This window comes from Diadema antillarum, unplaced genomic scaffold, assembly GCF_040938485.1.
Source record: "Diadema antillarum isolate AM-2024a unplaced genomic scaffold, OU_Dant_1.0 seq00000676_RagTag, whole genome shotgun sequence".
Lineage (NCBI taxonomy): Eukaryota > Metazoa > Echinodermata > Echinoidea > Diadematoida > Diadematidae > Diadema > Diadema antillarum.
In genome coordinates this window covers 786,031-930,209 of record NW_027271582.1, presented here as the reverse complement: position 1 = coordinate 930,209, position 144,179 = coordinate 786,031, and the positions used below count along the sequence as shown (strand labels likewise).

Below are 144,179 nucleotides of genomic sequence, written 5' to 3'. Positions count from 1 at the left end.
AAGCACATTCAGTTTTAAGTTATTACATGAAAGTAATGACATATTACATACAATACAATCGTGAAGGTTTGGGGTATTTCGACCTTTTTTGTTGAGGGGATGGCGTTAGAAAGTAACAGTATCATTCGAGGAAAAAATGATGAAAGTAGCAGATAAGTAGAGGAAGAGGACCGAAGTTCATTGTCAAACGTTAAAAAGAAATCAAATGGGGCAAATGATATATTGATCCTTGACCGCATGGGATATGACATTTAGATCACTATATATACGGATTCAAATAATTGTACCACGTGAACAAACAAACAAACAGACAAACAAACAATGTACAATCCACGGCTGACTGTCAATAAGAAGTTGATTCATTAAACCTTGTTGCTCCAAACAGAAATAATGCGAACGCCAGAAGTCTGCTGAGAAGAGCTGTCTTGCTGATTGGGCTTTTAGCGGGAATAACCTTGGGTTTATTTATGCTGGTCGGAAAGGAAAGATCGGATACGTTACGTACCAAAGTAGCAGTGACGTTCTGTACTTCAGTCATAGCGTGTAGTTGCGATCTTTCTGCAGTGTGTAGGCCTATAATAGTACAAAGTCTTTCATGGGCTCCCATTTTGCGAAGTTCAAATTATTTGGTATTTGTGAATCTCAAGGGAAGGAAGGACTGGTGTAGTATAGAGGAGGGATGCAATTTGAATTACAACTATCAAAGGCATTAATTACCATTTGCAGATGAAACAAAAACCCAGTTTAGTGCTTCAAAATAATTCTGAAATGTAATGTAGGGAGAGAAGCAACCAAGAATGTTTTAAGTATGGTAAGATACATAGAAATGTGAACTATAGTTGTAACAAAGTCGTTTCTAGAATAAACCGTCGAAAGTTGTGGCTTATTGAGAAAAATAGTGATATCTCCTTATGTTTCAGGCTTTATTGCAAAATTTGCATGTGGCATGACGTTTTGTGATACAACTGACCTATATGCATTAGATGTGATAGCTCGAACATTTTCAAACCACTGCTCCCAACGGTAAACAATACCTTTAATTTGATATCTTTGAAGTGTGTGCCGTTCAGAACTGACGCTGAAAAGAGTGTGCGACAAACGCAATTGTCTTGTTGAATTTTCAATGATGTGTCCTATTGATATTAATAGAACACATTGCTGCATTCTCTCAATCTACATGTGTATGAAGGTGAACTTGTCATTCAAAGCAAACCATTCCATGTGACCAGGGCGCCGAACACACCCTTTTGAGAGGAATTAGAGGAAGACGGAAGTTTATGTCCCCGGCGAATGAAACCGCAGTATGCGAGTGTGTACATACTAACCGTTAAGTGTTGCAGTTAACAAACGGTTACTGTAAGTCACTGTCACACACAAAACCATTAACAAAAACAACAAAAAGAGATAAGGGACCCTGTTGGAAAAAAAGTACAATCAAAGTAACGTAAGTCAGAAAATCAATCTTTATGTCAGATGTCAGCCTCTACGAATTAAATACTTACGTCTAATTTTCTGACCTTTGATTGATCACGACATTTATCAGTAGGACCATGAGGCTACAAAAGTAATGGTGTTCACATTATTAACATGCTGCATATTTTCATTTCTCGCCTGTTTCACACATTGCCTCACAGTGGTATTAGCCTATTTGAATGAAATAAAAAAATGCACCCGACTCCAGAAGCGGTAGGAACGTCTGTCAAGTCCTTAATCTGCTCATGGAGCCGTCTATTGCCCCATGATCAGCCTGACGTTGTAATCATTAAAAAAAAATGATCTAATAAAACGTGACACGGAGGCCTATCTACAGATAACGACTTGTGCTTGGCATTTGCACACATTTATATTGACATATGGCTTTGATGCTATTAACAGCCTATAAATGGAATTGTTGGAAGTGAAATAAATCAACTTGAACAACTTGAATACGTCCAAGTTGTACGCATCTACGCGAATGCGTGTTTGTTCTACAATGTATACCTGTATATCTGCCATGCTTCATGTTTTATCCGAACGGGAAAGTTTTACATCTCGTAGGAGATTACTGATATTTGTGGTTCTCCACAATGACTCAAAATGACCACGATAGCTACAGATTATAATACCCGTCACCGAGTAATCAGACCATTCTGACATCGTAATAAGAAACCACCAAAGTGTATTATAAGCTCCTTCTCCCAGGATGTATTGTAGGCATGATGTACCAGGCAACATCACAATACATGACGTATACAGTGGTATAACAAAATGTTCGACTACCACTCTGATACCGATAGCATGGTGCCAAGCCCGACACAATTTCGCCATCTTAGGTACTACTGTATACTGAATTGATTGCTATGGCAACAACCCAATTTCACCATTAATCAATAGAATGGACGGCGGTTGCTGTTTATTGGGGGGGGGGGGGGGGGGAACTTAATATTGACAGTGATCTATTTATGGCGTACAAGACTAGAGCAGCATATACACCGGTATAAATACGTGTAATGCACAGCAAGGCAATTACGCCTGTGGTATTTGGATAAAGGTAGATACTCTCTTGTTGCATGTAAACTGGGGGACAAAGAAACAATCAATCATTCTCTTTAAAAGGGATGTTATGATATTGGTGGAGACGAGGATTGGGCTTTTAACTTTGTGCAAGACATCAAAAAACCACTTATAAAATAGAAGAGAGCATACCATTCTAGGGGGAATTCAAAGTTTATTTGATGAAAATCGGTCATGGGGTGGCTGAGACATCAAAAAGCACAGTAAAACAAAGCAATAAAAGTTGGGTCCCACCTTTTATTACGATAGCTCTGTTTTGGATATCTCAGCCATTTCAAAACCAATTTTCGTCAAATAAACGTCGAATTCCTCTTGGAATTACATGCTCTTTAACATTTCTAAAGAGGCTTCTCATAATCTCACCAAGAAATGTGTTTTCTCTCCAAATTTGCATATTCTACGAATTCTTGCAAATTCTTGCAAATTTCAGGAAGTCCTAGTCGCTGGAAAGAAATAATCACAAGATCCTCCCAACGTGTCACAAACACAAACACGTACAGCGCACACGCACACCCACACACACATGAACATATCAAATGAACATGTATTAAATTGCACTGAATTGAATTGAATAATGGGTTTATATACCATAGATACAATTTGCGTGTATATTTATGACAATATGATACATGAGTAACATGTGTTATACAATACATATACATATAAAACATTTATACACTACACATATTTATATACATATATATATATATATGTACAGTATATATATATATATATATATATATATATATATATAACAAGGGCTCGCTTCCAAAATGCGTTAAATCCATTGAAAAATGACGGAATTAGCGCCTTTTGAAAGCAAGCTCATTATATAGATACATATATCATATATTCATATAGATTTATGGATATAAAACATGCGTGTGCGCTGTGTGTGTTGTACATATTGTACACCGTACTGTGCATTTAATAATATCATTCCTATTACCAAAACGTAATTGCGGGCCTGTTGCTTTAAGCGGTCCGTGATGGCTGCTGCCAATGAAAAGAGACATGCTCGTTGGTGAATCGGGCTAAACCATAAAGCTTACTACTTTTTTCTTCATTCTTTAGCATCCTGAGACAAGATTTACACATCTATCACAGAGACACGCTGATCTCCCTGCGAACAATTCCATTTTCCACTCCCCCCTCCCGCCGCTTAATAAAAAAAAAAAAATCACCATCGGTACACAACAGTACTGTAATAGGGTTGCTATAGCAACGGACAATTGGACCGTATATATGACAATGATGACGATGCATTGTAACAATTGCGGTATCGATGAAATAGAGTCCGTCCAATGATATTTGCATTCAACAGTGCCTGAAGACGTCTAACGAAAAAAAAAAAAGAAAAAAAGAAGAAGACAGGTTTGAAATGAATAGGCTTACTATACCCGTCCTTCACACCGGAGAACCGGCTTGGCTGGTACTGTTATATGATGTCTAGCCAAGCTCGTGCAGCGTGTAAGAATAGTTATTGAGGTCAGTTCGTGGGATATTTGGGTTGTTCTCTCTAAATTGTATTCAGTCATAAAGACGAGATCGCTCAATTAACATATACAGAAGACCATCGCATGAGAAATGAGGTCGTCTAGAACAAACATACGTAGATTTCAAGAATGTCACTCCAAGTGATGGAGGATCTGTAGAAAAGTAAAACAAAACTTCCACGACCAACTATAGGTGCTCCCTACGTATAAACGGATGACCAATCTTGGCGTTCGAAATGGATCGCACAACAGACAGTGGGAACCTATAGGGCTCACACCTGTAAATAAAATGGAATGTCCCTGACCGCTTCACAATATCGTACCAAAGATACTGAAATAAATGAAGAAAAGAATTAATCAAAATCAGAAACGCAAAAACTGAATAATTGCAGATATTGAATATGAATTCCTCTACAAACTGAATTTTGGTTTGAAGATAAAAGCCTTTCTCATGGACTTTGAAGGGACTATACTTGATTGGGTGCATGTACAGAAAATAGGTGATTTTTTTAGAGGAACGAACCTGTAGTCTGGCTTCGTGAACCCCTTGACAGAGTTTGAGCTGAAGAACCCTCCTTAGAAATTTGATGGATAAAAGGATATATCTCACTTATCCAGGTTGAATAGTGAAGATGAAACACCTCATTTCTCCCAGCTATTTTACAGATTTTTTTTTTTGAATTTTGAATTTTAACACACGTCTCTATTATGGGGAATTATTTACCCGTGTGAGCCCTATAAGCATTCGAATATCTGCCTAATCCAGCGTTCGTTGTCCTGTAACCCACCAAGAATCCACCGAGTCCTGCATGTTTTTCTTCTGCCCAGAAATCAGCGCATTGTCCCCATTGTAGTGGCAAGTTGGAATGGCAGATCTTTACTATACATTATCCTACATCTGAGAAACCCTCCCAAGGTGTGTCTTCAACGTACACAACATGGCTGACTACTCGTCCATAGTCTAAGGACATCAGACACATATAGTTACATTGCTTGATAACTTTTTTTCAGTAAATTCTCCCGGAGTGAATACTTTGAAAGGACCCATGATACAAGATAAGCCTTATTTGGGGATTTTGAAAAACGCCTCTTGAAAATACAATACAAGTATCTGAAAAATCACGATGTTACTAGCATGTTGAGTAAACGTGTAGATCAAAGAGCTTTATATTTTGAATAATAATGTGGATTAAATGAATGTAGAAAATGTATATTCAAATGTTTATTTCAAATTGATTTTTTCTTGGGGGGATCTGAAATAAAATAAAAATTTGATAAAATGAAATGAAAGGATATTTGAAAACAACGGTGAAGTTTGAACAAACACTAACTTCACGTTCAAAATGTTATGAATTCTAGATATTTTACTTCATAACGTAATAGTAATAATAATACATAATGTGCCGTCATTCCTGTCTGGTCAAAGAAGGCTACGTCATACGTGATGTCATAGTAATGGAATAAAAACTGAAAAAAAAGATATGAAGAGAACTCCGAACATTTCCATTTTCTAGCATAATGGAAGAGCGCTTTACACAGTCTTTTAGAAAGCAGGAGGAATGACATCATTCTTAATATAATGTTATGTCAGATACTAGTTTGGCGAATATGTGGTGGTTTTTTTTTTCGGTCTCTACAAACAAGTCTCGATTTGTGAGTGGGTCTTTTTTTACTGTTTCGTTCCAGTATTGTATACTGCGCCGTCAGAAGTTGCTGTAAACTTCTTATCCGACAATACATGAATTTAGCCAGCACTTAAAAATCTTTATATTCATACGAATCATCTGATACCAATAATGATAATGGAGTGAAATGTTTTGACAAAAGAAAAATCCACTGGAGCTTAGTAACTGAAACAGAACTATTTAAGTTTCACTATCTCTTCTGGAAAGAACACAGCGTCCCACAGTGTGTTCAAAATGTTTTCACATAGTCGCCTATGAGAAGATGATTACACACTGTGATGGGGTTTTCCACACTGTGTTCGCTGGTAATGTTAAGTTTGATTGACACTGCAAATTGACGATTCACAATATGTTCACAATGTTAAAACGCTCGAATTTAATAGTGTGAAGAGATTTCACAATGTGCTCCACACTGTGGAACAATGTGCTCTTTGCAGCGGGGAAATCGTGGGCTGGAGGCGGGGGTAGAGAGATATGAATATTCAAAGGAAACCCAAGTCCAAAGAGCAATGTGAATTGAGTGAAAGCAGTAACATTAATAGAACACATCAGTGAACGTTTGAGGGAAAATGGACAATCGATGCAAAAGTTATATATATATTTTTTTCGCTGGATGAGGAGACTACTAGAGGTTACGGCGTCATACCGATGTGGACAACAATATAAAAATATAAAGAAAATGCCACAAAAAATCATTTTTCTAGCGTATTGAAAGAACACTTGAGTAACCGCTTTCAGAAAGCAGGGGGAATAATCGCTACCCTTAACATATGTCAGTACCAAGTTGATGGAATGTGTAATTTTCATGAAGAATGAATTTTTAGGGAATTTCCTTTATATTTTCTTTATGTTGTTGTCCACACATGACGCCATAACCTCCAGTAGTCTCCTCATCCAGCGGCTCCAACACCAAAACTTGAAAGATGCATAACTGTTGCATCGATTGTCCGATTTTCCTCAAACTTTCACCGATAGGTTCTACTAATGTTGCTGCTTTCACTCAATCCACATTATCATTATTATCATTATTATTATTATTATTATTTTTTTTTTTTTTGGGGGGGGGGAGTGGTTCCTTTAAAGTTTCGCAAGTTTGTCATGAAGAGTGATATCAGTGAGAGTCACTTGTTAACGTGATACTGCCAGAGCATAGCTATTCATTTTGCTCCCTCACAAACCTTCGCCAAATTTCTTTTGTGTTCTGTATTCATATGAGAGTTCCGATACCCTCTCATTTCTATCTTAGTCGAATGCTTTCTTTTTAATTGTTTTCCATTGACAAAATATTCATGCATGTTGATAGAAACTTGTACGTAGCGCAACATAATGAGATTTTTTTTCTTCTAATTTTTCCTCAGCTCACTGGCCTCAGTGGTACTGTCATCCATACACGCCACTCACGCTGTAATAACAAACATAAATACAGCGTGCTCAATAACTTCATGTGTTACCCATAAGTGATTCAGTATCATATGATTCTTCGGTTTCCATTTACAAACTTTCAAACTGGATAATTGCCAAGTGTGTCTAATGTCATATCGAGCAGGTAACAGTTCTCTTCAGTCGTATGATATCCGTTGGAGTAAAATCAAGTGATCCATTAAAGTCAAGTAAAGTAAAAATTCCCCAACCTTCGGAATAATCTTTCGAGAGAACAGGAAAAAAAAAAGACTTCCGTAGATTTATCATCATTGCTACACACTAAGAAAAAAAGGTTCAATAAGGGAGCTAGAATGGTTCGAAGTCGCGAAAATGGGTGCAAACTACACAATTTGAGAAAATGGTGGAACTTTGCTTCTTGTATGGTTCATTTTGGGTTCGATCTTGCCACGGTCACTGACGGTGCAATGATACGCCCCAAACTAGTCTCAAAACAAAGGCCATCCTATGGTGTTGCTCGGCACTAAAATGCAATAATACATATCCTTGTGCTGATATTATGAACATATATTTTTTGATATCAGGAAACTTAAGTTTCTTTCATATTCTATAATCATTCATCGAGAGCATATTTTCAAATTAAGTTGAGTCCATGATGAAAGGGGTCTACTTAAAAAACAAACGTAGAATACCTGATTGCTTGTCTGGTATTGACCAATCACATTGTACACATAACCTAGGAGATTTAACAGATGAAGTTCCAACTGGATGTAATTATTCAAATAGTCGTCAGATTTCTATTGCTGTACAAAACAATTCCACAGGTGCATTTGTGCCTTCGCTGATCGGGATTCGATGCCGCCGTCTCGCTGAGCAATCTGAAGATTCATTTTGGACGTTTACATAATTTTGGCTATATTTTGCTTCAAATGAAATCCTATACTTTAAGATAAAAACATATAAAACAAAAGTCAATTCTGAACATAAATATTATTGTGCAAAAGTGTTAATCAGAGCTGTTTCATGTGAAAGTATTTAAACTGTACCCTGGATAGCCGGTTTATTTTATCACTTTTCCTCATGATTCTGACAAAGCAAACTGATATGAATCTTCAAATAGAATTCTTTATCAATAGAAACATCAGATTACTGCCCAGGCATGCCTATTAGAATAATGTTCGTTTTATTTCATTTTTTTTTTGAGCAATTTCTGTTCGTGTATCCCCGTGTCTTTAACATTCACCTAACCTATCTCTTATTGGTTGGGATGTCGAAACGTAATTACCATTACAAAGACATATCTTCCTGTTTGTGGTTCATTCTTGCTAAGGTGCAATATTGAGCCCATAACAAGTCTCAAAGAAAGACCCATATGGTGTTGATCGACACTTGAATACAATATCGCATACCGTCGTGGTGCTACTATGTACATGTTTTTTTTTAAAGACATCATAAAACTTGATGTTCTCTCATAATTTCATAATCATTCATCGGAGCATTTTTAAATGAAGTTGAGTCTTTGATGAAAGGGTCTGCGAACAAGCTAACGAAGAATACTTGACTGCTCGTCTGGTATTGACCAATCGAAATGGAATATGTCACAGCATTCCCTGCATGCTTACTGTGCGATGATGGAGTCAAACCCTACTACACGCTAAAGATTTTCGTTGCGACTCGATCTCGGGACAGAAAAAAAAAGTCAATATTTTTTCAAGGCCCTCAAATCTGGAATTCCATCCACTCTGATGTGAAATGTAAGAAAACGGTACAAAGTTTTAAGAAAGCTTTCAAACGTATTTTACTTGAAAGGTTTTCTGGAAGTTACCAATATCATTTTACGAATTTATAAGAGACTAGCAAGATAGGGTGTGTTTGTGAAAATGACATCTTGTGTATTGCTAATATGCGCTGGTCCATGTTTTTGTCTGTGTATGCATGTGTGTGTATGTGTGAGTGTGTGTGTGTGTGTGCCAATGTTTTTCTCTGTATATACAATGTATTTACTTTTCCGGGATTAGTTTTAAATAAGGCCAATTGCCTTCTCGCTCACCCCTTCACTTGATATCTTTTGCTGTTTGTTTGCTTTGTTTGTTTGTTTGTCACATTGTCATTTTATTCATACCATTGTCACATTTTATGTATGCATATTTTATTAAGTGAAAGTAAAGGAAATGATAAACTAAAGTCATTTAGAGAGCAAACTCGCGGATATATAAGGGTGCAAATTACACGATTTATTTGTAAGGGTTGATTTTCCCCCTTTTTTTCATGGATTCATGCACGGTGAAGCCTAAGGGTAAAATGCATGCACATGAAAAATGTAAGCACATGTTTCCGTGTGCTTGCAAACACCACATTTTAGAATGAATAAAGACTAGCTGTGATAGTGGAATTTCTCATGAATAAATAATAAAGCATTCAAACCCTGGCCATTGTTCAACACCATTGTCAGGGTGTTAACCACATACTCCCATACACACCCATTGACCCCTGTGCAAAGTGAAAATTTTGTACAGAGGGTTGGAAATAGAGCAAAATCTGTAACCTAACTGTGAAATTGATCATGGATTTCATGAAACTGATTTGTGTTTTAAACCACCTCCAACGAAATTGTACACTATACAACTATCTCCCATATCAATGATAGTGTTATCTGATATATAGTTACTGAATTATTAAGAATCAAAAGTGGAAAATGTTTTTTTTTTAAACGCCTATTAATCCATAGAATACATTCGATGCAAAATAATGACATGGATGTTTCCTAAAGCGTCAATTCACGAACCCAGTACTTTGGTCACCTGGTGTGGGCATGTTCATTCGTTTCTTGAACATGATTTATGAATTCAATGAATTGCTGAGTCGTGCAAACTTATGTGCACATAAGTTGACTCCCAGATGGCTCATTGTACAGCTCGTTCATGCGTGTTTGAGCTGAGCATCTAGCGCAAATTCCATTTCCACAGCAGATCAGCTCTTCTGAGGCTTTTCGTAGCGGCTTACTGCAACTCTGACTTCAAAATTATTTTGTCCACTTCATAATATCAAGACCCCGCAGATTCCTACTACGTGGAAAATGGTGAGTTAAAACGTCATCGTAAAGCATGATTTGAAATATCCACAATGTTCTCGACCAAGGCCTTACTCTCGATATTACCCGTCATCAAATTTCTTGTATCTGTTATGTTTTTGGTTGTATAGCCATGTCTTATAATGTAGGCTTGCAGGCAGTAATATTAAAATGTTCATTTTAGAGTTCTGTTAAAACTGGCTAGTTTTATGCGTGCTGTTTTCTGTTCTATTTTGTTTTGTTTCGTAACCATTTTGTGGAATTAGAGCAGCTTTATATATAGCGATAAAATGTCTTGCTAAAGACGTCATGGCATTCCGATTTCAGATTTCAGATTCATTTATTGTTCATTTAGGAAATTCTTTTTGTTGGTACATGGGCGTGCACATAGGAATATCTACATACATGCATAAACTCACATATATTCATGTACATGTACACATTATAAATGATACAATTTTCACTACATACACAATTATACAAGCATAATTTATACTCACAATACAGTGAACACATACATAATCACAAATTTCAAGTAATTCTTTATATTTACCGATCAGCAACAAAACAAACGTGGAATCGGATATTCCTATAGGAAGTGTATCCTTAACATAACCTTTACGCCAGCTCCCCCCCCCCCACACACACACATCCCCAAGGATAATTCATCGTGTCGTGCCATACCACATTTGATTAATAACGAATAAAAGGAACGGAAGTTGATGAATAATTGTTGATAAACTTATGGATAAATAGACCAGTGTACTAACTAAACTTATAATGGCAAACATTGCACGCTTATCTTTATGCTGGGATAATTCTCTGTAGTCAGGTAGTGTTAGTGGTGGACTTAAGTTCACCCTGTATGCAGCAAGGCAGTGCATAAGAATTGAACTATACATTAAGCTGCCATGGAGAGAGTTATGTAGTCACATTTACGTAAGTTAGCTCTTCTGCAAAATTATTACACACGCATGAACAGTGGCCTTGAACTCATGACACTTGATTTTCCTTTTCAGGTATTCGAGCAAGATACAATATGATGAAGTTGCGCGCATTCTCCTGATCACGTAAACTTATATGCAATTCTGAAGGACAGAGTGATTCCTCAACAGAATATGTAAGTTTCATTAATGGATTAATCCGTAATACATGTATATGTATTTTCAGGTTATTGATTCATCTAGATTTTCAGCATGTGATATCCGTGAAGTATATTATATTAAAGCTTATTATTACACATGAACGCAGTTTTATCAGTTACTATAACGTAGCCACCGTTTAGTGGGTTGCAGAAAATTTGATAAGACTATAGTGCAATTTTTGATACCATCTATAATCGAGAGATATGTTACTCAAGTGGACCATTGCGATCATTCATTCTTGCCTTTTCCGTTCTACGTCTTCAGTTTTTTTTTTTTGACTTTTTCCTGAAAACTCCATGATGGATTGTAACTCATACAGGCAGCATCTCTACCCCGCAAGAATCTTCATTTTTTTCTTTTTTATTTATTTATTTATTTATTCATTTATTTATTTTTATTTTATTTTATTATTATTTATTATTATTATTATTTTTTTTGGGGGGGGGGGGTAATCTTCTTTTCTGTAACCAGTATTATCAAAGTAAATCAAATCAATGTTATGAATAAGTAGAGGGGGCTATATTTTCACTTTTTGTGTGTGTGGTAGCAGGATTAGAGGTGTCAACCATAATGAGCATCATTACACCCATTGCCATGGCCAGCACCCGGACCATCATCTGTGGCAAGCTCAGCAACGGCTGAATGGCTGAGGTCTATAAGTCTTACTCCTTTCCTAACTGTGTAAAATATACAGCAAACTGATGTTAAATTGGCATGTAATTTGATGTTGTCTTACTTTGTTATTTTATATTATGAAGACTTTGAGTTGGTCAGGAAAACTGAGAGAATATTTGAATATGCCCTATGTCATAAATGTATGCAGGCCTACATAAAAGGTGTGTATTTTCATCTCAGTCCAAATTCGCCACATTTTTCTTTTCAACATGACTTTACTCAGGCTATTCCACATCTATTCTTCTTTTTTTTCCAGCTCTAACTTAGTGATGTCGGCATGCTGTCTCCTAATTCCCCGTCTGCCTAGAGAGGACATGCTGTATGTCTGTGACAAAGTAAGTGCTGCACTTTTATTTTTTTATGGGAGACGGGAATTCCATTCTGCTTTGTGACTAGAAATATAAGAGGAATATTTCTTTGCAACATTATCATGTTTTACTTGTATGACAAAGAGCTGAAATAAATCCATCCGACCGGATTTGTTTAGAAACCAATATCAAAGCTTAAAGGGATGGTATAGTATTGGTGGAGGTGAGGATTTGGGCTTTTAACTTTTTGTGATATACCAAGAACCTACTTATGAAATAATAGAGAGTATGCCATTCTAAGAGGAATTCTAAAGATTATTTGATGAAAATTGGTTTTGAAATGGATGAGCCATCCAAAAATAAAATAAAACGAAACGATCGTGATAAAAAGTGAGTCCTATATTATATTATTATTGCTCTGTTTTGGATATCGCAGCTATTTCAAAACCATTTCTCATTATTTCAGCAAAAGACGTTAGAAACCTGAAGTAGATCTATGCAATCAATTTAATTTTCCATTTTCTGGTCAATGGTCATAGTTGCAACCTGTTAGTTTATGTAAGCAACACAACTGCGTAGTGTAAACGACCTATTTCCTTCGAAATTTTATTCAGTCATTATTTATTCATGCCAAAATCTCTTTCAGAACCTGACAGGACTAAATCCCACAATCTTCACTGTGAATGCTGCGCACTAGTGACATCACTATTTGGCTGGATGGTTGTGAAATCTGCCCGAATTCCTGTATACAATCGTGTCTTCCTTCGCTACAATGTTTCCGGCCTTCTGTGCTTTGTGGCTTTCAGTATCCCAGACAAGGCAGAAACACCCGATGCATACTTCAGCAGTACATTGCAAGCCTTGATCTGAACAGGCAACTATCATGAAGAAAAACCTACGGCATTTCATTAACAATATTGTTCAATAATTGTCTTGATATAGTTTACCATCCTAAAGTTTTCATGGTGTATACTTTTACAAGGAATTGTCACCAGAGAAATGATGTTGCTCAGCTTGTCCCTCCGTTCGTACATCAGTCTGTTATCGATTATGGCAACGTTGTATCACGAAGGGAAATGAAACGAAAAGTACAAGTGGACAAGTTAATGCAGGGAGATTACTTTAGCAGTTGAAGACATCGTCACAAACTGAGGAATATCGGAAAATCCGTTGAAGAGCTATATATACACATATATTTAGAGTTTCAGTGCCGCCATTACGAGATGAGAAAGCTACATCTTTGACGTCAAGCATGGAAAATTATATAAAGAAATGTAAAGAAAATAGGCATAGTTTCACGTTTCTAGCATTACAAAAGGAGCACTTGATTTCCTTCATCCAGAAGGGGGGGGGGGGGGGGAGGGGTAATATTACCCTTAACATTATGGCAACGACAAATAAGTGGAGGCAATTTGTACATTTCATTTAGAATCAGATTTTATGGAATTCCCTTGATATTTTCTTCATATACGTTTCCATACATGAAAGTGACACTGAAACTTTAAAAAATGCATAACTTCCACTGGATCATACGATTTTCCATGTTCACTTATGTGTTCTTATGATATTGCTCCAATCCACGGGTACATTTGGGTTTCATTCCCCTTTAAGTACTGTTTGAGGTATCCAAATGAAACTTTGCATATGTATGTACGATTGGACGAAGTTACTTCTACCACCTTGTGGGTGCCAGCGTTCAAGGTCAAATATTGTAGGTCATTGTCAAATTCTACAATGTCATTTCGTGCTCTTTCTTTGCATCTCACCTTGTAAGCACTGTCGACATAGTATTGTGGTGTTCTTTTAATTACTTTCCACACTTTTGAGCTATAAGACCACCAAATTCACTCCTCAGATCATCTAAAGATGGCTGTCAAGTGTTGATATTGGTGAAGTCCGACTCCGTCAACAGTCAAAAAATCAATGAGCTTACATTTGAAAATCAGTGTAATCACAAATTCGATATGTGGGCAAGACATCACTTCGCTTTTACCTTGTTAGATGGTGAATATTTGTGAAGCTTCCGTTTCTAATTCATACAGCATCAGCATACCTTATGTCTGAGAATAGTAGTAAAGAAGATAAGATACTTTGGCAACAGCGTGTAAAATTCGCAAAATTTTATTTTGTGCCTTATTTGCTGAACAAACGTCGTAGGAGGACTACAACCTGCCAGGCAGTATGGCGGAACAATTACTCTATTATTAGCGTCATAGAATAAATGACAATGATGTAGTTCTGAAGCATGCTATTCATTAGATACTTTTGCAATGACTCCATGCATGTATACTTTCAATCGAACTAGGTATATAATCATCAATGTCTTGTACTTGAATAACGACAGAATGATTTCGGTGAGGAAAGTTTTCTGTCACGTCATTTAGGAATAAGGGAACGTGTCAATATTATGCTATTTGTTCCATAGTTATTTCTGAAGTGGTTAAATGTATTTTCCTTTAAAAAAAATCATTTTATATATACCTACGTTGCATCCAGATGCCTATTCGTTGAAAGATATGGGCAATGTATTCAAAGGTCAAAGATCATACATTAATGGGCCTAGGGTATACAACATTTCAATAGTTGTTGTTGTTTTGTTTTGTTTTGTTTTGTGGTTTGTTTGTTTGTTTGTTTGTTGTTGTTGTGTTGTTTTTGTTGTTTTTTTTTTTGGGGGGGGGGGGGGGCACGGTTCAAAGTGTCCTGAAACCTTGTATAATGCATGCATTTAGTCATGTATGATGCCAAACTGTTCCCGCTCATACAAATGCAGCCGTTTCAAGGAAATAACATAAGATTATTCTCATACTCCATGATTTGGTAATGCTTAAGTGGTTCATAAGAGTCCAGTGAAACTGTGTACAGAACAAAAAGTGGATTTGACAATGGTATACGATATCCGCAATTTACTCTTTGACGGGGTCTGTCATCCGATTAATATGTTTATGCACGGTAGTCCCCTATTCGGAAACTACAAGTTAGATAAGCTGCAATCATTTTGCACGCGACCATGGCGTTATAGCCAAAGGTGATCTGCAAATCCCTGTGTGCCTACAGAGGATTGGAAAACGTAACAACTTTCTATGTATAGAACAACGAAACAGAAACTGGTGCATGTATTATTCTCAGTCACTTTGTTAGTCATTATGATGATTTGCTCATTGCAGTCCGGAATCTCAGCTCGAGGGACTCGAATTAATCCCAAATCAGTCGGAATGCGTGTATCACCCAAAACAAAATCTGAATACATAACCATGATAACTGCGATTCTGCCTAGTCTCCATTGGTAGCCCATAAGGGCTGGTATCAAGTTCGATTTTCATATTATAATTATACCTTGTATTTAGATGTTTTCATCGAAATGCCCGTATACCTGTATATGGTATGCGTATGTCAGTTAAGTATCTAAACCATAATAAATTGTAGTCGTAATCTAAGTGCCAAGAATCTCATGATTTGAATAAGTGTGAACACCAAGACATGTCGTGATAAGGACTTTAAGACAATTGGCATCGTCATTATAAAACAAACTCCTAATTGTAAGGCATGTTTTAAATTTTAGATAAATTCATGTCTATGCTGGAAACATATCTTTTTGATGATTCATGATGACGTCACTGTTACATGAATATTGTACGCATGGAAATATGTAGGCCTATTCGTTTAAATGCATACAAACAACTTGTTAAATCCTCTTACATTTTATTTAAAGATATGGTGCATACTTTAGAAATGTACGTAGCATGCTCTTGTTTTTTGAGGCTTTGTGTACTGGTAGAAAGCATATCTTATTTGTATAGATTATGTAAATAAGTACGTATTCAAGTATACGTTTTGAATAAAACGTATCCAGACAAATGTATATCATATTTTTACCTCTTCCTTCATGCAGATGTATACTCTTGCCTAGAGGGTTTATTTGATAGATAGTGATAGTGCTCACCTCATTGGAAAGGTAATAGGGTAAATATTTGGTTTTAGTATGTCATTTAAACACAACTATAAGTTAACTTCTACATTAACATTTCAAAACTCACAAATTCCACACACACATTTCATGATTCACAGGATCCAAATTACACCAATCTTAATACTTTGCAGAGTGCAACAACAGCATAAGTTTGATATACTGAGCAAACAGGCTTGCATTAGTTCGCACTATTCAAGGTTTAAAGTAGTTAAGTAACCAAATTGTACGTTGGTATGTGATGCTAAGTATATTTACCTTATAGCTATAATGTTGCAAATATGTGGTGCTTATTTCATCCATAACTGCTGCAAAATTGCTTCTTTAAAGGAGCCAATCAGTGTCACTGCCTGTTCCTCTAGAGACGCAATATTGCCCAGTAATCTCAAGGTGCACTTGAGGTTATACTGGGCAACATTGCGCCTCTAAAGGCGTAGACAGTGACACTGACTGGCTCCTTTAAAGAAGCAATTTTGCTGCAGTCATGGATCAAATAAGCGCCACATAGGTGCAACATTATACCTATATAATATGGCACAAAATCGCACCCTCAAGAGAGGCTACAATCTTGGAACTTAGGATGCTTCTTTGCACCCTCACGAAAGGTGTAAAGTTGCACCAAAAGTAGAGGCAAGAGAGGGTGCAAAGTTGCGCCGAAAATTAAAGGGAGAAAGATCGCACCCTCGAGAAAGGTGCAACTCGGCACCAATTAGTGTGGGTGGAAAGATGCACCCTCAAGAAAAGGGTGAAACTTAGCACCACTTAGTGTGGGTGGAAATATGCACCCAAGGGAAGAACTTCGCACCCTCAATAAAGTGTGCAATGTTGCACCCTCTATGGAGGGGCAAAGGTGCACCCACAGGGTGCAGAATTATACCATTGCACCATGGTGCTACTTTTGCACCAATTCCTTGAGGGTGCAAGATAACACCCATAGGGAGCCACCAGTGTGACATCACTTTGCACCCTTAAAAGGTGCAAGAATGAATCATTTTTTCTTAGTGTGTACTTTGTAATCAAATATGTGACCTTGACCAATGGTTTTTGTTTGTTTGTGTTTTGTTCGGTTCGGACTCATGACTAGGACACTTCTTGTATACTTCCGCTTTTCTTACTCAACCTGTCTCACAATCCCAGGGGCGGATCCAGGAATTCTGTAAAGGGGGGGGGGGCGCAACTAATATTTCTGGTGTCACTTCCGGGTTTCATTTCAATTTTTTCTTTTTATTTCTTTTGTTTTTAACGAGAAATAAGGGGGAGGGGTGCTCCGGTTGCGCCCCCCCCCCCTGGATCCGCTACTGCACTCATACAATCCTACTTGACTCCCCTGTCTTCTATCTCATATTTCCAAGCTGTGTATGAATGCATGCATGTCCATGCACATATTTTTCTTTCCCACCAAACTTATTTGCAGATCGAACTTTACCATGCTTAATGAATACATTTTGTTCTCTCTCTCTCTCTCTCTCTCTCTCTCTCTGTTACTTTTGATATCATATGAATATCTATCTAAGTGTTGTTGGGCCCCTATTGTCTATGAGCAACACCTGCTTCTATGGGATTTTCCCACCATCAAGTTTAATTCCTCTTTCTGTGTTCGCATTACTTTGCATGTAATCAGTTATGTTTGTGCGTGTTTTATTGAACTCCGGAAATGATGGTTGATAAATTGAATTGAACTGAATTGAATTGAATTCTTATGATTCTGATGACTTTACAAACGTAAGTATACGTGCCAGGTACACAAAATTACATTCATTGTCGTTTTCCTCTTTAAGTGCAAAATACACACGAAGTACATACAATGAATACGTACAATAGCACATCGAACTAAAGAAAGTAAGTCAAAGATTAAGTAAAACGAACTAAAGCAACAAGATTATGCATCCTTTATCGAGCTATTGCTATTCTAAATTACAACATTAGGTCATATTGCTCCAGAAATAATCTACATGTATTTTAGTTTTATTTAGAACGGCGATGGGACTACACTTGTGTTTAATTACACAATGACAATGTATCAGGCATGTCTCCAGTATAGCGAAAGTGACAGGGCCGTCTGGTTTACAAAGCATTGTATCATTCGTGTTTGTTTGTTTCTTTACCAAAACCTGAGTCATTGCAGTCGATATGACAGTATTGTGGCCAAATGACCCAACGTGTACTTACATCCAAAGTGTCATCACACCACACACCAAACATCGAAAGTGTACTTACGCCAAAGATTTGAATCCAGATTTTACTTGTGACATGCGGGAAGCACGGGTTCTCTGTCCCTTTTCCCGTCACATTCCGGACACACTCCTTTCACATGACTATCGTTTCTTTGGCTCAGAAGGGACTTTATGAACAGGCCTTTACGAATTGGACAACTAGTCTACCACCACTGTGAGGAGGGTGTTTTGAAACAGAATCCCTGGTTTATTCATGACTGGTCAAGCATGCAATTCTCCAGTGTAGAGATCGGCCATTTTAACAATCGCATTTCTTTTATTCTATCGTAAGCCTTGAGACGACCCAGGGCGTTAATTCATTTTTTTTCTCCATCCACCAGATAATGGTTACCGATGGCCTTTTTCCTTTTATGCACATAAAAATCAAATGAATAGGATATACATATATATATATATATATATATATATATATATATATATATATTATTTCTCTTTTGCATTTCATATGAGAGGTCAGATTTTTTTTTTATAATCCTTGAAATGTATTCAGCAGTCAAATCTTTACAAGGACATTTAGTCCATGGGCCAGGCCAGATATTGGTACCATCTCAGGTGGCAAAACCTTTTTGGTGTCGTTTTGTTTGTCGGGCATAGATATGCTTATCAAGCTATGATAGCATTTCCAAATGAGTAGCTTAGTCATAGTAAATGAATTTTTAACCAATTCGTTCTCGTTGTTATATCCCTATACTTCTGAATCGAAACTAACCGCTATACAAATAAGAGCACTGTCTTCTGTATGTTCCATAGAGCTGTAAAATGCAGCTCTATGGTATGTTCACAGGTGTTCTATTGTAAACGCGGTGCGCTTAGTCTTTATTCAAGGCAGCGAAGGGAATATCCAAAGGTTATGATGTCCACAGCGCTTAGTCTTTATTCTAGAAGGCGAAGGGAATATCCGAGGCGTATGATACAGTGTATATCCTTTTATCTAAAAACAACAACAACAACAAAAGCAATTCCTCGTGAATTTTACCGTATCTTTCAATTATTTATCATTTTCCCGCGAAAACGCTACGGTGAAAACGCTGATACCACGCCAATGTCGCTTTATTTCCCTCCAACAATATAAGATAATGCAAAACAAAGTACCGGTACACTACGATACATTATAATGAATGATATTGTAAATGAACAGAGTAATTTTTGTTTAAAACTGATATATTTGTTGATAGGGTAGTATAAAAACAGTATAGATAATCGTTATAAATCCCTTTTATGAGGAACTTTAGATATGATAACGGTACATTGGTCTAGATAAAGACTAAGCGCACCGCGTGACAGCTGTGGACATCATAACCCTTTGGATATTCCCTTCGCTGCCTTGAATAAAAACTAAGCGCACCGCGTTTACAACAGAACACCTGTGGACATACAGAAGGCAGTGCTCTTCTTTGTATAGCGGTTTAGTTTCGATTCAGAAGTATAGGGATATAAAAACGAGACCAAATTGGTTAAAAATTCATTTATTATGACTAAGCTACTCATTTGGAAATGCTATCATAGCTTGATAAGCATATCTATGCCCGACAAACAAACTGACACCAAAAAGGTTGTGCCACCTCAGATGGTACCAACAACCCATTTTTCGGGTCTTGGCCCATGGACTAATTGAAGGAGGTACGTTCCAAGAGCGTATGAAATAAAAATGCAATGAAGGAGGGAGGGGAGTGTGGAACCGGGAAATGTGCAAACGCCGGGAAATGTGCAAACGTCTTGCCGGGAAATGTGCAAATCTCTAAATTTCATCAACGGGAAATGTGCAAACGTGACGCCGGGAAATGTGTAAATGTTCAGTTTTGCCGGGAAATGTGCAAAAGCCGCCGGGAAATGTGCAAACCATTCATTTTACCTATTTTACCTACCTTCCTATGGAAGTGAAACTCTAAATCAAAGCTGCGCATGAACCATTATCATCTTTACCACCTGTCTTAGCGACAATTTTTTTTTAAAAACAGTTTCGGCATTTTCTTAAGTAAAAGGAAATTTCACCAGATTTGGCAAAGAACATCTTAATGGTGATATGATCGTAATTTGTTAAAATGAGCCCCCTCCCCCCCCCCCACCACCACCAAGGAGGTGATGGGAGGAAGGAGATGAAGCCTCAGAGTCCCTAAACGCTTGATGTTTTTTTCTTCATATGTCGAACCGAAAAAGATAGAGTTAAGTTAGTGCTATAAAGACATAAATGACTGAAATTTCATGTTTGATTATGGCAGATCCAGGGGTGCCCTTATCGGAGGTGAGGGTGAGGGGATTTTCCACATTTTCAGCATATTCTCGAAAAATCTAGGAAGGATTTTCACCCAACTTAGCAGATACAGTCACATTTATGGTAATGACATAATCTTGATTTGTTAGAATGAGCCCCCCCCCCATCGCCGAAGGGGGGGGGGGGGTTTAAAGCCTCAGCGTCCCTAAAATCCTGATTTTTTTTAAAATCTTCTTTTGTCAGCTGTTTGTGAAACCGAAAAAGATAGAACTAAGTTAGTGCAATAAATACAGTTATGAATGAGATTTCATGTTTCATTATGGCGGATCAAGGGGTGGCCCAGATCGGGGGGGGGGGGGGGAGGGGTGGAGGGGATATTCCACATTTTTAGCATCTCCCTGAAATAGCTACGAGCGATTTTCACCAAACTTTACAGATAGCATGTTTATGGTAACAATTATGATCTTAATTTGTTCAAATGAGCCCCCCCCCCCCCCACCGCCGAAGGGGGGTTGAAGCTTCAGCGTCCCTAAACTCTGATATTTCTTAAATCTTCTTCTGTCAAACCGAAAAAAAGATAGAGCTAAGTTAGTGCTATGAAGACACAGCGTTAATGAATGAAATTTCATGTTTGGTTATGGCGGATCAAGGGGTCTCCAGATCGAGGGGAGGGGGGGGGGGTAAGGGCAAGGAGAGGAATTTTCCACATTTTCAGCATCTTCTTGAAATATTTACGACGGATTTTCACCAAACTTGGCAAATTGCATCTGTATGGTGTGCTCTTAATTTGTTATAATGAGCCCCCTCCCATACACACACACACACACACACACACACACACACACACCGCCGAGGGGGCGGGGGGGGGGGGGGGGAGTTGAAGCCTCAGAGTCCCTAAACTCTGGAATTTTTATCTTCTGTCAAACCGGAAAAGATAGAGCTTAGTTAGTGCTATGAAGACATTAATGCCATGAAATTTTATTTCACGTTTGATTGTTGCGAATAGAGGGGTGTTCCTATAAGGAAGAGGGGGATTTTCACATATTCTGCATCCTCTTGAGAAATCTTTGACGGATTTTCACCAAACGTGGCAGGTAGCATCTGTAGGGTAATAGAATCCCACTTTGTTCGAAGGGGCAACAAGTCCAATTTGTTACCCATCCCCAAAGCGAGGGACAAGACCAAGGTGAAGCAGACGTGAAATTTCATCAAAGTATAGGTCTACCTTCTAAAGATGTGATAAAATTGTGTTCAATTACTCTTGGTTGTAAAGAAAATTTCTTCAAGTATGTATTCCTATTTTCATATATGAAGGATTTTCAAGAAACTTCTGAATTCTACGCGAACGACCCCACTCCCCTCGTCTTGTTCAAGGGGCGGAGATAGTGGGGGGGGGGAGCTCCATCTCCTCCCCTCTTATGGGTTGGGGCAGTGCTCATTTAAACAAATTGAGGTCATATCACCAGATAAATACGCTACGCTACGTGTCAAGCTTGGCGAATATCTAAGGGTTTCAAGAAGAAGCTGAATATGTGAAAAATCCGCCTCCCCCGCCCTTGAAATTAATTCATGAATTTACTATAACTGCATTCTATTAGCTCCATCACTTTTGTATAGAAGGTTTTTTTAAAAAGCTGAAATGGAATTCATTACCCGAGGGATGCGTCTTGAGTTTTCAACAAAAAGACGAAAATGTGGAAATTAAGCCTCCTTAATACCCCCTCCCCTTTTTGGGCATCCCTTAGTGAACCTACTCCATGCATTAGCTGCACTTACTAAAGAAGCGCGGTACTATCTTTATCCATCTCTCTTACGTATATGGTGAGAGAGATATTTATGTACTCACTCTCAAACCCTTAGGTTTGAGCCTTCGTTTCACCCCAATCACGCCCGTCCCCCCCCCCCTCCCCCTCGCGGTTTGTTGCCCCTTAGTGAGATTCTATTACACTAGTGATGCTACCTCCCACGTTTGCTGAAAATCTCCATTTGTTTAAGGAGATGCTGAAAATACATTCTTCATCATCCATCTCGCAACACCCCTTATCCCCCCCCCCCCGCCCCCATCAGGGCACCCCTGGATCCGGTATAATTAGGCATGAAAGTCTTCACAGCACTAACTTAGCTCTATCTTCTTCTTTTTTCGGTTCGACAGATCAGAAAAATCCAAAGTTTAGGGAATGGGAGACTTCAACTCCTCCCCCCCCCCCGCTTATCCCCCACCTCAATCTTCGGCGGAGGGGGGGGGGGGGGCTCTTTTTAACAAATTAAGATCGTATCACCATAAGGATGCTATCTGCCAAGTTTGGTGAAAATTCGTCATAGAGTTTTCAAGAAGAAGGAGAACATTTTGAAAATCCCCCTCCTCCCCCTCACCCCCACCTACCCCCGAACAGAGCACCCCTGGACCCGCCATAATCAAAAAATGATATCTCTGTCATTAATGTCTTTATCGCGCGAACTTTTTTTCGGTTCGACAGAAGTAAAAAAAAAAAAAAAAAAAACAATCAAGAGTATAGGGACTCTGAGGGTTCAAACCCCCCCCCCAATTCGGCGGTGGGTGGGGGGTCATTTTAACAAATTAAGATCGAATCACCATAAATAAGGCCCCCTCCCCTTTTTTCGGGAGGGTGTGGCTACTATAAACAAATCGTGATCCCATTGCCATAATCGTGCTACCTGCCACATTTGTTGAAAATCTGTCAAGGATTTCATTAAGAAAATATAAATGGTGGAAGTTCAAGGGCAGTTTTGATATGGAGTTTATCTACTATCTTTATACACAATATTGCTAAAATATATAATTTGCGCATTTCCCGGCGAATTTTTGCACATTTCCCGGCAAAATTGAACTTTTGCACATTTCCCGGCGTCATGTTTGCACATTTCCCGTTGATGAAATTTGCACATTTCCCGGCGAGACGTTTGCACATTTCCCGGCGTTTGCACATTTCCTAGTTATGGCAAGACGTTTTCACATTTCCCGGCGTTTGCACATTTCCCGGCTCCACAGGGAGCTTTTACACATCACAGGAAGTCGAGAGTTCGAATTCAAGGTTCGTGGGCTCAGGTCATTTTGTCAGTCTTTCAGGAAAAATGTGGAATTAATAACAACAATAATAATGATGACAATGATAATAATAATAATAATAATAATAATAATAATGATAATAATGATAATAATAATAATAATAATAATAGTAATAACGATAATAATAATAATAATAATAATAATAATAATAATAATAGACGACATTGAAAACGCGTAACATATCCACACAAGGGTGCTTAAATCTTTCACAACTAATGTTCATAAGAAATACGCAGAATTAACACGCATAGTGAAATCAAAACCTATTCACATGGATTGAATATGCGATACCCATGTCTGTGTTTACACTGGTGACGTCAGGACGGAAAGAGAGCGGAAAAGTCTGAATATCCTTCCTCACTGGCGACAGAGGCACGCTGACGTATTCGATGAAGCGTTGTGAGTGGTTCATAAAGGCTGGCTCCCTCGATCTGCGTCTGCCATGTTCAAGAAAGACTATGATATACAACGAACTGAGAAACAAACAAAGCTTGGCACTAAGATCACACTGTGACGTCAGCAGGTCGATTGTGGCATTGTATCGAGGCATTTCACAATTTCAGAACCGTGAGTGCACATTCCTGATGTACTTGATACATATAGACACAAGTTTTGCGACTGAACAGAGACCGTTTGATTATACCTTGGAAGGATGGACACTTTAAAGGGATTGTACAGTTATGGTTGAGACCTAATTTCAGGTTTCTAACATTTTTTGGTGAGATGATGAAAAACCCCTTATAAAATGTGAAAGAGCATGTAATTCTCTGAGGAATTCAACATTTATTTGATGAAAATTTGTTTTGAAATGGCTGAGATATCAAAAAAGAGCGATTCTAATAAAGTGTGGGACCCACACTATTACAATCGCTTTGTTTTACTTTGTTTTTTGATGTTTCAGTCATTCAAAACCGGATTTTCTTCAAATAAACTTTGAATTCCTCTTAAAATGGTATGCTCTGTACTAATATCATAAGTGTTTTCTTGGTATCTCGCAAAAAGTTAAAAACCCAATTCTCATCTCCACCAAAACTGTACTATCCCTTTAAATCTTTTGTGTTAAATCTTTTTCTTCTGTTAAAAAAATGATTAAACTCACACTGATGCATATCAAGAGGAAGATAATTTATAAAGATGTGTATTGATCCTGCACACTCGTTATGATTTTGTGACCTTGTTATTGTTAAACTTGCTGTTCACGTATGCGTATGTGATGGTGTCCAAGTATAATGTGCATGCTTGTACTTTTGTGCATTTTTTTCCAAGCTTGAGTTTGCATTGTGCTGGGAACACGACATCTGTACATTTTTCATGGCGCCTCTCAGTATCTCTGGGGTTTTCTCACAAAAGTGTAATTCGAGAGAGCGTTACATCAACACAACGCAAGTGTCGAAACGCAGTGCACTCTCATAACAAAACTCTGTGCTGCGCCCGGGACACAGCCCCGCCATAATCAAGACTGCCGGAAATACCTGGTATTCCGAGTGTATATAGTTCGGGTTGATGTACCCATTTTTTTTTTTCAAATTACCATGGAAATGTTACGTTAAAGGTGGGAAAGGGTACATAATTATGATTAAGAGTCAAGAGTGCGTCTAACAAGCGTTCACTTATGCCACGCAGGAATTCCGTGGTTATATCACATCTGAAGATTTGTATGGCTGGGGAGAACGCACAACTTCATTAAGAACGTTGTGTTTCAAAACGAACGGTCGCTTATGTAATTGTTATATACTTGTTAATCAATACAGATCAACCAATAATTTATTTACCTGATTAAGATTAACTGTCAATGAATAATGGATATACACGTAATGAGTTTTGTTTGATATTGTCCTTTGTGTAGCTGATGACAAATTATTAGCATAAATCCATAATAGGAGAAACTTTGGTCCGTTCTTCATTCTATCGACAATCTATAGCTGGGATTCGTTGAAAAAAGAGAGATACGTAAAGGTCATCTGCAAAACAAATGACGGATAAGACTATTTCCGATTCAGTTCCAAGTTAGTCTGAAAAGAATGAGTGATATTGTTTTATATTACTCGTTTTTTTAGACCTGCTGTTGACTTTTTGTGATTATTTTGTCCTTTGATTATACAGGATAACGAAGTGCGCCTTTCATCGAATTTGCGGGGTTCCTCCAACGAAATCTATGTCAACGGGGGATCATTAGCGTTGATATTGCCGAAAGGTTTTCAGTGCCCAAGGTATGCGACCGACTCCATCGTGACTTTATGCAGCTTATATAATGTGATTTTTTTTTTAATTCTATTTTTTTAATTGCATGTACAGTGTATTTGGAAAACCTTATCCGGAAATGGAGAAACTAAACGTGGGTGCGATGCGCTCTTTTTCCATTGCTTTTGTTTATGTACTTCTTAATGTCATTTCCGCAAAGTATGCATTATTTTGTTTAATACTATCATACATTAATTCCAATGTAGGCCTACATGTTAAGTATAGTGTGTATAGATCTTTACTTTTGCCTGTATACTTTGTACTGTATGTCGCATTTTGTTCAGTGGAAATAAAGAAATTTAGTTGACCTGAATTGAGTGAATTAAATGTACACACAACGCTAGCCACAACGTGAATAACGCTAAAGGTGTGATTTCACGGAGCACGCGAACGATTTGCGAAGGACGCGAATGATGGCGAAATCCAGCATTCGTATTACAGTCTTCAAAAGTTCGCAAAACGAACGTGAGGGTTCGGAAGCGTCGTCAATTGTTCGCGAATGTCGTTTTTCCTTCGGCGAGAATTTCAAAAAAGTTTGAAATTTTTTGCGAACCTTTTCCGCACACTTGGTCGTGATTTGCTAGTGAATTGTTCTCGAAAGTGTCTTTAAAGCCTCGTCATATGCGCAAGACCTTCGCAAGACACGCGCGATGTTCCTCAAAATGTTCGTGAAACCCCAAACTCCGAAACTTTGGAGAATGTCTCGCGTATGTTACGCGAAATCTGCGAAGTTTTTCCGATCATTTTACGACGTAATCGCAAACTAATCGCGTACCTTTTGCAACATTGCAACATTCTCACGACTTTCCCTGACTTTCCTTGTCTTGGTTTGTGTTTCACGTTAAAGTACGTTGTCTGTGAGAATTACTCGCCCCAAAGTGCTCTCATATCTTAGTAATCATGCAATAATGGTTTCGTACCAGAGCCGTCGCCGTACGGCGTCGGTAAATATTGTACGAAACCACTGACTGCGACCAGCAGCGTGCAGCCCATTGTACGCATAGCTAACTGCGACCAGCAGCCCCATACGCATAGCGTAATGGGGCTTCGCATTGTAGCATTCAGGATCATGACAGAATTAGTATCGCGGGTAAATGTCAACTTAAAATCCAAAAATTTCTTCGATTTGAAGACTTACCAATTAATTTGAAGTATTGAAAACAGGTTTCGAACAACGGTTGGTTCTGCCAATAGTACCTTTCTTTTCGAATTGATGACTGAATGTGACTCGGTCGAGAGGACATTGTGAGAGCTACATACACTGACTACCACGGCCAGCACATGCACACACAAACATCTTATCCGTTGATGGATTTGAAATTTGTGCGCATGTGATGTCTTCGCATGCACTGGCTGTAATATTCAGTGTATGTAGCTCTCCCAAGGTCCTCTCGACCGAGTCACATTCAGTCATCAATTCGAACAGAAAGGGACTATAGGCAGAACCAAACGTTGCCCGAAGCCTGTTTTCAATACTTCACCTTAATTGGTAAGTCTTCAAATTGAAGAATTTTTGGGATTTTAAGTTGACATTTATCATGCGATACTAAATCTGTCATGATCCTGAATGCTACAATGCGAAGCCCGATTACGCTGTACGTATGGGACTGCTGGTCGCTATGCGTATGGGGCTGCTGGTCGCAGTTATAATTGCATGATTACTAAGACATGAGAGCACTTTGGGGTGAGTAAGTCTCACAGTGTTAGTTATATGAAAGGTACTTTAACATGAAACACAAACTAAGACAAGGAAATTCAAGGAAACTTTTGAGGTACCAAAACTTTTTATTATCTTTAAAGGAACTGCAAAAAAAAAAATCAAAAGCTTTACTAGTGGAGATAGGTCCTAGAAAAAAAACGTAGGCAAGCACACGATAGAGAAATGAGAGAAAAAGAAAGGAGAAATACAGGAAAGAAAAAAGAAACTTCAACTTAAGACAGCTTCCACCTCTCCTTGGGTATATTTTCTCCCATGATTATTGAAAATTTCCGTCGCGTGTTCTTCGTGTATGTAACATGCTGTACTTTAGCAATGATACACACGACATTCGCACAAATGTCATGGGAACTTCGCACAAATTGCGCAAGAATAGTTTTCGGTTTCATTGTCGGAACACATTCGGAGAAAATTTTTTCCGAATGTTGAATCTTGCCATTTGCGTCCTTCGCAAATCGTTCGCGTGCTCCGTTTACGAAAAAGTCCTGTGGTACTCCTGTGGTAATTACCACAGGACGGTACCACAGGACAGTACCACAGGAATTCCTGTGGTATTTTGGGACGTACCACAGGGCAGTACCACAGGAAAGTACCACAGGACCGGTACCACAGAACAGTACCACAGGACAGTACCACAGGAATTCCTGTGGTATTTTGGGACGTACCACAGGGCAGTACCACAGGAATTCCTGTGGTATTTTGGGACGTACCACAGGGCAGTACCACAGGACTAGTACCACAGAACAGTACCACAGGAACTGTCCTGTGGTATTTTGGGACAGTACCACAGGTCGATCATTACCACACAGCATTACCACAGGGCAGTACCACACAGCATTTCCATGGTACCACAGGAGAGTACCACACAGGATAGATCCAAAAAAAAAAATCTGGGAGAATTTTAGCCACATATCAAGGAGTATTCCTTATAGGTGAGTGATGGATTTCAGGACAAACATGGCCTCCTAACATATAACCTCAAACGAGAGTCTAATGGCCAAGTGCCAATCTACTCCTATAATAGATCTATATAGTCATATTCTATTCCTAGGTAGCCATCGTCTGTATCAGTACATATATATATGGCCATCTATCCGTAAAGCATTAAGGCATGGTTACTAACTCGATTATACTTTATTATAAAGATATGAAATTACACTTTCATAACAATATCTATGATATTGGGAATAACATAACATAATTAGAAAATCTTTCATAAAGTTCAAAGTAAGTTCCATCATTAATACTTTGACTTTTTAAGTCATATATGTATTTTCTAAAATCTAGAGTGCTTTTTATGAATATTCATGAGCTATGTAAAAATTTGTACCACAGGAGTACCACAGGAGTACCACAGGAGTACCACAGAAGTCCTTATGAAATTTCTCATGCTTTACATCAGCACTTTCACTAAATAGGTAATACTGTAGGTGTATAGGACAGGATAAGTAATGGCAAATCAATTGCTATAATTCACAGCATAACTCATCTATCAATTAATTGAGGAATATTAATATGTGCTTTTTTGTTTGTATTTTTGTTATAAATTTCAGTTGATTCTGCCTTACAATTTTCCTGTGTGGTACTCCTGTGTGGTACTGCTGTTTGATATTCTCCTGATGTGATAGTCCTCTGGTATAAAATGTTAAGGAAAAAAAAAAGAATATCCTGCAGCATTTTTCTGTGGTACTTACGAATTTAATTTGCTGTGTGGTACTTCTGTGTGGAATAGCACCATATTATGATTTTCCTGTGGGATTTTGGACAGTTCCTGTGGTACTCTCCTGTGGTATACATCGAAAATTACCACAGGAATTCATGTCGTACTGTCCTGTGGTACGTCCCAAAATACCACAGGACAAGTCATGTGGTACTGTCGTGTGGTGCTATCCTGTGGTACTTTCCTGTGGTACTGTCCTGTGGTACTGCCCTGTGGTACTGTCCTGTGGTACGTCCCAAAATACCTCAGGACAAGTCGTGTGGTACTGTCATGTGGTACTATCCTGTGGTACTGTCCTGTGGTACTGCCCTGTGGTACGTCCCAAAATACCACAGGACAAGTCGTGTGGTACTGTCCTGTGGTACTATCCTGTGGTACTTTCCTGTGGTACTTTCCTGTGGTACTGCCCTGTGGTATTGTCCTGTGGTATTGTCCTGTGGTACTGCCCTGTGGTACCGTCCCGTGGTACGTCCCCAAATACCACAGGACAAGTCGTGAGGTACTGTCCTGTGGTAATATCCTGTGGTACTGTCCTGTGGTACGTCCCAAAATACCACAGAAAATTCCTGTGGTACTGTCCTGTGGTATGTCCCAAAATACCACAGGACAAGTCGTGTGGTACTGTCCTGTGGTACTATCCTGTGGTATTTTCCTGTGGTACTGTCCTGTGGTACTGCCCTGTGGTACGTCCCAAAATACCACAGGACAAGTCATGTGGTACTGTCGTGTGGTGCTATCCTGTGGTACTTTCCTGTGGTACTGTCCTGTGGTACTGCCCTGTGGTACTGTCCTGTGGTACGTCCCAAAATACCTCAGGACAAGTCGTGTGGTACTGTCATGTGGTACTATCCTGTGGTACTGTCCTGTGGTACTGCCCTGTGGTACTGTCCTGTGGTACGTCCCAAAATACCACAGGACAAGTATGTGGGTACTGTCCTGTGGTACTGCCCTGTGGTACGTCCCAAAATACCACAGGACAAGTCGTGTGGTACTGTCCTGTGGTACTATCCTGTGGTACTTTCTTGTGGTACTGTCCTGTGGTACTGCCCTGTGGTATTGTCCCGTGGTATTGTCCTGTGGTACTGCCCTGTGGTACCGTCCTGTGGTACGTCCCAAAATACCACAGGACAAGTCGTGAGGTACTGTCCTGTGGTAATATCCTGTGGTACTGTCCTGTGGTACGTCCCAAAATACCACAGAAAATTCCTGTGGTACTGTCCTGTGGTATGTCCCAAAATACCACAGGACAAGTCGTGTGGTACTGTCCTGTGGTACTATCCTGTGGTATTTTCCTGTGGTACTGTCCTGTGGTACTGCCCTGTGGTACGTCCCAAAATACCACAGGACAAGTCGTGTGGTACTGTCCTGTGGTACTATCCTGTAGTACTTTCCTGTGGTACTGTCCTGTGGTACTGCTCTGTGGTACTGTCCTGTGGTACTGCCCTGTGGTACTGTTCTGTGGTACGTCCCCAAAATACCACAGGACAAGTCGTGAGGTACTGTCCTGTGGTACCTCCCAAAATACCACAAGAAAATTCCTGTGGTACTGTCCTGTGGTATGTCCCAAAAATACCACAGGACAAGTCGTGTGGTACTGTCCTGTGGTACTATCCTTGTGGTACTTTCCTGTGGTACTGTCCCTGTGGTACTGTCCTGTGGTACGTCCCAAAATACCACAGGACAAGTCGTGTCGGTACTGTCCTGTGGTACTATCCTGTGCTTTCCTGTGGTACTGTCCTGTGGTACTGCTCTTGTGGTACTGTCCTGTGGGACTGCCCTGTGGTACTGTCCTGTTGTACGTCCTAAAATACCACAGAACAAGTCGTGTGGTACTGTCCTGTGGTACTATCCTGTGGTACTTTCCTGTGGTACTCTCCTGTGGTATGTCCAAATATCACAGGACAATTCATGTGGTACTGTCCTGTGGTACTGTCCTGTGGTATACGTCCCAAAATACCACAGGACAATTTGTGTGTATACTGTCTTGTGGTACTGTCCTGTGGTACTTTCCTGTGGTAATGTCCTGTGGTACTGCCATGTGGTACATCCCAGAGTACCACACGAGCCTGTGACACAGTACCACACAGTTTCTGTGTTAACATATATTTGTGTGGTACATTGTGTGGTACCAACCAGTACCACAGGGAGTACCACATGAGCCTGTAAAACAGTACCACACAGTTCCTGTGGTAACATTTATTTATGTGGTACATTGTGTGGTACTGACAAGTACTACAGGGAGTACCCTACAAGCCTGTGGTACAGTACCACACAGTTCCTGTGGTAACATTACAAGTGTGTGGTACATTGTGTGGTACCGACAAGTACCACAGGGAGTACCACAGGACTTTTTTTGTTAGGGAGCTGCTGTACTCGGCTTTGTTTTCGAAAGCAAACTGACAGCAATTCCCATCAGGAATTCAATTCGACGCGTTAGCAGAATTAAACCTTTCGAGCATTTCATAGAACAAGGCTACTGAGGAAACTTGACGAATACCACCACGGAGTCTCTTTGCAGCTTTTGTTATTCTAATGTTTTTGAGCAATATGTCTTTGCGACTGATTTTTTCGTGACGACACTCTCCAACAGTGAAATAAAAGGCGGGGAAAACGCACGCACGGCAGTCTATTCCTTGGTACTGCATGCAGCATATTCAGTAAAAATCAGCAGAATATGAAGAATTGAAGAGAGAGAGAGAAAATACCAATCCATTGGCTGATGACAGTCCAAAGTTCAGGGAGGTCAAAGCCAGACCCACACTGTGTGCGCGCGCAGCATTAGAACGGAAAACAGACGGAGATGGATATAAATAGACGTTACGCAGTGTAATAATTCATCGAGACTGTGTCGTCCGTCATTAGCATTTGATCATTTTGCTAACCTGTCACTGCTTTTCAGAGGAGGTACTTTTTTTCGTCTCTGAATCTGGTAAGTGTATTTGAATTTATCTTCCAGTCCGAATGTTAAGTGAAGAGAAATTGGTGATGCTTTAGAGTCTTCTGAGAGATTGAGATTGAGATGAGATTCCTCGATTGCGATTATTTTGTTATGGCTGGTATGTATGCGACACGCCCTGAAGAGAGTGAGCTGCTTGACCTATATGGCTTGCTTTGGGACATGAACGCTCTATATCGGCGACGCAGTCTCTGTAAAACAACGCGGGTTGTCTGGCAGCCCTGTCCTCATTGCTCCATGACTGGTTTCACTGTGCACGCCATATTCCTAGCTTTACGAGTCACACAGTGTCATTAAGACTCGCGAAAACGATGAAATACTTGTACTTTCTTTGTGCAGATACTTTGTCTTCCACGATTTGTTTTTATACCATCTCACTCTCACCTTTTTAATTCTAACTGTGAGTTATTCATAGTCATTACAAACCTTTAAAGTCAGTCGCATGGACGTTGGCAATCGTCATTTTTAGAGCTATATGTTCATTGCCATATATCACGCGTTATTACAGACATCGGGCTTCAGAGCCCTCCGACCTTGTCGTTTTACCGGGGTTTTAAGTTATGCTCTCAAATCTATTATAAAACAAGCAATGATCCTCCTTATTATGTTGCTCAAACGAAATGCTCTATAAAGTTAAAGGGATGGTACAGTATTGGTGGAGATGAGAATTGGGCTTTTAACTTTTTGCGAGATACCAAGAAAACACTTATGATATAGTACAGAGCATACTATTACTATTTTACCGGGAATTCAAAGTTTATTTCACGAAAATCGGGTTTGGAATATTATAGACTGAAACATCCAAAAACATCCAAAGTAAAACAAAGCGATCGTAATAAAGTGTTGTCCCACACTTTATAAGAATCGTTCTTTTTTGGATATCTCATTAATTTCAAAACCAATTTTCATCAACGTTGAATTCCTCATAGAATTACATGCTCTTTCATATTTTATATTAGAGGTTTATCATTATCTCACCAAAAATGTTAGAAACCTGAAATTAGGTCTCAACCAGAACTGTACGATTCCTTTAACCGTGGCTTCCTTTAAGATTGCGTGATAAACGCAGCATCGTTTAAAAAGAAATGAAAGTCCCCAAACATTCTTATGCCTCATCACATTTCACATCACATCTATACAAAGTAAATCTATCCACGTTATCATGTCGCTCAAAATGATAATGAAATTCTCTACTCATAACTTAACCGTGGCTTCCTGTTCCTGTAAGAGTGCGTGATAAACGCAGCATCGTTTGAAAAGAAAAAGAAATAAAAGTACCCAAATATTTTATGTCGTGTATTTCCTCTCTCATAATCATCATGACGCATTCATGCGTGATTAGCGGCATTCACTAATTATGTCGAACTTGATGTAGAATACGTATTTACACATTGTTGGTCGTGTTGGCATGTGTTTATTTTGCTAGCAAGAATTTATTAGATGCGCTCAGTTGATGCAGTATAAACTGAAATGAGTTCAGTTCCCAATCAGGCTAACTCTATACGTTTGGTATACGGCAGGCGGGGGAAGTCAATATTATAATGATATTGTAGTGAACATGCTGGCGCATGCGCGTCAGACCTATTAGGTCTTTCTGTAAATAGACTGCGAAGAAACACGGTACATGTAAATGAAGTGTATAGCCCTATGGCTGATTGATGAATGGTGGCCTAAAACGAATGATAAGCCAGTTCGGAGATAGCTCATGTGTTTATGGGTACAGATGACCTTCCTTTATTTTCAGTTGGTCAGGCACTTCATGCGATTCAAAGAGACATAATACATCAGCTTGCCCAACATAGCAATTCATGGAATTCGTATTCAAACAAAGAATGGACCTTCATAGACCAGGTGACCAGAATGGTACATCAATCAAAACTCGGGGAAGCATCCATTTCGTTGATTTGTAGTGAATACGTTATCAAACATTTTTCTTTCAACATTGCCATACATCAGGCTTGCTGTCGGGTGGATGCACTGGCAAGCATCAGCTACAAGGATTACATGAATAATTATTACATCACAGATGCTTATCTCAGTGAATTTAAAAACCAACCTGTCTCTCAGTACAAATGACCTTTTTTCTGCTCATGCGCAAACTGGAACCCCGAACTGGCTTATTGTATCGTATAATCACTTTGTCGTTGTTGTTGTTGGCATCGCCAGCCGAACGTTGATGGCGGGCGGCACAACTGTTTTCAGGTTCTCATTCTCGTCATGTATGAATTTTGAGCAATACCATAAACTACACGCCTTTTTTTTTCAAATTTTCACTTTGACTGCACGATGTAAAGAAATACAAATGTAGAAACAAAATGAGTAGGTCGATAATGCATGTTACCTCTAACAGCCGCGTGTGAAAATAAGCAAGACAGTGTGTGTAATGCTCGCATTATCTATGATGAGAGGCCGACATGTCTCTTAATATCTCAAATAATCATCTCTTCCCCTGTCTGTCACTCCCTCTGTACATACATACATACATACATACGTACACACAAGCATACACACAAGCATAAATGTATTATATTATTCCTTATAGATTTAGCAACATCCAAAGCCTCTGTTCGTAGTTTTGTGTTAATCGTATTAATACATTGTGTGACATAGGTATATAAGTTTTGTGTTTGTATTTGACAGCACAGTATACGACCGCCTTTTCTGATATTCGTTGCATAGAGAAAGATTGATGGATATATAAAACTGCATTTATCAGTCCAGCTACAAGGAAACAGGGAAAAATAACTGCCGAGTCGAGAGGAAGGTGCAGTTCAATGTCTTTTGTTAACATTTCAGTACTTTATCAATGATTGGCAGATGAGGTCATCTGAGGAATATTGTTAGCGTTCCCAAGCAATCTGAAGAAATATAGAAGATAAAAAATCGTTAAAAATATATGGAATATTTCTAGATATTTGTTTCACTGTAAAAGTGGTGTTGAGGGTACCAAAAATCAACACAAATCAACATGCATTTGGATTTCAGGGACCTTTAAGTTTAATTTCAGTCGGAAAACTCTTCTTTGAACACATCCCGACACCCCCCCCCCCCCAAAAAAAAAAAAAAATGAAAGAAGAAGAAAGCGTATACAAAGCAAATAATATAAAATAGAATACATCCTTAAATGTAAACCGCGTCTAGGATAGCAAGACATCCCGTGACAAGCAGTCATCAGGCCTATTGTATCGATGATCATTTCGATTAATCGATTCTCCCGCTGGCTGCTTTAAAATATGTTCATGGCTTTTTTTCTTCATTGGAAGATTATGTTCGCATAATAAAGAAAAAAGAAATAAAATGTGGCGATGAACATCGGTACACGAAGAGAATGTAAGAGGGCAAAAGAAAGATTCTCTCATCCCAACTGTAACAGCAACAATTCCAAACCTAAAACTGATACTTGATGACCTCAATGAAACCAACCATCCAACAGACTATCTAAACAATCCGTATTCCATAATCGTACAAAAGATCTTTGTGGGAAGTATAAATATCACTAAAAGTTTCGTGCGATACAATTATGCTGCTCAAGTCTCAAAATGTCAGGTCTGGTCGTTAACATCAATACGGATAGACAGGCGTCTTTTCATTTATTATCTCTTTTTTTACCACAAAACTATATGATGCGAGCAATGGAGCTACTAAACACTATAACTCTAATGGTGCGAGGGCGGGGAGCTGGCATTCATAATACTCATTAATTCACTTCTCTTCTCTTTTAAAAACCAATTCGCTAACAAAAATGAACAAACAAACAAAGTTAAGGGGCCTAGTTGGTTGCGGATGTGTTTGATGAGAGTTTATAATCTAACCACAAGAAAAAATAATTTTGAGCCTTGATTTATGATCTGGTTCCTGTCAGAGTAAATGCGTTCCTGAAAGGAAGATAGAACGTTAATCTAAAAAGAAGAGAGTATCAAGCAGAAAAGTGAAGGTTGAGCTGTGAATTCTTCTCAGTTTTGCCTCCATCCAACAAATGAAATTTGTAAGATCGCGACTGCTGATCTATGATTTAACAAACAGGTCGGAAAAAACGACATGTTTGTCAAATTAATATTCTCTTGCTTTCATTAATGTCTTGTCCGCCTTGGACTTCTTACAATAAACAATATCGGAATTTCGAAGCTTGGGTGTTCCAAGTCCATCGGGTCAGTGCCTGCAGCCAGGGACAGCCTGGTGATAGTGTCGCTGCCCGGAAAGCAGTAGATGACAGGTTCGGTCAAGTGGTTCCCTATTTCCAACATGTTTGTTAAAGGTCCAGTTTACCTTTGGGAGCAGCGATTTAAAAAATTGTCAAGATATCACATCCTTTGATGCGTATTAAATTGTGTAGGTCTGTTTTATTACAAAAATCCTATCATATAAAATTTTTGCAATAAAGCCGGAAATAGAAGGAGATATCAGTATTTTTCTTCATAAACCATAAATGTAGATGGTTAAGTCTGTGAAATATTTTATCATAACTATTGTTCACATTTTGTGTATTTAACAATACTTAACATCAATAATACGGATTCACATTTTTACAAAGGTTGTTTCTATCCTAATTCACATTTCAGAACTATTTTAAAGCACTAATGCTGGGTTTTCGTTTTATCTGCGAAAGGTAAATTATGCCTTTAAGGCATTTGAAAAGACATCCCCACTCGTCCTCCCTGGTTATAGAATCACTCTTCATTTGCGCATCACTACAAACCTCACGGATGATCTATGTAAGTTTGGTAGTGGCCCAACCCAAGGCTCATTACTTGTCGTACCAAAGTTGTATAGTCCTATACAACTATTGTGTGTGTGCGGGGGGGGGGGGGGGGGGGGCTTCTTACGAAATATACCATACAAGCCTGTGAGAAGTGAATCATGTTTAGTTGATGTGACGGAATCCCTTTACCCAGTTCGCCTCATTTGGAGGCTGGACACGCTGTCTTTTGAACTTAGGGAAACTACATTAATTACGACCAGTATTCAGAAAACAAGTGGAATTTGGAGTGGTATAACCGTAATCTTAGGAACCTCTGAGAGGAGTGCATATGCACACAAACCCCTTGAAACTTTCAGGACTGGAATGGAAAAGGCTGGTCTTTTGAATTGCTGATATTCAAACTTTGATTCAAACTTTATTTTCACTTTGTTTTTCAACAGAATGCACAAAGAACTTTGTGAAATCTGACATGCGAATATGAAACACGAAGATATCCATTTTAAGGAAGGGGGGGGGGGCATTTCGTATGATTTCATACATGTTTTTTTTAAACACTCGTGTCTATGGAGAATTGTTTACATGCGTGAGACCTGATATAACATGTGCAAGAGAGCGAGGGAAATGTGGAATGTGTGGCTCTAGATAGCGAAAAGGCGTGGAGGTTTAGCTGAAACGCGTAAACACGATCCATTGTGTATCTTTTGTCAGATATGGTGAATTGATATACAAAGGTGGCATTCATCCATATCTTGGGTACTTTGCACACAATACTGCAAATGACAGTAAATCTCCAGGAGAGCAGCCAACGTTTCTCCATATACGGCGCGTTATTTCTTTTAGTCATTTGAAGTCTTGTTACTCCAACACAGCGGTTATATAGCTCCATCGTTCAATGCAGAAAAAGACATGAAAACATCTGGGGAATTTCATTATTAGCCAGGTTTTTTAAAAAATCTGCGTTGCGAATGCAGCGATGGGCAATGGAGATATTGCAGCTGTCTCGCGCATGCGCAGAACACTATTATTTTCTACCTAATTAGTGCCATCTTAGCGTTCGCGTCGCAGATCTAAAGCTTGCTTTATGTACAAGGTAACAGTCACTCGGCGATCCTTTCTTCCACTTTCTCCTTACTACTGACATCTGGAGCAGGGTCCCCCTCCCTGTCTGGAGGGATTATAATTGAGAAGATTCAAAAGTTGGGTTCAACTGTACCGTATGTCCTCCCCCCCCCCCAAAAAAAAAAGAAGAAAAAAGAATACAACGGGACCCTCTGCCATGATAACTTTAGAAATAATAAATAAATCCAAATGCAAATTCAGGGTATGAAAATATAACTCATTGCCCACATCTTACCGAAAACCCCATTCGATTTGCTTCAGTGGTCAAAAGAGAAATGAGGAATTTTGTAGAGCAAGTCGGGAATCTCTTCCCTCCAAGTTCTGTCTATTGTGTTCACACACAAGAGCATCCAAGTGCTAGACGTGGAAGAATCAAAGTCATGACATGCTTTACAACAACCCACATTTCTCGGTGACCACTTAACCAAATTGAATGGGGTTTTCTGCAAAATAGAGCTAAGATGTTATATTTTAAGACCCTCAAGTAGCATTTAATCACGTTGGGTGTTATCAATGCGAAAATCTGATTGTAATTTTCATAAGGTAGCGTTCATCTTTGTTTTGCTCACACGCAATCATACCCCTCTCTCAAATCCTATTATCTGACTGATCATTAGTTTGAAGTTAAGTTCAGCCAGGAAAAAACATTATATTCTACAGAATTATAGCAGAAGAATGGAATTTTTGTACAAGATCTATTGAAAACTGCCAAGTGATGACATCAACAGCTCATTTTATTTGCATATCATAATTTTGTATCAAACTGTTCGAGAAATGTTCTACGATATCTAGCTTATCTCTAACATTAATTTTTATAACGCCCTTTCGTTTAAGCCGTTTTCGATCAAATTTCAGCGCTATCTGTGAAAAAAGCTCTTTCTTGTCAGACTAGCTTTAAAACCGGTCTGGGATTTTCCCATCGAGACTGGAAGATTTCAAGATCTGAAATGTATTATACGCTCTGATACGCAGCGATCGTGTGTGCATTATTCTTCCGATGATCATGACTGATGGTCCCGTATAGAATAGTGTACACAAGGAGCTTGAAGGTCCTTTTATAATGTAAAGGACTGCTTCTCACGGAATGGCTATTGTGGAAACCTTGGACAGCTTTGTAATGTTTTAAAGACGGAAGTACTGTGTAAAAGAAAATATCTACAAAGAAATTGCTGACGTCAAACTTGGCGCAATACGAAATGTCATCGTGAATTCTTTGAAGGGTTTCGTGGTAATGGAACGTTGGGTGGTGTATAGAAGGCTTAATTAATGGTGCACCATCCCCTTCTTGGGTGTATATGTGACTCTGAAAAAAGGCCTACCCATTTCCCGACGTTTCGGAAAAACATGTTTCTTGCCGTTTTCAAGCAAACGGCAAGTCATTCCAGTTGTTCTCTCTTTCTGTTAGTATCTACGTCTCTCTTCCACTATTTTTCATACTTGTTTTTCTCTTTCCTTCTGCACGTCTCTTCTATTTCATTCTCATTCTTCTTGCTTTACCTTTTCTGGAAAACATAAAGAACCTGCTTGCCGAAACGTCGGGAGTGGGTAGGCCCTTTTCAAGGCATACATACCCAAGAAAGAACATGGGGTGGGCCGTTTTGCCTTCTACCACCCAATGAAATGTCATCGTAACTTAAATAAACACATAACGCAAAATTTTTCACACAACTTTTAAAGTTTTCTATCTTTCTGTCTGCATTAAAGTGCCTCCTCCACAGTTTTCGCTCGTTTTTCTCTTTCCCTCTGGACGTCTCTTATTTTCAATGTTATTCCTCTCCGTGCCTTACCTAATACACCCCTATAGATCAATCTTTATGTTCCTTACATAACATGGGCACATTATGTCATCAGAAATTGTTATGTTTAAATCTCTTCACCAGTGTTCACAACGGCCCCCATGATGTGTTCATCTTTTTTATTAATCTTTACATAGAACAATCATAAAAAGTCACATTATGTACGCTGATTTGCGTGATTAAAACAACAAAATCACAGAAACATAAACAAGGGAGTTAGCGAATAAAACAAAAGTGATAAAGGAAAAAGTGTTTTATAGTCATGAGTATGTTGTTGGGAGCCTAGAATGACTTAATAACACTTGAATGTTTATTATTCCCGAACAGCAACCGCACGTTATAACTGTCATAATGCAGCCGCAGCAGCAAGCCTACCCGGCCTACCCGCCACAGCAGCAGCCCCCGGTCTACATGCCGCCCCCTGCCGGTCAAACAGTGGTGGTCGCGCAAGCTCAGCCTATGCAGACGAACTACGTAGTCCAGGTAAGTTGACGATAGTATAGACCCGTCTTAAAACGCTGTAAGTTATCAATTCAATTCAATTCAATTCAATTCAATTCAATTCAATTCAATTCAATTCAATTCAATTCAATTCAATTCAATTCAATTTTATTGTCCGTTTCTGGAAATTTGTTTGCATGCATATCCGGTTATATACATAATATACAAAGCACACGTATGCGTTGTAACATAGATACATAGGCATGATAGACATACAAAAGATATAAATCAATACAATATCACTATCATTGTCATAAATATATAACATCAAGAAATATTAATCTGTATAAGTTAACATTGTATTGGATGTGGTGTGCTTAATTGTTATATACGGGTGTATAGATAATATGTGTCAATTGATAATTGGTATGTTTGAATGCATATCCGGTTACATCAATACATTATACATATTATACAAAGCACACACATACATTGTAGCATAGATACATAGACATGATAGACATACAAAAAAAATATACAGCGATACAATATCATTATCATTGTCATAGATACATAACATCAAAGAAGTATTAATCTGTACGAGTCAACATTGTATTGGATGTGGTGTGCATATGATATATGCGGGTGTATAAATATGTGTCAATTGAAAATAAATATGTAAGAAATATAAACAATACAAATGAATGCATGTTTATATGTAAATAATGATTGTATAAAAATCTTGAAGGATACATACGCGTGTGTGTGTGTGTGTGTGCGTGTGTGTGCATGTATGTGAAGGTACAAAAATATGGATCTATGTGTTTTTGACAAAAGAAATATGTATATTCATCACACCACGGTCATAATCATTCTATATACTCCTGAATTAATGTTTTCACTTGACTTTATGTCGGCCATAACTGGGAGGGGGATTCCAAAATAAGAAAAAAAAAATCATTCAACGGGTTAAATGCAATGAGTCAGGTGCTAACTACTGTTAAGCATACTGAAGCCCCCCCCCCCCCCCCCACCCATTTTGGCTGAAATAGAGATGGGCATAAGAATCGCCCCAAACCTGTCTATAGAAACAGACATCAGTGTTAAAAGGGGAATGAAAACATTGATAGTTCATTATCAATGCTGAAAAGTACGTGTTTTCCGAGAGGTAAAAAAGAAGATCCAAGTAGACGTGGGCGTGGTCTTGGTGATGGAATCAGCATTCATGCTGACATGACCCCTTTATAATGTATTGCGTAATAGTATGAAAATGATGCACAGGACAGAGTGGATCGGTGAGATAAGGATGCACGAGTTTAACTTTGGAACTGTTTAAACCCACGAGCGCAGCGAATGGGTTTTAGACTCTTCCAAAGTTAAACGGGAGCATCGAATTCTCACTGATCCACGAAATAGGCCTTTGCATCATTCTGTCATTTGTGTTAGAAAATGTGCCCGTAAATTCATGAAATATAACCATTTTCCCCATCGATGCGTCCGGTACACCTACAACACTATACAAGACTTGAGCCATGCGTTCTGATTTTACCGGACGCATGGCTCAGTGTTGATCAATACAAATCAATGCATGACAATTGACCAATCAGATTGCAGAGATTCTAAAGCCCATTTTTGATAATAATCATTGCTCAAGGTCACTGAGCTTTTGTGTTTTGCCATGTTAATGGTTACAAGTTAAGAAGGGGATTAGAAAACATATCTTTCATTGGTTAGATAAAAAGCCATGCACAATGCATTTTTTTAGTCATTTCGATGATAGGCATGGCGTATAGTGGTTGGTTATTTATTTTAAAATATCAGATTTTCACGTATTCATCTCTTAAAAGCAATTTAGCTCTATGGTAAAGGGACGTCATCCATGCTGGATAAATCTTTCGTTCTCTTCCCCCTTTTCTCCTCTCTTTCAGTATCTATCTATCTAATTATCTATCCATCCATCCATCCATCTCTCTATCTATCTATCTACACTGTACCTATTTATTATTTATCTATCCATCTATCTACCTATTATTTATTTATTTATTTATTTATTTATTTATCTATCTATCTATCTAGCTATATATCTATCTGTTTGTCAATCCATCTAACTGTATCTACGTATATATCCATTCATCTTTCCACAGCTATTCTATGAGTATATTGAGCACTTTGTCCTGACATGCATGTAAAAAACTCAAGTGTGTCCGCGGCACCCCATAGTGAAGGGTACCGTTATCATATAATTACATTGTCTCAATCAATTTTAGAACTATTTTGAAGCACTAATATTGGAATTGGCAACTGAACAACCTCTTTCAGACGATTGTAAGTTTCAAACAAATCCGAAGCAGTGTTGAAAATGTGTCAACAGCAACCTCAACAAGATGATTACATCAACATCAACAACAATAACAACAACAACAACAAAACAGCTCCGCAATCGCAATTGCTGTTTTTGTTTCTCAATTACTAGTAGTAAGGAGTGATTTTGCTGGTCTTTTTCTCCTTCAGGGTGCCCCTCCGTCCAACGAAGGTTGCTGCAGCGGGATATCCGAAAAATTCAACGCCAACGGCGGATTTGTGACCGGGGTGATTCAAACAATTGTCGCCGTTCTCTCCATCATCCTCGGAGGCGTGTCCTACGCCTTTCCGGGGATCTGGTACTCTGGCTACGGCATCTGGTCGGGCATTTTGGTAGGCATCGTAGTGACGATGATGCGGTTATGGAAATGGTGGTGGATGGTGGCTATGGTGATGAAACTGGTGGGCTGTGATGATGATGGTGATCATGGTACATAGAGATCGCAGTGATGACAATGGATGACAATGGATGACAACGATGATGACTATGATGATGATGATGATGATGACGATTGTCTTTTCAACTCAAAGTTTTTGTATACTACTACAGAGGTGTTGAACAGATGAAAGTTCATTACAACTATAATTAACTGAATAAAGATGACCCAGTGGTAGATATCATAAACATGTTATGTAGCTGTAATGAACTGAATCATGCAATAATGACATGAACGAGGAAATTCCACATTCCACACGAAACGGAGGTTTATTTGATATACCATTGGCATACTGCAAATCTCTTGATTGCAATTAGCTTTTTCTTCAAAATCGTTAAGTTTATGCGAGCTCATCTTCAGACTTTAATTGTCTCCATCACTCGTTGGAAATCCCAACCCCCCCCAAAAAAAAACAAAACAAAACAAAACAAACAAACAAACAAACAAAAACAAACAAACAAACAAACTATACGAAGTGGGGGACGTTGAATTGAAATGATAATTTGTACGATCACGGCTCCTAAGGATGTACACTGGATATTTGTAAGCGAGCACCCGTACAGGATCTACGTATTTTGCTCATTTACGTTTTTGCGATTATTAAAAATGATGTTCTGCTAATATACATTGTTTTTCATTTCTGTATATCTTTGTTGTATTTTATCCGCACGGACCTGTGGAAGAACAGTTTTCGGAATGAAATATGTTGCCGTGCATAGATAAATTAATGAAATGAAGTGAAATTGTATAATAAAATTTCTCTGCTTATTTGATGGAAATGAAAACTAAATTTAAACTTTGAACTTTGACCTTAAAAAGTCCCTTCCGATGGACCAGGCTATAAGGAACAAGTACATCAGCTACACAACCAAGGGACTTGAACCAAGAACCTCTTGATTGGTAACCTGTGGTCTAATACACTGAACCATACCAGATCATCCCCGTTTGTCCTGTGTTGTGGGGGGGGGGGGGGGGAGGGGGACACCAAGATGCTATCAAATATTTTCAGTGAATTTATAACCGTATTAATACATTTTCATCAAAAGGTACAAGAAATGTACATAAAATGACATTATGCTTTTTTCATGAATAATTTGTTTTGTTGTTGTCAGCTACGCAGGTCTCTTTCCTTTTTTTACCCCCTTTTCTCTCGATCTCTCTTTATTGAAGACATCGAGCGACATTTATTTCACTTATTAATATTCGAAACTTTTATCCTTTGTGCCATAGTTTTTCATGCCCACCGGGATCCTTGGAATTTGCTCCAAGAGAAGACAGACTGGAGTGGTATGTTTTCTTTTTATCATTTGCATATTTTCGAAAGTACAGTGTTGAAATATGAGTAAAGTGCTAATTGCAGATTGTTGGTGTATTCAAATATACAGATATGTTTTCTGTTTCTACTCAGGACCATATAACACGAATAATCGATTTGAAAAGTATCTGAAAATTTCCCTCTATGGAGAAAGAAAACAAAACGGAAGAAATTTTAACGATGATTCTTTACCTCGGCATTGAAGGGAACATCCGGGGTTTTTTTTCCCCCGGGGTTGCGCGTTTATCATCTTAGTAATGGCAGAGATTTCTCTACACGAGTATACTTACAATTCTGAATCATAATGAGAGCAAAATGACGAGTTGATGCTGTAACGTAATTTGCACAATTCTATACGGTGAAATCATGCGTACTGTTGAATTAGAAGTATTTGTAATGAAATTTGAATGTTATCTTTATGAAAGTTTAAATGGTAGCGATAGCAATGAAATGATGCTGATGATAGTAATAATAACAACATCACTGATGAATATTACGATGAGTACAATGATAATGTTATTGTAATTGCTGTCATAATATTTTTTCAATACCCTCCGTTTATCTGTACTTATAGGTAACCTATTCCAGTTTTTTATTTTACTTTTTGTATGTTTTTTATTGATCATTTATATCTTTTAAGTTGCATTCTCTTCATTTTATGATTTCGATGTTATGTTTTTGTTACATTTCTTATGCTATCATTTCATGGATTTGCTAGAAAACATTTCATAGCTGATAGTATAAGATTTTTAAACCGTGGTTTAATGAATAAACTCAACTCAACTCAACCCAACTCAACGCACCTCAACTCAACTCATTTCACGTTGTTTTCCATAGGTCGTGGCATACCTGGTAATGTCCATCATCTGCTGTCTGGAGGCCGTTGGGATGATCGGCTACGAAGGGGCGGCAGCTGGAGTGTCATCCTTCTACTACACTTGCGATTACGTCTATAGCAGTTACTATGGCAGCAGATACACTTGTGACTACGAAACCAATTCGGTGAGTTGCAGCTCTATAGCGAGGGATTACCCCATGTCATGTAAAACAAAGATTAAATCAAAATCAAAACCAAAGTGCTAGATGCTCAGACTGAAGCAAAAAGGAGCAAAATCCTGTTCGTTATTGTTAAACAACGGTTTGTAGATCAAAAGTTTACCTTTGCACGTATAACTCCTGTCAACTTAATTGTATCAGAGACTAATGAACAACGGTCAAATCATATTCAATATTAATCATATTCTGAAGTGCAATTATTTGTATCAAGGTGTTGCACCTTTGTGTGTATATAATTATTATTATAACTATAATGCAAAATTACTTTGTCATCTATATCATTTAACCCGATTGTAGCCTCTATGCCTTAATGCTTTTTTTTTCTTCATTCCATAAAGGGCGCCGTTGCTGTCCACTCCATCCTGGCTATCGCGGCCTTTGTGGAGTTCGTGGTCGCTATCGTTGCTTCCGCCATCTGCTGCGGTGGTCTGCGCTGCTGCTGCGCCTCTCCGACTACCACCACAACCACCACCACGGTAAGTTTACATCGTTTCCTTCATGTGTGTACTGGTGCCTCGCCACCCAAGTGTGCTCAAGGCTTTTTTATTTGTGTGTGTGTGTAGGGGGGGGGGGGGGGAGGAGTGGGTGGGGTGGGTAGGGTTCTCATCCATCTGTTCATCTCTAGGTCCTTGGGCCCTGATTAACATCCCCATAAAAACAACTACAACGAACAAATAACAAACAAATAAGGCGTTCATCCCCTAATGAGTTTGTGGGCAAATTTCGAAAGACCTAGGGCAGGGGTCAATGGCATTGAACTTATAATAATGCCTTGATTTGAAAAAAAAAAATGGACATAAACAGGCAATTACTCTCAGATAATGATGATTGAAATGGCAAGCTTAAATGTCATTTGGTGTTTGGTATTCATTTTCTTGGCAACCGCATATATATAGCTGTGGCCAGAAAAGTTCAGTGAAAATGCAGTTTAGTATGAGGAATAAAGATGTATTTAATAACACAGGAAGATGAAATTAGAAGTCCATCAGAGTTTTATTGCTGATGACAATGACAATGCCAATCACAATCACCATCACAATCACAATTACAATGACAATGACAATGACAATGTATTTATTTTCCCATGTCACCCAAATATAGGGTATTGGAGAAAAATCAAATCAAGGTACAGTGTAATAACACGAATGCTAAAAAACATACACTTCACAACTATTTACATTATTTACAAACCAACAGTAAAGCACAATGGATAATACTGACAATGACAATGACAATGTTTGACAATGTTTTTTATCTTTTTATTTTCTTATGTCACCCAAAGTCAGGGTATTGAAGAAATCAGTTAATATACAAATAATGCACAGGATAGAGTGCGTTAGTGAAGGTGCAGCGCACTCGAGAGTATTGACAATGGTGCAACATGCACGAGGCGCATCATTTGTTTTATAAAATGGGTCGAAAACTAACAGCATTTTTCATGTACCTTTGTAGGTCAATACCAGTCAGCTACATGTAGCACTCGCTCAAGAGTCAAGATGTCCGAAGATGTTCGTCCCAAACATTTACGCACGTCGCACTCGGAAATCCCGCACACATAAGTACTGTACGTATAAGAGTATACGTACGCCACATGTTATGCACACAAGAAAGGCCGGCCGGAAGCCCGAACTAGAAGTTGTTTACAGGATTGACAGCGCGTATAGTAGCGCGCGACGCACTTGTAACAACTGATTGAGTGCGCACTGCTAGTGTAAACATTGTGACGTCAGGCCGTACATGTTAGTGAGAAATCAATGCACGCACACGTGATTCATTTCAGCGCTTCCAATTGGCTACATTCTTGAACCCATTTTATAGTACATTATATGAAGAGTTTGTTCGCAAAAACCGATAAGTCCATTTTTTAAGATTTTGAAGTACGGTCTCTGTCATAAAGTACAAAATAATACCTTTTGAATGATATATTGGTCACTACATGTAAAGGTACATTTTTGAAGTTATGGTCAAAAGAAGCAACAATTTTCTTATTATTCTCTTTATTTTTCTTGACCTGTTATCGCAAATATCTCTATTTGGCAAGTATGGACTTATCGGTTTTTGCGAACAAACTCTTCATATATTATACATATACAGAACATTGCATGATGGTGCCTGATGAAAGCATCCAATGATACGTGCGCGCGCGCGCGTGTAGATGTGTTATATTTTAAATATATGTTTCTATGGATCATACAGTATGTATTCTTATATTCGCACTTTCTAATGTATATATTATTATGCCTATGATACAATTCCTGATTTACTCTGTATTAAGTTTTGTTGGGAAAAAAGAGAATGAAAATAATTGAATTAAATTAAATTATATTGAATTGAATTGAACTGAATTTATATTATGTAAGGGGGTAAAACATAAGAGGAAAATTCCTCTCCTGATTATCATTAAGACACACATCGTGTTATATTCATCTGTTTCCAGTTAGTCTATTGATATAAGCAGTGGCGGATCCAGGAAGGACCGCAACCGGCGCACGCCCCCCCCCCCCGTATTTTTTGTTGAAACAAAAGAAATTGAAAAAAAAATGGGGGAGGCGTGCGCGCGCCCCCTTTAATTTTGTAAACGCACCCCTCTTTACGGAATTCCTGGATCCGCCCCTGTATAAGACATCTGATTGAATGAAAAAAAAAAGCTCAGAATACATCTTCATCATTATAATATGTGACAATCTGTGTCCTTATTATACAATATTCTGGAAGTTTTCTATCCGCTTTGCTGATATGTTTCGTTTTGGTTTGTCTCGTCTTGTTTCTGTGCAGACTTACTACACCGGCCAGCCCCAGCCTCAGCAGCAGTTTGTTGTACAGCCGGCTCAACCCCCTGCCCAGGCCTACCCAGGTATTACATTAATACAATTTACAAATTGAAACATTAAACAAAAAGTAGTAAATGAATATATGAATATAAGAACGACCCAAGTCCAATTTTTGGCCAAATTCAGTTTGACATGGGAAATTGTAGCTTATGCATGGACTCATCTTGTGTGTAAATGATAAGTCCTAATTACCCCCGGAAGTGCCTGAAATAAATGAGTTAAATGTTATATGAATGTAAGAATGAAGGACTTGGGTCATTCTTACATTCATATTATAGCGCCCTCTGTCGACCTTCTCTCATCTCTATAGCAGAATATCATGTATATGAATCAAAGAACGACCCAAGTCCATATGAATCAAAGAACGACCCAAGTCCATCACACAAAATGGCGTCTCCACAATTAATGTTAATGTTAATTGTCATAATAATATATGTTCTAATTTGTATATACAATGTTGCCTTCCCATCACAGTTAAATAGAATATTATTGGACAAACAAAAAAGATATGAAGTTTTTTTTTAGCTTACTCGAAATGGTCTTCCATGGACTTGGGTCGTTCTTATATTCATATACTCAAATGTATAACATCATACATGCAGCTAGACCTTCATAGAACCGTGTAAACAGGTAAATCTCTAGACATCGCGGTCACTGATTTTATTCCTGTTGAGGACGAGTCACGAGTATACTCGGGCAGATGTCTATGGGAAACGCGTGTTGTAGGAAAATCAGCCCGTCCTCAATGGGTTAAAACAGAACAAAATTCTTGAAGTGTCAAGCTGTCAGGCATAGTTACAGTTTACTAAGTATCCTGTTTGTTGTCGAAATCACAGGAAGCTCTTGAGTTATAGATTCTATCTTATTGATGATGTCCTTGATAAAGATGACGTCATCTTGTTTGTCGTTGCTGCTATTATCACTATTTTGTTAAACTGTGTAGAAGTCTCACTTTAAAGTCAGCTTCTCAGTTGACATCTACATTTTTTTTATTTCAGTCTATTTATTAAACCTTAGCTGAAATGTGTACGGAATTTAACTTTATAAAAGATTTCAGGTGTTATTGATATGTTGTAATTCAGCCATTCTTTTATTTGCAAAGTTGCGTCATTGATTTAAACTCCTGTTTAATTACTCGTTCATTTATTCATGCAGCCAAGGCGTAAGGAGAATTCGAGAACTGCTGACGGTGTAGAGGACAGACGAGGCTGAACCGGATGTGTCTGATTCTACGTTCGTTTTGTGAGCAAGCATATAAAAAGGCTCGTTTAAGCGTTATAGCTCCATAGCTTACTGAGACCCCTTTTGGTTTCTCTGGCCTATTTTCTCCTTGTTTCAAGCTCTGTATATAGATTAAAAAGATAGCAGTGACACCTGTCGTGCACAATGTGGTACTTACATATTGGTACGTTATTAAAGAGAGCTGATTATATGAAGAGGTTTCTGTTAAGTGTCCACTTTACACCAAGTGGTACTTACGGGGAGGTGATGTACGAGTATACTCGCTGACCAGACATGCTATACGAAAAACTTAGAACAGTGTAACTATCATAAAAACTTGATTATGGATTCTACTTTGTGAATTTTCTACTGTCCTTCGGATACATCATACGATACAATTATCTTCACCTTAGAATATAGATCCAGTATGCGATAAATCCATTGTAGTTGCGATCCTAAATCGAATCGTTAGACCGACGATGAAAAAAAAAAATATCAGTAAGTTTTGATATCCGTTGCCCAGTTCTGAATCACTTAAAAATGATTACAAAAACTTTTCACTTTCATTTGGCTCACCTCTAGAACACAGAGAACATTGTAATAGATTTTTGATAATTTGATGTGACACATTTAAAGAGTATTGATCATGTAGTGGTTTCAAAGAAACATATAAAGGCTTTCCGACGAGTTAAGGTTGAACTGAAATCCGTTTGTATTTCTTCTTTTTACCATAATTTCTCTCTCTTTTCCTGCTTGTGTTCATAATGCAGATTTTTGCTTCATAATTCAATGTGCTTATTATATGGTAATCAAGAATTGGATATATGATATTATAGATATATAATAATTATACTCGCGTCATGCTAAGTAGTAGTACATTACAACGTTCTACGTCAGCTATATTAAGCTTTTATAAATATTATTACATGATCAAATAGTTATATTTTAACTGTGTGTTTTGGTTGTGGCTTAGCTTCATCAAACTTCCAGACTGAAAATATTTGACTGCACACACTGCACATGATTTTTTCTCTTTGCAGTTTATAAACTTGAACACGGTCTTTCAGGGTTCGTCTTTCAAGCATAGTGCTCATTCAACGCAACAAAGTCGTAAATGCTGGGCTTATTATTAAGGGAAGCGTTTGGCGCAAATATGAGTAATGTCCTTATCTTTTTTTTTCTCTAGAATATATCACGCAAAATATTTGTAAACCGCGTTTCTCGCACCTTTTTTGAATTCATAAAAATACTCATACGTTCTAAGTAGAACATTATGACTAAATGCTACTTTACGTGGTAAAATACATTTTTTGTTGTTGCAAGTAAAGCATTTTTTTTCGAAGAGTAATCATTTAGTCAAGATATAGGAGGTGTGTGTGTTTGTGTGTGTGTGTGTGTGTGTGTGTGTGAAGCTCAAAATCCTTTTTGGTACTTTCATTGTCATATTAAGGAAAAAGAACATAATCGATTCTAAATAAAATATCGCCACGAAAAATGACTGCGTCAACAGAGTATAGAAACAATCAACGGTCTGTGGATTTAAAGAAATAAAGCCCCCCCCCCCCCAAAAAAAAAAAAAAAAAAAAATGATTTGGAAATCTAAGTCTAATTCTCAATCTAAATTGCAAACTTTTATGTTAGATGAGGGGGGAGGGCATGCAAGTGGCTTATCTCCGGCAGCGTCACCAAACCACAAAAAATTTGAGTTAAGACAATGTATGTATATATATATATTGTTTTTTTTTTTTTTGGTGAAATGCCGTACAGTAGGTCAATCCTCCATTTCGACTGAATCCCAAAATATGAACGGAAAGGTCACTCATTTTATTGAATAGTGCTATAAATTAATAAAATTCCCAGAAAGACCATGTGGATATTTTGAAAGTCCGGTCATACAAAATATACTGTATATATATATATATATATATATATCATATATATATATCATGTGTTTGAGTTTGTGTGTATGTGTGTGTGTGTGTGTGTGTGTGTGTGTGTGTGTTAACGTATGGATTTGTTTAGATTGAAATACCACATCAATGGAACTGATTGTGACTATCTTTCCTATTGTCAGATTAAATTTGCTTGGGTACAGGTAGGCCCTAATGCAATTTTCTATGAGCATTCATTCGTGGTTGTCACGACTTATAATTTGTTTGTCCAATGTAACAAAAAAAGAAAGTAACGAGAAAATAGACAAAGGTGAGACAATTGTAAATGGTGTATTAATGCTGTTGCTGAATTTAAAGAAAAACGACTAGGTTTTTGTACCAATTCATATTGAAATAAAAGCAGTAGAAACAGATTTATTTGCAATTTGAATTATTTATTGAGTTGTATTTTATGTAATCATATACAGCTGTATGTTTATGTATGTACATCACACACACACACGCACACATATTATATATATATATATATATATATATATATATATATATATATATATGTATATGTAATAGTGTATGTGAGGTGGTAATGTGTAGTGTGTATTATTTTGATTAATTCATTCATTCATTTTTCCATTTCACACAGAGACATATAAATATTTTACAGAAATTGAATTCCTAAATTTCATCATAGTACATAATAATATTGTAAGTATACGGAAATGGTGGAAATGGGGAGGAATGCTAAAAAGCAGTGCGTGAAGGGTTACAACAACAATTACATCATACTAGTTACGTGTACTTAATTAACTAAATGCATACTTTCATACATATTTGCATCATAACTTATGTTTGATTATTTTTCTCAGCGAAGGAATATATTTATACCAGTGATCTTACAGATGTATCAATGTTGTTCAAAGAATGCATAATTAGAAAACACACACACACACACACACACAAAAACATACACACAGACACACATACTGTATTCTAAATCAATACTTCATTAATCAAATCACGTTCATCAAATAAAATCATGATTATGTTCATTGATAATAACAACGACAATTATTAGGCCATTCCAATCAATAGGCCTACATATTAAGACGATAAAAATGGAAGTAAAAACTCTGATTATCTAACAATTGATTTGTTTTGAATGATAATAGATGATAGCATTGCTCTGTAAGGACGATAGGGAAAAATAAATCAAAACCACTGACAGCGCAAGCGCGAGCACACACACACACACACACACACTCACACACATACAAAGACACATACACAGCAAACAATAAACGACTGTAGGAACGTGCAACTGTTTATGTTTGTATCTGTCTGCCTGTCTGTGTGTTTGTGCATGTGGATCCACCGTTATAAATCAATCTACTAACTGACTGAGGCGTCTGAACAACGCATGTGAATGCATACAGATGCTCCCTTTGGGCCCTACTTACAATTTACAACCGGAGTAGATATTTTTCATTGACGGAAATGTTAATTTCTTGTTTGTTCTAGGTTATTATTCATCATGCAGTTCGTAACAGTGAAAACACGAGTATGCCAGAGGACTTATCAGACTGACGTAAAACTGATTGCCTTATTATCAATATATAGTCATGTTATGCCTCAGCTGCAACAAGACAAACACGGAACAGAATAATCCAGATACTTTTTACGACTTCGATATGCAGCTAAACAAACACTATGCAGAACTGAAGTTTTGTTTGATTTTCGTTCATATTGATACTCTCATATTTTCTGGGTATACAAAACCGGAAGAAATATAGATCATAAATTTTACGTCAAAACATCTATGATAACTATTGCCAAAAAACCACAAGAAACAAAGAAGTATATTCTATGTTATACAACACCTCAGAATGATGTCGAATTGTGATTGGCCAAGAACATGTAACATGACATTCAATAGAAAATACCTATCAAACTCATTGAGAGTGACAGCCATACAATAGGCCCCTGGCATGGGCCTATAGCACGGCTCAAAGGTACTATAGCACGGCTTCGCGGGGGGTTACTAATGCATGGCCGCTCACAGAGTTCTGTGGCTCACACCCGTAGCAAAGCGCCAGCAAACTACATTGTACAGTGTACGTGCTGGCCGGCTGCGCTGCGCTGCCGGTAAGTCTCACAGACCAGGCGCGGCGCCGGCGAAGTACTGCAACGTTAACGTGTACGCGCAGTTACTTTACCTAGCTAGTTGCATGTATCGCGGCCTTTACACCTAGCGGTACTGCTGTGTTTTTACTTTTGACTCTGATCTGCTACGTGGACCACAGTGATCCCAACATCAAGATTTCATTTCAAGTTGAGAAACCGTAATTTGATTATTTTTCTGTGTTTTTATACAAAATCTTTTTCGGAAATAGACAAAGTCTAGACCTACTACTAGATATACCGACATCTCAGATCGACCTAACGGTCAGGCCTAACTCGATCTAACGTTAGCGTAGAATGGGTACTAGTATAGACCCTGCGGAGTTCGTGATTCCTGTGACTGTGTGGTCGAATCATGACGAGTGTTTGAAAGCAGTACACGCAAGGTGGTTTACAATTCTCTGCCTAATTGTTACATTTATTTTTGGGCCTTCCTGAGTTGGCGGTCACTAATTTTGTATTGTGATTGTGGACAAGGTGTTGTATAAAACGAATAATTTATGATTTTGTTCGTGCATTGGGGCACGTAATACCGCACTCGGCGCGAGATTCGCCACTGGTCTATTCAACGCGGCGCTACACGCCTTGTTGAATAGACCAGTGGCTCATCTCGCGCCTCGTGCGATATTCGTGCCCTATGCACTCACAACTCATAAATTATTCGTATACTATCTAACAAGTGATATATCCCTACTGGAAAGAGCACAGCGTCCCACAGTGTGTTAACAGTGTAGTCACATAGTCGACTGTGAAAACGCTCGAATTTTAACAGTGTGGAGATGATTTCACACTGTGGTTTGGTTTTCACAAAGTGTTCACATGGTAATGTTCTGTGTCACACTGTGAACTGGTGATTCACAATGTGTTCACAATGTTTACAACGATCGAATTTAACAGTGTGAAATGATTTCACACTGTGTTTACATTGTGTTTACACTGTGTCTGTCACACTGTGTTCTTTCCAGGAAGGATAGGTGAGGAGGGAAGGGGATTTTAGGGGGCACAGGAGCCCGCCGTGTTCAAAATATAAAGAAACTTGATAAATGCTGAAAGATTGTTCTCCCGGTAATAGCTTTGATAAGAAAGAAAGTCAAAAGGAAAATCCAAACTAGACCCTGTTGACATCGTGTCTATAAGGCATATCCCATAAGCGTACTCCGTGATATTGGATTACGACATCAGAATAATTATGTAAGTTCAGTGAAAATAGACATTAGTCAAACAACTGACAGAATTTCAAGGAAAAATCGAAGACTGTCAGTAATCGGTCAACGGAATGTTTACATTTCATGGAAATTAGATTTTGAATATCCTTTGTATCATAGGATGCCAGTGTAAATTTTGGTAACAACATTTAATTGACTCGTCGGAGTGCGTTTAACTAATCTTGCTGCTGAGTGATGAATCCTTTGTAATATGATAAGTTGCTTATCTGAAAGGCCATAGAAAAGAATATTAGATACAACATATTATCTTGTTCTGGTCGTATTGTATGGTAAAATGCAGAATCCCAGTCTTATCATGAATTAATTTCAAATTATGGCAGGAAGACCAAAGCTAGATATCAGATACCATGATATAAACCAATTAACTGCAAGCGACTGTTCATTACGCTATCAATACAATAAGAATGTATACGTCATCGTCATTATTTTGTTATGATGTGGAGACCGTGATACATTATTTCCTCACGTTGAGAGTTGAGATAATAAGAGAGAAATCTGCCATTAACTTATCACAAAACCCTGGATTCCATTTTCACGGCGCTTGATTCGGAATTGCCGATGACGGCAAACTATATAGTCCTATTGTGTAGGTATGACTGAAACAATTTCATGAAGACGTCACTCAATTAGTACGACTTCTTTTTCTTAAAGGGACAATTCCACCAACATAGACATGCGGACTGTGTGAATGCAGCGATATTAGTAAAACTTATCAGTGAGAGTTTGAGCAAAATCGGAAAATTCGTTCAAAAATTTGAATTTTTGAAATTTCTGCTCAGTCACTGCTGGATAAGAAGATCACTATAGCTTGTGATGTTGCATGTTTAGAACGACATTAAAGCGATGTAAAGTGTGAAATGTGATTAAAAAGACATTTTCCTTTTATTTTCGACTCTCTTTGTATTTTCCCTATATCATTCTACGCATGTGACATGTAGTAGTTTGTAGTAGTCTTCTCATCACGAAGTGAATGCACGGATACTTTAAAATTTCATAATTTTTGAACGGATTGTCCGTTCTCACTGATGTGTATTAGTATTCGATGTAGCTGCATTCACTCAGTCCGCATGTATATGAAGGTGGACTTGTCCTTTAACTATTTGTTATGTTCAATGAGGAATTACTTACATGCTTATGAGCTACGTATCATTTCACCTACAGCTTTATTCAACCGCTAAGGACTATATAGGCAATAGGGATAAAGTGCCTTGCTGCATGACACGATTGAGAGATCGTGGTCTTGTTCTTTACGCCTTATTTCATTTCATTTAAACTCATTTTCATAATCATTTCTTGCTGAATATGCAACAGAATAAAATGATACATGATATCCATCTAGGACTGTGTTCCTACGGCTCCATAACCGAATGTAATGTGAAGGTGAGCATGAGAATCCATGGTATTTCAGGTGTAAGATATATATATTCGTTGCAGAATTCACTATCTATTACTGCTTGCCCTTTAATAAACCGGCGCGCACGCTAGCGACGACATGACGCAGAACGTGCTCTGGTTTATAATGATTTAGTCCTATATACCAGGATTTTCGTTAACATTTTCATCATTTCTCGTTTTATAGGCAAGGTTGTAAAATAGGTAATAGGCTTGCATGTTACTCTGGAAGAAAACTTCATATTCAGGTTAATGAACTACTGAAGTCAAACCACATCTGTCGTTATGCAGTTGTTTACAGCAGTATCACAGCAACCGTTGATTTATGTTTATCTTGACATTATATATTCAAATTTTATGACATAGCATTGGCATTGAACGAAATCTCATTTCATTGAAGAAATAAAGATTTAGGGAAAGCACCTTGCTAAGCACCATGTAGGCCTATAAAATAAAACATTTATTGCCTTTCCGTGTTCAAACACTGCAGGGGACATTCTTTGTCGGTACTGTGGTATGAAAACTTTGCTTATACTCAGTGGAAACCAGAATGGACTGGCTAGTTTCTCATTGCGGCAAAATGAAGATTTTAATTTTGATTCTCCCCACAAAAAAAGGGACCAGACTGATAAAATCTCCGGAAGTCTTTCTAGCCCGTTTGCAACCAAACATTTCGTTTTAAATGCAATAATTATTGGTATGGTTTTACCAGAAAGGGACGTTAGATAAATGAGATAAATGTAAATAAAAGTAAGCATATGTACAAATTCAAATGGTCATAGAAAAGAGTAAATGGTCATAGAAAAGAGCAGATCAACACAAACGAAATATTTATTTATTTGGTGGAGTGGCAAGCAAATCTAGAAACGGACATATATAGTATCATGAAAAAGTGAGAAATAATGGATAACAAATGATTGTGGCTTGGAGTATAGGTCTGATGTCGTCCTTCCAGATAATGACTATCTTGAAAATTGACGGTCATTATTGTTCAGTTCTGAAGGACATTCACAATTCACACACTTGATGGTCTGAACTGTTCATCTGTCAGTAGTAAGTATACCACAAGGGAAATATGAACATTACCTATGTGCATGGCCTGTGTACACTATAATGTTATGTGTGCTGTCTCTTTGGTTGTTAATTTGAGCTTTTGACGTGCTTTTTTTTTCTTCGTTTCTTTACTGATTCGTTTGTCACAATTACCTTAAATTCATGCAAAGACTACATGCATTACATACGTTTCCTCGATTCTCGTTATGTTATTCTATTGTATTGTTTCACCCTCCTCCCCTATTTTAATGATCTTTAACCTAAAAGTGGCCTTCCATTCTCGTCTGGTTTTAGAATGTATTCCCTGGCCAGTTCTTCCCAATAGCATTGGTGTGTTGCAAGGGACTAATGGACGTATATATTGTGTACAGAGTCAAGATGAAGCAGCAGTCACATAGTTTAGAAGTTAATCTAAGGAAGAGTCACGTCTTATGCTGAGTATCCCCGTTTCATGAAGAAAAGAAATCGGATGAAGTGTAGCTTATTTTCATACCAAAGTACTGAAAACTAGATATCGTTCCGTGGCATGATTTCTCGCAAGTGTTGCTATCCTTATTTAAAAAGAAAAGGAAAAAAAAAGAAAAAAAAAACTCTGCATGATTCTGTTTCTGTATTAGTTTGTTTGACGTCCGTTATGGTATTTGTTTTACGGTTTCTTACTTAACGTGGAGTTCCTCTTTTTAAAGTATGTAAATTGATATTCACATCTTCGCGCGTAATTACGATGGGACACATACACCAGCTCCATGTGGTAACGCAAATATTGCGTCCTTGATGTCAACGTTTGATATCAAGCGTACTCTCCTATCATGTAAAGATAAATTAAGTGAAAACAACCACATGTCATCACAGACATGTCTTATTTGGATAAAAGCTTTCTTGTCACGTCAGCGAGACTTTGGCCTAGGAAATAAAATACGACCAGAAGTGTAAACACATATTGATGCTGTATCACTGAATGCTAACCAAATACTGGGTCAAATTGAATATCTTCTCAGAAGGGTGTGCAACACTGTTCATAAGCGGACGCCTTTCCTCTGAGTCGTCATGGTAACGTATACATTGTCTCCGTTTTGATTCATTTGTTTAATACACCATTGTCTCGACAATGAATTCTGAAGGGATTTGATTTTACCTGACAGATTTTAATCGTTGAAACTCATTTTACTTGTTAATATTTGTGTTGGTTTTATTTAATCTAAACGAAGGAACAATACTCTATTAAAACTGTGTTGCAAAAATAATGTAATAATGATAGGCGGATGATAAAGTATAATAGGGAGTATACAGAATTTAATGCAAGAAAATAGACAAGGGTAGTACGATGGTAGACATTCAATGGAAAGATGTGATATAGCCATAGGTTAGGGGCCAAGTCAGAAACACATAAATGTACTGGCACAGTTTGAAGGGTGTCAAGAAGACGTGTTAATTGTTTCAATGTCGGGATCTTCTATTTATCTCGGGAGTTCTTCATGTTTTGTTTTGTTTTTGGGTTGTTGTTGTTTTTTTTTTTTGGTTTGTTCTTGCAACATAGAGAATGTGAACGGGCACAACAACGTAATGAGAAAACACATTAGATGATGTCGAAACTGCATTGCTTGTTTCACTATAAGTTGAGATATCGTATGCTCGAGAATTAGATAGGATTACATTAAGTCATGAAGTATTTGTCTTGTTCTGTTTGTTTTGCATTATTCGATTTTCGGTTGCATTTTCTTTTTCGTTTCCTTGCTTGTTTCTTGTTTGTTTCCTTTCTTTCTTTCTTTTTTTTGAGGAGGGGGGGGAGGCATGGTCATGGTGGGGTCTCAACCTTTTATAATAATGATAATAATGATAATAATGATGATAATAATAATAATGATAAAGGACATTTACATTGCGCTGCTACTATAATAATATACTCCACTGCGCATTACAAAATGAAATGCATACAAGAAATTCAAACAGAAAATACATTACTTCAAGAGATGACTTTTTAACCTGGCCTTAAACTCATTAATTGTATCTGCTTGTCTTTCAAACAAAGGAAGACTATTCCATGATTTTGGTGCAGCGTACAAAAATGCCCTGTCACCAAGAGTAACTTTTGATTTCCCAGATGAATATTTCAATAATGTTTGATCATGTGAACTTCGAAGATGATAAAATATTTGAAAGTTCCTGTATGTACACAGGTGCTGTACCATGAAGAGCTCTAAATACAATTAGCACAGTTTTGATATGTTTATGTATTTTTATCATATAGTCTTGATGAGACTACCCTGTGGAAATAAAACTGAAATAAATAAAATAGATGAAATAAGATATGATTCTCTGCTTTACAGACAACCAAATGTAATGCACGTAGTAATGGGCTACAATGAGAAAAACGAGGAGAATTACAAACTAATCTAGCACATGAAATTTTGCACCCTTTGTAGTTTACCTAATTGATTATCAGGTAAGCCATACAATAAACTTTTACAATAATCCAATCTGCTTGTGACAAACGCACGGATGATTTTTTTTTCAGTACTTTCCCGTGTCAAATGCTTCCGAATATGTGCAATATTAAACAAATGATAAAATTAATTTCTACATACTTCAGATATATGTCTGTCAAAAGCTAGGCGTGAATCAAACCACATTCCCAGATTCCGTGCAGAATCAACAGGATAAATATCAACATCAGTCACTTTCAGGCTTTCAGTGCGTAGTTTTGAAACTTGCTGTTGAGTGCCACATATTACAAATTCGGTTTTCTTATCATTAAGTAGAAGATTGTTGGATAATAACCATTTGTCAAGATGCACAATACATCGCTCTATAAGGCTATATACCTTTGTAATGTGGGTATTGCGTTTGCGCCGGTGAAGAGGGCTATATGCCTACATTAATCTGGTAGATGTTAGCTTGAAATAGGCCTAAGTCCTGGTGGCGTATTTCCTTATGTTTTCGTAGGAGCCAGTGCAACCAAATTCAGAGGAGACGCAACGCCAAGTGCTCTTCGAACGCCAGCTCCCTGAGGAGCAAGGGATCCAAGGCTCGCAAACCAACGGCTTACTGCAGGTTGTTTATAGCCAACACCCCCACTCAACACAGCCGGGTCAGATTCTCAGCGCTCACCAATACCAGCAGGCGCTCTCGGGCCCGGTTGTCCACACCCAACATCCCCAGTGGACCCAGTCTGGTCAGGTGGGTTACAATCAACCCTCCTACTCAGCTGCACAGCCTGTGCACTCCCAGCCTGGTGGGTTTGTTCAAGGACAACAGCCCCAACTTGCAGATCCCACCGTCACGGTCATCCAGGTATGGCTTTCACGGCCTTTCACGATTCTATAGAGTTGATAAGTGGAGATGGGAGGGGTAGGAGGGGCTGGGGGAGAAAGGAAGGGGGTAACCTCCAAAATGCTTAATGAGAGTAACTTATTTTAGATTTGGCATCAAACAAGAGAATGATTAACAAAGAAAACTTCTTTGTCCTAATATGAAATTTATTAACAAATATATTCACTTTTCTATGTACTCTCTATTAAAATTTGATAACAAAACAATGTCTGTAAAAGCTCATTTCGAACACGCTATGATTGTATATATTTTTGTATATTTTGAAACGTAACCCGTTTCTTTCAAAGTGCAGACGTTATTCAACTAAATTTGTCAACATTAGCTGGTCTTATAGTTAAAGTTCTCATTTTGCTTTTTGATTGCAGATTGCCAAGTTGCTTTTTTTTTTCTGTTGTCGTATTATGATGCATGTTTCAAGCGTGTATTAAGAAATTCATGGAAATTTAGGGCTGGGGAAGGTGGGGGACGGCCATTCGATAACCATACTGATGTACAGGTCCTACACCATCTTAAATGGAAAATTTAGTGGTATTCGTTTGTTCCTCTCGTCTTCTGCGCCCTCCACAACGCCCATCCGCGATGCGGAGCAGCGAGAACAGGAACCAGGAGGATGCTGCGGCGCCACCGTCGGCGACTACAACGCCACTCGAGGGGTTCGGACTGGAGTTGCCCAGACCGTCTTTGCAGTCTTCTGCTTCATAATTGGGGGCGTATCCTACGTATTTCCTCTCCTCGGGTACAATGGTTATGGTATCTGGGCGGCGACACTGGTAAGTTCACTTCATACTGTCGTTCATGTTTAATTGATTAGCGCTGGGCCTTGTGGGATATAAATAATAGTAATAATAATAATAATAATAATAATGATACGTCTATGTGATACGTCTAACAACACAAGTATGCCAGCGCAAATGATTTTTGCAAAAAAAAAATCACTTTTGTATCCATGGTATGATTTACAATTTACAATGTAATACATCTATTTCAATCATGTATTATGAAGTGCAGCAATGGTTTTAAACCAGAACAAGGCGGGGCGGTGCAAGGACAGTTTAACAAATATATTGCCAACAAAACTTGCACGAGAGACGTGGCTGCGATGTTGAGTTGCAACCTTCTTGTATTATTTATTATATTGTTATTGTATATGTTTTTTGTAGATATTGTTTTGTTCAATATATTCATACAAATACATAGTATTACATGTTGAAACAAGATTGCGATGCAGCAGCACTACTTACTGTATGTATAATGAATCAGATATTGATTAGTTTGATTAAGTTGATCAACATTGCTTTTTCAGAGATTTATGCAGAATCTTATATCACTTTTGTATACATGGTATGATTTGCAAAAAAAAAGTGATTCAGCAGCCCAAGTAAGAAGCATACAGCTGCTTATTCATGTTCAAGTTTTCGTCCTTGATTATTTTTATACACATGGTCTTTTTCTGAACATTTTACTTAAATCCAAGCAGTCACACATTGAAAATTGGGCATAAACTAACCAAAAACACATATACACACACATACGTACAAAAAACCGATATTGAGACGGAAGGAAACTGCCTTTATTTCTAATTGCATTGTTATAACAATATTAATCTTTTCATTAAAGTTTTTCCTACCGGCCGGTATCCTGGGACTCTCGACAGTGACGAAACAAAAAGGGAGGGTAAATATGCTTTTAGGTCATTGTATAATCTTTACTTACAGTCATGTTCTTCTCCATTTTATCGAAGCTGAATTATCTTAGTTTCCAGATATCTGTTTCATTACGTCATTTTTATTACGATTATCAATACTGTATTCATGATATATAAACATGTATATAAACACATGTTACATGCTCGGGGGGGGGGGGGTATCCACTGACTCCTTTATCGAATCTTGGTGGACTTTTTCTTTATTAAGCATGAATTCTAAATCGTTATTTTGCATACAAAACATGAGCTTAGCATTATGAATTCAATCAGAAGTCGATCAGCGGGTTACTGAAAGGTTAGTAGCACTTTTTGTAGCTCTACCTACGTACATGACGTCACAAGACTTCTTTCTTTCAGAATGTCACACTATGATTTTTTAATCTTTTTTATGAAAAAAAAAACTTTAATAAGGTTTTTTGATTTAGCTGACTATGCTTATAATTATGTCTTATATCTGGCCGCATCTATACCTTTAAGAAGATTTTGCCAAGTCTACATTTCTAGAATTTTTGAAGTGTCATCAACTCCCAATTTGCCCATTGCTTTCTGAACATCAATATCATTCGAACCATGTTAAGCAATTTGGAGTAGACAATCTACTAACTACAGCTTCTTCGCATAAAAGTTACCATGGCGAGGCTTTTTTATTTCTACCAAAGTATGATGCGAAAGAGTCACGTTTAAAATGTCAATTTTTAGGTCATCAGCTACCTGGTGTACTCCTGCATAACAATCCTGCCGGCCATTGGAATGGTCGTCTACGAAGTGACGGCCGTGAAGGCTTCAAATTACGTCATCAGCGCATGCACCATAGACTACAGCCTCTTTATCCTTGACTGCAAAAATGAGGTAAGTCACGTGATTTTACATTAAAAATGACTTAGTAGAGCATGCATTACTCACTTACTTTCTGAGTAAGTAAAATCAGCGTTAAGGTAAGTATGTGATTGCCGCATGTTTGTACCAAATAATCATTAGATCATAATTCTGACTAGTATAGAAATGTAGTGGTTTTGTACTTATTGATTTTAACGTTTTATGGTTTTACCATTAATAACGTCAATGGACGCTAATGTAGTTCAGAATAGAAGGACGCTACGGTAGTTATCATAATCATCATCATTATCATAACTTTATCATTATTATCATTCACTTTTATGAAACATTGCACAATTTATTACGAACAAGGAGTCCATGGCGATCCACGCAATACTGGCATGCCTGGCCATCTGCGAAGCGTGCGCAGCCTTTTCGGGTGCTATTATCTGCATCGCTGGTTTGCGATCCGGCGGGATCCGTCCGACTGGGCAGATGATGCTACAGGTATGGTTATATCGTATTAGCTAATGCAAACAGAAGAAAACTGACCAGCATGAATATTATTTATTAGTGGAAAATTGAGCAAAGAAAATGGGATTCCATCGGGATTCGAACACAAGACCTCCGGATGCTGGCCCGGTGCTCTACCGACTGAGCTATAGTTGGATTTGAAGTTGAATTATCCTGCGGGTTTATGCCAGGTTCAAGTGTGTACGTGTGTGTCACACACAAACACACTGCTTTAGTTTCTGACCATTAGAGGATTGAGAATTTGGGGTTTCTGGGACGAACACTGAACTAGGGCTTTCTATAGCTCAGTGGGTAGAGCACCGGGCTAGCATCTGGAGGTCTCGGGTTCGAATCCCGATGGAATCCAATTCTCTTTGCTCAATTTTCTACTAATAAATCGTATTAACTACGTACATTAATGCCCATATACAAACTTCAGTGTGGTAATATAGGATTCAAAAGACATGATCACGTGATCACGTGGTCAGAACTACGCATTTTAAGTGCCTTAAACGGGCGCCACTTTTACATTTGACATTTAAAAGTTCATATTTGTATTTTGTGTTGCCTGATTCATCTGGATAATATTGTTCTCTACTTTGTTGCTGATGGAAGGCGTCTTTAATGAAGCTAATGAATGAGAGAAGTCACGTGACAGACAGTATTCAATCATTGCTTCTCCATTAGGCAGCCAATCGTGACCAGCGACAAGGTCCTAACATGGTTGTGGTTCGCTCAGCTTTTGAAGCTCAGCAGGTTGCCTTTCCCCAAGGTTGGTGGCATATTGTGAAATCTCATTGATAGACCTGGGCCCTGTTTTATGAAGAGTTATAATTGGTCATACAGTTGATTTCTATCATAAGTCTATGTCAGCATGTGTAGTAAGGAAATTTAAAATCGATTATGTCTTTTGATAAAACGGGACCCTGCTTACACATAACTATTCCGGAGTATTTGATCGGAAAATATAGACAAATTACGAACACCTCGGTTGTTTAACACTTTTTCCAGAAATTCGTCATAATTATGGAAATACAATGTACTCTTCATATTCACCTTTGTCTGGACTTCAATTCACACTACTACATAAATTTGTTCTTCTTGATATTAATGATTCTGTTCCGAAGGAAAAACAAAAACACGAGTAGAAATTGTGCGGTTCGAAAAAATGGCATGACGAATTAAAGCCTAAACGCAGGCATAAATCTTAAAACGTATGATGTCTGTCCAGTTGATAATGAAGAGTTTCATTGCAAAAATGGGCTAATTGCCATTTTTAGATATTTTAAAGTGTGTCTATTGTCAGATAGAGGAAAATAAAGTCGTTCCAATGAGACCTCACTTGAAACATAACAAGGAATATTATTGAAGTTATCATAAAAATATCCCATATTTTCTTACTATTTTCTTTGTTTTTTTAGCAGCTTTAATCACAAATATCTCAACTTAACAACAATGGAGTTAGCTCGTTTTGCGATAAAACTCTTCATATGAAGGTCTAACGTAGAAATAGTGGTAATGGGTCATTAGAATTTTTGCATCGTCACATCATACTTAATTTTATAACCTTCGGTATTGTAGTTTCATATAAGAACTTTAATAGGGTATTTTTTTCAAAATCTTTTTGATGTCTGGTTTTAATTTAAAACTTGGACTTCACAGTAATGGTTTTGTAATATATTTCTTTTATTTTCTCTTTCGTTGGGCAGGACAAGGACACATGTAGACAACTGTTGGAACCAATATTATCTCTCTTAAAAAAATCGAGTGAAAATATTCACTCTTGAAGGAGTGAATACAAAAAAAGAGTGAATTTAGAGTGAAATTGGAGTGAATTTTGAGTGAAAATGTTCATTTTCACTCGTTTTAGAGTGACGTCAGGGATCACTCCAAAATCTTCGAGTGATCCCTGACGTCACTCCAAAATGAGTGAAAATGAACATCTTCACTCAAAATTCACTCCAATTTCACTCTAACTTCACTCTTTTTTGTATTCACTCCTTCAAGAGTGAATATTTTCACTCGATTTTTTTATAGAGAGTACATCTTGTCTTCTGGCTCTCTGTAAAAATTTCCGGGCAACTGCTATTCACTTGCCTACTATTCACCAAGATAAAATTTACATGTAAAATGATATATTTACCCTTGTATTTTTGCTGAAAATGAAATAGATAAATGAACTGAAAAAAAAGACGTTTGTTCAAGTAACGCGATATGCAAGTGATGTTGCAGTCAGTAGGCTAATACAACATAATGATTCCTGTTATCATTATCAATAGAAATACTGTTACTGATCAATCTTTATTTTCAGTTTTGAGATGTAAACATTTAAAGTTCAACAAAAGCTGGTTGGGAGTATAATCATGATAATGAAGTTAACTGGTGATTGCGCGATATTCCATGATTCTAAGTGTGATGAATGGGTGAAATCACATTGTAAAATCATGGAATAACAAAGAACATATATGTTCAATTATCTATTTTGTATAAAGTGTGCCAAATCAGCAAATCAATGCAGCAATTGTGCTATTGTTAGAACCTTGATTAATATTCAAGCTGCGAGATATGATTTCTAAGAATATATTTTCCTGTGGCTACAGAGAGTTGTGTCATATAAGGCTTGCCTAATTCAGAAACATGTATGTTTTTATACATTATATCTTTTAAACATTTTTTTCAAGAGTGAATCATGTTAACAGCTACGTGTCAACACCACATTCGGTCATAATCTGGCGTTGAAGAGAGATCATATGTGTATTCTCTCTTTCTTTCTTTTTTTTAATTAGAGAGCGCCCTTTAATGACATTCACAGGATTAAAGCTAATTCTTTAAACTTCCCCCAGTCCAAACTCCAACAAACAATTACAATGTTTATTTAACATCGACAATGATCTATCACCTGGATTTTTTTTTTTTGAGAAAAGGCCTACATGCATTTCTAAACGGAAGTCTCCACCATTGATGGGCATGCCACTTGTCCTCGTCATAGCTTGGCGACAAAGGAATCCATGTGACGTCAACGTGTGAACTTGGTGAATCTTCTGCTGTATTTCGGAGATACTATGCATTTACTTTACTCAGTACATGTTTAAAACATAAATGCCGACGTCGGAGGTGAAGGTCTATCTCAGTGACCACAACGATTTTCTAGACGGAACCACTTTTTCCACTAACCCTTTTGCGGTTTGGTAGAAGAGATTACCCAATTGTTTGTCTTCTGTGTTGATTCTGTGCATTGCATATTACCTAACGTGTGAGTGTAATATTTAAAGCGTTCCGTGATGAATGATAAAATACAATAAAAGTGTTTGCAATCACATGCATTATTGTACAAAACAAGTCCACATATTATGTTAACTGTCCAAGTGTAAACTTGATACATTGCTTGATATTTTGTCTCACATAAAAAAGCATTAGTGTAATGAATGGGGTGATGAAATAGAACAAAACGCAAAACGCCTATTCATGTCATTGCTCTCTTATTAAGTAAACAGCTTTACGTTTACTGCAACATTGCTGTGGTAACACTCATATTTCTCGAAAATGTCAGTTTAAATTCAATTCAAAAGGTCATTTTATTCTGATGGTTTATGGATTATTTAAAATATTCTATCAGGAGTATAAACAGCTTTGTCACATTAGACATTAGTATATGCCAATTTGATTATCAAATATGTCCTCATATAGTCTTATTTCATCTACACATGTAAATGCATTTGTGTTCAGTGCCTGGTATGTTTAAGAGTTCACACTCCCTTGGAGGGTTTTTTGTGTTATATCAATAGAGAGATATTATTTTGTCCAAAACTGATATTGTTTCCAAGATAATTTTACATGAGTACTACTTTTGCTCGTTCTGTATCTAAGGTGAGTTTACATGTAAAGTTGTGTCCATTCAGGTCATTGATAATAGCCTTTGGATATGGGATATGGGATCTTGGCAGTACTTCTTGCACAACGTGTCCAGTCAACTTCCCAAACTCAGATGAACTTCACATGTTAAAGTCATAATTTACCATTTGCAGATGAAACAAAAACCCAGCATTAGTGCTCTAAAATAGTTCTAAAATGTGAGTCAGGGATAGAAACAACCACTGTAAAAAATTGGTTTGGTATAATTGATGTTAAGTGTTGTTAAATACACAAAATGTGAACAATAGTTATAATAAGAATATTTCCACACTAAACCGTCTAAAGTTACGGTTTATAGAGAAAAACACTGATATCTCCGTATATTTTCGGCTTTATTGTGAAAATTGTATATGGTAGGATATTTTGTGACACAACAGACCTACACATTTGCATTAAATGTGATATCTTGAACATTTTTGAAATCACTGCTCCCAAAGGTAAACAGGACCTTTAATCTTTACATGCTAGACTATGCATGCTCTGAAAATCACCACAATAATGCTCTGGGTTGGAAGAAATAACAAACCGAGAAATGTACAGGAATAGAGAAGATTTACGTCTAGTATCTTTTACAGGATATTGCCACATTGGTGGAAGACAAAAAGAAGCGGAATGTTGACGACTTATATATTACAGGGGTGGTGGTGGTGGGGGGGGGGGGGGGGCTTCAATTTACCAAACTCGTTCTGAGCTTACGTTCTTCTCTACATACATCGACAAATACGGGGTATGCAAAATATGGAGCTGTTCAAATATTTGCCACTGTATATATTTCTCTGCTTATGGGTGCACTCACTATCCGTATTTTTCGTGTAGTAATGTGTGTGTATGTGTGTGTGTCTGTGTGTTTGTTCTTTTTTTGTGTGAAGGTTCTTATTTTGTAAGTACACGTCTGAAAGAGTGTCCATATTCTATTGGAGCATTGGCATAATTGTCTTGAAAAGACGTTTTGCTCTCGATGAACACGCTTATGTCGATCATTCGCAAAAATATTAAGCTTAAACAGAATATACATTATCTATACATATCATGTGCACACAAAATATACATTCTATATGTATAATCATACACCTGCACTGATATATCAATAGTAGGAGAACTTAAAAAAATCCTTATGCTTTGTATTGAACATGTTGATGTACAGCATGATAATTTTCCGGAGGATTTTTGTTCTGTTCTCCTGCTATAGATATTCTTTGACCAACATGTAGATTACGAATGGCTAAACATACACACACACACACACACACACACACACATCTATATATATATATATATATATATATATATATATATATATATATATATATATGTATATACACTAAACCAAAAAAGTAAGTCCCCCCCCCCCCCTCTAGCATTTTTGAATATATCTCAAATAGTATTTTACCGATTTTCATATTTCAAACGGAAATGGATGGGGAATTTTATTACTCATAACATGAATGGCATATCAGTGCCACCACATATTATTGTTGGTGTGACAAAATGCATTTTATGTCAAAATACATAGTAAAAAAGTTGCACTTAAGCTTAAATGAAGCATATTGTGTACATTCCCAATGCAAGTTATCAAATGACCTTTTTAGATTTGTAATTCTCAGGAATTTCTTCAGGTACAATGTGCTTCCCTATTTAACAGAAGTAAACAATTGGCCTTTTCAATATGAAAATGTTGGTAGAAGCCATGTGCACTTTAATTCCAATTTTGGTTGCTTATGGCCATTTTACATCATGCGCTTAAGTTAAAGATCAGTTTGTTGAGGGAAATGGCATCGAACATATGGAGTGGCCTGCAAGATCCGCTGACTGTAATCCAATAGAGAATCTTTGGGATATGATTAAGCGAAAAGCGAGCAAGAAGGTGAAAGATGACACTTCACTGCAAGAATTTCAGCGCATCTTGAAGAGAGCATGGGCCAACATTGAGCAGCGCCAAGTACAAACTTTAATTAACAGTATGAGGAAGAGATGCCGGCTGGTCATTGAAGCGGATGGTGGACATATCAATTATTAAATACTTCACTGTATGCTCCTAAAAGGGAAGAGAGAGAGAAATATGCAATAAACCATGCTTAAAAGTTCAGAATCATGAGTGACTGTTTGATTATTTGTGTAAAAGACAATGCAAATCACTATACTCACAACTTTTTTCCATGGATTTTAACATATATTTTTTTCACACCAATAATGATATCTGGTGGCAATGATATGCCATTCATGTTATGAGTTAAATAAAATTCCCTATCTATTCCCGTTTGATTTATGAAAATCGGTAAAATACTTTTTGAGATATATTCAAAAATGCTAGGGGGGGAATTTTTTGGTTGAGTGTATATATATTTATATATATATTGAGTTGGTAGTCCACGTGTCGGCGTGATTATAAAAAAAAAAAAAAACTGGAACAAAGTTCATGCAGTATTCACCAACAGTTTATTTTCGTACACAAATTTTTGTGTACACAATTTTTTGTGTGCAGAAATAAACTGTTGGTGAACACAGCATGAACTTTGTTCCAGTTTTGTTAAACACACACACACGCATTATATATATATATACATATATATATATATATATATATACATATATAATATATGTATATATATATATATATACATATATATATATATATATATATATATATATATGTATATTACATCTATTCACTTGCTTTTCAGGCGATTTGAGCTAAGGACACTGAAGGATAGTGACAAACTGACCTATGGGGACGCACTGCTGTCAAGATCTAGATTGAGGAAAGAAAAAAGAGGTAACGCTGAGATGCAACAAACTCCGTGACCTTTGCTCATGAGGACCGATATAACTTTCCGTGAACAGCAACTCAGCTATTAATTTTTTTTCCCACGATGCATCACGATATTGCTGCCATGATATTTTATTATTTCACACGCGCGTGGGGCTCCGTCGAACATCACCCATGATAATGCTATTTTTAGACGTTACGTAGACACGCGTTTTCAGGTACCACCCTCATAAGAACTAAAAATCTTCCGATGATTGGCAGAGCTTTCCTGGTCATCACTAGAAGAGCAAGGCCCTTCTTCTTTATCTCAGTTCAACCCACATTCGAATATCTGATCCTTCCAGCAGGTAAGTTATACACCACCAGCGATAGAACAGCAATAAGCTGTATTGTAATGGCGCCAAATTACTCTTCTTCTTCTTCTCCTTCTCCTCCTTTTTTTTTTAAAGTGGTGTAATTTTCCATTCGTCACAAAATATCTTCGACGTCTTAAGGTGTTAAAATCAGAGATAAAGGGAATAACACTTGTCAGAGATACTAAACTAGCAGTTTTGACGAGAGGAAGACGAGACATCCACCGGGGTGAAATCATTTCGAATATCACTGCGGGTTATCATCTAACCATGTAGCAATGTACGAGTCCTATAGCTGCTGGTTCCTAAGCTACCAGATGGCACGTGCTAGAGCGTTAGGAAATTGTCTGCGTTTAAATGAAATATTACATGTGTAGCATATATTAATGATAGCAAATTTACTTTTGACAATCAATATAAGTAAATGTTCGTCAATAATAATTATGACAAAGGTCTTTCTTCATTTATATGTTTAAACGGTTGCTCTAGATTGAAACAATCACTAAAGCAATTGATTTGTGTATATTCTAATCCGACTAAAGATGATTTCAATCTATCACCAAAAAACAAAGTCTTAAATGGGATAAATATCACGGAGATTCAATACAAACTGATACGTTCAAGAAAGGGACCTTTCGTATCCACCGTCAAAGTATTTCATACGTCCTTATTTCAATTCAATTCAATCCATACATTTATTCAGTAATAAAATAAATCGTTCAGATATTATGGTATAAAATTTCTTTGGGGAACAATGAATAATCAACTAATCTGGTTCATTGTGTGTGTGTGTGTGTGTGTGTGTGTGTGTGTGTGTGTATGTGTTGTCCCTCTTTCTTGTTGAGCAGATGACTTCCATACATCCAGCAGTCATCCACAGTAATGTCTAAAATTATTGATCTGGACATTGCGTTGTTGTTGTTTTATTTCTTTTTGTTAGATAAAAATCATCAACAGTAATTTGTACCTGACGAATTAAACGAAAACTTATATTACGCATTATGCTTCAGATTACATCAATATATAGATCACAAAGCGCATTACAACATGCCCCCACACCCCAACCCAAAAAAAAAATATGCAATCGGACTATTGCATTTTTAACTATATGATTAAACTGTCTCTATGCTATTTCAGGGTAGAAAAAAATGTAACATCTTACCCGTATTTTGCAGAATTTTTTTTTCAATTTAGTTAAGTGGTCATAGAGAAATGTGAATCGTTGTGAAGCATGTCGTCGTGGATGTGATTCTTCCAAATTCAGCACTTGAATGCTCTGGGAAATGCATATCAATGTGTGAACACAATGGACAGAACGTGAAGGGAAGGAATTTTTGACAGGCTCTACAAAATCCTCATTTCTCTTTGAGCACTGAAGCAAATCGGATGGGGCTTTCTGCAAGACATGGGTAATAAATTGTTATTTCATACACTAAAATTGTATTTGGATTGAATCACTGTTTTTAGTGTTATCATTGCGCTGGGGGGGGGGCATACGGTATGTTGTACGTACTTCAAAATAACCGTATTTATCATCATGATCTTGGCTTGTTACCCAGTGTTTTCTACAGGCTTTGACGTCGAATCTGTAAACCTCCCGGTGCATATAGGAAGATGTGACTATAGATACGTTGATTACCATTAGAATGAAGTTACTGCTGTGAGGTTGAACAAGTTGTAGTATAACTCTATGTCTAAACTTTATCGGGCTGTTGAGTGGATTGGTAATATCAAAGTGATCGATATTGGTGAGCTCACGAGTATTGCTTAAACTGTTAAATAAAATATTTCAGGAAAGTATATGTCATTTAAAACAAGATAGCATGTATAATTCGAAATATCTTTTCTTTTTTGTCATGCTGATCCTGCATAAACTGTTTTATACAGAATAGCTCACATACTGCAATCTTTGTCAAGAGTTGTATAAAGAACTAAAATCCGACTATTAAATTGGCAGAAACATCGCATCACCATCTGTGTACGCTTTGCAAGTATGCACATACGTGTATGCATAATTCCCAACTTTCTGACTACAATTAATAACGGACGACAAGCAAGTGGGGACAGATTTACCTGACCATGATGAACTATTTCAGGAAGGTAATGAACGTACAGTAGCTGGGATAGATGAAATCAGCGGTTAAAGAATAAACATAGCTGAAAAACAAAAGACTTGGGGAAAACGTAAGTAGTCCTTTACATCGTCATGAGAGTACGAAAGTAAAACATGCATCGAACATTACACGATGGCAAAGCGTAACTCTGTGGATGTTGAGAATGAAACTATACAAATGTACGGGAATACATTCCAACTTTTGAAACAGCTCATGTAACAGTCTAAGTGTATTATCTTTGTAAATGTTTGTGCATTTTTGTCACTTGAGTTGTAACAGTGTTTCCTTCAACTTTGGGCAGGTATAACCAAGGAATGTTTACATAAATGCTTTGATGTACAAAGAAATAAAGTATGTTAAATAATCATATCGATTATTTTTCCTTGTATGTTAAATCGCCAGTATGAATATGACAATTCCTTTAATGCACAAAAAATTACAAACATATTATAGTCCTACCACAGTGGAGATCTGTTATTGCAATCGTTATAGCAGAATTCTTAAATCAAATAGAAACTAAATAGTTTCCCTTCCCTCTTATGCACACATTTACTTACGTGATGCAAACATGAAAGCTTTCGTAAAAACGCCCAATCATTCTTTCATGAATTTATGGCATAATAATAAAAAGGTGGTTGACAGTTTTTTGGTGACTAAAGTATTCTTTCGGTGCTGTTAAACAGGACATGTCAAAGTCCACGTCCCTCGCCTAACAACTATGTACAGACCCTTGACGAAATTGTGTGCGTTTGTGTATTAAAGTGTTTGTTTTGCCTTTCCCCTGGACAAACAGTACTTTCCAGAACAAAGACACACATACCTGATCATCTTTTTACGAATATGAAATGGCAAGTGGAAACCCTGTAATACATGTATTGAAAAATGGATGCGGTTTTCTGTAGGATCTTGGTCCTGATCTGCTGTACAGGATTCACCTAAGGTATACATATTTCCCTGCGCTTGGAAACGCCAGTATGAAGCGCCATATAAATGCAATTATTATTATTATTATTATTATTATTATTATTATTATTATTATTATTCTTGAAAGAATACTGTGTCCCATAGTGTGAACCACAATGTGAAATACAGTGTAAACACATTGTGAACACTAGTGTGAAAATTCTCAACGCTGTTGAAATCGAGAGTTTTAACATGATGAACATATTGTGAATCTTCGGTTTACAATGTGAAACAGAACATTATGTGTACATAACTCTGTGAAAAAGCACACACATTGTGAAGTCATCATCACACTGTAAAATTCGAGCACATAGCCGACCATATGAACACATTGTGATCACACTGTGAGACACTGTGTTTGTTTGTTTTTCAACATGGGAAGGGGAAGTTCTTTGGATACTAAAGTACCTAAAGTACACTCCTCATCCTGACCTTCCCAAATGGAGAACGGAGTCGGGGACTCACAACAAAACCCTTTTATTAAATATTCCGTTCATACAAGGAAAAGTTGCGTTTGCTTTTCGTACCGTACAATTCTCATACCTGATATCAAATTTGTTCTGTTGTATCAAAAATGGAGGTCCACGAAAATGATATTATAAAACATCGCCTCAACAACATCCCGTTAGTTTTAGAAGATGTTCATGAACTCCTCTACATTCTGTAACAAAAAAAAAAGTCTTTCGTTCGAAATTCATTTCAAAATTTCGGAGCAAACCACTAACGCTGACAACTCTAGGACCACTATACCATCATTTCGTCAATAAATGTCAGCATGAAAATCGAGCAAGATATTTATTACCAAACATTGGAGCGATTTTATAGTTCGTGTATGCCTTTCTTCCTTCATTTTTTTTTTCAACAGTCGATTCAATGAGAAGGTATTTAAAAGGATGGTATAGTATTGGTGGAGATGAGGATTTTTGAGGCATTAAGAAATAGCGTACAGAGCATACCATTCTAAGAGGAGTTGAAATTTTATTTGATGAAAATCGATTTTGGAATAGCAGAGACATCCAAAAACAAAATAAAACAAAACAATCGTAATAAACTGTGGGTCCCACACTTTATTAGGATCACTCTGTTTTGGATATCTCAGCCATTTCAAAATCAATTTTCATCACATAAACGCTAAATTCCTCGTGGAATTACATGCTCTTTCATATTTCATAAGAGGTTCCTCATCATCTCACCAAAAAAAAAAAGTGTTAGAAACATGAAGTTAGGCCTCAACCAAAACTATACGATCCCTTTAACATACGGGCTAATTTTGTGCATGTAGTGTCAGGCATCATGACAATATTGACACATCACTTCCGATCTGGATTTCAATCGAAATTACATTAATTCCACTTTTGAGGTATCATGAATATATATTCAGTTGGCCCTAATGATATCAGTGTTTTGATCTTGTCAACCAGCAGGTTAAAAGATGGAAACCCTTGAAAAACTTCTTCAAACATAGTTTTCATTCTGTAAATATTTTCAACTTCTTGGTATCTCAGAGACATCGCCTCAAAGACCGTTATCAAACATGCAGCAACCTCCAGCTTATACCCAACCTGGTTCTGGACAGGTAGTCTACACCACCAACCCTCAGCCAGCGCAGCCAACCTACTTGGTCCAGGTAAGTGACAATAAAGTTTAACATGCTTTTAACAAAAAAAAAAAAAAAGTTGTGGTTTTTCGTCGTCAAAGAAAAAACATCCTTTTTTCTCTCATTGATCGACAACGGAACGAAAAACTCTCAAGATTCGTAACCTAAAATAGTTGAGGTATTTTGTTTTAGTGAAAGTTATATACTAGACGTTTTGACATATCTAATGTGTAAATATTATATATATCTATATATATTGTGACGAACTCGCCTTCTCGTCGTGAAGTAAGAGAGTGTATTTGACTGTCTGTACAAATGCCTCCGCGAGCCGTGTCAGGATGGCCGAGTAGGCGGGGTTCGTTTTGTTGCAGTTTACAACGATCCCTTTAAATTATTAAAACTACTAGTCTGTATGCTACCATGTATTATGTTGTGTCAGAAGCAGCTCACCAACACAAGCGGCACACATACCAAGTTCAGCATCACTTAAAGTATGTCACTCCCAAGCGTCACTTGTAGAGAATGTTAAGTTGGTACACTTATTTTGTTACCAACTTTTGCTACCAACTCTTGCTACCAAGTTCTGATACCAAGTTTTGTTACCAACTCAGTCACGCTAACGTGGAACACCTTTCACAACCCATATGGTAGCACAGGTATCGTTGATGGCACGGGGTAAAGTGCTGTATCGCACCGTTACCAACTTCCTCAGGCGACGACTGGAACTTGGATTGGGCACAGGGCATATGCGACAAGTCACATTACCACTATTCCCGAAATCCAACGGCGACGACTGGAACTTGGATTGGGCACGGACTATGCGACAAGTCACATTACCATTATACCCGAAATCCAACGGCGACGACTGGAACTTGGATTTGGCACGGACTATGCGACAAGTCACATTACCATTATACCCGAAAATCCAATGACTTGCTAGTTGGTCTTCTCAGGAACGGCGCTCCAACTCAGGAACAAGTACCACCACTCTCCAAGCTGTTGTATTGTGGTAGAACTCTCAAGAAGACACAGTGGAGACAGCAATTCAGGAACACATGTACAGTTTATTACATATAGAATTGAACACTAACAACACATTGGAAATGTATCATACACGGGCTACTTGCTGCGGACTATGTCACACAACGGCCACTTTATATGCCTCTCCTCCTATCGCGGAATGAGGAGGCACTCCGCACGGCCGTAAGCGCAGCGAAAAATAACCGCAGCAGTCATTCAAATTATTTACAATGTTGGCGTAGTTATCAAATTCGTACAACGATTATACATTTTAGCAGTATCTCTTGTACATGGTTACTATAATTCGGCATGTATCACCGGTCTAAACCGGAGTTGGTATTAAAATAACCCAAACTTGCCCATGGCAAACAAGTAACCACATATTTAATAATAAATGTTAAAACTCATAATAATGCACTACCACATTAAAATGTTTGTCCAACATTCCCATAATGCGCCCATTTCTATTCTACCGGCACAATCGATTATGACAAATTGTAATCGAACGGTTAAATCGAATTTCGTTACAATATATATATATATATATATATATATATATATACATGTATATATATATATATATATATATATGTATATATATATATATGTATGTATGATGGATAGATGTGTGTGTGTGTGTGTATATATATATATATTATTATATTGTGACGAACTCGCCTTCTCGTCGTAAATTAAGAGAGTGTATTTGACTGTTTGTACAAATGTCTCCGCGAGCCGTGTCAGGATGGCCGAGTAGGCGGGGTTCGTTTTGTTGCAGTTTACAACGATCCCTTTAAATTATTAAAACTACTAGTCTGTATGCTACCATGTATTATGTTGTGTCAGACGCAGCTCACCAACACAAGCGGCACACATACCAAGTTCAGCATCACTTAATATATGTCACTCCCAAGCGTCACTTGTAGAGAATGTTAAATTGGTACACTTATTTTGTTACCAACTTTTACTACCAACTCTTGCTACCAAGTTCTGCTACCAAGTTTTGTTACCAACTCTGCTACCAACTTTTGTTACCAACTCAGTCACGCTAACGTGGAACACCTTTCACAACCATATGGTGGCACAGGTATCGTTGATGGCACGGGGTAAAGTGTTGTATCGCACCGTTACCAACTTCCTCAGGCGACGACTGGAACTTGGATTGGGCACGGACTATGCGACAAGTCACATTACCACTATACCCGACATCCAACGGCGACGACTGGAACTTGGATTGGGTACGGAATATGCGACAAGTCACATTACCATTATACCCGAAATCCAATGACTTGCTAGTTGGTCTTCTCAGGAAAGGCGATCCAGCTCAGGAGCATGTACCACCACTCTCCAAGCTGTTGTATTGTAGTAGAACTTTCAAGAAGACACAGTGCAGACAGCATATCAGGAACACATGTACAGTTTATTACATATAGAAGTGAACATTAACAACACATTTGAAATGCATCATACACGGGCTAATTGTTGCGGACTAAGTCACACAACGGCCACTGTATATGCCTCTCCTCCCATCGCGGAATGAGGAGGCAAACCCGCACGGCCGTTAACAAACAGAAAATTACCCGCAGTAGTCGTTCAAATTATTTACAATGTTGGCGTGGTTACAAAATTCGTACAATGATTATATCTTTTAACAGTATCTCTTGTATATGGTTACTATAATTCGGCATGTATCATCGGTCTAAACCGGAGTTGGTATTAAAATAATCTAAACTTGCCCATGACAAACAAGTAACCACATATTCAATAATAAATGTTAAAACTCATAATAATGCACTACCACATTACAGCATTTGCCAAACGTTCCAATAGTGCCCCCTTTCTATGCTACCGGCACAATCGATTATGACAAATTATAATCGAACGCGGTTAAATCGAATTTCGTTACATGGCTTCCCTCCCCATGCAGGCTTCGTCCCTGGAGCCGAACACATGAAGAAGCAAAAAGTGACAACAAAAATGTACTACTAGAAACATTATTGAACGTTTTGCTCCTTTGCAATACTCTACGTACAGTCCATAACAACGTTATGAGACAACTACAGTCTTTAGTTCAAAGCTGTCCAACTGTCATATAGATTAATAGTTCGTCGCAAACTCGTCTTATTAAGAGTTCAACAGTCTCTTCATTTGATTTCCTGTCCTGGCTGCTCCCTTGCAGCAGACAGGTCGACACGAGGGATGTCACATTTCACCCTGGCATGGTCTACCAGAATGAATCCGATGTATGACGAGAGGAACGGGCGTGCCCCAACGGAGAGCGGCTCCTCGACCGGGGTAGATAATCAGGTGGTCTTCCCGGTGACCGAGAATAGCGTGCAGGTGAGGAAGAGTCGTCACACCGGCGATGTCCACTAGGTAGCTTTCCCGCAACCACTGGTGCTGTCGCACTGACGCTGACACGTGTTCCTGCTCGGCCTGTAGAGAACACCTCTAAGTCGTCTCTCAGAAGCTGGTATGCCGATGAATTGCTTTCTGGGGGAGTTTCTGTCAAACTGCATTGACAGAAGTCCACCGGATGTGGCGGCACACGATTCTGAGATATGTCTTCGTCGAGAGGCGTGGTCTCCGTGTCATCCTCAGCAAGGCCGGTAAGGTTGGCTTCCTCTGTTCCTTTTACCAATGTTGGTGCTGTCGTTGCTGCACATTTCTGTCTCTCATTGTTTATACATGGGAGAGATACCCATGGAGTATGCAACTGCATGTTCTCAAAATCTAGCGTGGTTTCCAGACCAATCAAGAGATCCAGACCAAGGATGCCCTCAGCTCTTATGTCAGCTACTACCAAGTCAACATGGCACAAGCAAGAGCCAAGCTGAAGTTCCATGGTTGCATGTCCCTTTGTTTTCAACCGAGATCCATCTGCTTGACGAACGATGCTTGTCACTGGTTCAAGTGGTTGCTTTCGCTCGGGTCTCATTCGCAGGTACATTCCTTCTGAGACGTATGACTGCGATGCACCACTGTCTACCAGAAACATCACCTCCTGCCCATTCACGTTCAATTTCACGTACAGTCCTTTCTGGAACGTGGATGACAGAAGTGAAGCTGGGGAACTAGGTAGTGGCGGTTGAGATGTCTCTGGTTCGGGTGCCTCTCTGGCTGGTGTGCACCCGTCGTCTGAAGGATTCGTACCCTCCTTGGATGTGTCCTCCTTGTTGTCAGAAGGCTGACTATCCTCCTTCTGTTCGCTTTTAGGGAGTGTCTCAGTTTTTAATGCCAAGTCGTTTCTCGGCACTGGCGCTGGCTGCTCCTTCTCCCTCTTCTTTATTAATTCGCTGACTGCTTCGATCATGAGAGTGGTGTTATTTTCAGACACCCCCATGTATGTGTCAGCAGTGTCTTCATCCTTCACAGCCACGTCTTGTTCTTCGTCCTGTGACAACAAGACTCGGTTATACTGCCGACGGTCACTCTCCATCCGCAGGAAGGCTTCTGTGTTGAGAGCAGCTTGGATGGCCTCGTCGAGCGTACGAGGCTGAGCCCGGAAGAGGCCGATTCGGATATCCCGGTCAACTATAGCATCGAGAAAATGACCTCGAGCCAATTTATCTTGGCCCGCTTCCTCGAATTCAGGATATGCCATGGATGTAAGCTCGCGAATGCTCTGTCCAAGCTCCTGCAAACTTTCCTTCGGTCTGCGTCGTCTGGTACGCAGTTCTGCCAGGAATACTTCTGAATGCGAAACAGGTCCAAAGCGGTGCTTCAGGCGGTTCACGAGTTCTTGGTACGTCAACTGACGTCCCGTCTGCTGTGCTAGTACTTTGACAGCAGCTCCTTTCAAGCTGGCAGCCAAATATTGAAGAGCTTCCACTTCCGTCCAGCGGTTAACTCCAGCGCAAGCTTCGAAATGGCAAAGATAGTCCAGCACAGGTCCTTTGCCATCATATCTATCTGGTATGACAGCCGGTTTGCTGGTTCCGTTGCCCTGAACATCATAATGACGTCTCTGGTCCCAGAGCTCTGTTCGACGTCGCTGGTTCGGGCCAAACTGGTGTGGCATTACATCTGGTTGTCCTCCAAATGTAACAGACTGGTCACTTGTACGAGATGAATGCGACTGTTGCATTGGAGTTTGATGCTGCTGAGGTAGTAGCTTTGCCGACGGCGGAGCTGACAACTCCACCTCTCTATTCGCATCTCCAAACAGCTGAGGTGTCACCACTGGTGAGCGTGACAGTGACGACTGGTTAGGGCGCCCTTCAAGTGTCATCGGTAAGCAGCGTAAGTTAGAAACCGAAGTTGGTGCTACTCCAGTTTGTTTGCGCACCGACTCTGACACCTGAGCAATCAAGTCGTCGATTTCACTGATCTTGCTCTCCAGCAAAAGTGACAACTCCAACAATGGCGTTTCGCGTGCCATAATGAAAACACAGTTAACTACATTCATTCATACAAAAGTTACAAATAGGGATCCCACTCCTGACACCATGTGTGACGAACTCGCCTTCTCGTCGTAAATTAAGAGAGTGTATTTGACTGTTTGTACAAATGTCTCCGCGAGCCGTGTCAGGATGGCCGAGTAGGCGGGGTTCGTTTTGTTGCAGTTTACAACGATCCCTTTAAATTATTAAAACTACTAGTCTGTATGCTACCATGTATCATGTTGTGTCAGACGCAGCTCACCAACACAAGCGGCACACATACCAAGTTCAGCATCACTTAATATATGTCACTCCCAAGCGTCACTTGTAGAGAATGTTAAATTGGTACACTTATTTTGTTACCAACTTTTACTACCAACTCTTGCTACCAAGTTCTGCTACCAAGTTTTGTTACCAACTCTGCTACCAACTTTTGTTACCAACTCAGTCACGCTAACGTGGAACACCTTTCACAACCATATGGTGGCACAGGTATCGTTGATGGCACGGGGTAAAGTGCTGTATCGCACCGTTACCAACTTCCTCAGGCGACGACTGGAACTTAGATTGGGCACGGACTATGCGACAAGTCACATTACCACTATACCCGACATCCAACGGCGACGACTGGAACTTGGATTGGGTACGGACTATGCGACAAGTCACATTACCATTACCCCCGAAATCCAATGATTTGCTAGTTGGTCTTCTCAGGAAAGGCGATCCAGCTCAGGAGCATGTACCACCACTCTCCATGCTGTTGTATTGTAGTAGAACTTTCGAGAAAACACAAGTGCAGACAGCATATCAGGAACACGTGTACAGTTTATTACATATAGAAGTGAACATTACCAACACATTGGAAATGTATCATACACGGACTACTTGTTGCGGACTATGTCACACAACGGCCACTTTATATGCCTCTCCTCCTATCGCGGAATGAGGAGGCTAACCCGCACGACCGTGAACAAACAGTAAATTACCCGCAGTAATCGTTCAAATTATTTACAATGTTGGCGTGGTTACAAAATTCGTACAATGATTACATGTTTTAACAGTATCTCTTGTACACGGTTACTATAATTCGGCATGTATCATCGGTCTAAACCGGAGTTGGTATTAAAATAATCTAAACTTGCCCATGACAAACAAGTAACCACATATTCAATAATAAATGTTAAAACTCATAATAATGCACTACCACATTACAGCATTTGCCAAACGTTCCAATAGTGCCCCCTTTCTATGCTACCGGCACAATCGATTATGACAAATTATAATCGAACGCGGTTAAATCGAATTTCGTTACAATATATCAATATATATATATATATATTCATTTATTTATCTTATTTATTTATGATATTAAAAAATACCACCACTAACCTGCTCCTCTTCGCTTGTAGAATTCGGGACAGACACGGCCCTATGAGGAAGGCTGCTGCAGCGGCCTGTCCGAGAAATTTAACGCGCAAGGCGGGCTGATCACGGGTGTGGTGCAGCTTATCATCGCTGTCTTGTCCGTTATCCTCGGCGGCGTGTCATACGCCTTTCCGATCTACTGGTACGTTGGCTACAGCATCTGGGCTGGGCTGTTGGTGAGTTGTTTGTTTTAGCATCAAAGTCACTCTCATCAACATTTTCATCATTAGCAACTTTAACAACAGTTTTATTCTTGGTTATGATTCTTTCATATCTTCTCCTTACTAAATTTTTCTTCATCTAAATTCCACCACGGGTGACCCCGGACGAGCGTCTGCTACCAACTACATGTACACACTTGTGCGTTATCATACCATCCCCTCTAGTAGAGGCAAAACCCTGTTTCCCTTGCATGTAACATAAATGGGAGTTCTTGAATGTGAGAGGGTCACCACCCACTTTACCAGTGACTCACGTAAAAGATTCCTTCACTCATTTATGACAAAGAGCAGGGAGCATAATCAGCTGATAATCCGGTTTGCCTCAAGTACACGCAATAGGACCCTATTGCCTTCATGCCTCCAGCAGCAAGCATTATGATAAAGTGCAGCTGAATATGGGTTGAAGGGATGGCATACAGTATCTGTTGAGGTTATGATTCAGCTTTAACTATTTTCATGAGATACTCAGAGACCATTTTATAGAATGTTAAAGAGTGTCAAAGGGTTTCTCAGAAGACGACCGCCATAATAATAAACCGAATACAGTGAATTATCGTTTCAACTCAAGGGGGTCATGCGACTCTTTTATTCAACCAAAGTACGAAAAGGAAGAAAAAGGAAGAAAAATACAAAACAATTTTTTTTTTCGTATATAAACAAATTGTTATATTATCCTCCTTTCTGCTAAGTCCCTATATAAGCGCATGCATTTCTACGTATGAAAACCCCCCTATGAATCAAGTCCCTACATTATCCATGGCACTTTCCCGTTGTCGATAACCGCGCGATGCCTGTACAGGGTTGCTCATGCGAAGCCGGATCCTGGCGTCGGATACGCGGTTCACGCGAGGTGGCTGACGCCTGTTCCTGCAGTCCGTCGCGGCGTGCAGCGTATACGGGTGTGGCAGCACGGCGTGGCCGGATACACACGGTCGATTGGCGTGGGTATTGTCCGGTTCGCGTGTGTCTGCCTGGTTCTGTCCACAGCGGGGCGTGGGATTACTCGAAGACTCAAAGACTGGGCGGTATCCGACTCCGGATACGTCCTCGGACAAGTCCGGATACTCAGTGCCTGGATACGGACGGAGCTTCTCGGTTCCTTTTCCTTTTTGAGTGACGGCCAGCGGTGTCTACGGGGAATGCACCAAGCGACGCAGCCGAATTAAATGCAATGATGCTCAGGCCCTGTTCTTGGCTTGTCCACCCGTCTGCGCACCTTCTCGCCAGCAAGCCTCAAATGCAACTGTTCACTCTCACTGCTCACTCACTTCACACTCACACCCTAACCATACATTCCTGTCACATACTATTCAAATCGTATTTAAATTATTATTCCAAAATATTTGTCTCCAGATCACCAGCTCCCTCTATTGACACCAAAACAAACTATACTCTATCACCAATGTCAGATTCATTTTGACAATTTACCCCCTTTTTCAGAAAATATTTTGGTGAAATTAGATTGCCCGTGTGACATTATCATTCTACGTACTCTGTGTATAAACAGAAAAAAACGCTGGATTGGACATTTTTCTGTTACACCTTTTCATCCTTGTCACTGTTTACCTGACTCCTTACTGATCAGTGCTACTGCTGGATGCGACTCATGTAGTCGGCTCCAACGTTCTCCTTCCCCTTGATAGCTTCGATCCGATAACGGAACGGCTGCAGAGCGAGAGCCCACCGCATCACTCGTCCGTTGGCGAGCTTGCCTCGCCGCATCGCAAGGAGGGGCTCGTGGTCGACTTCGAGGACGAACTCCTTCCCGTAGAGATACGGCTCGAACTTTTGCACTGCCCATATGACAGCAAGACACTCTCTCTCAATCGTCGAGTATCTTCGCTCTCGATCGAGCAACTTCTTGCTGGCAAACGCTACTGGGAACTTTTCGTCGTCAAATTCCTGAAGTAGCACAGCACCGATTCCGTTCTCCGAAGCGTCAGTTCGGAGGAAGAAGGTGCGATCGACGTCTGGGAGATGCAAAATGGGCGCATTTGCAATCTTCCCCTTTAGACACTTGAACGCATTTTCTTGCGCTTCCCCCCATCTCACCTGGTTTGGTGCCCCCTTCCGAGTCAGATCGGTGAGGGGTACCGCGAGGGCCGCGAAGTTCGGCACGAACTTTCTGTAATAGTTCGCTAGGCCAAGGAATGAGCGGAGTTGCCTCTTGGTTCGCGGTCGTTCTGCTTGCTTGATGGCCTCTACCTTCTCGGTCCGCGGCTGGATCTTGCCTCTGCCGAGTTGATGCCCAAGAAACTCCAGGCTCTCTTGCCCAAGCAAACACTTCGACGGTTTTGCCTTCAGGCCTGCGTGGCGGAGACGCTTGAAAAGCTCTCGCAGAACCTCCAGGTGTTTCTCCCATGTGGTAGTGTGCACTAAGATGTCGTCAATGAAATTGTGCACGCACTCCATCCCTCGAAGAAGCTGTCGCATGATTCGGCTAAAACTAGCAGGGGCGTTTATCAACCCGAACGGCATGGTTCGGAATTGGTATAAGCCGTTTGGCGTCACGAACGCCGTGAGGGGCTTAGCCCTCTCTGTAAGCGGAACCTGCCAGTAGCCTTTGGTCAGGTCTAGCTTACTGAAATAATTGTCGTTCGCCAGTTGGGCGAAGATCTCATCTTGGTCGGGAATAGGCTCGGCATCTGGTACCGTGACCAAGTTGAGTTTGCGAAAATCGCAACAAAATCGGTTCGTACCATCCGATTTTTTCACCAATACTATCGGTGAAGCGTAAGGCGACGATGATGCTTCGATCACTCCGAGATCGAGCATTTCCTTTACCTCGTCGTCGACTACTCTACGGAGAGCATGCGGAAGCGGGTACGGCCGGGACTTGATCGGTCGTGGATCAGTTAACTCGATGTCGTGGCAACCTAGATTCGTCACGCCAGGCAGATCAGTCAGGACATCGGGAAAGTTTCCGATCAGTCTCCTCAACTGTCGGCTCTGTTCGTCAGACAGAGTGCTGCCTAACTTTACGTCGGCTACCGTCTGCGTCTGCTTGAGTGTTGGCGTCTGGATGAGGTGCTCATTCGACGTGGGTTCGGGGCCGAGGTCGTCGACGTCCTCGTCTTTCTCGTCTTCCTCGATGACGGATACGCCAGCGACGTCGTGGCTTACCAGTCCTGCTGCATCTTCGTCGTGGCGGCGATGATACTGCTTGAGCAGGTTGGCATGAAACGTCGTCGTCCTCGTCCCGAGGTCGATCCGGTAGTCGAGCTTTCCAATCTTGCCTACTACCTTAAAGGGGCCCTTCCAGTGCATTAAGAGCTTGTTATGGTCGGTTGGTAGCAGCAATAGTACCTCATCTCCGACTTTGAATGACCTGGGTCTCGCCTTCCTGTTGTATTGCTCTCGGTACCTGTCATGGGACTGTTTCAGATGTTCATGCACCATTTTGCATGTGTCCTCCAGTTTCTCCCTGAGATCCATGACATACTGATATGTCGATTTTGTTTCTGGCTCTGGGTTGTCGTCGGTCCATAGCTCCTTCACAATCATCAGAGGTCCGCGTACGGCTCGTCCGTACAGGAGTTCAAATGGCGCAAATCCCGTACTCGCCTGTGGAGCCTCTCTGTAGGCAAACAACAACGCGTCAATGTACCGATCCCAATCCTGGGGACGCTCTTCGCACATTTTCTTCAACATCTGTTTCATGGTCCCGTTGAACTTTTCCACCAGACCATTACAGGCCGGGTGGTACGGAGTAGTGGTGATGTGGCGGATGGACATCAGTCTGCTCACCTCCTTCATTACGTCGGACATGAACTGCGTTCCGCGATCCGTTAACATCTCATGTGGGAAGCCTACTCGTGAGAAAATCGTGAACAATGCTTCCGCGACTGACGTGGTGTCGATGTTTCTAAGGGGTACTGCTTCAGGATAACGAGTGGCGTAGTCCATGAGTGTCAGTATGTATCTGTTCCCGCGTGACGTCACCGGCACGATTGGACCCACAAGGTCTACTGCCACGCGATGAAATGGTTCGTCTATCAAAGGCGTGGTTCCGAGGGGGACTTTGCTCACCTTCCCTTTCTGCAAAGAACGCTGACACACATCGCAGGATCTGCAGTACCTGACTGTGTCTGCTCCAATGCCGGGCCAGAAGAAGTTTTGCAAAATCCGCTCCGTTGTCTTGTGTGCGCCGAGATGGCCTCCGAGTATCGACTCGTGTGCTAGACTCAGAATCTGACGTCGATATTTGCGAGGAACCACCAGTTGGTTCGAGACTTCCTGCCGCTCGCCGCATCCTGCTCTGAACTCGCGATACAGCAAGCCCTTTTTCGCAATGAAGCGTGACTGATTCCCATTTCGGCTCGTCTTCACCTCACTACTCTCCGCTTGTTGTCGAATTTTCTCCAACGATTCATCATTGCTCTGCTCACGACGAAACTCGTCGGCTGTTGCAATGTCTGCCTGCCGTGGCACTTTCATCGCTCGTTGAGGTTTGGCTGCCTCCCTGCGCTGTGCCCTAGTCTCCACGGCTAGCCCACTATCCGCCTGCCAGCTGCTATCCGGGTTGTTAGGCTCACGAACACCTGCAACATTGCCCAGAATAACATCGTACACAGGGTTATTCATGCACAGTACTTCTAACTCACCAACGAAGAAGGGAGAATCGATCATGACTGTGGCGACTGGGAACTGCTTCTCGGAGCCGTCGATCAGGATGCATGTCCGTTGCGATCCGGTCATCTGATCCGCTCTCACCAATTCCGTGCGCACCACCGCTGTCGAACAACCGCTGTCACGTAGTACGTCCACGTGCGTTCCGTTTACTATGCCTTTTCTCACAGGCATAGCTCTAACTGGCTGCTCTCCACACGCAACACTCATCAGAGGCAGATCCGAATCCGCTATCCGGATATCCGGACTTGGCTCTGCACAAGAAAAACATGAATCGATTACGAGGCATGCGTTACCGTGCTCTGACATTTGACGCTTACCCTCTGAACCGCTGCTACGAGTCGATACCCGGCTAACATCTGTCTCATCCGGTCGACCAGCTTTTGCTCCGGTTCGCATTTCCGGAGTGCGGTTGTCGGGCTTCTTGTCGTCAGCTTTCCGGTTCGGATCCGGTTTCTGTCCACCCTGGATTCCGACTGCAGCCTTTTCTTTCCTGGTCTCTCGGCTTCTGCAATACCTGGCGATATGCCCCTTCTTTCCGCAGATGAAGCATCCGTCCGGGCGGGGAGTCGTTGCTCCTCCCGGTTGGGGTCGAGCATCACCTGTGGAAGTGTTAGTACGAGATTCAGGTTTAATGTGACCTCGGGACTTACCACCCGTCTGCCCTCCGAGATGCCATCCCGAGCGGGCCTCAATGAACCTGTCGGCGATATCCACGAAGTCGTCTATGTCAGTCGGCTGTCTCTCTTTAATGAACGTCTCCATATCCTTGGAGCAGACGTTGTAGAACTGCTCGATGAGCACCAGTTGCACCATCTCCTCGAAGGTTGGCTTGTGGCCGGATAGCTCCAACCATTTCTCGAGATAGCTCCGTATCCGTATCACGAACTGCGCTGCTGTCTCTCCCGTTTCCGGCTTTGCCCCACGGAATTTCCGCCTGAAGCCGTCGCTAGTGAGAGAGTAGCGCTTGAGTACTGCTGCCTTTACTCGGTCGTAGTCTTGTGCCTCGTCGTCATCCAGTCTCGAGTATGTGTCTAATGCTTTACCTGTCAAAAGAGCACTCAAATGAACGGCCCACACATCACGTGGCCAGTGCTGAGCATTAGCGTACCGTTCAAACCTGTGTAAATACACATCTAGATTATCTTTCCCACACTGAAATGCTGGAAGTTTTGGAGCCCTAACTGTATTTATTTGAACTCGGTTACTACCTCCCTCTTCTAACCTAGCCTGTTCTAACTTAAGTTTCAGTTCAGTCAGTTCCTTCTCTTCCTTCATCCTCTGTCGCTCTTCCACTCGTGCCTCTCTCGCCTTGTCCTGTTCCGCCTTAATAAACTCTTGCAACTCTGTCCCCTCTAACCCTAAGGTCTGCCCTACCTTGGCTAACTTTTCTAGATCCATCACAATCACTCTCTTACTCTCGCACAGGGTTGACTTACCAACAGAGCCTCACCGGCAGAACATATACCCGGCACTTCCAAAAGCAGACGAGCGCGTGAACGACGGTGCTTTCCCCGTGGGCACAGGCCGGAAGAAGAACTAAGTGGAAGCTGAAACGCAATCAAAATATCCACAAAGTTATACCCTGGATTATCAGGCTACAATTACAAATATATCCTCACAGCAGTAATTAAATTACTATCAACTGGGAGAGATTAATTACAACTATCGAGACAATAGTGTCACCTATCCGATACCCCCTCTAACAATTTAGAATTATTTCGATAGGTCCCTTCGTGGTCGCCAATTATTGTCAAAGGGTTTCTCAGAAGACGACCGCCATAATAATAAACCGAATACAGTGAATTATCGTTTCAACTCAAGGGGGTCATGCGACTCTTTTATTCAACCAAAGTACGAAAAGGAAGAAAAAGGAAGAAAAATACAAAACAATTTTTTTTTTCGTATATAAACAAATTGTTATATTATCCTCCTTTCTGCTAAGTCCCTATATAAGCGCATGCATTTCTACGTATGAAAACCCCCCTATGAATCAAGTCCCTACATTATCCATGGCACTTTCCCGTTGTCGATAACCGCGCGATGCCTGTACAGGGTTGCTCATGCGAAGCCGGATCCTGGCGTCGGATACGCGGTTCACGCGAGGTGGCTGACGCCTGTTCCTGCAGTCCGTCGCGGCGTGCAGCGTATACGGGTGTGGCAGCACGGCGTGGCCGGATACACACGGTCGATTGGCGTGGGTATTGTCCGGTTCGCGTGTGTCTGCCTGGTTCTGTCCACAGCGGGGCGTGGGATTACTCGAAGACTCAAAGACTGGGCGGTATCCGACTCCGGATACGTCCTCGGACAAGTCCGGATACTCAGTGCCTGGATACGGACGGAGCTTCTCGGTTCCTTTTCCTTTTTGAGTGACGGCCAGCGGTGTCTACGGGGAATGCACCAAGCGACGCAGCCGAATTAAATGCAATGATGCTCAGGCCCTGTTCTTGGCTTGTCCACCCGTCTGCGCACCTTCTCGCCAGCAAGCCTCAAATGCAACTGTTCACTCTCACTGCTCACTCACTTCACACTCACACCCTAACCATACATTCCTGTCACATACTATTCAAATCGTATTTAAATTATTATTCCAAAATATTTGTCTCCAGATCACCAGCTCCCTCTATTGACACCAAAACAAACTATACTCTATCACCAATGTCAGATTCATTTTGACAAAGAGCATACAGTTCTAAGAGGAATTCAAAGTTTATTTGATGGAATTCGGTTTTGAAATGGTCGAGATGTCCAAAAAACCAAGTAAAACAACATCCTTAACAACATCCTTAACAGGTGGGTTCCACCTTTTATTATGATATCTTTGTTTTTGGATATCTCAGCCATTTAAAAACCGAATTCTCATCGAATAAACGTTGAATTTATCCTAGAATTGTACGCCCTTAAATATTTCATGAAGTCGTTTCCAAGTACCTCGCAAAAAGTTAAAAGCTGTTTCCTCACCTCAAACCAATACTATACAAGCTCTTTAACAAACCGTTTTATCTTGTACAGTGGAAAAAGTTAAAAACCATACAAAGATAAACAAATATTGCCATCGATGGTAAGCTATTCTCTGTAACCGACTGACAACACCAGTTTCTCCTTTCACACAAAGTGTCTTTGTATTACCATTGCAACTGTAGTTATTACAACAGGAAAATTATTCAGGTGCAAGTTTCTTCACTTTGTCTCTACAAAAAAAAAAAATATATATATATATCGCAAGAGCTGATCTGTAAATTGAAAAACATGTCTGAAAAAAGGAACCGGTGGGACCCGAACCTGTCATCTACAAGTTTAACTTGTAGAGGGGGACAAAGTGAAGAAACCTGCACCTGAACCTTCACCCCTCTGAATAATAATTATCTTTCTCTCAGGAAAATCACTTTCGTCAGTTTGTGTGAATGATGTGATTTTTGGCAATTATGTGGGATTTTCGAGAATACACTTTTATTGCTTCTATCCCCTTTTTTCCCCTTCCACAGGGTTCCTTTATTGAATAATATCATACACACAAATATATACAAAAAGAGATATGTATGTACATGCAGATTTAACACATGATATTCTTGGCCATTCTAAATACAATAAGAACAGCAAACAGTTACAAAAATCAATTATAAATTGCAAATTCTTTTCAAAGTGTCAGAAAATTACCTGACAAATCATTTCATAAGAAAACACAATCAGAAACATTTAGTAAAATGTAACCACTTTTTCATAAATTTCTTTTCTTTCAGATTTGTTTTACATATACTTTTCCATATCATAATAACTTTTTATCGCTGACATGATTTGTTCAATAACTGGCAAACAATTTTTGCATTTGGCTGTAAAAATTTCTTTCCTTACTATAATCATAATGCAATTGAGGGCACTTTTATTACGTCCATAAAAACCAAATATTTTATTTTGATTTGTGAGCTTAATATGAATAGCATTACGGGACAGCCAAAGCTCAAGTTTTGACCATATCTCGTTTAAATATATACAAGAACAAAATATATGCATAATTGTTTCTTCGCTGTTATTACAAAAAGTACATAAGTTATCTGTTACTAATTTAAATCTCAATAAAGCGTCTTTCATATAAAGAATTCTATTTAGCATCTTGAACTGAAACCATCTCATGTTTACATCGACAGTTGAATAAAAGGGAATTTGGTAATAAAAACTCCAAATGATATTGTCAAAATCAAACTCCTGTTTCCATTTTATAAGACTTTTACATTCCTTTGTCTTATGTTTCAAGAAAGCCTGGTAGATATGTGCACAACCTTTTTTCACTTTCAGTATTAAAAACAATGTTTCAGGGATAATACATGTAGGTTCCATAATCTTAGGTATGACATTTTTATTATAACCAAATCGAATAGCATTACACAAACCATAATATTGAAGAAGTTTACTTGTACATTGTATTTACGTTGAAAATCAAAATATGAAAGAAATTTTCCATCTGTTTCTAGAACATCATTAACAAAACGTACCCCCTTAGCACACCATGACTTATAATAAATTACATTATCATTAACTTGTATTCTAGGATTGTTCCAAAGGGGTTGACATGCGATATTATCTACAATGGACTGAGTTAAATCTGAAAAGGCTAATAATATCTCTTTCCAAAATGGGTTGCGCATTGAAATGGCTAATTCTTTGTAATGTTCAGCCCCCATGAATAAGTGGAGAGATGTGTATGATGGAGGCAAGAATGATTGGAACATACGTAAAATGAAATTTTCGTTACTTGGATAACAAAAGAATCTTCTTATCCATGATATTCTGAGTGATTTAGAATGTATAAAAATATCTGTCCTTTTAACCCCACCATCACTGTATAATTGGCACATTTGTTTCCTACTTATTTTATCAGGTTTATCGTGCCATATAAATTTATAAAAAGATCGGTTAACATCATTCATAATTTCGAATTTTGGTTCTGGAAGAGATAAAAGCAAATAATTCAGTTTGGGTATCAATAAAGATTTTACTATCGTTACTCTCCCTAATGGAGTCAATGTTCTTTTCAGCCATATCGCTATCTGACGTTTTATCTCTTTAACCTTTTCTTGATAATTGTGATTAACCATTTCAGATAATTTAACTGAAAAATCAATGCCCAGGTACCTGAAATATCCTTCAGATATCCAGTTTAATTTGTACTCGTGTAAAATCTCTTTTTTGAAAGTTCTGTTCTTCCCAATCCATATTACTTGAGTTTTAGTTACGTTAATTTTGAGGTTGGACATATTTGCAAATTCATTAAGTATTGTAAGAGCACTTTGTAAATCCTGTAGAATTGTAAATTCTATCCCTTTTTGGTAACTGTCGAATAGAATAGTTTCGCCTCGTTAGAAACATATTCATATGAGAGCTAATCAAGGTAATACAGTATGATCATTAATTTTCGTCTTTTGAAGCTCACGATGATAATACAATGTAACGTATCCTATATGTTTTTTTTTTTGAAATGCCTCAACGAGTATCAATTTAGTGAGAAAACATTCAACTTCCATCAAAATCTGTATGATTCCCACTGCATCTATCCTATATGACACAAATCTCTAAATCATTTTTTCGTTCCACACATGATATTAACTTTGGCTATTTTTAGGAAAGGAAGTACGGTACTGCATAGTGTGGCATTACCTCTTTTAATGGTCTTCTGGACATTCAATATGTTTTCCTCTTTTTATTTTCTTTCTCTCTGCTTTCGATTAGTTTTTCCTACCTGCAGGCATCCTCGGAATCTTTACCAAAACTCGACGAACTGGTGTGGTAAATCAAAATTTCATTTAATTCTATTTAGTTTAGTTCAGTTCAGTGCAATACAGTGGACTGCCGTTATAACGAAGTCTTCGGGACCGGTAGTTTTCTTTCGTTATATCGAAATTTCGTTATATCTGAACAAATAAACAATAAAGACCATAGCGAGGATAACGTTGCGGCCTGAATTTTTACTTCGTTGTAAACGGAATTTCGTGATAACGGGAGTGCACTGTACATTTTAATAAATTGAATCAGCTAATTAGTCATCCTCTCAGATTGGAAAATGAAACAGAAAAAATTCAGTTCAGTCCCATTCAAGTCATTCGCAAATCGACAAAATTTTAAAACATGTACTCATGACACATATTGATAAATGATATTGTCGATATAAATGATTTGTAAGAAATACTCTTATACAAGATACAAATACGAATACTATTAATACGAGTACGAATATTATGATATGTCACCAAAAAATGTCTGTGCAAAGAGTAGATAACAAAAGAAACAATGCACAATTTGCAAGGTTACAACTTACAGCTTATAACTTAAAACGATGATGGAAAGGGGTGACCCACGGTAAAGCAGAGCTTGTCAAACATGGATGATTCCAGACATTGCCTGAAGACAACAAAGGGATAGTGTTGTTCGCAGCATAACACCCTGTGTTCTTCAAAAGCATTGAAAAAAAACTTTGGAAAAAGGGATAAAATTATGGTAATATGGACCTTCCCATGTCTTGATGGCGCAGTGAAATTGCTGCAACCACAATGATGTATTTTCATGTTAATTAGTTGGATGGTTGCCGTTCACTCACAACACCCCTATTAGTACTATAACTATACTATGTATCTATTCATCCCATATTGTCACTGACTGACTAAAAAAAAACAACAACAACCTCTGCAACAATCATGATACTTCAATATATATATTAGGAAGAAATCTAACGTAATAAAACTCAGCGATAATGAAGAAATAGAACCTAAAACTTGTAAATGACTTATTGCTTTCTTTACTTATTATTACTTGTTTGCTTGTTTGTTTGTTTGTTTTTCCAGATCGTCAGCTACCTTATTGTTTCAATCCTGTGTAGCCTTCAGGCCGTAGGAATGCTCGCGTACGAGGCAATAGCGGCTGGCGCGTCCACCTCTCTTACCGCCGCCTGTGACTATTACTTCTATTATGACTATTGTAGGAGTGACGTAAGTTGATGAATTCGATGCCTTCATGGGGGGGGGGGGGGGGGGGGCTGGAAAACAACAATAACTTGACCAAACTATCAGGACAAACGATGTTTTTTTTTTTTTATTTCCTTCCAATCTGTTTGGTTCGTATCTTTAATCGCGATCATGATTATGCGCAGGAAGTATTTCAGTTAGATTTCATTCTGTTTTGAGATCGGCAATCGGTATAAACCTTTATTTTCGTGGTGTAGCTCTTGATATAGCAACATTATGATAACATCTGTCATTCAGATTTCCCTTTTAGTTGAAATTTTCTAGCTGCTGAGGTTTTTATCTCATTATTCTATATAATGATGTGCAAATTCCTATTTTGCTATTTTAGACCATGATTAAAGCTACTACACAACATTTGAACTTACTTTCCATTTTTGTCAATGTTTCGAAGGCTTATTCTATACAAAATGATATCATGGACGAATTTTTGACGTGCCGTTAATATCAACAAATATAAAGACATACCTAATTTTACATGCAATAAAAAACTAAAAATGCAGTTCGGTTTCGATGTACAAACTTCTTGCATGCGGCAATTAGGAAGGTAACAAATATTTGCAGTGAAGACTATCGGCATATTGATTTTTGTTCATCGTTTTCAAGAAAAAAAAAATGCAGCAATTAAGGAAACAACAGCAGCGTTGCAAACACATCTGAGGGACATTCTATAATATCGTCCCTTACTGTCATGTAGTATTATTGACACCATTATGCCCATTGGTATGAATGAACCTGAGTTTATATCAATGGTTAATAGTAATTCTTTGAAATTCAGTATCATTTTGAGCGTAGAAATGAATAAGGCAAACACCGAACTCCATGTATGCAGGGCCCTATGTCTGCATGTATGTTTGTATGCATGTATGTATGTATGCATGGTGCTTCCACTAGATTTGCTCCTGCGACAATTGCTCCCATGAAATCTGTACACGCTAAGCCAATCATAAATTCTACTCACATACATAACCTAACCCTAATCCTAATCCTCATATCAAACTAAACCTAGGACCCTATCGCAACCCTAACCCTATATTAACCCTAAGATCTTGGAGAAAATTGCACCGGAGAAATATTGTCGCCGGAATGACGTGTTACCATGCATGATATGTACATTATAATTATAATATGTATGTGTTTAAAGGCATAATTTACCATTTGCAGATAAAACAGAAACCAAGCCTTAGTGCTTCAAAATAGTTCTAAAATGTGAGTTAGGGATGGAAACAACCAATGAAAAAATGTTTAGTCAGCATAACCAATGTTTAGTCTAGTTAGATATACAAAATGTAAACAAATAAAACAAATGTAAACAAACTAACCAAAATGTAAGCATGATAAAAACATTTCCTAGACTAAACCGTCTACAGTTATGGCTTATTGAGAAAAATAATGATATCTCCTAATGTTTTAGGCTTTATTGCAATTTTTTACATGTTAGGATGTTTTGTGATACAACTGACGGCAATGAATGTGATAACATGGACATTTTTAAAACCACTACTCCCAAAAGTAAGCAGTACCTTTAGCTATGCTCATATTTATGTGTATATCTGGCCAATTAGCTATAATTCCCTTTATTCATTCACCCGTTCATACATACATACATAATATGCATGCATACATACATACATATATTCATTCCTTATTCATTTCTCTATTACCTATTTATTCATTTACTTATTTATTCACTTACTTATCTAGCTATCTACCTATTTATCTATTTATTTATTTACTTTCTTTTCTGTCTCTCGTAACTGTCAACGGTGAAGGGCTCCATTGCCGTTCACGCCATACTTGCGATCCTCGCCTTTGTTGAGCTCGTCGTTTCCATCGTCGGCGCCGCCCTGTGCTGCGGGGGCCTGCGATGCTGCTGTGCCGGTCAAGTTACCTCCACCACCACTACGGTTGGTATACTCGTACTGAAATCATGGCTTGGCGTCCTACGTCTGTGGATTAATGCTACATAGGCCTACTCGCTGCCACTATGTCATGTTTTCATGTAAAAGAACGCATGCGATACAAAGGAAGAGAGGGACATTACTCATTTTTCAAAAAGTCGACGTTTTTAGGTATCATTATCTTCTAAACAAATGGTTTCCTTTTCTGCTCCAGTGAAAGTTTAAAGGGACCGTATAGTTTTGGTTCAGACCTAACTTCAGATTTCTAGCATTTTTGTTTGTTTGTCTGTGTGAGAGATATTGAGAAACCTCTTATGAAATATGAAAGAGCATGTAATTCCTCAAGGGATTCAACGATTACTTGATGAAAATAAGTTTTGAAATGGCTGAGATGTCCAAAACAGAGCAATCCTATAAGTGGGACCAACCTTTTGTTAGGATTGCTTTGTTTTATAATGTCTCATCTTCATTTTCATCTGATAAACTTCGAATTCCTCTCAGAATGGTATGCTCTGTATTATTTCACAAGTGGATTTTGAGTATCTCACAAAAAAGTTATAAGCCCAATCCTCATCTCCACCATTACTATACCATCTCTTTGACATGTTTCATCTGCCAATAGTCTTACTAATACTTCTCATCCATATAACCCAACCAAAACCTTTGGAAGAAAAGGTCACTGTAGACTCATCACTCAAAGTTGTCAGATGAGCAGCAGATTCTGCATTGGCACTTGGTCCTCTCCCTTTGATATGAAAGGAAATGATATGATATGATATGATATGATATGATATGATATGATATGACATGACATGATATGATATGATATGATATGATATGATATGATATGATAAGATATGACATGATATGATATGATATGACATGACATGATATGATGTAAGAAGAATTGATATGACATGATATGATATGATATGATATGATATGATATGATATGATATGATATGATATGATATGGCATGGCAACATATTTCATAATTTTCAAACATGGCTACGAAGTTATGGTTATGGTTTACTGAGAAAAAATAGTAATATCTTATTATATTTTAGGCTTTATCGCGATTTTTAATCTGGCAGGATGTGTCGTGATACCACTGACTATATTATGCATCAAATGTGATTACTCGAACATTTTTAAATCACTGCTCCCAATTGTAAACAGTACCTTTAATTGTTTGGAAGGCTCAATGGAAACTTAACTGTAGATGCAAAGCCTTTCATATAACCAATACATACCGTCAACATGATTTTCCATTCTTGAGTGACAGTCGCAGCATCTCAAATTGCTGTATATTAACACTTAATTGTTCGATTTAATTTGTTATCTCTCTACTTCGCTTGTTCCCCCTCCACCCCTGTCTCTTTCTCTAAATATATTTACATCATTGCTAGGTCTACTACAATGGCCAAGCACAGCCTCAACCGAACCAGGTCGTTGTCCAGTCAGCGATGAACGGACAACAGGTTGCATATCCTCAAGGTAAAAACAAACAAACAAACAAACAAACAAACAAACAAACAATGAAATAAACGACAAACAAACAAATAAATAAAAAACAAAAACGAAATACCCAGAAATGAGAGTGATGACGAAATTCAGTAAGTGAGAAACAGCGAGAGTCATTTTGATCTAAATCCTTCGCCGGTGTGAAGTTTTGTGATCACCTTTGGCGGTAATTTTCAAGTAGAAAATATGAATGTTTTAAGATTTTGGCGGATAAAGATATTGCGATCATGCTTTATAAATGCATTCAAGGAAGGAAAAATTGAAAATATTTCCTTGTTCTATTTTCATATCATACTATCTTTAGTTGGATATCAGGAAATTTTTGGAAGATATTCAGGTTTCATTTACCCTTATGTGCTTTAAGACATGAATGTATTATTTTTGTCATCTCCTGCGCGTGAGACCTAAAGGGGATGGCTAGTAACTGATCAGTGGGAATCAGTGGGAATGCTGGGGGATGATTGTTCCAATTCTTGTGGGATTCATTTAAGAGTACATTACATATCTATTGTTGTCTGAAAATTATTTGCTTCAGAACGGTCTCATATTCAAGTAATATGCAGTTTAATGCCCCGTCACTGTACAGGCATGCTAACCTGGAAACATTAAACTGCACATTACTTGAATATGAGACCATTGTGAAGCAGATAATTTTCACACAGCAATAGATATATAATGTATACTCTTAAATGAATCCCACAAGGATTGGAACAATCATCCCCCAGCATTTCCACTGATTCTCAGTGATCAGTTACTAGCCATCCCATTTAATGAGGATGTGACCTTTTTTTGTTTATCTAAAATCCAACAGGGAAATACTAGAGACCACGCAGCCAGAGAAGCCTGAGACGGTACACGCTTAAGACTGACGATTCTTTGTATACAATGATGAACGGAGACATCTTGAAGACGCACAATTTCGTGTGCCGACTGATCAAAGCATGGATATTAAGAAATTTGCAAAAGTGTTGTAACTACTACAATGGAGCTAATATTTATCAGGATTAAGCCACCTGAATTTTAAGATACCTGTGGAAGGCGTCGCATCAAATCGCAAAATGTTTGAGGCTGCTTTTTAGCTATATTATTCTTATCTAGTTTTTGCTATATTATTCTTATCTAGCACTGTTAGCAAGGAATATCTTTTTAAAGTGCCATGTCTGTTAATATTTCTCATTTCTAACCATTACTACGAAAGTTAAGATATGTAATCATTGATGTGTCATTATGTATCATTAGGATGCTCTCTCTTCATTCCCTGTTATTTTTTTTCTCTCTCTATCTATCTATCTATCTATCTGCCTATCTACCTATCTATCTATCTATCTATCTATCTATCTACATATTTGTCTATCTTTAGGAAAAAAGGAGTAAAGAAAGTAAGGCTTGATGTGAATTGTACTTTGAGAGATTTTCCTGATGCGGTAGAAACAAAAGAAGAAGAAAAGTCTACAAGCTTTGATTTGCAACTGATTGACAAATTGTCCTACATCGACGTAAAATAAGCACTGAATTGATTAGTGTTTTTAGTAGTATATAGCCATGATAAAAAATCATGGGCGTACATACTCGAGCAGGATTCGAACATACGACCTCCTGGTTCGAATCCTGCTCGAGTATGTACGCCCATGATTTTTTATCATGGCTACTACTAAAAACACTGTTCAATTCAGTGCCTATTTTTACGTCGATGAAGGGCAATTTGTCAATCAATTGCAATGAAAACATCTCGACGGAAGAAATTCATGAATTTGAAAAACTTTGATTTACTGTTTTGAGACATCGGTAGAGGAATAACACAGTATTGCCGAAAGGAGTGTATTTTAAGCAATCACACACTATTAAAAAGTTTATTGTACAAAAGGAAGGAGTTGCGTGGAGCAAATTTGATAGTCGATGAGCCGTAGCTCTTCCAATATAAATAGCAAAAAATTGTTGCGTATCAGGGGATACAAATTCTCAGCAGCATACTAGTAATAGCAAGGGCGCCCTCATTATGTCAAAACACGAAAGAGTTTCGAGAATAAAAGAGCTCTCACACGGGTAAATATTTCCCCATAGAGATGTGTGTTAAAATTCAACATTCAAAAAATTCTGTAAAATAGCTGGGAGAAATGAGATGTTTCATCTTCGGTAACCTGAAGAAGTGAGATACACCCTTTCATCCATTAAATTTCCAAGGGGGGTCCTTCAGCTCAAACTCTGTCCAAGGGTTCGCAAAGCCGGACTTTGAGTTCACTGCTTTTTACTCAAAACATCACATAAATCATTTCCTGTACATGCACCCAGTCAAATACAATCCCTTCAAATTCCATGAGAAAAGCTTTCATCTTCCAACCACAATGCAGTTTCTACAGTAATTTATGGTCAATATCAACAGCTATTCAGTTTTTGCCAAACTACATTTCTGATTTTTAATAGATTTTTTTTCTTCATTCATTTTTAGTATCTTTGGTACGATTTTGTGATGCGGTCAGGGACATTCCATTATATTTACAGGTGTGAGCCCTATACTCAAGCGTGCCAAGTGATCGTATTTTTGTCCGACACGACAGACAGTCTCTTTCCACCTCCCTGCTCTCAGTAGATCATGATCACAAGCGATGTTGCTATTGAAAACAGCGCGTGTCATGTGTTTACCTCTCTTCAATCTGACGTCATCGCTGGGATATTCACCGAAGATATACATACCAGCATAAAAAAAAGAAACGAGAATAGAAACATGCATGGTATTGTTCATCATTATATCAAGTAACACGAAAACATGTAAGTTGATCTCAGTGTACATGTTATATGAGAGCGTGTGTTCTATACTGTCTTTTGTTAATCATATTGATACTTAATTTAGCAGTGATTGAAATTATGACGTCATTTACAGAATCTTGGTTTGGAAAGTTTTCATTTTATACCCATGCTATCTGAGCCTGTAAACATTATCATAAGAATAATATATGGCACATATCTAGATATTCATTAGATCACGTAAGTGATATTGAGGGTGTTATAAATCAACACAAGTCAAGTGCACTTACATTACAGATATCACATAGTTCCTTTGATCAGTCCGTGAAGAAAATGATCGGCGTACTTTAACACAGGAATGATGTGTTGTTTAATAGTGCGGAGAGGAAATGTGACGGAAATGAGCGGCAATAGATTTACGAGTGCAGCTGATTTTTCAAGTACCTCGCGTTATTTTATCTGATAAAGTCAAGGAGAATTTATGCAGCTTTAGGCGCTAAGTAATTTTTAACTTTCAAGGGCCTTTAGTCGTGATCCGACAGTACTGATACTTGAGGACGCAAGATGGAGGTGGCCGTAGCGAGCAGTGTTTATGTCCAGTACAAGAGTTATATTACATGTAGAAAACACTTTGATCTTTCACTGCGACAGAGAGTGTGCATGCAGGATCAAGACATGTATCTATTTTGATCGTACACTGTATTTTGTTATCTATTTTTACACCACCATAAGCTAACTTGTTATATTATGTCTGAATCATTGTTAAAGTTAAATATCATGAGTTGACTCTCTGTCCATTTTTAATCATTTCGTGCAGTACATGGACAATAAAGCAAAACTAATATGTGACGCTATCGTGTTTGGCTCTTGTCTGGTTGTTGGTGTACGATCCGTGCTTGCTTACGTGTTTATGTGTTGTGTTGCCCATTTTAAGATGTGATTTGTACTCCTTCGATTACAGGTACTTATATACGTACTAAAAGCATTGTTATACGCGGCCGATTATGTTCTCGTATTTGTCGCAGTTCTGCATCTTTTTTTTTCTAGTGCCTGTTTTGTTGAAAATCATACACAGCAAAAAAAAAAAACAAACAAACAAACAAAAAACAAACAAACAACAAAACAAAACATAACAAATTAAAAAAAAAAACCAACAACACCAAAACGTTCCCACGGAGCTCCATATCATACCGTTCACAAGTTCCGGAGTTGGAACCATACGGTTTATGTTTTTTCTTCTCTCAACATATGACTCCAATTTTATACGACGCGAGCTTTGGGAAATGGTGTAGCTCAATCAGAATGTGTAATGCCTGTGTCTCGCTCTTCCTCTCTGTCTGTCTCTCTCTTTTTTTCTCCTGCCCCCCCCCCCCTCTTGGCTCTATTGAACGAATATGATTCACTATTCCAAGTCATTGAAGCTTCTTCATTATTCTTGCACACGTCTGCCTCCGTGAACCTGATGAACACGTACACTAGCAGCAGGAGTAAACATGATTCACCAGAAAATTGTTTTCATTTCTTGTCCGTCATATTTTGGTTTGTAAGGAAGTCTGATACCTATCATGTTTCGTTTTCATATATAAACAGGAAGAAATTCTAGTTTAGAATGAATTCAAAGTTAATCCTAACGCAATGCATTTGTCTCCAAATAAATTATGATTTTGATTTTCCTATCATTATTCAACTATCCTTTGTTGGCGGCGATCATACCAAACTGCCTGTAAAAGAATTACAATGTGATCTACGGGATCGACTAGCCATTCTGAAAATAGCTTAATTCTATTTAAATAAAAAAAAGCTAATATAGAACTCCACAAATGTCATTCTTCGTAAAAATTATGCATTCGGCTACTTCTTAGCAGGTATCACAAATTGTTGTCGTCTTTACTAAAATCGAACGTTGAAGGCACATGGATTTAACTATAAAGGTCAAACGTCAAGTGAAAATATTTTTTCTTAACATATATCTGTATGGGAAATGGTTCAAGGTACTTTCATGGAACTAAGTGAATATGCATGTATTGATGGGCAGAGATTGTTTTGGAAATATTAGGGTTAAAGGGGATTGCTAGTAACTGATCAGTGGGAATCTGTGGGAATGCTGAGTGATGATTGTTCCAATCCTTGTGGGATTCATTTAAGAGTACATTATATATCTATTCTTGTGTGAAAATTATTTGCTTCAGAATGGTCTCATATTCAAGTAATGTGCAGTTTAGTGTTTCCAAGTAAGCGTCCCTGGTCAGTGACGGGGCATTAATCTGCACATTACTTGAATATGAGACCGTTCTGAAGCAAATAATTTTCACACAACAGTAGATATAATGTACTCTTAAATGAATCCCACAAGGATTGGAACAATCATCCCCAGCATTCCCACTGATTCCCACTGATCGGTTACTAGCCATCCCCTTTAAAGGTCAAACATTAAGTGAAAATGTTACAATTCCAATTTGTTTCCCCTCATATATCCGAAAATGGGTTAAGGTACAATGTACATTCATGAAACTTAATGAATATTCATGTACTGATTGGCAGTGATTGTCTTGGAAACCATATAGGGTCAGCGATCCACGTCAATTCAAACTTTCATTATTTTTTTTTTGTGTATGCAGGGCCTGAGAGTTTTCTTTCTTGTTTGAATTGTTGTTTTGTGTGAGCCTGCGTGTTATTTTGATTTTGTAATTTTGCATTTGTGTTTTTATGTAATACTGTGTATGTATATTTTTCACTTTTGTAAAATCATTTGTAATTCAGCCTCTGGCTGCGATCAATGATTTGTTGAATAAAGATACCATTAATAATAATACTGAACTTTAAAGATGCATATATCGTGACTTAGTGTCGTATTTTGTGGCTCCTCAGATATATCGCTCAAAAACCATCTGTTTTCAATTATATAAAGTTTCCCTTGCAAATCGCTGGCACTATCATCTCTTAAGGCACAGAAGATCATGAACTGTTGATAAATTACTGACCGATAGAGCTGTCATAGACATTTACGACCTCGTTTTTAGTTTGAATTATGCGTTTTGTGGTCAGTAGAGTAAAGATATTTACCAATGACATCAGCAAGGATTAACTGGAAGGTACCACAAAAAAGTATATGATACATATAAATACACAAAATGCCGTTTTTTTACCTATCTCACATCTCGATGTTCGAGGAAATTGCAGACAAACATGTGGCCGGAAAAATTCCATTATATTGTTTGCACTTACGTTATAATTATACGCTCGAACGCGGTGAGATCACCGCGACCTCCAGTCTCTACCATTACAAGTGTCTGTCATGAACAATTTGCATATCAATAACGATCAGTTCTGACGCGGACTGGTACGAAGGTCAAGTGTATATTGTCGCACAAAAACCGAACCAGAATTTTTGTGTGTGCACACTCTGAATGTGATTGATCATGCAGTCAGCACTGTGAAGACAAACGCACACTCATACCAGAGCTGACGTGTCTCTCTGATTTTGCAGTAGGCTTCCAAGCAATGTCAAAATGTCTACATGTCTGAGTGAGATGAATATCAAAATCTCCCTGATAAGGGTATTGTTTTTGCCCATTGCCCATTACCCGCTGACATACATTTAACATTCAAATGTATCCCTGATTACTTTGTAGAATCTCCCCGACTCGTTCGAACGTGTGAATGTTGGCGGTGCTGTCGTATACACACACGTACAGAGACATAATTTATGCGTCTGTGCACCGGGAGCTGACAGAATAAAAGGTTGTTTTTTGGGTTTTTTTTTCTTTTCTTCACCCCAAATCATAATGGGGGTTGTCAGTGGGAACGCGTTCTCACGGAGAACCTCATTATGTTGCCCTTTACAGTCCCACTCCGGGGGAGCTTGGTCGTTCCATAATGGTTCAAAAGGAGACAAAACTAAATCAAAACGTCCTGACAAAAGACCCTGACGTCACGCCTTTACGGGTGATGAACTTGCCTTTATTTCATGGCAAGCAAAGCATGAAAAGAGACTCAGTTTGTCACGCGATGGTACAGAGATACTGGGAAAGAGCCCCTCTCAGCTGAGCAAAAGCAAGTCTGTTGTTTTCGTCCTGTGCTATTCTCGGTCAATACGTCATCATCTAGTCTACAGACGCAGTCCCTTTGATCTCTGCAACTGACAAAACAGTAAGAGCCAAGCTGAAACGAGTGCTTGTTAAATAGGCCTATATAGTAATTGACGGTCATTTCCTTTGATTAAGGCAATGACGGAAAAACATTTTCAAATCACAGAAAATTCAAGTAATATCAGAAATACGAAGGGGAAGTTCTCATTTGATGCTAAGTCTAATAATTCTGAGTTAATGTCAAACAGATTCATAGTCCTTTAAGAGCTTTATGAAGTTAAAAACAAACTTAAAGGACAAGTTCACCTTCATAAACATAAGGATTGAGAGAATGCAACAATATTAGTAGAACACATCAATGAAAGTTTTAGGAAAATTGGGCAATCGATGCAAAAGTTACGAATTTTTAAAATTTTTGTGTTGGAACCGCTGGATGAGGAGACTACTACAGCTTGTGAGTCATATGCGTACAACAGTATAAAGAAAATGTAAAGAAAATTCAACACATTTTCACTTATTTCGCATAATAATAGAGCACTTGAATTGCCTCTTTCTAAAGGCAGGGGGAATAATATTACCCATAACATTTGTCGGTAACGAGTCGGGGGAATGTGTACTTTTTTCAAAAGATGAAATTTTGTGAAATTCTCTTTATATTTTCCTTATATTGTTGTACGCATGTGACATCTAAGTTATTCACACACTGCAGTAGTCTTCTCATCCAGCGGTTACTGCACAAAAACTTCATAAATTCATAACTTTTGAACGGATTGTCCGATTTTCCTCAAACTTTCAATGATGTGTTCTACTAATATTGCTACATTCTCTCAATCCTTATGTTTATGAAGGTGAACTTGTCCTTTAAGTCTGAAAAACAAACACACACAGAGTTATGTATGATTCTTAAGTTTGATTTGGACTTATGTTTCACTTCGCCAAATGTTTTACACAACAGGGCCCTGAAAACTCCTGCAAATATGCACAATGATTCTGTGCCTTCGATTTCATTCTTTTAATTAATGTACACATTCATTTTCTTTCTTCGAACCATCTACTTTGTAATGCGTAGGCCTATATTGATGTTTTCTGTAATATTATAATAACTATAACAATACATTTGCTATATGAATGAAATAATGTTGAAAAAAAATAAATTGAACAAAACCAACAAACCATCTTCATTGAAAAAAAAAAAAAAACACAGACAAAGATTAGATCTGCATACCGAGAGGTACATCGAATAACAGGATATCAAATATATGATTATGTACATAATACCAATATAAAATTATATATGTGTCCGTCCGTGTGTGTGAGTGTGTTTGTTTGTCTGTACGTAAGTGTCAGAACGAGAGAGAGAGAAGGACAGAGGGAGAGATGGATGGGTGGGTCGAAGGAGGGAGCTTTGCGACTTTTTATTTATTTACTGAAAACGTGCGTGTTAAAGGTCGCCACGGACTTTGTGGTGAGAAAGCTTTTCTATTCATCTTTGTGTAATGGGTTTCGCATATGAGACTAGGTTCTGTTTATGGCGCTATGCAAATTAGAACGTACCATAATGCAGCGCGATCAATTCAATGACGTCATCACTCTTTCCCAGTAGAGCCTGGACACTAGACTTCCTCGATCGAAGCGCCAGCGCTAGTACTGTTTTGATGCAGCCCAGGTCGGCCTATATTATTCTCAATCTGCATCATCGATTAGCGACATCGCTCAAAACCTTGCAGTCGTTTGTCTACAGTAAAGGTATGTATTTTAATTCCCATTCTCTTCTATTCTGCTTCGCTCTGACAGCAGTTCGTGATCTAAGTCTTCCGCATACAATGTACAATGAAACGATAACAAATATAGTGCTCTGGACGAGAGGTATTTATGAGGTATCTCTACATGAAGAAGTGTGTCTCGATTAATGATGATGTGTCCTCTTTCTCTTAGTTATGATACCGACATATGATCAGGGTTCTATATATGTATATATATATATCATATATATATAACATTTTGTAAATGTATATGTACAATGTACGTACTGCATTATTATGTGTGTGTGCTTGTATGTTTGTCAATGTAGAGAGAATAATATAAGATAGGTTTAGAGGATCATAATAATATTATGTTGACATGTAGGCTACGTCATATCATATGACTCCCCTGTTGCATGTACACTCAAATAATCATTATTGGATTATGTTTCTGGTTGAAGTGGAACTGCACCCCCCCCCCCCTCCTCGTGTTCATTGCAATTAGTTGATAAACGACTACAGTACTGTTGATACGAAATCGTTTACATGTATTGATTCCCTTACGAAAAAGTCCTGTGGTACTCCTGTGGTAATTACCACAGGACGGTACCACAGGACAGTACCACAGGAAAGTACCACAGGACAGTACCACAGGACAGTACCACAGGAATTGTCCTGTGGTATTTTGGGACATACCACAGGACGGTACCACAGGAATTCCTGTGGTATTTTGGGACGTACCACAGGGCAGTACCACAGGAAAGTACCACAGGACCGGTACCACAGAACAGTACCACAGGACAGTACCACAGGAATTCCTGTGGTATTTTGGGACGTACCACAGGGCAGTACCACAGGAATTCCTGTGGTATTTTGGGACGTACCACAGGGCAGTACCACAGGACTAGTACCACAGAACAGTACCACAGGAACTGTCCTGTGGTATTTTGGGACAGTACCACAGGACAGTACCACAGGTTGATCATTACCACACAGCCTTACCACAGGGCAGTACCACACAGCATTTCCATGGTACCACAGGAGAGTACCACACAGGATAGATCGAAAAAAAAAAATCTGGGAGAATTTTAGCCACATATCAAGGAATATTCCTGATAGGTGAGTGATGGATTTCAGGACAAACATGGCCCTACTTAATAACCTGTCCTACTCCTAACATATAACCTCAAACGAGAGTCTAATGGCCAAGTGCCAATCTAGTCCTATAATAGATCTATATAGTCATATTCTATTCCTAGGTAGCCATCGACCGTATCAGTACATATATATATGGCCGTCTATCCGTAAAGCATTAAGGCATGGTTACTAAACTCGATTATACTTTATTATCAAGATATGAAATTACACTTTCATAACAATATCTATGATATTGGGAATAACATAACATAATTAGGCAATCTTTCATAAAGTTCAAAGTAAGTTCCATCATTAATACTTTGACTTTTTAAGTCATATATGTATTTTCTAAAATCTAGAGTGCTTTTTATGAATATTCATGAGCTATGTAAAAATTTGTACCACAGGAGTACCACAGGAGTACCACAGGAGTACCACAGAAGTCCTTATGAAATTTCTCATGCTTTACATCAGCACTTTCACTATATAGGTAATACTGTAGGAGTATAGGACAGGATAAGTAATGGCAAATCAAATTGCTGTAATTCACAGCATAACTCATCTATCAATTAATTGAGGAATATTAATATGTGCTTTTTTGTTTGTATTTTTGTTATAAATTTCAGTTGATTCTGCCTTATAATTTTCCTATGTGGTACTCTTGCGTGGTACTGCTGTATGATATTCTCCTGATGTGATAGTCCTCTGGTATAAAATGTTAAGAAAAAAAAAAGAATATCCTCTAGCATTTTTCTGTGGTACTTACGAATTTAATTTGCTGTGTGGTACTTCTGTGTGGAATAGCACCATATTATGATTTTCCTGTGGGATTTTGGACAGTTCCTGTGGTACTCTCCTGTGGTATACATCGAAAATTACCACAGGAATTCCTGTCATACTGTCCTGTGGTACTTTCCTGTGGTACTGTCCTGTGGTACTGCCCTGTGGTACTGTCCTGTGGTACGTCCCAAAATAACACAGGACAAGTTGTGTGGTACTGTCCTGTGGTACTATCCTGTGGTACTGTCCTGTGGTACGTCCCAAAATACCACAGGACAATTCCTGTGGTACTGTCCTGTGGTACTTTCCTGTGGTACGTCCCAAAATACCACAGGACAATTCCTGTGGTACTGTCCTGTGGTAATATCCTGTGGTACTGTCCTGTGGTACTGTCCTGTGGTACATCCCCAAATACCACAGGACAATTCCTGTGGTACTGTCCTGTGGTATGTCCCAAAATACCACAGGACAAGTCGTGTGGTACTGTCCTGTGGTACTATCCTGTGGTACTTTCCTGTGGTACTGCCCTGTGGTACGTCCCAAAATACCACAGGACAAGTCGTGTGGTACTGTCCTGTGGTACTATCCTGTGGTACGTCCCAAAATACCACAGGACAAGTCGTGTGGTACTGTCCTGTGGTACTATCCTGTGGTACTTTCCTGTGGTACTGCTCTGTGGTACTGTCCTGTGGTACTGTCCTGTGGTACGTCTCAAAATACCACAGGACAAGTCGTGTGGTACTGTCCTGTGGTACTATCCTGTGGTACTGTCCTGTGGTATTGCCCTGTGGTACGTCCCAAAATACCACAGGACAAGTCGTGAGGTACTGTCCTGTGGTAATATCCTGTGGTACTGTCCTGTGGTACTGTCCTGTGGTACGTCCCAAAATACCACAGGACAATTCCTGTGGTACTGTCCTGTGGTATGTCCCAAAATACCACAGGACAAGTCGTGTGGTACTGTCCTGTGGTACTATCCTGTGGTACTTCCCTGTGGTACTGCCCTGTGGTACTGTCCTGTGGTACGTCCCAAAATACCACAGGACAAGTCGTGTGGTACTGTCCTGTGGTACTATCCTGTGGTACGTCCCAAAATACCACAGGACAAGTCGTGTGGTACTGTCCTGTGATACTATCCTGTGGTAATTTCCTGTGGTACTGCTCTGTGGTACTGTCCTGTGGTACTGCCCTGTGGTACTGTCCTGTCGTACGTCTCAAAATACCACAGGACAAGTCGTGAGGTACTGTCCTGTGGTACTATCCTGTGGTACTGTCCTGTGGTACGTCCCAAAATACCACAGGACAGTTCCTGTGGTACTGTCCTGTGGTACTATCCTGTGGTACTTTCCTGTGGTACGACCTAAAATACCACAGAACAAGTCGTGTGGTACTGTGCTGTGGTACTATCCTGTGGTACTTTCCTGTTGTACTCTCCTGTGGTACGTCCCAAGATACCACAGGACAATTCATGAGGTACTGTCCTGTGGTACTGTCGTGTGGTATACGTCCCAAAATACCATAGGACAATTTGTGTGTATACTGTCATGTGGTACTGTCCTGTGGTACTTTCCTGTGGTGATGTCCTGTGGTACTGCCCTGTGGTACATCCCAGAGTACCACACGAGCATGTGACACAGTACCACACAGTTCCTGTGTTAACATATATTTGTGTGGTACATTGTGTGGTACCAACCAGTACCACAGGGAGTACCACATGAGCCTGTAAAACAGTACCACACAGTTCCTGTGGTAACATTTATTTATGTGGTACATTGTGTGGTACTGACAAGTACTACAGGGAGTACCCTACAAGCCTGTGGTACAGTACCACACAGTTCCTGTGGTAACATTACAAGTGTGTGGTACATTGTGTGGTACCGACAAGTACCACAGGGAGTACCACAGGACTTTTTTGTTAGGGTTATACTGTATGTGAGAAAAATATGAGAGGGGATATGATTGCGCATGGAAGTTAATGTGATCAAGACTTGTGAAATGAGAACATCATCTTTGTATTTATCAATTGAATATGTCCTTTCGATTTTGTCACCTTGCTGTGCAAACACGGGAAAATTTTGTTTATTACATTTTTATCAAGGTCCGATCAAGAATATGTTTTCACCATTTACGTGCATGCAAGTCAGCTTCATCATGCGACTAACTGTATGTTAGATACATACTTACCTAGAATTATACAATACAAGGCTGATGTAAAAATACTGACTTTCATGTCATCCCCTCAATACTTTTCCTACCTGTCAAATTATAAATAACACTCCCAAGCCATACACATTTCCTTTGCCTCTGGCATCAGACATGACTGAACGAAATGAAAAGAAGATGACTATTCTGCGAAGATAACTAACGGTCTTTTTCTTCCTCTTACAAATCATTGAAGAATAAATATATGAATTGACAAAATGTATACTTTGCATAATATGAATTACTTTTTTGTTTTGTGTGGATGAAATAGATTGAATTGAATTATAATGAAATGAAATGAATCGGAGTGAACAATTGAAAGAATTGACTTGTATTTGAATAAATGAATTGAATTGAAATGAAATGACGTAAAAGTAAAGTGAAATGAAATGAATTAGGGTGACTAATTGAAAGAACTGATTTGCATTTGAATAAATGAATTGACTTGAAATGGAATTGAACTTAATTGAAGTTGGATTGGATTGATTCTAAGGTCAGAAAATCATTCCCATCACAATTGAAACAACGCTAGATTGTTTTCTTTCTGTTCTTATTAATGTCTCATTATAATATATGCAGGCAGATAACTGATCGGAAATGGAGGACAAACAGAGACTTGTGGAGGATCCTCCGTCTTACGTGACCTCCGAGGTTCCAGTTAATACTCTTCAGCAGACAGGAACGAACATCCCAGTATACCAACCCCAGCCGGGTTACACCATTCAGGTAGCTAATCTATATTTTATATCTGTTATTTTTCACATGTACTTGTACGTTCTCACTTACATTTTTGTATTCATATATTGTAAATATGTTTGTACTCTCATACCCCGAGAGGGGGTCGATAGGGTCAATAAATAAAATCGTACAATCTTACAATTATGTCGCTCTCACATCAATCTTTCTAACGTTCTCTTGAAAAGAGCATGCACATCTGCATAATTATTCAAATATTTACATAATGTATTATTCTCTCAACATTTTCGTGACGGGAGGTTTTGGCGACGGCATTGTTAGGTTCAGCCACCACTTTGCACAGATTTTTTTTTTTTCTGGGCCGAGTTACAACCGTATGTACATTTAACATGCAGGGCATATACACTGAATGTAATCATGCTTTAGCTGCGCTTCCATTTGAGTGTTTCAATTGTTTTAAGACATAACGAGCGGAGTCGGAGAGTTAGGTGCATGGTGCACGTTTCCGCACAGCAACAGAACCTATACATAAATCCCGCGGGCCAATACATGCCGTTCGCTTCGCTTACGTATGCAGGTCATGCGCAGTATGCTGTTTGGGAATTCGCCAAAGCCTCACATACATCATCTTGCCAATTATGAGGACAGCCTCATCGTCACATGCTGTCCTATGATCAGCAAAATAACATGAACTGCAGGTGTTTATCGGTATCACACCTGAAAGGGAATTATGTCATCCATTAAAGCTGATTATCCCGATGCAATACCGCAAATGCCGCAATTTGAAGACACAAACAAACAAGGTTTTCCTAGAATTTAGAGACGGCGACCTACGTACATTGTATCATGTTTTATGTCGGCGGCGATTAACAAAACATATTTATGCTGCTTTTAAGCATTAAATCAATATCAATGAGGACTTCGGAGATTGGGTATTTCATGTAATATATATCATATTATGTTATACATGTATATACATATATATATATATATATGTATATATATATTATATATATTTCCTTCCATTAAAGAGCCTACCTCAAACCCTGTACCATCTTTAATTCTACGAACATGAATTCAACAGGGTTTTTTTTTTTCTCCTTAGCAAATGCCGAATGCATGAATCATTTCTGGTTAACATATTTCACTTCTTTTATCTCTTTTTTTCACGCCCTATTTGTGACATTATCTACTGGCGTGAGACCTACCATACGATTTTCCCTATAGGTTTTGGGAACATAGAATATACACTGTATGGCCAGGTATGATCTGGACCTGAGAATATAGTATAGTGATAACTCAATAAAAAAAAAACACACACATTTTTCTATAGATTTTACCTGTCGATTTTGAAAAATTATCATGATTTCAAAAATTTTCCTAAAAACGATGGACTGGGTATATAATCATTTCAGAGCACTTCCAATTCCCTTTTGAGCGATTGATTTTCACCAAACTTAGCATTTATTTGTGGAATGCACCAACACCATAAGCAAGAGTAATTTTGTCGGTGATTATGATGAAATTAAAGGTAAAAATTGAAAGTCACATCACGACCAAATGACTGAGATCAATCTTTTTCTTTTGCTGGTAGTTATATTATAGGTTTATTAATCTTGGACTCCACGAAAGAAGAGATCTATCATGTAGGCCGAGATAAATCTGAAATGAGCTATCCACCGTTAACATTGACACGTGTCATTTTTTTCGTTTTGTTTTGATACTTCACCATTTATTAATGTCTCAATTATGTCTTGTTCAACACTGTTCATTTTGTATATGATATTACAGTTTCGTAAACAAAAACAACCAAACAGCAATCTTGCTATTCCGAAAGTGAGTGCTCGCTAGTGAAAACCGATAAAATCGAAACCGAAAGTCTTTGTAGGTGCTCAGGCCGCCCATCGAACAAATCTGAAAGGATAGATTTGGAATTCATGCACAGTCACATTGCTTAGGTCTGAATTTGAACTTTGAAACCATTAATATGGGTGTCTTAAAATAAATATGAAAGCAGTATACAGAAAATCGTGTGACTCAAGTCATCCTAAGTAGTGCTTCAACGCAGGAATATGCATTCGCACAAAACAAAAGTGGATGATATTCTTTTTCGAAATATTGGCCCGAAGACACACCCACACACCCACACCCACACACACACACACACACACACACACACACACACACATATATATATATATATATATATATATATATATATATATGTATATAAGTATATAGAATGAACAATATATCAGGTTTAATGGGCAAAGACTTTTTAACATTAGATATGGCATACACGACTTGTAGAAAGAGCTTTAATTTTGATCTGACGTTTCAATCGGCAAAACTCTCCGGGATTAAAACAGGACAAAGAAAGTAAAAGGTGAAGATGAATAACCGACAAACAAACAATATCAGGCTTCCTTAAACACAAATGTCTTCCCTGTATCTTCTCCCCACACCCCAGAATGTTGCTGGGCCCGCCCAAGCTCCGGGATGCTGTGACTGCTGCATGGGCCGCTCGGACAGGTTCTCCATTATGTCCGGCCGCTTTACTGGTCTCATCCAGCTGATCTCCGCGATCCTGATCGCCGGCCTGTTCGCCGCCGCCATCGTGGTCTCCGAGGAAGGGTTCTATGCCGAATACCCTGGCTTTTGCGCCGATATCGCAGGCGCGGTCATTGTGAGTTTGGCTGTTTCATTTTCTGCGATCATGCTAAGGTTATACACTTGCATAAAAAGGGGATTTTACCCTGAAAGAGAAAGAGCTCCACATGATCAAATTTATTTTGGAATAATTGTGATGAATCACGAGAGCAGCCCAATATACAAAGCAAAGTGAATGTTAGTATACTACATAATATATGTTAATGGCCAAATTTGAAACTTTAGTGACGAGGGAGATTCCGCCCACTTTACGCCTTTGATAGAAAGGTATAAAAACATTGATCATCATCGTCATAACATCTTCATCGTTCAGAATACCCTTTGAAAGGAGTCAGTAATTGTGAATTTCTAGGATCATCATTTTGAAGAATATATAGCCGACACAACAATATTTCTGTTGTCACACATTGTAAATTTGTGCGGTCTGAGCTCTGTAATAATGAGAAAGGTGTGTTACACAATATCACCCCATCTTTTCTCTAAATGGGGAGGAAAAGGACAGAGAAAGAAAAAAAAAAGATTGGAAAGAAGGTGCGTAAATGGGGGGTTATGCTAACAGTAATAAGGCGGGAGTGCTGAATGACGTTGTCTTTTATCCTCTGACATTGTGTGTCTGAAAGGGATGTTTACTTTGTGGATAATATAATAGTCTGGTGAGAATTAGAAGGCCGTTATCACAATTATGGCAGTTTGGAATGTTAGTATGACAGTGTAGAGCTCGATCTCATCTGCGTTATGATGCCAATCTTAAATTATTTTCATTTCAGTAAAACATCAAACCCACAAGGGTGCTATTTTTACCCTATATCTAGAACGATGCTTATTAGTATCCCCACCACCAACAAGATAATGTGGTCGGTCTGCACACGTATTGGATCATATCGTTTTCTTTTCCTTCTTTGCCTGTTACCGTCTGTACTTTTTTTTTTCAAAATCTTATTGATTGTTATGACTACGAAAAAACAATGTACAATCTCTCAACTTGCTTAATACATAGACGATGCCTGACTACTGTCTTTGGCTGAATACCAATCTCATACAAACATGTCTAGCCAGCATGTCGCGCACCCATTGAAGCTTTTCTCATAATTTTGTTTGTGCGGTGTGTTTTTTTTTCTTTCAGCTGTTCTTGCCAGCTGGTATCATCGGCGTATGCACAAAGAACAAGGGCAGCTGCGCAGTAAGTATTTCATGATCCCTCCTCAATTCAATCCAGTTCAATTCACATAAGAATTTATTTCCAATGTCAAATTCTTTCAGATACAAACAATTACAACAAATCAAAGAAACATGATTTGAAACATGAAATAAAACATACATCTGCAAGCGGAGGAGAGAAATTAGCAAGTGCATAATCTGTTTGAAACTATTTGTCTAAAATCGTTACATATTGATTGAAAAAAAAGTACGTAGAGTTTATTTTCATATATTATTTTGTCAAAATATCATGTTGCACTAGCTATATATTCTTTACAGTCGTAGTCCGTCCGAAAGTTGAAAAGAAAGAATTAAGCAAAGTTCTTCTTCTATCTTTAATATTAAAGTCCGGCATCCCTAAATAACCAAAATTCTGAATATCATTAAGTGTTGAAGAAATGAATTCTCGTCATGCTATTTTGAAGAAAAACAAATATCGGAAACTCATGTGGGCTATTATCACATAAATCATTATTATCATCAATTAGCTTTTGTTGTTGTAATAAGTGGTATATTGCAGTGTAGTTGTAGCAATAATATTTGTAACTATATTGTAGTAGCAGTAGTAGCAGTAGTTGTAGTAGTATAGTAGTAGTGGTTGACGCAGATGTAGTACGTGTAGTGTGATTACTTTTTTTTTGTAACTAGGAGCTACAAGAATGGTATTCTCGTCTAAAGAAAATTAATTCACTTATACTATAGTACTTCCTTATAACATTAATCCATTAATTTCAGATCGTAGCCTACCTTGTGATGTCGATCCTGGCCGCCATCCAGGGAGTCTACGTCGCTCTCGTGCAGGGATCAGCGGCGGCATGGTACTCGTTCCACAATGTGTGCCCGGATTACTCCGATGTCGTCTATCCCAGCTCTGAATTCGAGAATGGACGTATTGTGGACGTTGGTTGGGGATCCTGCATGTATCAGCTCAATGTGGTGGGTATCTATGTTTGATTTGCTCAATTCGTTTGTTTGTTTGGTTACTTTCCTGACCGATACCATAACGTATGGAACTCATTCATAGATTAATGATAATGATAATAATAATGATATTATTATTATTATTATCAATACTAATCAATCAAAATATTATTTTTCATTATTATCATTATTATACTACTACTACTACTACTACTACTATTGTTATCACCATCATCATCATCATCATCATCATTTTTAGTAGTAGTAGTAGCAGTAGTAGTAGTTCCAGTATCATTATCATCATAATTGTTATTATAACTATTATGATTATTATTCATCTGCAAGAAACAAGAGCCTCAACTCGCATTTAACACTCACACACAAAAGCTAAGAGCACACTCCGTTATTTAAAGAATAACCTATTTCAAGCCAACAGAACGAAGTAAATGAATATTTGAGAAATAAGCAATCATGCAATTCGTCATCAATGTACTGGCAAAACTGTTCCTTTGGGGAGTATATTCTGGTTAGCAGCCCCCTGCTACATTTGAAGGGTTTAGGACAACACGAAGTTACGTTCTACATGTTTAATATAATATTTGTAAAGTAGCATAGCAGGAAAAGGAATAAACAGAATAACGCGGTATCGAGATTATCCGAGGTTTCAAAATTTGATTAATTCAAATGAAACACAATGTTAACACTTTTCACCGAGCGCTATAAGATGTCAAAAGAGGCACTAGCTATGGAGAGCCAAGTTTAAGAAGAGTAAAAAGAAAAAGAGAAAGAATAAGAGAACAAGTTAATGATTGATAGATACGCAGATACATGGATAGATACAAAATAGCTGATAATACGGATAAATGTAGGGAAAGCTGGAGACCGCCAGAGCAGGAGACAAAACTACATAGAGAAGAAGTGGGAGACGGGGGGGGGGGGGGGGGTGGAGGAAGACAATCAGGCCCGAATTCACGAAGGTGGTACAATCTTTGCCCATGTTTTAAAGCGTGGACAAAGACGATAGGTGTGTATGGGGCGCCAAGTGTCGCATGGCCTATTTTGTCGACGAAATGAAAACATTTCGTTAAAAAATGGGCCATGCGACACTTGGCGCCCAATACAAAACTACGGTCTCTGACCATGGTTTACACCATGGACAAAGCTTGTACCAAATTCGTGAATTCGGGCCTTTGAGAAAGATTTCGAGAGACTAATAAGAGGTGATCTTCTTCGACATCAAATCCGCACAAAACAAAGGCAAATCGACTAAATAGTGTAGAGATGAATCAGGCAAACAAGATAAGAAAAGTTCCATGGTAATCAGACTTGGAATGATTATTAGAAAGGTAATTATGGAAGTTGAAAGTTTCACAACATTTTATTTGGAAACATTTTACATGCAACTATGAGGACGTCTGTTGAGAATGAGAAGGGCGTTTAGTTGTCTTGAACACTAATATGGCTTTAGTGACAACTTACCGCCCTTATCATTCTCAACCGACGACTGGAGGTACTGTCCTTACCAGCAATCCTTCCATTTACGTGAAGGCCCACCAGCCTACATCCGCCTTTGGGAAAATTTTCCTCTATTTTAGTAAAAGCGTTCTGTGAAAGCATTTTTTTTTCTTGAGTGAAAGCAACGAGGAATTTTGTCACTCGCAAGAATTTATTGTACTTTTCTAATAACCCGAAAATAATGACTTCTCCAATAAAAGGAACTGTAGTTCGAAAATTATCGACTAGAATTATAAATTGCAAATTTCGTGCACAACCATTAAACGTTATTTTGCATGTTGGCACCTTTTATAAAACCGATAACGACTGCGTACGAACAATGCTGTGTAACGCAGATACACTCAAGAATCCACGCGCGGGTCTATAACTATGGCAACGATCGAACTGGAAGAGTGATTTCATACGAAGAGGATCCTTATGTGTCATTCACGAATTTATTCCGCGCCATTAACTATGTGCGTCTGTCATTCTCTGTCTCCCCTCATCTTGTAACTACCGAATCTATAGATTTGCCTATGTGATTGCCTTCCTGTATAGTTCATGTACACTGTACCAGTGAATCTGCCTGCTTTTCTATGTAGAGAATTTGTATGTTTATTATTGACTCGTTAATTCTTTCGTGTTTTTGGTCATTTTAATATCTTTCATTTTTTCCCAATATCTTTTCCGCAGTGTCTCGTCGTGATCCACTCTCTCAGCGCCCTGCTCGGCTTTGTCGTGTTCATCGCCGCCGTCGTCGGCGCTGCCTTCTCCTGCAAGGGCCTGACCTGCTGCTGCTCCGGACAGCAGCAGCAGCAGCCAGCCCAGACAGTCCTGGTGAGAAACAAGCCACTAGTTCAACTTTAAAGGCGTTATTTAAAAATTGCAGATGAAGCAATAACCCAGCTTTAGTGCTCCAGTATCCTAAAATGTGAGTTAGGGATAAAAACAAGCAATGGAAAAATGTTAATCAGTATAATCAGTGCTAAGTTTATTAAAGATACAAAATTTGAACAATAGTCACAATAAAATTGTTCATAGAATAAACTGTCTGCAGTTTTGGTTTAATGATGATAATGATATCTCCTTATATTCTAACCTTTATTGTGAAATTCTTATTATGGTAGGATGTTTTGTAACTGACCTATACACATATTAAATGTAATAACTTGAATATTTTCTAAATAACTGCTCCCAAAGGTACACAACTCTCATTAGGAATGAAATTGCAGAGACGCCCTCTCGTTGAAAAGTTGAACGTACAAGATCGTTTCAAAAATGGTAAAGTTTAAAGCTTTTGCACATAGAAGGCCATAGGGTCCCTACTCTATTATGTTTGAACTGGTGAATCTTTGTATTTAGGCCGCTATGTGACTTTCGTCATATTATTTCCTAGTCCGTGAGAGTTAATAATTTATTATTTTTCCTTTTCTTTTTGCCAAAGGTCTACGCCTATGGTTCTGCACCTATCGCAGCTCCAACCCAAGGTAAGAAATCAGAATTGGCGTTATATTATACATTTTCTTCTTTTTCTTTCGTACCACGCGCCTTGATATTGCAGTTTAACATAATCGAATCAAATTAACTGCATCAATGATCATGCTTAAAGAATTATAAATTAATTCATATATTGCAAATATATATATATATATATATATATATCATATGTATATATAATATGTATGTATGATACATTAATGTCCTTTTGATACAATAATAAGATTGCTGAGAAAAGACACGGGTATCTGATTAAATACATTTTCTATGATTACAACAGTATGTAGAATCGTTTGCCTCCTTATTCCGATGCATTGAAACACCTGTAAACTTAAAGGGTGTGTACAGTTCTGGTCGAGGTGAGGATTTAGCTTTTAACGTTTTGCGAGATATTCAGAAACCACACTATAAGATGTCAAAGAGCATGCAATTCTAAGGGGTATCAAAAGTTTATTTGATGAAAATCGGTTTTGAAATGGCTGAGATATCCCAAACAAGGTGAAACAAAGATATCCTAACTAAAGGCGTGGCCTGTAGTCTTTTATTATCACCACTTTTTTGGATATCTCAGCCATTTGAAAACCAATTTTCATCAAATAAATTTACATGCTCTTTCATATTTGGTAAGAGGTTTCTCATTATCTCACTTACAAATGTAAAAAACATGAATCCCCACCTCGACCAGTACTGTATAGCCCATTTAAAAACCTATAAATGTACTAATGTTCATATTTATGTTAATATTTCATGTAAATGTCTATGCAATTATCTTGTTTGTAATAAGACTAATATACATTCTCCATCTTGTCTTCTCAGACTCCAGCCCTGATGCCTCCAAGGCCTAAACCGGAATCGTCGTCAGCTTCGCAGGAAATCTTCTGCATTGTTAGCTAGCTCGCGTGTAAATGGCTTTTGTAACATCACGATTCTGACATAAAATACATGATTGCAGTTTTGTGCCGTTTCGGGTCTTTTTCTCTCATGCACGCAGTGATATCTATACAGTGTACTTCTCTTTTGTCTTAAAAGACATTACACGAATGTAAAGCGCATCGTATGTATTTGGTAGTCTCTGCTTCATTTGATTCTGTGATAGGATAATGTGATAGGATAAAACTTATACGGCCAATAGTATAACTTCCACTAACAAATTACTCTTATTAAATGTATTGCAAACCATGTCTTTCTTTGTTGTACTAAACTCTGTTGATAGACAGCTATCACTTTTTATGTATTGCTGATGTATATGCTTATATTGCTCATCGTTAAGAAGCACAATCAGGCACAGTACATTCTCCAAGCGGAGAGATAATGCGAATCTTAAAAATCATTCCCATGTTTTTACATTATGTATGTACTTTCTTTGTGACACCACTAATTTTCGTTATACAGTTTCGTCATACAGATTTGATAAATGGGTCGCTTGAAAAAAAAACCACACAAATTGAAAACATTTTCTTTCAATTTTTATCAAATTTCAAATTTCAAATTGCGCATTTCTATTGGCGTGCATGTGCAGGTCTTAATGAGCTCTTCAAGTTAATATCTTAAAGTTTAGAAATTTTTATGCAGTTCATTCTAATTTTCGTACATAGATTCTCTTCACATTGCCCACAAAGAATAAGAGTTGCAAAAATGCCGTTTCTAATAGGCGAAAAGGCTGAAAAGTTGAACCAAGTTGTTCAGAACTTCATAGTCAAGGCTGCAGTTGAAAATAGTGCAAACAACGCAGTCAAAAGTGAATTTATCAGCGAATTGTCAGTTTAGTGTAAACAATCATTACTATAGAGTGAGACACTAACAAACAAAACCTGTGTAAGGCAAAGTAGATTAGAAAAATGATTATTGCCCGGGATCAAAAACTATTTACATAAACCCAAAAGAGGTAGTATCAGAACAGTCGTTATTGCTGTTTAGCAGGTAGAACATTATTCAATGGTAATGTCACAAAGTTTTTATTATGTCACGAAGTTGTAAAATGTAAAAAAATAGTTTATAGAAGAAACCTTGATTAATTTGCTTCATTCAAAAAAAAAAAAGCTAACATTCCGGTTTCTCATATTGAATTGTGTGTAGGATTGTAAAATAAACATTAAACAAATTGTGTATGCTTTTTGCTTTGTCATAAGTTTCAGCAAATAAATTATATTCGTATATTAAGAAATACACCTTAGCATTTTTTTTCATACGTTGTAAACTTACTCTCATAGCGTGTCTTTGTGTGTGTGTGTGTGTGTGTGTGTGTGTGTGTCATGGCGTGTACTTTAGATAGTTGCATACCGAACATCTTTCCAAGCAAAGTTTTTTTTTTCTTTTCCGAATGGTTTGAGCATAATTATTCACATTGCTTAAAATAAACATGTGGGTTTTTTTTCTTCTTTCCTACCGCGGACCAATGCAAATCGGACGAAATGATGATCCTAACATTATATATATATATATCATATATATCTGATATTGATACTTGTAGTCATCTTTCGAAAATGTGTTTGCAATCTTTTTTCTAGACCAAATCTAATTTCTTCTGAACTATTCTGTTACGATTGACGTGCTTGCATCACTCTTTAGAAATTAATACATCTCTTTATAACTGAAATGTTACGTGACATCGTTCACTCCGGCAATACGAATCGATTTCTTTATTTCTTGGATACTATTTTGACATATTCCTTTTTCCAAGTTAACAAAAGGTGTTCATAAATTTCATCTGATAGAACTATTAAATGACAGATTTTCCACTGTATAAAAGTGAATACTTCCTATATATCCAAATTTTTCTCTGCATTTCTAACAAAGTCACTTAGGCTTTACTTTTGACAAACTCAAAATATTGCTTCCACTTTAATGCCCTCTGCGTTTGTTAAAAGTATCTATACAAAAACAACACTTCTATGTGCTTTTTTATACACCCAAGCAAGTTAAATTCATCATCTTGAAACCACCATGCATGTACAACAATAGTAGTTTATTTTGTGTCATTCCACTACTCCATGAAAATGATACCAAGAAAATCGTCTATAATCAGACATTTTTGCACTGGTGTAGGGGAAGGGATTGTCAGATTATGTTTGAAAGATTATATAAAAGGTGATACAAAAACAATTATGATTTTATTTCGTATCATCCTTCCGAATGGAAATGATATTGAAAAATCGTCTATGTGAATAAAGCGAGTATTTTTTTACACCGATGTAGGGGATTGGGTCGGCAGATATATTCCGTAAGAATAAAAATATGTTTTCCCATTATTGTTTCTTCCAAATTAATGTCAAATTTTTGTTACAACGTTTTTTTTCTTTAATGTCCTCACTTTTATTTAGATATCTTATACCTAATGAAAGGAATAAATTTCATGCCAGGCATGATTCTAGATTTATCTTAGTGTTTGACATTATTAAATCACTTATCGTCATCATAATTAGGCCCTACGTTTTTTATTTGATCTTAAATTTCATTTTAATGTTCTACATGTCAAACACAAATACAATGATACAATCGATAGAACAGAAGACAAGGTCTTTATCAAACAATATGTAAGAAGAACGTTAAAAGGAAAGAGCTGAACGTCCAGGAAAACAAAGCAAGAAGACAGAAAGAATTAAAGCAAGAAAAAATAAGGAAAAATAGGTAAGCATCATAACATACATCATAATTACAACATATAGATATTAACCTATCATTCACTTTGAAGATTCTTCGTCATTTGAAAAATATATTTACATAACAGTATACAAAATGTACATGATATAATATGACATTGACATGAATAAATCTGTTTATAGAAGAACGAAAAGCGAACCCAGAATACCTAACACACAGCAAATCTAATAAAGGAAATACATCATGGGTTCCTAAGATTTGTGTTTGTTGCTTGTGTTTTTAACTGAGGGCACTGCAAAACATACAAGATGTGTTTATCTTTTTTATATAGTTGTCCTTCCATTTCCAACAGCTCACCCATTGTTTAATAATGCCATATAACTTAAATGAAGTCTAAATTCTGCTTCTTTTATCACATAACGATTTGCCTACAGATATCAATATTTGAAATATTATGTCTTCATGTAATCATGTTGTGTTTATGATTGTATATAATTTTGTTGGTTATATGAAAATAAATCAAAGGTAGTTGCGTTGTGTTCACTCGGCAAGTTTCCAGGTGTACAGGTTGTTATACACGTGAGGAGATGCAGGGATTACCAAATAAACTTTGATAATTCCTTTATTTTCCTTTGCATAAATAATGTACGATGCAGACTATGTAAGATGTATGATGCACGATGCAATGCTATGCAGGGGTCTAGGGCAATTACCCCCTGGGCAATTACCCCAGGCCCTTCCCCTGACCCTAACCCTAACCATAATCGATACTTTATCACCAACCAGTATTTAGCCGGGGGTAATAGCCCTGATACGTTCGCAGTATTCAACAACTGTGTCGGTTAGACCTTTTCAACTTGCATAAATGATAGAAAAAGCACTCAGTTCAGAATCTTTGAGAGCGAGTATGTCATCTCAGTAGACTCGCTGTGTGGTGCATCATAAGACCTCGCCAGATGCAAGATAGTTTCTTCACAAGCAACGCTAAATATTATGAGGAAATTATGGTGACAACGCAGTGCAACAATGTATCATGACCACGCGCTGATGACGCGAATAAATTAGAAAAGATATGGGTATAAACTATAATGCCTATAAAAAAACAATGCCTGCAGACAACAATATGTAAACACTGCACGTTTTGATTGGTGCTGGGGAACAGACATATTATATGTAAATGCACAAAGGTATCCTTAAGTTTTAACACTACAAGTTATATCATGACATGCGTATCAACGTGATAACAGTCACGTTGCTCGCATGTCGCTGCTCGCACCCCTGCTCTCACAGTCATGGCTCAACCGGGACCACGCAAAACTTGTTTGTCTCAGTAAGAAAAAAGCTACGTGTTTCCGCATCTTACGTCTTGGTGACTTTCCTCTGACCGTAAGTAATCAGTTAATGGTCAAACTTCAACGCCATCCTAACATTGAGTTGGTAGGACTTCTTGTATAGGGACATTCGGAGAAAAAAACACTGTTGCATCAGTTAGTTGGAATAATGATAACATTTCGCATAGATGATTATAAAATGTTGGGCTGCATCGTCACGCGACCCGACTCGTGGTTTTGTTTTCTCTTTTAATATTTCTGCTGGTACAAAACTATAAGAGTTTCATACCAAGGTACTTTTCTGAAAATAGTTTTGAGCAATTCAGTGAAATTGAAGAAATGCCGGGCAAAAATATGGAAGATGACGTCTTTCACACGGGGTAATCTAATTGGGGATCGGCTTTAGGCAACTTTCTATATCCAATTGTGCAGAAAACCTCTTTTCATCAATATCGGACCGGGAATGAGGAAGTTTTCGAGTTTCAACATTTTACATGCTTTTCGCGTATTCAAATGCAGAGATTTCTATCGTCATTACCAGTACACATTAGATGAGCTGGTGATGATGCCACTAACGTGTCTAACAGTCTAATGTGGTCATTTGCTTTGAAATAGCGTTATCTGAGGATTGCTCGACAGCTGTACGAGGTATTGAATACAAATATCAATTTTCAATGACAAAGAGGTTTTCCGAATGTAATCAATAGTGCATAGGTTAAACAATGTCATTTATACTGTCTTTTCAGATTGCCCATCGAAATTACTGTTATTCAGCATGTTCAGTGGAGCATAATCACCGCAGGTACTCCGTTGTATGAGGAAATCACCCGACTTGCAGACGAGTACACCAAAGGTACAATTCAGAATCATGTTTGATGAGGAAAGTACGATACAATGTCAATGAAACTTGCACATAAAGCAAGACAGCTACGAAATTAAAAAATTCTTCATATTTCATATTAAAATTGTGAAAGAATAGCCATATTCGTCGCAACTACATGATTTTAACGCAAATCTATACAAAAATGCTTTTCCAATTTGCTTCTTTATTTCATGATTACTAGATCATATTCGCAGTATAATCAGGATATAAAATTCTTTCCTCCTTTAAGTAGTTATTATTGTTTAAGAGAATAAAAAGAAAGGTGACAATGGAAGCTCGTTTTGTGTCTGTGAATCTACTTAAGTAGATAGTACTTAAGAGTACTTAAGTGTATGAATATAGGGAGTCTTTTTATATTTAATTCAAGAGGCTTTATTAAAAACCAAGTGACTGATAATATTGAAGACTCAGTGTTATCTATTTAGGGAAACAAGGAAATGCAATGTCCTTGTTTGCCTAAAGTTTTAGCATGATGTTAACTGATGATGTTTGTTTGAAGTCTAACCCGTGTTACTTCATCTAGGGAATCACTCTATGACTAATCCTCTATGGTGTGATTTTTGTGAGTCCTTCAGTATCCTGTTCTTGCTTGCAAAACAAATGTTGTTGATATTTTATGACTGATTTGGAAATAGGTTTAGTTCAATTCAATTCAGCTCAATCAAAGAAAACGAGTTGTACGTGGCATACACCCATCACTTTTTATAAATTCAAATTTCGAAAGTTGTGTAATGATACAGGCAACCGCTGCACTTTCATTTTCTTTTTGTTCTGAATTCTACTGTCGAAGAAAATTCAGTTTGATATAAAGAGATCACACCAATTAGTGGTATGGAGCCATTGTAAAAATGCTGAAATGAATCAGTTGTACTTGTTTTGCTGTTTTACCACATGTGAATTCATTCTGACAAAAATTGAGTTATTTCATTTAAATAGTCATATATATATTCAATTTAAACATCTAATTTTGTATAGTGAAAATGCCGAAAAAAATGAAAAATGTTATTAATTGAGTTTGATCTTGATTTTGAAAAATGAAGATATTATTATTCTAAACATACTACAGATTTTCTCACGATTTATGTTATATAGTGGACATATTATCATGTTATACAAAATTACTCCAACACAATACAACAGTTTTTGTTCATATATTATCAGAAGTCAAGAGAGAGCTGACCACTAGTTCAAATTTCTTGAAAAGGGTAAGAAGACAAAGTTAACTACAGAACAGCTTAAAGAAATACATATATTTTTTAATTGTAAAATAAAATCTATTCTATACTATCAGACAGGTGGAAAGAGACTGCCGCCCTGCCAGTAATATCACTGATTCATGAAAATATAGAAAGATTTAAGATTCTATCAATGATTTTCTCACGTTGGGCATAATTTTGTTGGGTCCGATTTTGAATAAACCGTCAACCCTTTTGCTTTTTTTTTATTCGTCCTACTCAGTGAAGGCAGCTTCAAGGTGCACAGAAAGCTCTTTCAAGATGCATCTATAACACTCAGGACTCAGAAATATTTCAGATGGACCATGTTTGATCAAGACGATGGCCTATTTGTACTTTCTTCGAGAGGTTATTTCACTCTCGAATTAAATTGTCATCAAGATGCAGTTTTGAAGCAAATCTTTGGTAGGAAAAAAGAAGGGGGGATTTTATCTACCGGGCCCAGTAATGGATATTTCAGAATAGATTATCAGAAAAGTGATCAGATAATTCAGAAAGGGAAAGAAAAAAAATATAATGGATGACAATACTGTTCAAAGCACGGGAAAGTATGTTTCGTCAAACTAGAGATTACTAGCTGTAAAACAATCGAACATACAACCTGAAAGCTACAAACTGACCTACATGCATTATTCAACATGACATAATACAGGGGATTGGGGAGAGTTGAAGAATTAACATTTTGTGCAATATGACGTTGTCATGGCATAATGTAGTAGGCGTAATGATTATTCAAAATAATCTACAACTGACTTTTATTGTTCGCTTTCTCTAGATTATGAACTAAAATAGAGTATACCATGTGTCAGAAGGGAAAAACAAGTTGTCTTATATTTGTTGAATTTTGATCATAATTGTTTGTATGAGATTATTTCCATGCGTGTTTCCTATGATCCCACCATATAAGACAGGCGGCATGACAAATGTATTTTGAAATTTGCAAATTCTATTGTGCATTGAAATGGAACAAATTGAATGCAACAAAATCAAAGCCCGATTGTATTTACAAATGAACAGAATGAAAGTATAATTTTCGGAGGATATGATATTCTAATTTTTTGATTGAATAGAACAATTGATATCCACGATTGAATTGAGTCACTAGTTTTCTTGTTGGTGTTCTTGTGCCTCTACCACAAAGTGTCGGCTGAGATGGAAATTAGATATTAACAGTTCTTGATTATTAAAAAAAAAGATTTTGTGGTCAAAGGGCAATCAATGGTCAAAGATCAAGTGAAAATGCTCACATTCTGAAATACTTGCTCTCTGAACGACTTAAAGGAAATCAAACCTCAAAGAGAAATGTGGATTGAGTGAAAACAGAAACATTAGTAAAACACATCAGTGAAAGATTGACAAAAATTAGACAAGCGATGAAAAAGTTGTGAATTTGTAAAGTTTTGGTGACAATATCGCTGGATGAGGAGACTACTAGAGGTTATGGTTTTGGTCAAGTTAAAGAGAATATAAAGGGAATTTCACACACACACACACACACACACACACACACACAAAAAAAAAACATTTTTCATAAGAATTGCTCATTCCATCAACTTGATAGGGTAGCAATTATCCCCCCTGCTTTCTGAAATTGTCTTTTTTTTTCTTTTTATTGTTATCCTCACAAGACATCATAACCTCTAGTATAAATCTCCTCATCCAGCGGTTCCAACACCAAAATTAAAAAAATTATCAATTCTGCATCGATTCTCCAATTTTCCTCAATCTTTCACTGATGTGTTCTACCAATGTTCACTCAATCTACACTTTATTTCACTTTCGTTTTGGTTTCCTTTGAGCAGTCCAAATGAAATCTGGTTCAAGGAATGCATAAACGCTAAAGATATTTCGAGTTTTGCCATTCAACTTTCAAACATGTCATTTCATTTTTTTTTTAACCAATCATGTGAAACTGTTGTCTCACATTGTCAAGATGTACTACAGACGTATGGTATAGGAGAATAGTACGATATGACGGAGGCATATCCCTACTGAAAGAACACAGTATCCCACAGTGTGTTCACAGTGTGGTCACACAGTAGACTATACGTGAAAACGCTCGAATTTAACAGTATGGATATGATTTCACATTTTGGTTTGGTTTTAACAGAGTGTTCACATGGTAATGATCTGTGTCACACTGTAAAGTGATAATTCACAATGTGTTCACACTGTTAAAATGCAAAAATTCATACAGTGTGAAGAGATTTTACATTGTGTTCACACTTTGATCCTCACACTGTGGACACTGTGTTCTTTCCAGCAGGGATATCAGTCGCCACAGTTTTTTAGCTTTTTTTTAAAACCATTATACCTCATGATACAGACAGGCAACTCTTAAAATGGACGAAGATCGTAATTTTCTGGAGGATTACCAGATCAAAGTTCGTAACGATTCTTTGCAGCAGGGAGGGAAAAACACCCAGATGCGCAGCCCCGGGCCGAAGGTCACCTTTCAGGTAATAACCGTTGGGGTACCATAACAAGGAGCGTCACCTTTTGAACCTCCTCTTTTGGTCCATCCTCAAGGATGATTCGAGAGACCTATTCGGAGGATGAGGTATTATACATATCAAAGCTGATTTACGCCCAAGACAGAGTCCCCTGATTTTATTCTGCAGGTTTGTCCATGTTGTCAGGTCAATTTTTGTGGATGCATTAATTGCACAAGCATTGCCTCTTTGTGCTGTCGGTATGATCATCTACCAACATTGACTGTAGACTGTATATACGGCCTATAATAGCGGATGATGTTCTGGCAACAATCTTGAGTAGTATTGCATCTTTTTGGACCCGAGATAATTGATACGTGGTTGTTACCACTGGCCTAATTATTGAATCATAAAAAAAAAACATGTATCTTCGATGTCTTCTCTGCCACACGCAGAATGCCCAAGTCCCTTTCCATGACGCAGTGTGCTGCAATTGCTGCGTAGGCCACTCGGAGAGGTTCTCTATCCAGTTCGCCCGACCAACCGGAGATATCCAGTTCGTCTGCTCGGTCCTGATCGCCGTCCTCTTCGTTGTCGCCTGGGGAGTATGCCCTGATTCAGGGGAAATGTTTTTCTACGACGTCGTCTTCGCGATTAGTGTGAGTTTTTATTGTTTGAAGACACTGTTTTATCAGTGTGATGGCTCAATGGATTATTGTCCTTTGCTGATTGAGATGCATGATTATTTTGAAATACATGAAGAAAATCCAGTACACAAATGTTGAGAATTATGTTATCCCTATATCAAGATATCGATATTAAACGAACAATTTTCAACGTGGTATAATCAGTGTGCTGATTGGTGTAGGTTTCGAAGAGTTAAAGTTTATGTTGCTTCTACAGGAGCGTCGATTGGGGCGAGGGAAGGGTTAAGGTAAAGGATAAGGTAAGGTTAATACAAAATAAATATGAAATCAAGTTTATTTCAAAGGTCCGTTATTCCACAACACGCAAATTCCGCATACCTTGAGATTCGTTAATCTGAAAATGAGTAAAGTTTCTTTGATACGTTTACATTTGTGGCATTTTCCCGAGGGTTCGTTATTTCGTAGTTGTGGAATTCAAAACTTCTGAATCACGATAACCCATTGCACAACTCGGATTGATGTCCCTGTGTGAATGTCACTTATTCCACAATATTGTTCAGTTACTACTCACAGAAAGCCAGATAATGCATTTTCCTGATTGGAATAGAATTTAATGAATTTGAATTGAAATTGAAATTCATGTATCAAATTGGAAACTCTGCTTCTATGTAGGAACATACTATACCCCATTTTTTTTCGCTAAAATTTCTGTTGTTGCAACAGAAAGAAAAGGGTTCTTCATATGCTCACTTTTCGGATATACAGATTCTTCGCAAGAGACGTTTTATTGGAAAGTGCCATGTCAGTAAGGCGTTTACATCTGATAATAGAACATCATTGAAAATATAAACACACGGATCAAAACTGTCATAAGCTTTCAAAATAACTGCTTCTTTGAGAAAAACAAAAAAAAAACATCTTTTATCACTTGAAGATATCCAAATCATTCAACCTAATATAACATCGTCGTCTTCACGTCTTCACTGTGCAAGTTATACGTGCCATATCTTATTATGTCGAGTATACACAGTTGGAACATTTGGTTATTGCATTTTACGGAGGTACGCTACACACACTCAAAAAGTTGTATCGATTAAAGTGAGAGGAAGAGAGAAAAAAAGAGAGATTTAAAATGATTTCATTTGACTTGATCCCCGGTTGGAATAAACACGGTGTCCCACAGTGTGAAGCACAGTGTGAAAGTTTGTGATATGTATATTTTTCCCTCCATTAGCTGTTCTTCCCTGCCGGTGTCTTTGGCATGTGCACGAGAAAGAAGGTCGACTGCGTGGTGAGAACTATAAATGCAGCTTCCAATTTCTTCCTATAACAAGAAATCTGATATTTCATGATCTTTAATGCATCGATTGATAGCTTTTTATTTTTAGTTGTCTTGTGTCTTTACTTCTATTTCTGTTTACTCTCTCTCTCCTTTTCCCTTCTTTTCTCATTTCCCGCGCATAGTTAAGTTATTCACTTTTTTCCCCTGTGAGGTGCCCACATACTACAAGCACAGTTTTTTGAGTGGGTACCTCCCCTTTTTTTTCGCAGAATGTATAAATATGTTTATGTGAAAAATGCCTCACTTTGTAATAACTACTGACAAATTTTATTCTTTGCTATCTATGTATCATTCCTTCAAACGCATGTCTAATTTATACTTTTTGTACATTCTTTTGAAAGAATTGAAAAAAAACCTTTGAATTGAAAAAGAAAATAGTAAGGAACAGGACAGACTATTCAAAATATTGATGTTTCCTACGCGGAATCCGGCAAATTAAGTGTGTGAAGTGGTTTGTGCATCGCTTTTCTCTGAGAGTTATTGTGTTTTTCATCGCCTATGCTAACACACGATGTATTATATTATGTATTAATATTCCATTAGATTGCATTACATTCTCTGTATACAGAGATCAAAACTAGAAACACAATGTTAAAGCCAATAGCAGGAATCCCTCTGGAAGAAAAATCTAATCAAATCAGAGTCTTACGTGGTTCAATCACAAAGAAAAATTATACGTTAGGACGTTTCAACTTATTTGCGGAAATCAAAATGATGTCATAGATTTAATTCATTCATTAAAAAAGATATGATCATTCATAAATTCCGTTCATGGTATGCAAAACGGCTGGCAAAATGTAAGTGAAGATATTGTATTTGATAGCACATTTTCTGTGGCCCTGTTGACATTTTTTAATGTTTCGATGATCTATTTTTATTCATATTCGACCCAATGTTCGCAATACTGATTGTTGAAATAGTGCAATTTCATAGAAAATATCTATTTGCAATATCCTATTTTAAATTTTATTGTATTTCCTAAACCAGGTACAGACTAAGAAATTACTCTAAGTGGTTTATCATGTTAATTGTTTAACAGTGGGTGCAAAAGTGGGTATGGCACCAAACCAACCGGTGTAAAACTTTTATTACCAGCACACATAACCCCTCGTTTAATACTTGTATCATACCATTTGGAATGAAAAATGCTATTAAGGACTGGTCCTGTTTCTTTTATGATAAAAGTGATTTTATTTTGTTAAAAAAGTTTCCACTTGATGCCACTTCTAACCTGTATTTCTACAATTTTCAAGAAATTGGCATTTGATAGATTTAATGTTTTTCAACAAAGTGTAACACGCCGCATGGGAGTCTGGATATGGTCCTCGTCAAAACTGGTATACATACTTTGCTGTTATTGAAGCTGATGATAGAGTTAAGCACATCAAGGTTATACTCCAGAAATGAGGTTATTGAAGTGTTTCTACAAAAGTAAAAGCAAGGCCAGAGGTGAAAATACCGTTAGATGTATTTTCATTTAATACTGTCTCGTAACGCTTTATCTGGTCATATTTGTTATTCTCTTTCTCAGATCATAGCTTACCTTGTGATGTCCATACTGTCCGCCATTACTGGACTCTCATGCGCTCTGTCGCATGCACTATCTATTGCACTGAACTGCTGTCGGAATCAACGTTACATCTGCTCGCATGAGGTGGGAGTGACTGGGAAAATTCCCGAAATATTTGTTTGGCTGTTTGTTTGTTTGCTTTGCTTTGTTTTGTTTTTAATTCGTTTAGTTGAACGATCTCAATACCCGTCCATTAGTATTTTTCTTTTTTTGTTCAGCCGCGTAGACATAGATTTTTATTTGTCTTAAAAAAAGACAACAACAAAAAAGAGCAACAAGTAACAGTCCTACAACCTTTGGTTCCAACCAAAGTTTCTGTGCGTGACAGCTCGGACATGCTGGTACATGGCCCAATCATGTCAATGTAAACATATTGTTTTCCAATCGATTTATCATAACGATGTTTTTACAAATCAAACGAATTTATGAGAGTTCAAATTCCTTTGTATGTGTGTGTGTGTGTGTGTGTGATCTCATTCGCTTTTCCTTTGTTTTCCAAACATGACTAAGTAGACTAAGTAGACTAAGCAGACTAAGTACTTTATATCAAAATGCTAAAAAACAGACAAAAGTTCATGGACTCTTAGTGAATAGCAGCGGTTGTTCTCTCCAATTTATCGCATTGAAAATGATCTTTCCTTCATTCTTACGGGCTTCCGAACTGCCACCAAGCTGTCCCTGGTTGCCTTCATCCTTCATTCTTCTGTATATTTATCTGCTTTGATATCTTTTCTGCAGGGCATTTTGTGGATTCAGTTTGTCATGGTCGTGGTCAACATCATCGAGTTTGTCGCTTCAATCGTCGGCGCTGTCTTCTGCTGCAAGGGGCTGACCTGCTGCCGCTCTGGTTCGGACCGACCAGTCCTGGTGAGAAACGGACCTTGAGGTCCACTTTCATAAAAGCAAACACAACCAAAGGTGTGTGGAGTGAGGGACGCTGAATTGATAATACGGTCTATTGCTGAGTTGCGTAAGGTATAACGGGTTCGAATCCCATTTCGCTTCATCAATGTGTTATGGTTGGTCGAATTTGTTGGCGTCCTTCATTTCAAACGATTGTAAAAAAATAAGGAGAACACGAACTCGAAAGCAAACATTAGATCTTTGTTGATAGCTACCTAAGGAAAGGGTAATTCGTTTATCAATATTGTCCTCTCGCAAAATAATAATAATAATTGATGATGATGATGATGATGATAATCATGATAATGATAATGATAATGAAAATGATGAAGACGATAATGATTATAATAATAATACTAAAATCTTTCCAGCTACCCCAGCAAAAAGAAGTAATCTAAGGTGAAGACAAATTAGGCATCGCTTTATTTACCTTCTGGGAAATAAGAATTGGGATCTGACCTGAATATAAGGTCTCAGCAATTTGGAAAGAGAGAAATAGTGACAATAGGGGGAAAATATTCTCAGAGTAGACTGTGTATTAGAAGACTATTCATTCCATTCAGGATAATAATTACCAAAATTCTAATAAATTATTATTGAACCCTTGAATCTATGTCATTTTCATCAAATATTCATTGTTCCAGGAAGCTAATGTTGATGTCATTACTCAATTAACATTGTTTTTTAAGCTTCAGGTATACTCCTGTAACTGTGCACATGCCGGAGGTTCTGCGCTAGGTAAAAACTAGAGCTGATTACTTATACATCTAATCCCTTACCATTTTACTTTTGGGTACCCGCAGTTGATGTTGATACCAAACGTCTTGATACCAAATGCGTTTGAGTCAAATCAAAAACATCAAAGTATCATAAAAAAGGGAAAGAAACAAAACCATATGTTTTAGATATGAATATGTTTATATTTATGTGTATATACATAAAATGTATAGCAATCCTGATGATGTAAATATTTTGAGACTCAAGGACAATGATTACAGTGAAAGAAAAAAATATGATGGTACTTCTCATAATACGATCGATCCTTTCTGCGATTACAGGGTACTGGGGACCCTTAAACTTTTACCTGTATCCTTACGTCGATAAATCTTTATTGACTAATGTTAAAGGAAATCCAAACCCCAAACGAATTCCACAAAAATGTATTTTTCATGAAAATTACACATTCCATCAACTTGATACGGACATATGTTAAGAGAAGCAATTATTCCCCCGCTTTCTGAAAGCGGTTAGTCAAGTGTTCGTTCATTATGCTAGAAAAGTGAATTTTTGTGGTATTTTCTTCATGTATTATTTTCTTTATATTCTTGTAAACACATACGTCATAACCTCCAGTAGTCTCCTCATCTAGCGGCTCCAACACCAAAATATATAACTTGTGCATCGATTGCCCGATTTTTCTCAAACTTTCACTGATGTATTCTACTAATGTTGCTGCTTTGACTTAATCCACATCACTCTTTGGGTTTGGGTTTCTTTTTACTTTCTATTTGTTTATGTTTTTTGTATAGGCCTATCTGCGTTTATGTCGATTTATGTATAATGTATGTCATTCATTCTCTGTCTTTTATTCTCTTAGACTCTGTCCCGGTTGAGACCGTCGTCTAAAGGGGAATCACCATTTTACTTATATTTTTCTTATTATTAATTCAATTTACATTGGGGTTTTTTCCCCTGGAACCCGCGTTTACAAGCTTAGCTTTCGTGGCCCCCTCATATTTCACGTGTTTTTTCAGTATAGAGAATATGTATATTTGTATGCTGACACACTTCTTACTCACTAACCGTTTTACATCATATTTTGTTTCTTGCTTGTTTGTATCTTTTTTGTTTTTACTTAGTATGTGTATAGATGTCAAGTGAAATATGAAAATAAACGTGCTGGAACTGTTCACAGTCGTGTGTCGAGTGTAAGACCAGTGCAGTTTCTCTTATTCAATTCAATTCAATCATCAGCTTCACAGTAAACCCTGCTGAAATCTAAGTTATTATAGGGTATGCTTACATCGTTCATGTTCAAGTTCAAGTTCAAGTTCACGTCGTGCGTTATGAACGCGAATGTTTTAGTTTTGGGTCTTTGTCCTGAACACATGCTTTAAACTCGTATTAGATTTAAGTATCAAAAGTGTACGGTGATTGCCAACTTTGAAAAGAGAGACAGAAAGAAATAAACTCTGAGTGTTTCAATTTTTTGTTTTTGTTTTGTTTTTTGCAGGCTAAAAAAATGTATACGGGTACCTTGACAATGTCGCATTGTAAATATTTTGTAATGTATAGATAAATTATACATTATCTTTTTCATGTTACCTCCAGCAGTTTATTCAGTGAAGGCATAAGAACGGCATTGAAATTTAGCAAGTATAAACAAAGATGTTTATTCTGAATGACCTGAGAATTTTCTAAGCGTGTAACAAAATGTACTCAGTGCTAAGAGTAAACAGAAAAAAGACAACAGGTATGAATCTTTCTTTTTTGCCCCTTGGTGAGTTGACCATTGTGTCAACCCAGTTGATGAGTGATTATTATTTCACCAGTGGTGAATAGATTGTAAGTTGACCACCCTGCCATGTCTTGTTTACCTCAGATATTTTTTTCCTTCTCTTTCTCTTCATTTTGGACGTCTGGCGACTAATTTATCGCGTAAAGATTATTTGGAATTGTAAGTGAGAGCTTAATGCGGTTAGAAAGAGTCACAATTATTGCTATTCAGCAGTTTTATCATAGGGTCAGTCAGTATGTTATTTCACGGTGAGTTCATTGTTCGCCTGTAGGTTAAAAAAATAAAAACGTCGAGTTAACATGTTTTGCTTCTTTATTGGAAGCAAATACTTTACTAGAGGCAGTTATCGTAAATTCATTAGGACTGATATTTCAGTGGTAATAAAAAAAGAATGATAATTTCAGGAAAACAAAAACATGCCAAATCCACTGCGTGGACGTACGATTATGTTCCAGCTGTCGACAATGAGATTACAGATACACAAAATTGCTCTCGATTGTAAAGGGTCCGACTCTTTAATCCTATGCTTTCTCTTTTTCAATGAGTATTATAGATTTATCAATGAGATTAAAATGAGTGTTTTCACGCAATCAATGTGTACATGACTGTTGCTCCTGTTTTTAGTTTGTTGGTTTAAGGCTCTGTGTGCGTGGAAACAAAATCGAAATGTGCATAAAGTGTCAATGTATGACGCATACGCCTTAAAAATACATGTACTTATGCTTGCGTTTTCACCCGCAGCTGCAGGTACCCACATATTTTGTGTTGTGTGCATGACGGTCTTATTGGCTTTCTTCTATATTCTTCATTTTCTAATATCTGTTGCATCCTGGTGTGTGCACGCACGACGCTATAGGTGTACTTACCTGCATGGAGTGTGTGTATGCATCATTGCGTGTGTCGATTTCTTGTCTTAAAACGTATACCACGCAATCCTCTGTTGTTGTTGGTGGTTTTTTTTTTAGGATTTCTCCAACACATATTTTGATTCAATACATTTCACTATGCCTATAATGTATTATATTACAAGGGTTAGTCAAATACCGGTTTGTGATTGGCTAGCTGAACATAGTCATGTGATGGAGGTACATTCGTTATGTTCGCCCATGGGTGAACATTCTTGTAATGTGCTCCCATGGGAAAATATATTAACGTAACAAATGACAGAAGGCCTAGGACCGCGCGCGCACAGTGAATTTGGCTCTGCGCGATCGAGCGACGCGATCGAGTGCGTTGTGCCGGTGGGTGACGGTGACGTGTTTGACGTATCTGACTCACCCATATAATATAACAGATTATGACTTTTGTTGTCGGGAACATGTACCAAACGTTCGTCTCGGGATTGATAACTTCCCTCAATAGCATTGCAAACCCTTCGGGTGGAACATTCGGTATGTTCCCTCCCCCGCCAGTCATCATCTATATAATATAGGTTTTCCCGGTCAATTTCATACTTATGTCACTCAAATTCATTAATGTGCATTCAAATGCACGCAGCGCACGCACGAGAAAATATTCGGGCATTCAAATTCAGAATCCGAGCGACCAATTTCATTTATGGGCGCTCTATTTCGTTTTTGTGAAATCAAATTCACGATTGGGCATTCAATTTCAAAATGCGAGCACCGACTTTCCTACTCGTGCATTCAAATTCATGCGATAGTCACGTGATAGTCCCAATGAGCTTGTTTGGAGCGTTCAAATTCATTTTTAGGCGATCAAGTTCCTACTTCGTGCAATCAATTTAACGAGGAAAATGGAGTAGACTTTTAAGAAAGGGAAAAGGGTCAACACAACCAATAAAGGCTTGCTTATAGTGTAATTATGGTTGTTTACAGGTTCTACATTGTTCTCTGTTCATGTATTCTTTGTTTTTCATCTCAATAAATTTCAAATTGCAATGTCCAATCAGCAGTGCATCCAAACAACACAACGACTAGTAATCATATTTCTTGGTGATACTGCATGACGACAACGCCCAATCACCAACCACATAATCATGATAATGACAATTCAACAATACATTTAAAGACAAACTGACACACAATGATCTCACAAAGTCCCGCAAAAGTAAATCAATAAGACAGCAATACACAACAAACAACACGAATAAAATGTTAAAGTATCAGTTTCAATATAGTCGAAATTGTTTTTTGTTTTTCCTCGAAAGTGTCAACCAACCCTCCATATTATGCTCGTCTCCATAGGCCTATACAGTGCCTAATTTTGTTTGTTTGTTTCATTTTCCATCAAAGAAGATGGCTGGATAACCCATATTCAGCTGCAAAAGCTGGTCTTCCATAATATGGGGTCCAGTTTGATGTTCTGCTCTTTGCGATGAATAAATGAAGTGGGATCTTTTACGTGCATGAGTTGTGACTCTCTTACACGTGGGACCTCCATTTTATGTCCAATCCGAGGAACATGTGCCTGTATATTCCTATTTGCTATACTATAAGCGCGAGTTCCAAATTGTCAATGAACAGGTGGACCTCTACTGCAAAATAAATAATCATCATAAATCCCAATATATTCAAAGCCAAATGAGAAACACATGCATACACGACCCCAAACTACCTAAATTCAGGACTTCTTTTAAATTGAATGCAGTTATTTGGAACATGGTTACCTATTCACGAATTTGAATGACCGACGAGATTCCGTCGCCAGCTTGACATGAATTTGACTGCTCATTGATGAAATGCGTGCTCCTCTCGTAAATTTGAATGCTCCGATAGTGAAATTGAATGTTCCGATAGTGAATTTGAATGCTCCGATAGTGAATTCAAATGCTCCGACAGTGAATTTGAATGCTCGGATAGTGAATTCGAATGACCGGATTTTGAATTTGATTGCTGATTCAGTGCTGCGAGCGTGGAATGCGTGAAATCGAATGCTCGGAATAGGAACTTGAATGACAAAAGTATGAAATTGACCGGGAAAACCTATACTAAAGGGCCAATGCACGCTCACGTAGTTTATGCGCGCCCGTTTGTATGGCTTTGAATACTGCAGCTTGTGAGCATGTTGGGAGTGTCCAAGTTTAAGTTCATTATTAGTTTTGTTGTTGTTTTTTGTGTGTAAATGATCCACATCTGAAAGTTATTCACGAATAAATATCCGCCTCTGGGCTTGAATATCGGCGCATACTAAACTTGGTGAAACAGGGTCCATCTTTTTTAATTGCAGTTTATAACATGATTAAATGAAGTGAAATTTATTGTTGGTTGGGATGAATTTTCTGATTCGTGGGTGTCAAACTACTACTATGTTTTATGTGAAACGCAGCCATCAAGACACCTCAATAGTAGCTGAGTTACAGGATTTGTCATGTAGGCCTTTGATTGTTTCCGACACGATATAGCTCTTTATCACACGTCGTATGATAGGTGTAGCTATTAGCTTGGAGTCGGTGCCCGAGAAAACATTATGGAGATTTTAGTTCTTGGTTTAAAAAAGACGGGAATTAAATCCCAAACACCGTGAATGGCGTAAGTGCAGGAATTCATATAGTGTTTTAAGGTGGTCGCCCTTTTTTATTATACTGTTACGACTATTGATCATCCCCATAGTTATCTTTGTCATCATCACCATCCTCATTCCCTACACCCGAATAATCAATACCGTGTCACTCCCGCCTTTCTCATGGAATGCTACATTCTATGACTGCGGTGAATACTCACGTCAATTGTAAATCCGAGATGCACCTCCTTCCCACACACACACACACACACAAACACACGAAAACACCTACACCAGAGTATAGCTTTATGAGTCAAGTTCCAACAGGCCGTAATTGTTCAAACAATTGTCAGTTTTCTATTGATGTAAAAAGAAATTTTACAGATGCATTTCTGCCCTTGATGGTCGATGTTCGATGCCGCCGCACGTCTTGCTCAGCAATCTGAAGATTTTGAGCGTTTGCATGACGTTGACTATATTTTGTTCATTTATCTGTAATCTAATTTCATGACAAAATGTAAACAAAAGAGTCAATTCCGTCCAAAAATCCATGCAAAAGTGTAAATCAGTGTTGTACAATGTGAAATTGATCAAAACCGTACCATCCTGGATAGCCGGTTTTCTATTATTTTCGCTTCATTCCATAAATAAAACTGATATGAAATAATCATCTTCACGTATATTTCTTTTTATCGATAGACATGATAGATATATCAGATTATTGCCCGGGGATGACCAGTAGAGTCATTTTCATTTCTATTTCATCATCTTTTGCGAAATTTCTGTTTGCGCATCTCTGTGTCTTTACCTTTATGTACCACCATCATTATCATGATTAAGGATAGCGAAATGTAACAACCGTCACAAGACATATCTTCCCTAAAAAATGGCTGGTGATTTACAATGCAATAAGTCACGATTCATTTGCCTTCCTATCGTGCGCGGGGATTCCAGTTTGGCACACATGCTTATCTTCGAGTGGCGGCGTCGAACATGTAGCAAAGGAAATAAGACGGTTGTGACTCCACTTTCTTGAGCCTTCTTGTCTACACACAATGCATCATCTTTCTCGCCGCTACCCGAGGTTTCAATAGAATAAGCAACGGCCCCCTGGTACCTCCGGTAGACAGATAAATGACATTCACTGAAGCGTTTATCTCACGCGCCGATAAATCTCCACAGAAGATCAGTGAGACTCTCATCAGAATTGGGGCTCGTGTTGCATGCTGCTGCTGTGTGTATTTCTTCTATACGGCCCGTGTATCTATTGCATTCGCAGCGAGCAATCAACGCATCACGATTCGGGCGTGGGCCCTATAAGCCGATCTGTTGGAAAGTAAATTGGCGACTCAGTACCTTTCGCGGAAGGCTTTATATTCCAAAAACAACGATCGTAAAGTGAGTACTGTGGTATAGATATATTTGTAGAAGTTACAGTTTCATGATCCATAATAAGAAATGGAGTATCACACTTTATCAAGGTTATGTCTAGTCTCTCAATGAGAAACGCAACAAGAAGAGTGTACAATCAGGGATCACCACCCTGATACAATTAATGTGCGGTCGATCGTGGTTGCCGTACGTGTATGTAAATGCTGTTAAGTGTAGGGGTGTATAATCGGTGAGAATCATGTAATATGCAATCAGATCTTCCTGCATAGAGAAGACTGTGGATCCTCTGTTAATGACTGCAGCTTAGCTCAGTCTGTTTTAGATTATATAATTGTGACGTCATCCAGATCTACTGTCAAGTGTCAGTAAGTTGTACAAAGCCTAATGTATAAGTGTTCATTTTGTTCTCATCAATGTATTTAAATTATGCGTACCATCGACGTAGATGTAATTATGGAAAGAGTTCCTTATGTCCCCCCCCCCCATTAATTTGCACAAAATAAATTACAATTTTTTTTCTAATAATAAACTAGATAAAGGTTATGCTAGGGTTATGTCTCAAAAGAAGTCTTCCCATAAATGGCATAACCTTTATTTAGTTCATTATTTGTAAAAAAAAAAATAGCAATTTAGTGGGGGAGACATAAGGAACTCTTTCCGTGATTATCACAGTACTACATTAATAGGCTCTGGCTCTCAAAATTCTGAAAATAACGGTATTCTTATGACTGAGAAACATTTCCTCAATAAGCCAATCGTGTGTTGTAGGTCATTTACGAGCACTAGTTTTGACTAAACTTGGGGCGGGGATTCCTATAGGCCTACGTAGATAGGTTCATAAAGGGGCATAGGCCTAAATCTAAGGTTTGTATGTGTATTTCTGGATACTGAAACGCGAACATAGACGAGAACAGAACGTTTGCGCAAGAAGTTTGATATATTGTTGACGGGAGAAAGCATAAACATCACACGTTCCCCTTGAATCTTTTCCAAAGAACGGTTTCTTCTTTACATTTCTTTAACACTTAGATAAATTATGATGTTATTATAATTTGAGGCGCGTCATTCACGTGTGAATATTTGAATATATAAACTGACATAAAAAGACTTTTGTCAGACCCCGTGGCATATATTCCACGCTGTGCAATATTTGTGATTTGAATTTATCGCTTCACAACACACCATTAACATCATTAATGGAGTATAGTCCGGTATTGACTTCATCAGCTTACGCATTCCGGAACTATTTCGTGAGATTTACCTAACATTTACCAGTTCATCCTGAGGAAAATGGAAAGTTCAATAAGTTCCATAATCCATGTCTTACAGCGAGCGGACTAAAATGTCATCCCCTGCGTTCGTCTGGTTGTACCAATAACAATAATTGCTGAACATTTTGTAGAATGGCGTCCTGGAGTTACGAGGCTAACCAGGCGCGGATTCTGACACCACAGAAGTCTTGCACATTATTTCGTACTCCGTTAATTGTTGTTTCTCTTTGTAAGTGCTTGTGCTTGTAGTTTTGGCCTTTTTACTTTCAGAATGTACTGTATGCAAACATAGTCTCGTCTACTCAGTGAAAGCTGACAGTCTCGAATGACAAACCCTTGCACGGTATAGAATATATGCGTAGGCAGTATGTGAAGGTCGGCATCGATCCAGCTAAGATGGCTTATCGGAGCGGAGGGTGGTACTGTGCTGTATACGTTATTAAAGCCTATGGGGCACACACACAAAAGGGTAATTCCAATGAATGGAGATTAGTGAGAACGCTCTTTCGAAGGCAGCGCTTCATTGAATAGGTAACAGACGTCTTTCCCTTAAAGGCCGTGTCACACCAGCCTTGCGTGCGACTTGCAAAGAACAATTTTGACTACCCGGAGGTCCCCGTAGATGATCCGCACATGACAGTAGGCCTACCTAGCATGTATCTCAAAAGTAGTCGCCCAGAGGTGCGCACGCATATTTTTTTTTTACCCGCAACCGTGTTTAGGCCCTGTCACACCTTTCCGGGCAAGCTACTCGGGCTTGTTACGTGTAGGGATTTTCTAGCATACCGGACATTCCTGAGGGCGGAAAAGGATTTGTGCGAGTCAGCGCATGTGTCTTACTTGCTGGACGCGTTATACTTGCGAGTATACTGTGTGACCTTTGTACCAGTCGCGTGGGGGCTGACAACTCAGTGAAGGAATTCCTCTAATGGAATGGCTGAAATCTCACAGAATTTCACTATCTTGGCTGCATACGGGACTGCGAAGTACCTGCGTGGGAATTGCCTGGGAAGTACTGCCGCTATTAAAGGGTCTCCTACTGGCGTTCTGCGAGGACCTCTACGGGCATTCCCGCGACTCACCCGGAAAAAGTTTTGGTCAAGCTCAAAACTTGGCTGCGGTTAAATCGGACTTGCGTGAGCACCTCCGGGCAACTACGCGCTATATACTGTCAGGTGCGGACCAACTGCGGAGAGCTCCGGGGAGTAAATTTGTTTTCCCCGCAAGTCAAGCCGCAAAACTTCCCCCCTACGGTATGACAAGGCATGAATGAAAATTGCAAACATTCTTGTTCGCCCGCTGAAAATCTTCTACGTGCTGGAAACTACCTCCTCGCCACAAGCCCGCGCAGCTTGCCCATAATGGTGTGACACGGCCTTTAAATAGTTTTTCCTTCAGTGATCCGTGACTGATTTCATTCCTTTTTTTTTCCGTACATACTTGAGAGCGTCATGCCACGAGGGTAGCCTAACTTTGTTATGAAAATACACGAATGAGAATTCATGTATTTTTGAGATTTGGAACAAGGAAGCTCAAGTTGATGGAGGAGGGGGGGGGGGGAGGGAGAGGGAGAGAGATGAAGCACTTGGCTCTCGACATGCACAGTTGAGGTTTAAACGTGGTGGTCATTTGTTTGGGTGTCCGCAGAATTGACATATGCGCTGTTAAAAACATACCCCGATCTCCTCTAGTTTAGAACATCTTATTACAAATTTATCGCCTCTTCATGCATACTTATAAAAGCTTATGCATTATGTCTTGTATGTGATATTCAAGCCACATGGGGTTTACAAAATGTACGCAGTATACTGTATTTCGGTCAACCTTAATCTCTCAAGTTGGAAAGGACAAGGGAATCTGAACCTTGTGTATTAAACAATACCGTTGTCGTTACGAATTATCAGTATCATTGTCACCTGGTAAAGAAGAACTGATAGCTGAATAAAGTAACAGAGATGAAAGATAAAAGGTCAAGCTCGATTGTGATTGAGTATTTAACTACAAAGATTCAATATAATCTGGTCATAACTTCTACAAGGAAAGTATACAATAGGATAACTATGTGCTATGACGTGTGCAATAAAACGAGATATATTCCATTATCAATCGGAGACCTTGACAAGCGCGTATCCTGTCTTCGTTCATCCCTGGTTCATCTAAATACACATGCATGAAGTAAGTGAAGGGGATAGGTAGGAGAAAAACAGGTAACAGCCCGTTATTCTCAAAGTTCGTTATTCCGAAGGCTCTTTAGTCCCAAGATTCGTTATTCCGAAGGTTCATTGTTCCGAATTTCATTCTCGGATTAACGAATCTTCGAAATAACGAACCTTCGGAATAATGCCACAATTAATGTTCGGATTAACGAACCCTTTTTCATTTTCGGATTAACGAATCTCTAGGTATAGGGAATTTGTGTGTTTCGGATTAACGACCCTTCGGAATAACGAACCTTCAGAATAACAAACAGCACCCGAAAAGCAGAGCGACTGCCAGGAAGAAATAGAACCAGTCAACTTGTTGGGTATTGGCTGTTGGGTAGATTTGATGGGTTTGCAGTGCTCGACCTCAGCGGTGACCCGGATGCCACTGGCCAACTAAAAATCGAGGCGGAAGTACCAAGTGAAAACGCCGACGAGGCAGCCCAGATGTGACTGCCTACTAAAAAATCTCGGCTGGCCTGATGGGTAAAGTTGGTGGATTTGCTGGGCTCGATCCTATACAGCGGTGGCCCTGGCCTCACTAATCACCTGAAATTGAGGCGGGCCACCTAATATCGGCTG

The 144,179-nt window shown here is 38.3% G+C and overlaps 3 protein-coding genes across 3 annotated transcripts; all 3 read left to right on the top strand.

The window, feature by feature from the left end:
• The first annotated feature begins 32,377 nt into the window (after nt 1–32,377).
• LOC139737031 (uncharacterized) lies at nt 32,378–51,275 on the top strand. Its single transcript, XM_071647710.1, has 8 exons — nt 32,378–32,417; nt 40,386–40,541; nt 43,011–43,193; nt 44,528–44,584; nt 45,450–45,614; nt 46,007–46,144; nt 48,444–48,522; nt 49,655–51,275. The coding sequence occupies exons 2-8, from the start codon at nt 40,410–40,412 to the stop codon at nt 49,663–49,665; spliced, it is 765 nt and encodes a 254-aa protein (XP_071503811.1). The 5' UTR covers nt 32,378–32,417; nt 40,386–40,409; the 3' UTR covers nt 49,666–51,275.
• A 24,106-nt stretch (nt 51,276–75,381) lies between these two features.
• Nucleotides 75,382–99,188, top strand: LOC139737041 (uncharacterized). The gene is made up of 7 exons (XM_071647719.1): nt 75,382–75,561; nt 82,343–82,534; nt 92,933–92,989; nt 94,042–94,185; nt 95,991–96,125; nt 97,530–97,617; nt 98,456–99,188. The coding sequence occupies exons 1-7, from the start codon at nt 75,469–75,471 to the stop codon at nt 98,464–98,466; spliced, it is 720 nt and encodes a 239-aa protein (XP_071503820.1). The 5' UTR covers nt 75,382–75,468; the 3' UTR covers nt 98,467–99,188.
• A 6,892-nt stretch (nt 99,189–106,080) lies between these two features.
• On the top strand, nt 106,081–119,856 carry LOC139737040 (uncharacterized). The gene is made up of 8 exons (XM_071647718.1): nt 106,081–106,220; nt 110,915–111,061; nt 113,502–113,717; nt 114,825–114,881; nt 115,634–115,834; nt 118,007–118,150; nt 118,758–118,800; nt 119,627–119,856. Exons 2-8 carry the CDS (start codon nt 110,933–110,935, stop codon nt 119,653–119,655), a joined length of 819 nt encoding a protein of 272 aa, XP_071503819.1. The 5' UTR covers nt 106,081–106,220; nt 110,915–110,932; the 3' UTR covers nt 119,656–119,856.
• Nucleotides 119,857–144,179: the final 24,323 nt, after the last annotated feature.

Bases quoted from the DNA above. Each gene is read 5' to 3' on its own strand.
- LOC139737040 (XM_071647718.1), top strand. From the start codon at position 110,933: ATGGAGGACAAACAGAGACTTGTGGAGGATCCTCCGTCTTACGTGACC. The intron at 111,062-113,501 runs GTAGCTAATCTA...CCCACACCCCAG, and splicing joins AGCCGGGTTACACCATTCAG to AATGTTGCTGGGCCCGCCCA. The intron at 114,882-115,633 runs GTAAGTATTTCA...CATTAATTTCAG, and splicing joins AGAACAAGGGCAGCTGCGCA to ATCGTAGCCTACCTTGTGAT.
- LOC139737031 (XM_071647710.1), top strand. From the start codon at position 40,410: ATGCAGCCGCAGCAGCAAGCCTACCCGGCCTACCCGCCACAGCAGCAG. The intron at 43,194-44,527 runs GTAGGCATCGTA...TTTGTGCCATAG, and splicing joins GCATCTGGTCGGGCATTTTG to TTTTTCATGCCCACCGGGAT. The intron at 46,145-48,443 runs GTAAGTTTACAT...GTTTCTGTGCAG, and splicing joins CCACCACAACCACCACCACG to ACTTACTACACCGGCCAGCC.
- LOC139737041 (XM_071647719.1), top strand. From the start codon at position 75,469: ATGCAGCAACCTCCAGCTTATACCCAACCTGGTTCTGGACAGGTAGTC. The intron at 94,186-95,990 runs GTAAGTTGATGA...TCAACGGTGAAG, and splicing joins ATGACTATTGTAGGAGTGAC to GGCTCCATTGCCGTTCACGC. The intron at 96,126-97,529 runs GTTGGTATACTC...CATCATTGCTAG, and splicing joins TTACCTCCACCACCACTACG to GTCTACTACAATGGCCAAGC.